Source organism: Nilaparvata lugens, chromosome X (assembly GCF_014356525.2).
Source record: "Nilaparvata lugens isolate BPH chromosome X, ASM1435652v1, whole genome shotgun sequence".
In the NCBI taxonomy this organism is placed as follows: Eukaryota; Metazoa; Arthropoda; class Insecta; order Hemiptera; family Delphacidae; genus Nilaparvata; species Nilaparvata lugens.
Window position 1 is genome coordinate 74,175,265 of NC_052518.1, and position 144,179 is coordinate 74,319,443.

The 144,179-nt window shown below is 34.7% G+C and overlaps 4 protein-coding genes and 2 long non-coding RNA genes across 9 annotated transcripts in view; 2 read left to right on the forward strand and 4 right to left on the reverse strand.

Moving 5' to 3' along the window:
* Positions 1 to 5,215: 5,215 nt before the first annotated feature.
* Positions 5,216 to 5,788, reverse strand: LOC120354662 (protein argonaute 3-like). Its single transcript, XM_039442048.1, has one exon. It carries the CDS (start codon positions 5,786 to 5,788, stop codon positions 5,216 to 5,218), a length of 573 nt encoding a protein of 190 aa, XP_039297982.1.
* Positions 5,789 to 7,335: 1,547 nt separating this feature from the next.
* LOC120354663 (uncharacterized PE-PGRS family protein PE_PGRS44-like) lies at positions 7,336 to 7,884 on the reverse strand. Its single transcript, XM_039442049.1, has one exon. It carries the CDS (start codon positions 7,882 to 7,884, stop codon positions 7,336 to 7,338), a length of 549 nt encoding a protein of 182 aa, XP_039297983.1.
* Positions 7,885 to 8,965: 1,081 nt separating this feature from the next.
* Positions 8,966 to 10,369, forward strand: LOC111058323 (proteoglycan 4-like). Its single transcript, XM_039442050.1, has one exon. It carries the CDS (start codon positions 8,966 to 8,968, stop codon positions 10,367 to 10,369), a length of 1,404 nt encoding a protein of 467 aa, XP_039297984.1.
* Positions 10,370 to 22,801: 12,432 nt separating this feature from the next.
* Positions 22,802 to 89,068, forward strand: LOC111058326 (secreted frizzled-related protein 5). 4 transcript variants are annotated; one of them, XM_022345843.2, is made up of 4 exons: positions 22,802 to 23,304; positions 50,672 to 50,746; positions 76,157 to 76,262; positions 87,727 to 89,068. In XM_022345843.2, exons 1-4 carry the CDS (start codon positions 22,836 to 22,838, stop codon positions 87,785 to 87,787), a joined length of 711 nt encoding a protein of 236 aa, XP_022201535.1. In that variant the 5' UTR covers positions 22,802 to 22,835; the 3' UTR covers positions 87,788 to 89,068. The 4 variants fall into 4 exon arrangements, with proteins under 4 accessions (XP_022201535.1, XP_022201532.1, XP_022201533.1 ...); XM_022345840.2 differs by lacking the exon at positions 50,672 to 50,746 and adding an exon at positions 24,572 to 24,574 and having other exon boundaries at positions 22,804 to 23,304; positions 76,157 to 76,422; XM_022345839.2 differs by having other exon boundaries at positions 22,813 to 23,304; positions 76,157 to 76,422.
* Positions 89,069 to 95,138: 6,070 nt separating this feature from the next.
* LOC120354443 overlaps positions 95,139 to 144,179 on the reverse strand; it is a 51,767-nt gene continuing 2,726 nt past the window's right edge. The window contains exons 2-3 of the long non-coding RNA XR_005573031.1: positions 100,416 to 100,529; positions 95,139 to 95,277 (exon numbers count right to left, since the gene is read on the reverse strand). This is a non-coding gene — a long non-coding RNA (uncharacterized LOC120354443). The remainder of the gene's footprint in view (positions 95,278 to 100,415; positions 100,530 to 144,179) is intronic.
* LOC120354444 lies at positions 116,523 to 119,755 on the reverse strand. Its single transcript, XR_005573032.1, has 3 exons — positions 119,176 to 119,755; positions 118,333 to 118,514; positions 116,523 to 116,634 (listed from the first exon to the last, which is right to left on the reverse strand). It is a non-coding gene; the product is annotated as an uncharacterized LOC120354444 (long non-coding RNA).

The window sequence follows — 144,179 nt, forward strand, 5'->3', positions numbered from 1 at the left end:
CCTTCAGGTGACTCTGATGAAGCAAGACCTAAAAGTCTGATCATCTCAGTTCTCAATCTAGTGTGATCCCAACCTCCTGCTCTCTTCAACATGTTTTGTAAATCAGGTATACTGAATATAGCATCAATATATTTCTCATCAACTTCAATGACAAGCTCTCAGAATCTTTTTTCCAAATATCATTTGTTCACCCCATCCAAGTCTTCAATCGGATCTCACATATCTGTCAGTATAGAGTTATTTAGACTTGTAAATGATTGACTGTCATCGAGACTTTTGCAGCCATGACCAAAAAAGTTTTTTGCATGTGATCAGATTTAAAGTGTCACTATCATTTCAAGGATTTGCCACATTAATCATTCGCCTGTGGTGAGCATTGATATTACCCAAAGTATCCATAGTTCTTCCACCCATGGGTGCCATTGCATATGGAAGGCGGTGTGTGGTAGAAACACTCTCAACTGTTTGTCAAGTTGGAGTAACAACCTTCTTCTCATATTACAACTAGTGTGCAGGCTTGCCAACTATGTAAACACCTTCCACCAACTCTTCTAGAATGGAATTGATTTCATTCTCATGTCCAGTGTTGCCAACTGCTCTAGATTGGTCCAACAGTCTCAACCTGTCTACAAGTTCATTAGGATCATTGTAGTAGATGTTTTCGATTTTAGTAGCATTGTTTGCAACCATATCAAATGGTGTAACCAGGCCTCTCCCACTATGCTTACCATTCCTTATATTCCTTATCAGTGGGTAAATTGTTCTCTTGTACTTGGCATCATTGGAGTCTATATTACATCCAACTGGGTCATAGTATTTTCTATACAAATTAGTCAAATACAGAATGCATTTGTATGCATTTGAGTCAGGTGATGTAACAAGTTGATTGATAGGCTTCTTTTCAAAAATCAGCTCACAAAGTCGGGCTGTTGCATCAAAAATCATTTTATGTTCTTCATCTGCAGGGTCAGTCAGTTCAATTTTTGAGCCATCACTTCCAGAGGTTAGATGCCTACTACCCAAATAGTACTTGTTTCTAACTAATCTTGGTCCAAATGCACTACTATCATTCAACATCGCTCTATAAACATATGGACCCACTTTGGTTCCACTCAATCCACTTTGGGTATAAATGTTGTACACTTCCTTAGGACTGCTGTTATTCAACACTGCCTCAATATCCTCCTCCTCCTCCTCCTCCTCCTCTTCCTCCTCCTCACCCCTCCCACTCCTTCTCCTCCTCCTCCTCCACCTCATCAATCCAAGTCCTAGCCTCGGACAATAATTTTCATGCAACTGCTGAAGTACTTGGAGCCGGAGTGGAACCTGCTGCTTCTCCAAATTATCCATAGGTTGGTGACTCCTCCTCCTTCTCCTGCTCCTAAAAAACTTCTAGTTGTGGTGGTAATGGACGTCGAACATGTCTGGGTTGGATTGAAGTTGTTGGCAGTATAGGCGGTATAAGCCAATGTTGTTCTGCTAGTGGTTGCACCAGTGGCTGTTGCTGAGCTGGAGGTGCTTGTTGCTGAGCTGGAGGTGGTTGCTGCTGGGCTGCAGGAATCTGAAGAGTCTCGATAATTTTTCCTAGTGGTTCAGTTAGCGGTTTGAAATGTTTTGTATGCTGCACCTCTGTCAATTCTCTTCCAAGTGTGAGCTCCTTATGCTTTCTCTTGATGTTACATCTTAGCTTTGCAATCTCCTTGATGGTAAGAGAGAACCATCCTGCTCGTCTCATAATAACAGACTGATACTCTACTAGACTTACACTTCGAATAAATGGGTGTTAATACCATTTCTGTAGCGCTCAGCATTCTTTCCTGATGAGCGGTCAATGACAAGGAATGCATGTGCAGCTGACGACCAAACCTTGTTACACATGTCCTTAAACTGATCAAAGGTCATATCGGCTCTGACATGGTCTCTATACAGATGCTTCAAGTTCAGCTCATCCTGTTCAAACATGATTAGAAAATTTGCATTGTCACAAATCACCTGTTTTGGAATGTGGCTATAGGTCTGTGCCAGATAGAAAACATAGACATCACTGTGTCTGCCTGCACTAAAGTATTTCCTGATGGCATCCTGTTGCTCACAAATAGTGTCATCAAAGATAATTATTGAATTGGCAGGCAGTTCATGTGATTCAGGTATTTCCTCACTTGTATCACACTCTACATATTCCATCTCATTGCCTAGTCCCTGCATGATGGTTTCAAGTAACTTGTACTTGGACTGAAATGTAGTCTTTGAAAAAAATGTATATTTGAAAAATGTATTCCATTTGAATCAGAAAGCATGTTGAACAGTAGATTTGTCTTACAACACCCTGAAGGTCCACATATAATGCATCTGATATGGTTGGGGAACAAAGGACCATGCCACTTTTTCTTATTGTCCATTTCCAGACCACAACCTTCTACCACACGATCAGAATCAATAACTTTGAATGGGTTGTACAACCTCTCTCATCCTAGATCAAGTCACTTTTGTCGATCCAAGAGTTGTGACTTGAACTGTATCTTTTCCAATGCACTAGCAGCTTGTCCCCTCTTTTCCTCAAAACCTTTTCAATCCCAAAAGGACACTTGGAACTGTTGTCTTTACAATTTCTTCAGAGTAAACCCTCCTCTACTAGGCTCACCTCTATAGTCTTCCAATTCATATGTTACAGGTACTGTGGGATGTACACATGTTACTGTGAATAGTTCATTTGTCCAATTGGCTAGAAATCCCTTGTCAAAAGTATTTTTATACTTGCTTATTCTAACCTTGTCACCAGGCACAATATCCTGATGAGGACCTGGATAGAACCTACCTCTACACTCAGCATTCTTCTTCTGCAACTCTTCTTGATAGGCTTGATGCTGTTTACTGAGTCAGTCAAGTAGCACTTTCTCATGCTTCTTCTGCAGATCTACTGGCCGCATACCTATTGTTGGATGAATCTTGACATTATACTCTTTAAGAAGTGAGGTTAGAATGTCTGTCCAACAATAGGTTCCTTGCTCAGTGAACTTGATCCACATTAACTGTTCAAGTGTTCTGTTGAAGCATTCCACTATAGATGCCTTCTTATCTGATCTAGTTGAGTAATGATTCACATTATACTGTTACACAATTTGTTGGAATTTTGTATTGAACCACTCTGGTAGATGTGGGAGGTCACAGTGATGAAGATGTGGAAGGTTTAGCGATGGTAGGTGTGGAAGGTCTGGGGAGGGTAGGTGTAGAAAGTGTGTGGATGGTGAATGTAGAAGGTTCAGTGATGGTAGGTGTAGAAGGTCTGGGGGCAGTAGATGTAGAAGGTTCGAGGATGGTGGGTGTAGAAGGTCTGGGGACAGTAGGTGTAGGAGGTCTGAGGGCAGTTGATGTAGAAGGTTCGGGGATGGTAGGTGTAGAAGGTTTAGTGGCAGTAGATGTGGAAGGTTAGGGGATGGAGGTGTAGAAGGTCCAGGGATAATAGGTGTAGTAGGTCCGGGGATGATAGGTGTAGAAGGTCTGGGGACTTTAGGTGTAGAAGGTTCAGGGATAGTAGTTGTAGAAGTTCTGGGGATGGTGGGTGTAGAAGTCCAGGAGCAGTAGATGTAGAAGGTTTGAGGATGGTAGGTGTAAAAGGTCAGGTGGCAGTAGATGTGAAATGTTTGGGGATGAAGGTGTAGAAGGTCTGGGAGCAGTATATGTGGAAGGTTTGAGGATGTATGTTTCAACAGGTCAAACATATGATTCTGTAGCAAGTCAAAATTCAGTCAGTTGCTCTCATTATCATGTGCGGGCAGTTTCTAGTGTGCTAACTGTGTTTGCAAACTTTGATATTTAACAGTTTTTGATACCGTAATTGTTTTTTTAATTGTTTATTTAATTGACTTTGTTAGTGTAAAGTACAGTAGTGTAAAATGAGTGGTGTTAAACGTAAGAGACTGGTTGTGATGATAGAACAAAAACTAAAAGCAATAGAACGGCTTGATAATGGGGAATCTGTTAAATGCATTATCAATGAACTCAGTGTCAGTGTTACAACGGTCAAGAACTGGAAGCGTGATGAAAAATCCATTCAGGACTACTGCACCCAAATTGAATCCGAGAAAATCTTAACCTCTAATTTATAATTTATAATTTTGCGAGTGTTTATTAAAATGAGTTAAATTTATATTACTTTTTCTTATTCTTATACATGACGGTGTCTCATTGATCAAGGGACATGGAAGATCATAAGAACTATTGGGTGAAAAATGGATACAGTAGTTTTAAAAGTTTAGGAACAGTTTTTAAAAGTTTTTTTTTCATGTGTTTGAATGATTTCAACACCTATTACAACTATTTACCATATTATTCGGTTTAACCGACCTTTTTCGTTATCTGACCACAGTCCGGTCCTGTAGGGGTCGGTTAAGAGAGCTTCTACTGTACCTTCTTTATCTACTACCCCTGGAACTTCTACACCTACCGTCCCTGAACCTTCTTCATCTACTGCCACTGGACCTTCTACACCTACCATCCCTGAACCTTCTACATCTACTGCCCCCCAACTTCCTATACCTACCATCCATGAACCTTCAACATCCACCGCCCAAGGGCCTTCTGCACCTACAGTCCCTAGACCTTCTACACCTACCTTCTCAAACCTTCTACATCTACTGCCTCCCAACCTTCTATACCCACAGTCCCCGAACCTTCAACATCTACTGTCCCTGGACCTTCTACACCTACCATCCTCAGACCTTCCACACCTATCACCTCTGAACCTTCTACATCTACTACCCCAGACCATCCTCACCTAACATCCTTAGACACCCCACACCTATCATCCCCAAACCTTCTGCATCTACTGCCCCCGGACTTTCCACATATACTGCCCCCAGACATTCCACACCCACCATCCCCGAACTTTCCACATCTACTGCCCCCGTACCTGCTACAACTACTGTCCCCAGACCTTCTACACCTACCATTCCAGAACCTCCCACAACCACAGCCACCTGACCTTCTACATCTACTGCCCATGGACCCTCTACACCCACAGTCCCCGGACCTTCTACACCTACTATCCCTGAACCTTCTACATCTACTGTCACCAGACCTTCTACACCTACCATCCCTGAACCTTCCACATCAACTACCCCGGGCCTTCTACACCTACTGTCCCCTGACCATCTACATCCACCATCCCCGAGCTTTCTACATCTACTGCCCCCGGACCATCTACACTCACTATACCCTAACCTTCTACATCTACTCCCCACAGACCTTCAATACCTACCATCCCTGAACCTCTTATATCTACTGCCCCTGGACCATCCACACCCACCCTCCCTAGACCTTCTACACCTACCATCCCTGAAACTTCCACATCTACTACACCCAGACCTCCAACACCCACCATCCCCATACCTTCTTTATCTACTACCCCCTGAACTTCTACACTTACCGTCCCTGAACCTTCCTCATCTACTGTCCCTGGACCTTCTACACCTACCATCTCCGAACCTTCTACATCTACTGCCCCCAGACCTTCTACACCTACCAACACCGAACCTTCTACATTCACTGCCCGCACACCTTCTACACCTACACTCCCCAGACCTTCTACACCTACCATTGCTGAACCTTCCACATCTCCAACACCATGACCTCCCACATCTACCATCCCCAAACCTTCTATATTCACTACCCCCTGACCTTCTACACCCCCCATCCCTGAACCTTCTACATCTACTGCCCCTGGACATTCTACACCTACCTTCCTTGAACCTATCACATCCACTGCCCCCTGACCTTCTTCACCTACCATCCCCTAACCTTCTACATTAACTGCCCCCTGACCTTCCACACCTACATCCCCAAACCCTCCACATCTACTGCCCCTGACCTTCTACACCCATCATCCCCAGACCTTCTACACCTCCATCCCCAAACCTTCCACATCTACTGCCCTCGAACCTTCTACAACTATCATCCCCGAACCTTCTACATCCACTGCTCCCAGACCTTCTACACCTACTATCCCCGAACCTTCCACATCAACTACCCCTGGACCTTTTATACCCACTGTCCCCAGACAACTACCATTTCAGAACCTTCCACATCCACTGTCACCTGACCTTCCCACATCTACTGCCCCTGGACCCTCCACACCTACCATTTTCAAACCTTCGACACCTACTATCCCCAAACCTTCCACATCTACTGCCCCCAGATCTTTGGTAGAGAGTTAGTTAGTTGGGAGTATATTTTTAATATTCTTTCCGAAGAATGGACATTGATATGTCCAAAGCTCTGCCAATTTATGTAGATGCATAACAATATAATTATTATCTATAGTTATTATATTACAAATTGCTTTTTCATATCATATACAGTTCAATAAATTATTTTCTTAGTCTATATCATGTAAATTCTTCTATAATTTTGCTGTATTGTAAGCTATTGTGAATAAGTGTATAAGACAGTATATATTGTAGTCTACATAAATAAAGTACTCAATCAATTCATCAATCAATCAATCTTCTACAGCTACTATCCCTGAACCTTCTACATCGACAGCCCCTTCACAATCTACATCTACCATCCCTGAACCTTCTACATCTACAGCCCCCGGACATTCTACACCTACTGCCCCTGGACCTTCTACACCCACCATCTCTGAACCTTCTACATCTTCTGCCCCTGAACTTCCTACACCAACCATCCCTGAACCTCCAACATCTACAGCCCCCGGACCTTCTACACCTACTGTCCCCAGACTTTCTACACCCACCATCCCAAAACCTCCTACATCCACTGCCCCGGACCTTCTACACTTACCATCACCAGACCTTCCACACCTACCATCCCCGAACCTTCCACATCCGCTGCCCCCGGACCTTCTATACCTACTTTCCTTAGACCTTCTACACCTACCATCCCCAGACCTTCTACATCTACTGCCTCCCAGACATTCCACACCCACCATCCCCGAACTTTCCACATCTACTGCCCCCGGACCTGCTACACCTACTGTCCCCAGACCTTCTACACCTACCATTCCAGAACCTCCCACATCAACAGCCACCCGACCTTCTACATCTACTGCCCATGGACCCTCTACACCCACAGTCCCCGGACCTTCTACACCTACTATCCCTGAACCTTCTACATCTACTTTCCCCTGGACCTTCTATACCTCCATCGACAAACCTTCTTCATCTACTGTCACCAGACCTTCTACACCAACCATCCCTGAACCATCCACATCTACTACCCCGGGCCTTCTACACCTACTGTCCCCTGACCATCTACATCCACCATCCCCGAACTTTCTACATCTACTGCCCCCGGACCGTCTACACTCACTATACCCTAACCTTCTACATCTACTGCCCCCAGACCTTCCACACCTACCATCCCTGAACCTCTTATATCTACTGCCCCTGGACCATACACACCCACCCTCCCTAGACCTTCCACACCTACCATCCCTGAAACTTCCACATCTACTACACCCAGACCTCCAACACCCACCATCCCCATACCTTCTTGATCTACTACCCCCTGAACTTCTACACCTACCGTCCCTGAACCTTCCTCATCTACTGCCCCTGGACCTTCTACACCTACCATCCCTGAACCTTCCACATCATCTGCCCTCAGACCTCCTACACCTACTGTTCCCAGACCTTCTACACCCACCATCCCTGAACCTTCTACATCTACTGCCCCCAGACCTTCTACACCTACCAACACCAAACCTTCTACATTCACTGCCCGCACACCTTCTACACCTACACTCCCCAGACCTTCTACACCTACCATTGCTGAACCTTCCACATCTCCAACACCATGACCTCCCACATCTACCATCCCCAAACCTTCTATATTCACTACCCCCTGACCTTCTACACCCACCATCCCTGAACCTTCTACATCTACTGCCCCCGGACACTCTACACCTACCTTCCTTGATCCACTGCCCCCTGACCTTCTTCACCTACCATCCCCTAACCTTCTACATTAACTGCCCCCTGACCTTCCACACCTACATCCCCAAACCCTCCACATCTACTGCCCCTGACCTTCTACACCCATCATCCCCAGACCTTCTACACCTCCATCCCCAAACCTTCCACATCTACTGCCCCCAAACCTTCTACAACTATCATCCCCGAACCTTCTACATCCACTGCTCCCAGACCTTCCACACCTACTATCCCCGAACCTTCCACATCAACTACCCCTGTTACACCCACTGTCCCCAGACACCTACCATTTCAGAAGCTTCCACATCCACTGTCACCTGACCTTCCCACATCTACTGCCCCTGGACCCTCTACACCTACCATCTTCAAACCTTCGACACCTACCATCCCCGAACCTTCCACATCCGCTGCCCCCGGACCTTCTACACCCACTTTCCTTAGACCTTCTACACCTACCATCCCCAGACCTTCTACATCTGCTGCCCCCGGACCTTCCACACCTACCATCCCAGAACCTTCTACATCTGCTGCCCACAGACCTTCTACACCTACCTTCCCCAGACCTTCTACACCTATCATTCCTGAACCTTCTAGATCTGCTGCCCCTGGATCTTCTACACCTACCATCCCCAGACCTTCTATACCTTCCATTCCTTAACCTTCTACATCTACTGCCCCTGGACTTTCTACACCTACCATCCCTGAACCTACTACATCCACTGCCCCCAGAAATTCTACACCTTCCATCCCCAGACCTTCTACACCTACCATCCCCGAACCTTCTACATCTACTTCCCTCAGACCTTCTACACCTACTATCCCTAAACCTTCTATATCCACTGCCCCCGGACCTTCTACACCCACTATCCTCAGACCTTCTACACCTACCATCCCCAAACCTTCTACGTCTACTGCCCCCGGACCTTCTACACCTACTGTCCCCAGACCTTCCACACCTACCATCCCCAAACCTCGTACATCTACTGCCCCAAAACCCTCTACACCTACCAACCATGAGCATTCTACATCTGCTGCCCCCAAACCTTCTACACCCACCATCCTCAGACCTCATACACCTAACATCCCCAAACCTTACACAACTACTGCCCCTGGACCTTCTACGCCTACCATCATCAGACCTTCTACACCCAACATTTCAGAAACTTCCACATCTACTGCCCCCTGACTTTCTACATCTACTACCCCTGGACCTTCTACACCAACCTTCCCTAAACCTTATACATCTACTGCCCCCGGATCTTCTACACGTACCATCCCCAAACCTTCTACTTCTACTGCCTCTGGACCTCCTACACTCACTGTCCCAGGACCTTCTACACCTACAATCCCCGAACCTTTTACATCTACTGTCCCCGGGACCTTCTATACCTACTATCCCCGAAACTTCTACATCTAAAGCCCCCGGATTTTCTACACCTACTGTCCGCAGACCTTCTACACCTACCATCCCTGAACCTCCTACATCTACTGCCCCAGGAACTTCTACACCTAACATCCCCAAACCTTCTAAATCTACTGCCCCCGGACCTTCTACACCTACCGGCCCCAGACCCTCCACACCAACCATCCCCAAACCTTCTTTATCTACTGCCCCCAGACCTTCGACACCTTCTGTCCCCAGACCTTCCACACCTACCATCCTCGATCCTCCTACATCTACTGCCCCCGGACCTTCTACATCTACTGCCCCTGGACCTTCCACACCGACCCTCCCCAGACCTTCTACACCAACCATCCCTGAACCTTCTACATTCACTACACCCAAACCCCTCACACCTACCATCCCTGTACCTTCTATATCTACTGCTTCTGGACAATCCTCACCAACCATCCCTGAACCTTCTACATCTACAGCCCCCGGTCCTTCTACACCTACTATCTCCAAACCTTCTATATCTACTGCCCCCCCCAACCTTCCACACCTACCATCCCCGAACCTCCTACATCTACTGCCCCCGGACCTACTACACCTACCACCCCCAGACCTTCCACACCTTCCATCCCCGAACCTTCTACATCTGCTGCCCCCAGACCTTCCACACCTACCGTTCCCAGACCTTTTACACCTTCCATCACTGAACCTTCTACATGTACTGCCCCCAGACTTTCCACACCTACCATCCCCAAACCTTCTACATCTACTGCCCCCGCACCTTCTACATCTACCATCCCCGAAACTTCTAAATCTACAGCCCTTTGACCTTCTACACCTACAACTGTCCCTGATCCTTCTACACCTACCGTCCTCAGACCTCCTACACCTACCATCCTCGAACCTTTTACACCTACTGTCCATAGACCTTCTACACCTACCATCCCCGTACCATCTACATCTACTGCCCCCTGACCTTCTACACCTACCATCCCCAGACCTTCTACATGGGGAAAAAGGTTAGCACAAGAGAAGTCCAGCAGGAAAGGGGGAAGTGAAGGTGTAACAAGAAGGAATAGTGAATATATATGGAGGGAGGCAATGGAACGTTCAATGAATCATGTTAAAGGAAAAGGTTATTATCTCAGACCATACCCCAACTACTTTGGTGGTGGTAGTGGCAGTGGAAGAGTATTGGATTCTCCATCTGGATCAGTGCCACCTCATAATGTGCGTGGTCAATTGATGAGGGAAAGTAAGAGGAGAAGGATATCAAAGCAATCAAAACATAGAGCAAGAGGGAGATCAAGGAAAGGTAGTAAAAAATTATTGCCAAACTCAGTAAAGCTATGTCTGGTCATGATCTAGAACAATGGGCGTGATTGTTGAAAATTCTGCTGCGTGGTGTGTATATGCTTGATATGCTGCTCAACAAAATCCATCATGATGAGATGTCTATTGTTAATCTGGATTCTCATACCGGACCAGGTACCGGACCGGGTACACATTGGGTGGAGGTAAGTACTACTACCACAATTACTATGGTTGTGATAACACTTTCTGGAAAGAGTAGTGATTCATATGAAAATCTACCACAAGTTCTGGATTTAGATAATAATATGGAATATGAGATTGGATTAGTGAACCTGTGGACTTTTAATTCTATTCCAAATGTTTTTAAAGGGGAGAATTCCAGTTTCAAATATGGTGATCAATTTATAATGCTTGGAACAGGTTCTTATGAAATTGATTATATTGTAAAAGCAATAACAGAAAAATTGAATGTAACTAGTGAAAGTCTAGTTTTATGTGGGAATAATAATACAATGAAAACTAAAATCTATTCTGATTGACCTATTGATTTAACTCACAATGATTCAATCGGCTCAATACTTGGTTTTGAACATAAGGTGCCAAGTCCAAATATTTGGCATTATTCCAATAAACCTGTTTCAATATCGAACATCACATGTTTAGAAATTTCATGTAATTTGGCTTGTGAGAGTTATAGTGATGGTGAGGAAAAATATACTATTTATGAGTTTCTTCCAAAGGTTCCTCCAGGATATTTAATTAATGAGACACCAAATCCTATTGTATATGTGGGTTTTATTGTACACAAAAGTTTCAGTGCATCAATGTCAAAGTGACTTACCAGAACGGATCTTTAGTCAATTTCAGAGGAGATAGATTAAAAGTTAAACTACATATACAAGAGAAGAAGTGAGATGGGATTCATTGTATTTAAATCGCATACCTCAAATCATAATCCATGCAGAGGAGATGAAACTCTTGAGAGGTTGAAGATGAGGAAAAAGAGAGAGGTAAATAAGAGTTGTAATAGGACGTTTAGTAGAGTTTCACATCCCAATGTGATTGTAATAGTGTGAAAACAATTGATGGATATTGCTTGATAAATTGACAACACAGAGTGGCGTGACTCGCTCCCGTGTACTCCCTCTCTCTCTCTCTCACCGTCTCTTCCATTGCAGTCGCTGTAATTTGGTGTTGGATGACACCTATTCTCTTAGTACAGGCTACAGCGTTACTGTACATGATTATTAGCATTTTGAAATTGATTTTACCTGCTGGATTGAGAGTTGTAGTCAGACGTAGTTGAGCAGTGCTAGTGTACGGTGCTATGGTTTCGTTTACTCTGATTGTGCATTTGGGTGAGTGTTTAATAAACTATGGAAATTCATTAGATCCACTGCTCCGTTCATTACAAAATTTATTATTCAAACTCTAAGACAAGCTTTTCACCCGCTATCACCCAGGATTATCAAAATTTATTTCAAAAGTTATTACATTCAAATTCCAGTAGATACAGAGAAAGAGAGAGAGCGAGAGAGATGGCAAGAGTTTTAAGTATGTTTCATATATAACTTAACAAAGAAATATGTTTTGATTTATTAGATGTGTTTTGTATTATGTAGAATGTGAATTGTTTATTAATTGAGATTTCTTCTGTAACTTATTGATTGCTCAGTAATGCAGTGTTGCGCTATTTATGACTAGCAGATTGTTTAGGTTTGTCCCTTTTATTGCCATTATGATTTTTATTTACTCTCAGTTTTGCTTTTTATAATGAGCTTGTTTTATTGAATGTGTTTTGGATTACGTAGAAGGTGAATTGTTTATTAACCGAGATGTAACTGTAACTATTGATTGCACTGTAACACAACGTTTTGCTATTGATAACTATTAGATTGTTTAGGTTTGTCCCTTTTATGGTTATTATGAGATTATCTTACTCCCAGTTTTGCTTACTTAATGAGCAGATTATTGTAATTTCTTTACATTATGTGTTCGATATTCTTGAGTAGAGGAGGAAGAGGAGTCCTAGGACAGAAAACTTGATCATGTTGGTTGTTGATGTTTTGCTTCAATCTTTGGGAACTTTTGCTTATGTAGTGCTCAGAGAGACACATATTAAGTAAATTGAGAATAATGGAACTCAATTTGATTTTCTATAGAATTTAGTTTGATTTTGTTTAATGGGATTAAGTTTGATTTTTCATGAAAGTTAGTTTGATCTTTCAATGGGTTTTAGTTTGATCTTTCATGTAATGTAATTTGATTCTTTTATGGAATTTAATTTGATCTTTAATGGAGTGTAGTTCAATCGTTAATGGATTTTATGTTTAAAATATATGTTTTTTTTTTTGAAACTTGCCTGTAACTTGTCTGAAATCATGAGGGTTGGTGACAAATGATATTCTTATCTATATATATTAGGTAATAAATTTATCTTTTATCCCAGCTTGTGTCCTGGTTATTGTGTCTTAGTCATTAAGTTTACCCCATTGTAAGAGTAGCCTTGAGGAGTTCTGCGCTGGTTACATGATAAGATCTAAAAATGCAAGGATATTAGAAAAATTAGGATTTCGAGTAAATTGGGATAATGTCATCTTCAATGGCCGCAATAAGTGAGATCTTGGATGTTGAGAAGCGAATACATTTTTTCAATGGAATAAAGAGTCTGGAATATCACACCCACACTCCTCATGCAAATCAACACTTGAAAAAATCTGATGAAATTAGAATTCCAATAAATTCACAAGATAATTATAGCCTTCCATGTAAATCATTCATTCTTATACAGAGTGATGTAACATGCAAGAAGAGTGTGAAAGATGACAAGAGAGAAACTAGTATTCAAAATGTGACATATAAACTAGTAAGTAATTCAATAGGATTTATGTTTGATGAAATAAGATATGAGTTGGCTGGTCATCCAATTGCAAAGTCACGTCTTGTAGGAATCACAAGTACAATTGAAGGCTTACTCTTGAAAAATGTATTTGATCAAAATACATATCATCTAGCAGGTTTTGATTGGGAAGGATATACTTTGGACAATAATAAGTTCAATTTTTGTATTTCATTAAGGTTGCTTCTAGCCTTTTTTGAAGATTTTCAACAAATAATATTGAACTTGAAACAAGAACTTGTATTATTACAATCATCAACAGATATAAATAGTATTACTACAACAGATGGTCAAAGTGTATCAGTCAACATTACAAAATTGCAGTTGAAAGTACCATATTTACAACTTGAGGATCATGTACAACTCAAGTTTTTACGTATACTAGATAGTGATCGTCCACTAAAATTAGCATTCCGCAAATGGGAAATACATGAAAATCCCATATTACCCACAACAAAGGTACATAGTTGGACAATTAAAACTGTGGCACATACAGATGCACAAAAATATGTAATTTTAGCTTCTCAAACAAATAGGAAATTGCTCTTGAAGACTACAATGTCAAATTTTGACTTGTGCAAGCTGTATAATATGCAATTATATTCAAATAGCATCTATCACCTTTATGGCAATCTATTAGGTAAAAAACAGTTTATGTATAAAATGTTTTTAGACTTTGCAGGTAGTTATTCAAATTCACCAGTGAATTCTGAACATGATAATAAAATTGATTATACCACATTTACAAAAGATACACCAATTTTGGTAATTGATTGTTCACACCAGCCAAGTACATTGAAAGGATCAATAGATGTGCGACTCGAATTTGAATTTGAGAGTGATGTGCCTGCTTCAACCAGTGCTTATTGCATTTTAGTTAGTGATAATATTATAGAATATACCCCACTAACATCAATGGTTCGAGAGGTGCAGTAGTTTTACCAGTAGAGTGCCTGGTGAGAGCAGGTTGTATATAACCTAAGACTGATTGAAAAAGCTTTAGTAGGTGAAGAACCATGCTGTCGAGTGGAACTTCAACATCATCATTGCACGACTCTCTTTCATCATCCTTACTTGAAACTGTGAAGGAAGAAGAGGAGGACCAGAAGGACTACAATAGTTTATTATCTCGCTATACTGGTGACTTATCATTGGGGTTGAAGATGGGAGAAAATTGTCATTCAAAACCATCAAGGAAAGTGGAATATGCAAATGTCGGTGTGCAGTGTGACTTGGACAAGGAGGAGGAGGAAGAAGAGCAGTTGATGGAGGAGGGAGGTGATGCTGAGGGAGGAGATGATGGGGATTGCAGCAAATTCAAACAGGTAAGAATTGATGACACATTTGCTGTTGTTGAGTTACATGGATTCAGAGATGAGAATAATCAATTTATATTAAAGGAATTTGCAATGATTGATCCTAGAGATATTTATGTTATATAACATTTCAAACCACCATTTCCAAAATCACAGCTACCATGGAGAACCTATCGAGATGTATGTTGGTTGGAGTTTTATCATCACAAGATAAAATGAGAATTTGGTGAAATAGATTATTCTGATGATCTAATGAAAGCTTGTCTCAAAAACTATGATAGAGTATATACAAAGGGTGGAGAAAAAGCAGCATTCCTGGAGAGATTTCACAATAATGTTGAAACAATACCTGATAATTTTGAAAGGCCTAATTATAGAAAGTTCTCTGATTGCTGGACTTATGATGTTTGCAAAATTCATAATAGTATTGTTGATGGTAGATGTGCTTTATTCAGGGCTAAACATTATTTGTCATTGATGTTGTCCAAGGCAGAGAAAGTATTCGGTCCAAAAGTGGATTACTTATGTGAAGCAGAGTGAATGAAAAGTATGAAGATGTGTCCATTTCATACTAAGGAAAACAAACACAAAAATGCGAGACAAGGATTTTACTACAATGGGCAAGAGGTAATTTCTGTATGGTGTGGATATCAATTATACATGCACAAGGCGAGAATATGCAATCTCACAAGTGATGTTGCTAATCCAGTAAATTTTTCAGTTCTTGTACCACTCATATAAAAGCTCTGCTACAAACAGAATCCATTCAAGTGTGCTGTTATGAACAGATCAGATAAGTGTTGTAATGGATCCTAACTGTTGGTTGTATGCTGATATAGAATTGGAATCAAAATCACGTGATTACATAGACTGGTTTGATTTATGTGGAGTAGCTTTTGCAAAAGCAAAATGTGGAAATAGTGATGTTATGATTGCTGAACAATTAAAATTAATTTTTCTAAACACAGTGAATGTTAGTAATTGAATGTTCAAAAACCAATCCAAATTGAGGATGAAGTGTTGCGCAATATAAGTTCATTTAACAAAGAGGATCCTTAGGGTTATTGACATTTGCAAACATGTTCAATCATGTCTGACCTTGGGATGGAACAGAGAAGAATGGTAACAGCGATGGTGAACTGCAAACTGGTTTAAACATGGAAACCTTGATGAGTGGAGGGGGGAAAACAGTGTGATACTGCATACAATAGTGAAGTGGCTTTCATTCCCAGTTTGAGGACAGTTGAGTGCAGAGACGTGCTATTCTATTCCTACATAATGCAGCAGCAGCAGCAGCAGCAGCTCAATTTGACTAAATTCAATCAGACAACAAGGGAGAGTATTCCCATTGTGCAGATACGTGACTTGAAGTCTGACTCCAGCTATCCAGTATATAAGGCAAGAATAGTTTATAAACCATTCGGATTGAGAAGTGTGTTGCGATTATATGAGAAAAATAAGCAAGGACAAAATGTATTTTTTGACATATCTTTGCCAGAAAGGTTTTTATCAGACCTAAATGGACAAACTTTGGGAAGTTTAAATAATGGGAAGTATGTTATGAGATGTATTCACTGGGAGGATAAACCATCATTGGTACTTCTGGATGATGTAGCAAATTAGATGAGTAAGGAATAAAATGGAATAGGCCTATTTCTTAGCTGTATGCAAATCAATTCTCTATATTAAACTATTATGAGTTTTTCATAGTGGTTTAGTATGGAATTGATATTAATGTTCCAGTTTTGAAATAGGGAAGCATTTTAAGCTAACGCCTGCGCTTTGTACAGCACAAAGATGGGGGTATATGAAGTTGAAAGTTGATGCAACTTTCAAGTTTATATACCCACATCCTCCTATCAAGTGGAAAGCAAAGCATATATAATAGTAGGAAAGTATAAGATTTAGTATAAGCTTGTTAGAGCTGCAGTTCAGTTGTACATTAGTACTTCTTTTTTAATAGAACATAACCTCAAATATGTCTCATTGTTTTAGTTATTCTAAATTCAAAAAGTTGTCCAGGTTATTAATGGGAATAACTTTGGACGAGTTTACAGAATTGGCTAATAGCATTAGGTTCTCACAATATTGTGTTGAGAATGATAGTAGAGTTAAGGATAATGATGATAAAGAATTGTCTGATGATAGTAAATGGTCAAATTCAAGTTCAAAGAATTCAATCTTTTCTGAAGTGTATGAACTCTTAGATATTGTAAGTGAAGAATGTGGCCATTTTCACTATGGATGTAGCAATGATCATCATATAACAACAATCACAGATAGTAATCAATTGTGGGAGGCTATTTTTGATCTAGCTGAGTGGAAATGTATTAGGAAAGGTTGAAGTTAGTGTCTCATTCACTCTTTCAGTTACAACATGTCTGTGGACAGGTTTCGATGTGTTTCACATGGTAAAAGTAATGAGATAGATGCTAAGGAATATTTGGAAAATCAGTTAAGTGAGCATAAGATCTAACAGTTCTAACTAGATCCGACTTTGATAAGGAAAAGATGGATTTGATTACATCCAAAGATAGTTTGAAGAAACAATTGGAAGAACATAAAAAAACAGTTTTGACAATATCAGATTTTAATAAGGAGAAGGCTGAACTAGTGTCATTTGATCATCTCAAATCAAGTTTGAAGATAATTACTGAAGAAGCAAAGACTAGTATTAATAATCTATTAACTAAAGATGAGTACCAAAAAGAAAAGGTTGTATTTGTTAGTTATGATAATCTTAAGACTGGAATTAGGCTATTAGAAGAGAATATGATAGATTATGTATACAATAATGCTGAATTCAAGCAATATATTCATGATGCAATGTACTGATATGCATATTATCTGATAGGAGAATGTGTAATGGCTTCAAGAACATTTGACTTGGCAGAGCTCGAAGGTCGCGGCTTCACATTAGAACATAGTGTGGAGGATTTTTTTTCGAAGAATTAGAATGTCTAAACCAGAGATTCCATTCAATAAGGATGATTCTTTAACACCAGAAGAACATCGATTAAAACATTGATATGATGGTTATATCCAAAAAAAACCATCTGACTAGGATAAAAGTCTGGTTTTGAGCAAAATGGTAGATTTGGATGTGGAGGGGGGGATTGAACTGATGAAAATGAGTGGAGATAAAAGGTTGATGACTTGAAGTGGGCAGAGGTAACAGGTCAATGACCCCTGCTGGTCCAGCACCCCTGGACGGGGGAGGGATTTGGCCTTGGTGCTGGTCCCTGGGTCCTGGTGGCAAGGCCACGCCCCTGTTTGGATATGCTGTTCCTGTTACAATGCACTACTCCCTTATAGGTCAATTTGGGTTAGGTTAGGTTAGGTTAGATTAGGTTAGGTTGAGTTAAAACATACTTAATTCTGGTTGATAGATACTTTGGAGCATACTTACTCCTGGTTGATGGAAGCTTCTGGAACATACTTACTCCTGGTTGATGGGGGCTTCTGGAACATACTTACTCCTGGAGCATACTCACTCCTGGAATAATGTCCCAGAAGCCCTTTCTCTATAGTACTTGGGTAGCTTTTATTTGGGATGAGGGATTTGATATGTTCACCTCCTAGCTGGTCTCAACAGAGCAGCAAAGTAGAAAATAGTGTTTAAAACATTCCCTCCAAATTCCTTTGTCAATTTATTGGTCTATTGTTGCAAAACCGAAAGAGTTCACACTGAACACTAAAGCTGCTGCAACTGTTGTGGGGGAGTGTGTGAACTTGTGAAATTATACATCAAATTAAAGATATTTTGATGCTCTATGAGCTCCTAATCAGCATGGACTTTTTCCATCGATTTTAAAAAATAGCAAAACATTCGAGGCAATCGTGTTTGTTTTCAAAAATGTCACATTTTTAAGGGTGGTATATCAAAAACTATAAAAGATATGGAGAAAGTTCTTTGTTCATTTTTTTAGGAAATTATGAATGCTTATGGACGAATAGACATGTCCATAAGATGCATATAGTTTTCGAGTTATATGTGAGAAGCCAAAAAATGGTAGCTTTGAACTACCCCTACCCCTTAGCACAGGGGTTAGGGGTGGGTACTTTTGTTATACTTTGTATACCTCCTTAACTACCCTAAATAGAACTACAGGTCAAACATTTTTCTTTGAGCATCACCTAGACTAATATTTGTTGATTCATTTACCAAGAAATAAACTAAAATCTACTGGTCCAAAAAAAAGCTCAATGCTGGCAGGTTCAGTTGGCCTTTTTAGGCGGGCACTAAGAACAGATTTGAAAAAAATTATATATGCCCAAAATTTGCATTTCTCAAGCGGTTTCTCAGCTATTCTAAGAACCAATCGGCCAAAAAGGTTCAAATTTGGTACACTGGCTCAGCTAACGTATAGAATTGTTGTATTAAATGGGTTTTGTAATGTCGCCAAAGATTCGCCCAAAACGGTTTTTTAGCTTTTTTTCCGACGATTTCTAAACTTTTTCAAGAAACTAATATAAATTTTAGAATTCAAGGGTCATGTTTAAGTTCAGCTAGGGTGTAGAAATTTTGTCTTGAGAGGACTTCGAAATTACGTGGAGAAACGTTCATTATAGGCGGTTTTAACAACGTACTCTGATGTTTATTCTGCATTTCTTAGTTTTTCCAAGAACTTATTGAGAGGAAATGCTCAAATTTGGTAAGCAAGTTCAGCTCGGGTATAGAAATGTTGGAAGGGCTTAGAAGGTACGCCTAAGATACGCCCAGAATAAGCGTTCTACCAGTTTTTATCAGTGCGTTATATTCGTTTATTCGAAAGCAAATTGAACAATAAATCTCCAAATTTCATACATATATCTTGCTAATTTCGGTCTACTTATTTGTCCATAAGAATTTTTTCTCGAGAGGGCTTTGAAATCGCAATGAATTTTCGAGAAAGGCGGTTTTACAGGGGTTTCCTAGCTTTCCCAAGCTAGTTCGCGAGTGATAAGCCCAAAATTGGAGTTTCCAAGCATTTTTTGCGTTGCCTCAGTCAACTTTTAAAGTATGTTTTGAATATTTGATGGGAGGAATAGCCTAAGCAAGCTCGAGTGAATGCATGTGAGTGAAGCGAGCATGCATGTCCCATTTCTAAATGATTAAACCGGGGTTCCAGGAAGCGGAGCCTCCTGGCTAGATGGGTAAGGCGAGCGAAGCGAGCCTGCCAGATAGTTAATGTTCTTTCTATGTGTGAATCCAGCTCCTGAGTCAGCCGGAAATCAGTTGGAAATCAGCCGGTCCGACGGGAGTAGCAGGCGCATGTCTCTTTTATCAGTCAGTGCAACCATGGCTGACAACCAAGCCAATAGTCTTGTTTTTAAACTAGGATATCATGTTAATGTCAACTTTGTACATTCTCTGATGATTCCTAATTAGACCTACTACATGAAATGTAATTATTGTGTAAATATATCTCTGTATCTGTGTATTCTTTAATGAGGAAATTGAATTATTTATTGAATATGCACCGTGTATTTAATCACTGGAAGCTGTTTGAAAGAACGAGTATCAAGTTGATTTTCTTTAATAATGTATGTGTTTAGATAACTCTGAAACTGAGTTTAAAACTGAGAAATTCAGTTATTTCTTGAATTTGCTGTCTATTCAAGGTCTCTATGCGGTTTTAAAAGGTATTCAGTTTAAAAAACAGCAGTACTATCAAATATAATACAACAACTGAAGCATCAATATTCAATGTTGGTTGACAGTAGACATTGGTGCGAGCTTTGCTTGTATTGGAATTCAGCAGGACTACGGTAAGTCCGTCAACACCATCGACCATCGTCTAGTCAACATAGGATGTGACAACGGTGTGGAATACGTTAGTAGGTCTCCATATTGATGGCAATACAGAGTAGGCTATATATTTGGCTATAAGCTTTACGCTAATAGAATATTGTATTGAGATTTTGTCAGTGTTTCGAAGACACGGATAGCCTACATGAATAAAACATTTGGAACATGCATTGCAATGTGCAAGGATCATCTTATATTCCATCACACACATACTCTCATTCTTGCTCTCTCTCTTCACACACATACTCTCATTCTCGCTCTCCCTCTTCACACACGAACACTTCTAATCTCTTTTTTTCACTTGATATGCGTTTGCCTTCTACCTTTGGAGATTGGCAGTCTCAAACTTGTGATTTCTGGCCAACTTTGATTAGCATTGGCAAGGTTGATAAATGTACAATGTAACAACTATAGAATGATAGTATAGATACTTTTTTTCAGTAATATGCATATATTTGGAAAAGTCGATGTATTGCAGGCTTTAAGCCAGCCAGCTCTTAAGAGGTATTGTCTCAACGAAAAATCAATGTGTCGTTTTTTCAAAATTCAGTTTTTTATTTGGAATAGAATATGCCATTCAATTGGATTATTTTATTCTTTACGGTATGATTGTATTGAAGACTCTGAAATATAGATATGAAAAGATTTTTTACAGTTTTACGGTATTGGAAGTCTTTTTTCATATATATATATATATATATATATATATATATATATATATATTTCAGTGCGGTATATCTATTCCATTAGTCAATAATAAATTATTATTGATTATAAAAGAAAGTATTGATCAATAGCCTAGTAATCGGATTGGTTATCAATATGATTACTGTATGAATAACTAATACCATTCTTCATTATCAGATCTTCCCAAGTACAGATGCTGTATGCAGATCTATTATTTTCATACGCCACTTTCGTGTTGTTATAAAAATATGTTCAATGTAATGCGGATATTATACAAATGGAATAAATTATTATGTTGTGTTATCCTCGTGATTGATTAATAAATTAGTTTCCAGTCAGTTTCCAATTTCATTCAGGGTTGAGGTATTCTCATGGAACTGTAGCATATTTCTGTTAGCGATGGAAACACTACGTTATTTAGGAATATTTCAAACTTGAATTTTCGTTTTCCCATGGAATCATGCTCTGACTCCACGTGGATCAGTCGTCTCGGGTAGAGAGGGAACATAGTTTGCGTGGAATGGACAGTCTCAAGCCGCGGTCGGAATCATATTGAAAATTCAGTGGTTAGATCGAGCCTCGAGAGCCCAAATTCAATAACAAAAACTAATTGCTGTACAAAATTTGTAAAATTTTGGTTTGCGTAATTTTATGAAGAGTTCTTAGATTAATTTGAAGTGAACTTGTGCAAAATTGTTAAGTGAGGATATCAGTATAGTGTTTCTAACCGAAAAGGGTTAATAATCGTAAATTCCATTATATTTCCCAGCTCATGTTTTGATCCCCAAATTGACCGATTATCCAATTATTCATTACTGTAATATTGAAATGAGTAAAATTAACGCTACCTTCTTAAACAGTTAGAATTCTAGATCAGTTAGCAAAATCTTATCTGTAGTTTTCTGCAGTTATAAAATTTTTATGAAATGTTACAGTGTATGTGTTGTTAAAATTCCGAGTAGATTAATTCACTCAATGGAATTAAAAAGTTGGATAGAAAGCAAAACTTCGTTTTCAATAAATCCCATTGGAGATCTTTATACGCCCTTCTGGCGGTTACATCAATATTAAAACGATATAGGTAGTCTATCAATCAGTTTGTGTATTAATAAAAATAGTAGTAGAAGAGTTGCATCATGTGTAGACCTATACTACGGTGAATCATCATTCAATAATAATTATTAGTCATTAGTTAAACTAATCAATATCAATCAGATCAGTTATCAATATGATTACAGTATGTAATATCATAAATGGTCGTATTGGAATTCAGTTTAGTGTATATGTATCAGAGTGTGGACCTACTGAGAAGTAACTATTTCAAATGGCATATCAATTAAATAAATTGTAAGTGGTGATAATAATAGCTGGTGACTGATATCCCCCTCCTATGATGGTGTGATTGATGGGTGGGTGGTGTGTGGTGGGGGAAGCGTCGAGCGAAAGATAGCACTAGTGCAGTGTGACCAGAGTTGTGAGTGAGATGGGTGCAAGTTGGCCGCTGTTACTGTTCATAGTACAGCATCTACTTACAACGGTGGCAGCATTATCGGCCAAATGTGTGGACATACCGTCTAGCATGGTTTTGTGCAGAGGTGTGGGATACAAGCAGATGCGTGTTCCGAATTTACTTATGCAGGAAAGTGTGGCTGAAGCTGAGTCCGAATCGTCAGTTTGGCTGCCGCTGCTGCAGCTACACTGTGCAGCTGACACGCAGCGCTTTCTCTGCTCGTTGCTGGCTCCTGTCTGCTTGGATTTGGCCGCCAATGAGTCTCAGGCCAGCCAGCATGTGATTCAGCCTTGTCGCAGTCTTTGTCTGGCTGTACGCGCTGGCTGTGAGTCTCGTATGCTTGCCTATGGCTATCCCTGGCCTGCAATTTTCGCCTGTAATAACTTTCCTCTGGACAACGACATGTGTATTGCACCGGCACCGGTACCACGTCAACGCAAAGGTATGTCACCATTCTCAGCTGTTGGTTCATTCCAGAGCACACTAATACTACACCAACTATTCATCAATAACATCAATTCATATAGGTAGCCTAAAACCAGTTACCATTAATACAACTAATTATTTATCATTCATTTACTAATACTGATAAAAAATATTTTAATATATCATAGATACCGTACAACAGCCATGTATATTTGATAGTTAGCATATAGATACTGTACTCACTTTCTATTAAAATATGACTACTCATTTACTTATAACATTCCTGTGAACAAATCCTTGAAAATTTCAATTTGTTGAATGAGAATTGATATTGTGGGATTTTTCCGTAATTGAAAAAACACTGTTTTATTTTTGTCACATCCACATTTAATAGACTTATAAACAAGACTGCAGTTACTGTACTTGTTGAAACACTACAGCTGAATATGTGTTGTTTGAACGCGAAACTGCTAGCAGTTCTGTGTATACAAGTCTATTAAGTGGATGAGACAAAAATAAAACTGTGTTTTTTCTATTATTGTCAGTACCGTATTCGATAGCCATCATTCAGTTTGACTGTTCCTACTGTGTGCTTTCTGTATGAATACTAGAACAAATACTGTGAACAAAAATACGGTAGCCTATATACTTGATGAATTCAACAATATTGATATAGATTTAGTGGAACTATCGCATTATATACAAAAGAAACATAATATTTTGTGGTTTCTACATAGATTTTTTGTGGAAAAAATTACCCAAATAAAAGCCAATTCTTTCGTTTTGACATATTTGGAGAGGGTTGTGGGAGGGAGGGTGTTAAGAACCTTGACTTTGAAGCATTGGTCAAAGTCCTTGTTGTGCTCAGAGCCATGGGTAGGGAAGTATTATTTTTAAAGGAAGCTCTTTGTGATTAATAATTCGGAGGTTTAAGACAGTTTTGGTTTCTTGTAAGAGGCAGAACAGAAGTTGCAGGGAAGGTGTAGATGCAATTTTTGGTGATGCAATATTACTGGATTGATGGATTTGAAAAGTTTAGTTGGTGATTGGACTAGTGAAGGAAATAGAGGGATCAGTGATAGGGCAAGTTTCAGAGCGGGGGTGCTTGCAGGGTACAAGGTGGAGTTGGGGTTTCATCAGAGGTGGGGGATCGGTTTTAGCTTTACATTTCTTTTAGGTTTACAGGCTGCTTATAAATGGAAGTGGGTGGTTGCTGGAAAAGGTTTGGTATAGAGTTTGGAGGAGACAACATTGAGGTCCCTGGGACCCAGGGTCACGACTAGAAGGTTGAAAATTAGTGTTGAATCTCTAAAGGATGAGAATATTCTTTGAAAAGTGTTAATATTTAACTAAAATCTGAACTGTTCTCAATGCAAGAGTATACTTGTAGGTATAATTCGATCTTAACAGGAATCTCGGAAAAAAGTAATCAGTCTGTTTTGGAGATTTTTAATAAAGTTTCAACTATAATTAACATTAGCATGGCACATAGACTACAGTAGCCTACCTACAAAAAAACAAGACAAATATTAAACAATCGTAGTAAAATTTATCCGTAGGCAAGATAAAGAATACTGAGGATTATAACATCTATAATGATTATAACATGTATTAATAATCTTAATATGTAGTAAAACTGTACCAACAAAAAACAATACAAATATTAAACTATCGTAGTAAAATTTATCCGTAGGCAAGATAAAGAATACTGGATGACAGGTTTCAAAAAGATATCGTTGAGTGACAGTGCGAAACACGGTATCTCAACAAAGTTTATTGATACTCACTTCCCGGATGGCAGGGTGTTCACTCACCAAAATTTTCCAGCGCATATCCTGGAGCGGCTCAAGCAAGTTGGGGGCGTCGCGTTCCAAAAGAACTATAAATTTGTATGGTCAAGTGAAAAAAAAATCGTTCACAAGGATGCTGCCCAGTCGGCTATTTTGATTCGTTGCAAGGAGGACTTGATCACTCCATGAAGGACTTGTTTTCCATTATAAATGGCTTGTTTTTTTATCTTCATGATATGCCTATCGAGGAATTGGTAAAACTTTTTCATTTTAGTTTTTACTATCAAACATTTAGTAGTGAATAACTTGAAAAATAGCAAAGTGTCCAATTCTCATATTATATTCAATTTCCATTCCACAGATAATTATCTTCATTTATCCAATAATAATTATTGAATGAAAAAGACTAAGAATTTAAAAAAAAAACACAGATCTATTGATACTTAGAAAAGACTGGTTTCGGTTATTACACCATTGTCAATCTCTGATAAACTAAAACTAAATACAAGAGCAGCAGAATTTATACTAGTAGGCGAGTACTGCTATAGGTCGAGGGCATGAATGCCTGCCATTGGCCCAGCTAGACAGTCTCCTCCCACTCAACGGTGTCACAAAATGGCGGCTTAAGCAACAGACTCGCCATGATAACAAAATTTACTTAAGTGTAAAGACAATTTCTTAGTCTTTTTCATTCAATATGAATAATTACCACAATATTAACTTCACAACTACACAAGAAGTATCCAATAATTTATTCGGTTGATATATACTAATGTAGATTGCATTCTCCCTCATGAACTGCAAACTTTTTTTTCTCATTTGTGCTTTTTTTCTAGTATTTAATCATTCATATCCCTCATTGTTGTTGCAATCACTATGATCAGCTCCACCTTCTATCGGCTATTTCGCTGTGGCCTTATACATCAAAATATTCGTAATTAAAATTTTGATGCAGTTTTTTTGTATCTCAATGTCGAACAAAAAGCCTCATATAATATTATGCTAAGTGAGGCATGGTTGAAAAATGAAAGTGATGTTATGTTTTACCAAATCGATCAGTATGAAAGTTTTTCATCGTTTGATCCTCTATCAAGAGCTAAGTTATCAAGAGCTAGTGGAATTGTTCGCTACGTGCATGAATTTTGAATAAACTGTTGTCTTGCAGAAATGCATTATTGCGAGTTGTGATACGTTAATGCCAAACTGCGTGTATCTCAATTTTAACTTTACACTTCTGGGTATATATAGGTTGCATTCTGGTGATCGTCGATCTTTTATATTTTCATTTCTGCTTTTGTTACAGTAAAAGCTAAAAATTTTGTTTGTATTGGCAATTTTAATGTACGGTAGATGTCTCCTTGAATGATACTATTCATGGTGTAGAGTAGCTTATAGAAATAAACACTAGGGTCAGCAACCCGCATTAACCATCTTCCATATCGCTCCACCCACCTTACCATTAGCAAAGTTGCCGTGATTGAAAACTTTATCACGGATCCCCATAGCGGCTGCATTACCGGTTGGTGAAGGTGAACAAAAGATACAGGTATCAGAAGCTAATAGAATCAACTATAACTTGCTTAGTGAAATATTGAGTTAGACTGCTGCCTCCGTGAGTACCACTGAGATACCGTGTTTTGCACTGTCACTTGACGATATTAGTGTCACAGAGACAAGTTTCATAGGAACAAGTAGTTTTATAAATGGCAGTCTCACAGGAACAAGTTCCCACAGAGACAAGGTGAGTCTCACAGAGACAAGGTGAGTCTCACAGAGACAAGGTGAGTCTCACAGAGACAAGGTCTGTTTCACTGGAACAAGTAGTGTCAGTGGAACAAGAAGAGGGGTAGAGTCCCATTCGAACAAGTGTAGTGTCACAGAGACAAGGTCAGTCTCACAGGAACAAGGTTGGTGTGGTGTGTTGCCTACACATGAAGATGAAGGCATTCCATTTGCTCTAATAAATTGGATGACATCTGTTTTTTAATATATATTATGGTGACATGAATAGAATAGAATGACTGCCTTTATTTTCCTTAGAAAGCGAAGTTAGGGCGCAGTCGACCCTCTCTTACACTCAACTCTCTATCAAGTATTATAACAATACGAAAAAATAAATACAAATAATATGATTAAAAACAAACAATAGTTAAGTTATCTTCTTATTTAAAATAATAACAAATTTCAAATTATTGAAAAGAAAGAGAAAAAAATGACATTGAAAATAATACATAACAATGCTGAATGATAGTATTTTCTGATACTTCATCACTTTAGTAAAAAATAAGACACTACAGAATACAATACAGTAGGCCTACATAGCAACTGAAGTGTTTGCTATACATTTCATTTCCTACTTATTATCACTATGTAAATCTCGAAGTGGATAAGTAAATTACATTATGATTTATTTAAATAGTAAAATAGAATCTTCCTTCAATCAACAAACAACGTCACAAACAACGCTCCTTCAATCCACGTGACATACATATATAAATATTTAATTTACATATGTTAATAATGTGGTGACATCATTTGATGCCAGCTTTAAATGTTTCTCCTGTGGAGAAAAAATGATGAATTTAGTAGACTGTTTAGTGGATCCTAGACATTCAGATTCAAATCTATACATAACAATTGATTCCCCTTTTCATCCAGGATATTTGTGGTTTCTTAAAATTTCGATTTATTGACCGAGCGAAATGAGTTCTAAGATTCAAGTCGACGGCTTTACATTTCTCTTTATGTTTATATGTTCCGCAATTCAATTACGGCGAAACGCAGCAATAGATTACCATGAAATTTGACAGGTATATTTCTTTTTAAATTGTGCCTCGACGTATATACAAGGTTTTTTGAAAATTTTGCACTTTAAGATTAATACAATAGGTAAAGTCTCCTTCGAACGCCAATATTACAGTAAAAATCAGAATAGAATCATCCATAATAATTCAGCTGTTGAGTGGATTTTTAATTGCATGCAATAACGCATGCAATTAATATATCAATGTAACTTAGTAAAAAATCAGCTGTCGTGTTGACTATTCATTGCATGCAATGACGCATGCAATTAATAACGGAAAGAAAACATAGTATTTTCTCTCGACCTTTATCTGCTTTCAACTCGGTCTGACCTGTTGCCAGTGAGTTGAAGGAGATTAGATTTTGATGTTAGCATATTTTTGATACACTAACCCCAACAGCCATTAGCCATTTTCACACCGAAATCTTGCCGACACAACATACAAACAGGATTTACTCTAGCATATTTTTGATACACTAACCCCAACAGCCATTAGCCGTTTTCACACCGAAATCTTGCCGACACAACATACAAACAGGATTTACTCTTATGGATTATGGACAGTATGAGACGAGGCTGTGTTTTATAACTGCGCGAGGTCTACTGTTCATAGAACTACAAGTCCAGGATTAAAATGTCGTTTTACCAAAATCATCAAATATTTAATAATTCAATACAATGATACATGTACAAATGTAAAGCTGACTTGCGCCGATGTAGAATCAATTTAATCTTAAATAATTTGAAATATATTTCAAGTTGTTAGGCTTCATTAATTCATTGAACACCTATTTTATCATTATGTGTTATCAGAACCTATTAGAATTATGTAGATTGCCTTTAATGAATAAATTGTGTTCCATGTAAATGTATTATTTCTACCAAACTCCAAAATAACTATTTCAATGTGACTTTTAATTGTTCAGTCAATATAAAATAATTTTGATTCTGCAGTAACTTATACATAAGTGATATCAATGTAAGAAAGAACAGATTATATACTTCTAGATGAATGGAACAATATTGGAAAGATGTTATCCAACGGTATTTGAATACACCCCTGACTGTTACTGTATGGGAGTACCACCAGTAATTTATAAGTTTTCAATTCGTCAAAAGAGTGGTTATAGATAAAATAGTGTACTCAACGGTTATAATCTTCTCCTATCTATATTTTTTCTTATTATTATTGTTCATCTTCTTCCTCTTCTTCCTTATTCTTCTGTCTCCTTTTTCTATTATCTTCTTCTTCTTCTCGCTTGTTCTTCTTCTCCTCCTGTCATCTTCTTCTTCTTCTTCTTCTTCTTCTTCTCTTCTTCTTCTTCTTCTTCTTTTTCTTCTTCCTCTAGCTTTGTCCGGCAAGGACTGATTTGTTTTTGTATTATGGAGTCTCTTTTGTAAAAGGTACCAAGAACAATAACAGAGATATTTCCAGGGCTCTAGAGAATAATAATACTAATTCCCTCTGTCCTTTTGCTAAGTTGAAACGTGTAGCAACTAAATTTTTGAAGGCTGATCTTCGAATTGATAAAATGATAGAAACATGATCACAAGCAAATCCCTAAGAACATAATGGAGATGGAGACTATTCCTTTTAACAGAATCATGTTTCCTCATCATTATCACTATCCTCAAATTATACGAGTCGATCCATCCGGCGTATTCACGCATGATGTGTGCAGAAAATCTCACTCACACTGACTGTACAACTGTGAGATTAACTATTCTAAGTCAAGGACTCTTAAGACTCTCTGTTGTGAGGCCGGGTGATATAATTATTCTCGAGTGACGTTTTAATGTGAAAATTTAGATTTTTCTCCCCTCACAGGTTTTTACCTTGAGCATTATTGTTCTAAAAAAATTATGTATCATTTTGTTTTTATATGTATGTAAATAATGTGTGTGTATGTTGAACAATAAAAAATTTGAATAATCAAGATTGATATCCAGTTCTTCAAACTGAAAATAGATGCAGACGTGGATAACAAACAAATTAAACATACAGTACTCCTCATATGCAGTTTCACAATTCTGTAGACAAAGTTAGAATAAATCAATAGAACAGTTAATTTCAATAGTGCCATGTACTATGAAAAAAAATCAAAATTGTACTGGCTCAGTAGAACAAGTAGAATAGCATAGTACTTGAAAAAGAACTCAGATATCCAAAGTTTCATTCACCGAGCGAAGTGAGGTCTAAGACTTAAGTCGACGGTTTTGCATTTCTCTTTATGTCCAAATATTTTTATGTTCCGCATTTACGGCGAAACGCGGCATTAGATTTCAATGAAATTTAACAGGTATGTTACTCTTTAAATTGCGCGTCAACGTAACTTATATATATACAAGGTTTTTTGAAATTTTGCATTTCAAGGATGAAACGAAAGGAAAAAGAGTCTCTTTCAAACGCCAGTATTACCGTAAAAATCAGACTATAGAATTATTCATCATAAATCAGCTGTCGAGTGGACTATTAATTGCATGAAATGACGCATGCAATTAATATCCCAATGTTATTTGGTAAAAATCAGCTGTCGTGTGAACTATTGCAATCGATGAGGCATTCAATATTGATAACTTAAAGTAGTTAGCTTGTTATTTTCTCCCGACTTTTCTCTGCTTTCAACTCGGTAAGTAGGTATTTCAACTCGGTATGATAGAAGTTTTTTACAACAAACTATTATCATTCTAATTATAATAATTATACTTAATATTAATAATCATTGACGATACATTTCAAACAGCCATCAGTGGCTTAGACATCGATATTTCGCCGACACGTCATAACAGCACATAATTCACCCTGATGGAGGCTGTGGTTTTCAACTGCGCGAGGTCTACTGTTCACAGAACTACTAGTTATTTTTCCAACTGAATAGTTCAACAAATTCTATTGAGAGACATCAAAGGAAAATGCAAGGTGCTGCATTGTGATAAAGTTACGTTCGGCAGACGCCAGTATGTTTTTTCGATGAAAATGGAAAAATATGCAACAGAAGCTCTGGCATCCAATTATAATTATAATATTTTACCTGATTTCATGAAGAGTATGAATGAACGCAGCTTTAGATCTCATCGAAAGTTTTAAAGATAGATTTCTCTAAAAGTGCTTTTTACTCAAAGGAATAGTATATTCAACATTACTTCACATGAATGGTATAATGTTTTCTTTCCCTGTGTGTTGTGTATTTGTTACTGTGGGCTGTGTATTTTTTGTTCGACCATTTAGATTTTTTGTTAAGTTCCAGATCCCCCTGATTTAGGTGAGCAGTGAATGCTATTCAATCTATCTATCTATCTATGCATGTAACTGGTTCATGAATTTGAAACATGAAACAACATTATGTAATGCACTTACCAAATGCAGTCCCAAAATAAGCACTACCAAATGCACTTCCAACTGGACAGTTGGGTTAAGCAAGCTTGAAGCTAGTTGAAGGCTAGCTGACATTCCCCTACACTTATGGAGGCTTATAACATTAATCCATTGTACCTTGTTGTTCAATATTGTCTTTTCTCTATAATTAAACAAAATTATCAAAATAATCTATCACTTTTAAACAAAGAAGGCTATATATATATATAGACATATAGACATAGCTTTTGGAAACATTTGCTTTGTTTCATGGAAGCAAGGCATTGTAATACTGAATGAGTATTTATAGTTCTAAAAAGCAAGGCCTTTTGGTTCTAATACCCGAGACGTCAGTCTGCAGATTGTTGTTATGGAATGCAGAAAACTTCTTTCACCACCCTTAGACAATAAATGCTGTTTCAAAAGATTGAAAAGATAGCATGCCGCTTCCAAAATCTATGGATATGGTTTATGTACTCTATATATATATATCTGTGAGTGTAGCGTAAGGGACACACTATTATTCCTCACCCACCATATAGCATATAATATATCGAACTCTGTCACTCCCACTCAACCACATCACTCTCTTACACATACCCTTTCCTTCGGGCTCACTCACTCTCTCTCTCTCTCTCTCTCTCTCTCTCTCTCTCTCTCTCTCTCACATGATAATGAATTAAAACGCAGATTTCTGTCTTTGACACTAATATCATGCTTTAGTTAGATCAATAATGTTTCAATTGCCATCTAAATCTAGGTGAACTATTTGTAACACATAAACTAATAATTAAAACCACCCTAAATAAACCTTGATTAGTCCCAACCGATATGGTTTTCAGTAACTTTAAGGACATGACAATAAGACAATAATTGTGGGTTGGAAACGTAATTTTGAATATTTATTATAATAAAATATAATCCCATTTTTCTGGTGCTCCAAACTCGTTATTTAATAATAAACCTACAGTTTAAGAGCCATCACTGATAAATATGTCACTTAGTATAAATACAGAAGAACAAAAATCATAAACCTTATTCCGGGACACTTTCTCATTAATTCTTAATTCTCGTATAGCCTATGTGTGTGATAAACGAAATTTGAATTTGAAATCACAACATTTTTTGAAAAAAATACAGTTTTGAATTACGTGCTTATTCTACGAAAATTGAAACCCCTTTCTTAGCTGGCGTCTAGGAATAAGAAATATATTGACCGATAAATACAAACAATTTGGATGTAGATTAGGCGAATAGGCCTTGTCTAAAGAATTTAGCTTATAGTCTGTTATACAATAAATGAGCAATTCAATTCATAACATCTTAGTAGTCATCTTATGAATAGTGTAATCATTCATCAAATCAGTCTTATCAAGTCATAATTATCATCACCCAGTACAATTGAATTATTAAATTTTCAAGTCATACATTGAAAAAAGACATAAACTATTTATAAACTCACAGCACTGAATATAACATTTTCAACAATTTGAAAATTAATTTACGGAACAATAAGCATTTTCATTCAGAATTACATTTAGTGCGTTTTTTAATTTATTCAGAGGCAAGTTTCTTCTAATATAAGATAAAGGCAGATTATTGAACATGGAGTACACTAGAAAGGAATAAATTTCAAGCTCTTACTCAATCTGACATTAGGAGTTACAATATTCTAGTAGTCCAGATAACAGTAGACCTCACTGAACGATTTGCAATGTGGTAACGAGAATATTCAGCCATCTACTAGAAATGTTATCTACTAGGAATAAAGTCATTGTAATAATATCAGGGCTTTTTTAAAATGTTTGCCAATGGCCCCACTAAGAAATCTGATATCAGGCTGGTTGGAGACTTCCAATCAACCATACATTACATTACATTACATTACATTACATTACATTACCAGGGCTACCAGACATTGTTTTGCAGTAGTCGTCAATATACTATATCATAATGGAAAAAGTAGAACTTTGATATGAAAGTAATGAACTCACTCTGCTACAAATAAAATCTATTGGTGTGCTAATCTAAATGTTGCACTACTTCAATCCTGTAAAAATGAATACCGGTATAATACTTATTCTGAATTGATGGAATCCCAAGTCCCATTGATAATTTTAAATGTCACTTTATTAACTCAGTAAGTTCAGAAAGTTGTTGCTCAGTTGAATCAGAGCTACGATTAAAAAGATGATTTGGGAATTATCAAGTGGCACTTTTTGTTTTTCACTGGGATTTTCATTTTGTAACATGTAGAGACGCTTGTAGAACAACAATCTGTTAAATTTTTTATGGGAAAGATTTCATGAGGAAAATGAAGTTTTTCATTGACATTATCATTCGTAACTCGGAACGCCATGATAAATCTTGGCATCTAAAGCTGCGTTTACACCAAAGTTATTAACAAAATGTTAATAACTTAATCCTCACAGATTATTATAGATTGAACGGCACATGAAAAACACATATGTTCATCATGTGTATGATAAGTTATGTTCAATCTAATAGAATCTATAGAATCTATTGGTGTTGACGCAGCTTTACTCTGTGACTGTCTGAAGTTAATATTATATCAATTTGAATTTACAATTCGAGACCGCAGCTCGGAAAAAGAAGAGACGATTAGCTCATAATATCGGGGACCGAGCTTCGCTCAGGAGTACAAAAGCATAAACAATTTATTACGAAAGAAGGAATTATAATGAAAAACCATTTTGGCCATGTGGTTTTTAAGAAGCGGTGATGAATAGGTCAGTGGTTGGCTATTTGGCTTTTATATATTCCATTTCATATTCATATTGATTATTCTTTCGGGTTGAAGGTATATATATACGTATTAGATATATTGGAATAGTTATCTTGGAGTTTGGTAGAAATATATTACATTTGCATAGAACTCAATTTATTTATTTATTTATTTATTTATTCAAGTTATCTTCTATCCAATTCTAATAGGTTACCAACCCATCCCTATCTTATATGATAAACCTTCAATCATAATCATATACCTGCATGATTAAAAAACAGCAGACATTCAATTTACTAGAACAAATAATGGAGTGCCTTCAAGTTCAGATGTAGGCAACACGCCTAACTTCTTCCTACATTCGCTACCTTGTCTCTATGACACTGACCTTGCTTCTGTGAAACACCTTGTTCCAGTGGGAACTTGCTTCTGTGAGACTGCCATTTATAGCGCTACTACTTTGGACGGGGACCTTGTCTCTATGAAACTGCTTGTCTCTGTGGGAACTTGTTCCTGTGAGACTGCCATTTATAGAAATACTTGCTCCTGTGAAACTTGTCTCTGTGACACTAATATCGTTCAAAAACACTACTTGTCTCTGTGAGAACTTGTCTCTGTGAAACATCCCCACGGGAATGTATACTCTTGCGTTGAGGACAGTAAAGTTCAGATTTTAGTTGAATATTAACACTTTCAACAGAGCATTCCTATCTGTTAGAGTTTTAACAGTAATTTAAAAATAGAAAGTTCTACCATGAAGTTTTCAGATGACAGATAAACGATTGAGATAAGGGAGCGATCACAAACACAAGTTATGCCTCTCCGCCTGCCTCCGATCACAAACACAACTTATGCCTCTTCCTCTTCGCCTGCTCTCAGCGCACCTCATATGATAACGAAGTTACTGTCGTTTGTATTGATCTTTGAAATCCGCAAATTATACAGAGTTGGTGAAAATAAAGGAAACAGCTTAATATTTCTTTCACAAGGATGATTTGACAGTTTGTTTCATGAGGATCTTATTCGAATTGAGTAAAATGCTTTTCTGTCGCTTTTAAAGTTTTTTCCACCATTTTGTATCCGTCATGAATCAAACTTCATCATTTTAATCAAGGAGGTGGTTATGTGATAGATTATTTCAATACAGTATTTGGATGAGAAAGTGAATGGCGAAAGCCAAACATCGATATGTCAAACCGTTTCAAAGATATTCACATTTAAATATATCATGATCCAAGATATGGACGATAATATAAAAAATAGGTATCAATTTACTAGAGGATCCATGTATCAATGCCATCGTTATAATGAATTTATTTGATCAACATTGGTGTTGCTATCCTTGCCTATCATTCGTCAAAGCAGATAGCGCTATCCTTTTCTAGCTATGCAACTTTGCCAGATCGTTTCCTAACAATGAAGAAATATAATTAATCAACAGAATATCCAATTTCAATAATGAAAATCTATTATTAATCGTTGAAAAATAATTGTATTTCCCTAACGTAGATTTAATTAATTATTTTGAACAAGAATGAACAGTTAATATTACATAATATATACCGGTATCAGCTGGCCTCTATAGAAAGCAGACAATAGGCAGACAGACATTATAACAGAAACAAGTTGATGTAAAGTTGTAAAATATGTTGTTTATCAATCAGCTGCAATGATGTGTCGGCGCATAAAGAACAGTCTGTGTGATAGCTCCCAAATAGCATCAGCTGTTATAAATGAATGGCTAAATTTTTGTAGAAATTTCTGACTAAATGATAAATTACGACAATTTTTTTTCTTGAGCACTTTCGATGTTATTTACAGTAGTTATATCCAGAAAAAGGACGAAGGTGTACTTAATTTAGTTATACAAGGAACTTGATCTGTAAAAAGATTGGAATAATATGTATTCAACATTTGATTTGAGCAAAAGATGATTGCTCAAATCGTTTAAAAGTTATTGTAGAACATACAGACAAACAAACATGCACACCGATGGACAACGACTTTGGCCTTGAGTCAAAAGTTAGAACTCGTCACTCGTTCAATTTATACAATATATTGCGTTTTTGCTGGATCATGAGTAATGACGAGATCTAGACATCAGCCGGATTAGAGCCCACAAATATTTCAGATCAATTTTGTCAAGATTGATGACACCATAATATAGCACCTTATTCATCAATTCCTCCACATTTATAAAAAGAGGAGCAAATAAGTACCTTCTTAAAATCTACAAACCCATGATGGAAAAAAATTACAATTGATATTTATGTTCAAAAATAGAAATCATTGAACAATTGACAGATTCTAGATAAAAAAGTGAAGAATAATTATGAGCCTGTAATTCATCCACATATGAGAACAATCTGTATTAAAAACGAATAAAAAATTATTCAGGAATTCAGCTTCTAGTGATGGAATTTGATACAAACTCACTCATTTCATTTATTCTCTCACGTTTATAAAAAATCGACTGCTTGTTAACTTATTCATGATGAAACGAAAATGTCACTCTCTCACTTTAGTCCTGTCAACGAAAGATTATAGAGGGGAAAAGTTTGGAAGACAATTTTTGACTCCGCAGCTTATTTATGGATAGTAAGGGGGTAAACATATCAAAATTCCTCATTCTACCCACTGTGCTAAGGGGATGGGGGTGGTTTGAAAGTATCATATTTTGGTTTTGTGCACATATCTCGAACAATATGCAATATGTGAATATCTCGAAAACTAAAGGAGACTTCACACAACTCTAATGAACAATACTTACAGGAAATTTATCCAGCTGTATTTTTGGTTCAGTTAGTCAAGTGGCTGAAATGCATTGTTTTCGAGATACATGCGTGTAAGCCAGAAATGAAAAAACGCAACTTTTAAACCATCCTCATCCCTTAAGCACAAGGGGTAGGGAAGACGACTTTTGATTTGTTTATCTTTTAACTAGTCCAAACAAAGCTGCGAAGTCAAATATTGTTTTCCAAATTTTCCCTTCAGATTTCCCTGTCAATTGATTTATTGTTGTTAAACTGAAGATTTTACACTCAACACTATAACGGCTGCAATAATCGTAGGAAGATGCGTAAAATAATGAAAAAATCTGGTGTGGTGCACTCACACATTTCCTTGCCTTTATGAAAATACGAGTGATACGCATTGTAATCTATCACATGATGTACCGTATTAATTTGAAAATTGATCATCTGACGCATCTGAAGTGTTCACGCGCATCTCAAGTCTACTATTCGAAGATCTGAGCCTTATCATGTGACAGGACAATAACGCTGGAGACACACGAGGCGATTAGAATCAACAGCTGCCTCTCTCATTAAGTTTTCATTTGAATTATCACATTTTCTCGAATTTCGAATTCATTTTCAATTTTAGGTAAAAATTTTACTGAACATTCTCAGATTCTTGTGCTCTATCACTTCCACTTGAAATTTTCCATTTAAATTGTATGCTATCTGAAGCCTGATAATTGGAAATCTAAAATCAAACTTTGCACAGATGGGGTGGAGCTCCTGAAACTTTTACAGATATGGGACTTGTGGTAGTTGATAGAGCTTATCAATGACTGCTTTAGGTATAAATTTGATCAAAATCGTTGAAGCTGTTTTTGAGGTAATCGCGGAATGACTTGAAACCCAGAAAGGAGAACTCCATGCATGCAGAAATAGTGTAATGTTTGTGGAGCAGCATTCACCAGTGAATGACTTGATCTGTTGGATTGAGATCAGATCCCTGGAATTCTGGAGCAGATGTCTTAGATCTGTTGGATTGAGATCAGTGCCTAGTCACTGGAGTCCTGGAGCGGATATGCAGGATCTGCTGGATTGGGGTGTGTGTCTATGACCTCTGGAGAGTTGCAGAGGAGGAGTCAAAAAGTGTCAAAAGCTGCGTACAGACTTGAGCGCCGTGAACACACGCATTTCACTTTTCATCAGTTGATGCTACGCTTATTATATCCGTACCTTACTGTCTCATACAGATATGATTAGCTGATGGAAAGACGAATGCGCGTATTCGTGGCGCTCAAGTTTGTACGCAGCTTTTGACACTTTTTGAATCCTCCTCTGCAACTCTCCAGTGGTCATAGACACACACCAATCCAGCAGATCCTGCATATCTCGAGAAGCATTAATTTCTCGAGCATGTGAGGTTTGGATTTATAATTCCACAGCTGTTGCTGTAAAAGTAAAATACAACATGTAATGGAATTGTATCGAACTTTCCAAATATTCCTAACACGTCAATAATTGAAGATCTAGTTCTTCAATGTTGTTTTCCATCACGAACTGCTTATTATTAAATCACTTTTTGCTATTGGAAAAAACGACTAGCAGTCATATATTTTACAATGAATGAATTAATCACTCACTTTGACAACGAGATCTTTCGGTAGGTTCGCCATCTTCTTGGTTGTACTCATAAACAAGTAGAAGGATAGGATGGCAATTTTTAGTGTGCTGTTGGTGTCTATTGGATTAGTGTCTGTTGGTGCTGTTGGTGTCTATTGGTGTCTATTGGGTTTGTTGTGGCTGAGAAGGTAATCAAAGAGGATGTGGGATTTGAAGTTGGTTTGTTTGTTTAATATACATTGTCTATTGCTTTTAAATTGGGTGTATATCTCAAACTGTTCTATTGTGTCCAATTCTGGTCCTTTGTTTTTTATGTGTATGATTTGTAGATCAGTATTTATGTTTGTGTGTTTGTGATTTTCTTGAATTAGGTGGTCAGCAAATGTAGATTCTGTTTTTGTTTTTAGTCCCTGGATATGTTCCTTGTATCTTTGATTGAAAGAATGGCCAGTCTGTCTGATATCGAATTTATCACATTCAGAGCATTTTAGCTTGTATACTCCTGGGAGTTTGAGTTTTTTGTTGTCTTGAATCTTCTCTCTTTTATTGATTTGATTGTAGATTTTATTTTTTGTTCCAAATGCCACTTTATACCCAGATTTTCTAAACATATTTCCTATTCTGTCGGATTTGTTGTTTATGTATGTCAGTGTTATGAACTTTTCAGTTTTGACCTTCTCTTGTTTTTATTTTTTATTTTTTGGAGTAGCTTGTCGATTAGGTTGTGTTGGTATCCGTTCTGTTGTGCTAAATATTTTATGGTATTGAGTTCTGCTTTGTAGTGTTCAGGTGAGAGGGGGATGGTTTGAAGTCTGTGTAGCATAGATAGGAAAGCTGAGTGTTTATGTTGAACAGGATGATTTGAGGAGTTGTGAATAAGGGTATCTGTCATGGTTGGCTTCCTGAATATGTTGAAGGAGTGTTGTTGGTTGTGTTTTGTGATACTTAAATCTAGGAAATTGAGGGTGTTTTCATGTTCATATTCAGCTGTAAATTGGAGTTTTTTATCGATTATGTTAATTCTTGTTCTGAGTTGTTCACATTGTCTTTTATTGTCATTAAATGAAAGGATGATGTCATCAACATATCTGAATCAATATATTATTTTTTTGCTGTGAGTGTTGTTTTTCAAGATTTGGTTTTGTTCTATGTGTTGGGGGTACCTATATTTCAGCAAAGACACTTGATATTGGAGAGCCCATTGGGAGGCCGTCAGGTTGGGTATAGTATTTGTTGTTGAAAGTGAAGTAGTTTTGAGTGCTGATAGTTTTTAGAATTGATATTATTTCATTGTTTTTTTCAGTGGGCATCTGTTTGTTAGTGAGGGTGTTTTTGATTATTTCTATGGTCGTTTGGATGGGGATATTTGTATAGAGGTTTGTTACATCAAAGGATGCAAGGGTGGAGTTGTTGGGTATTTTCTTGTCTTTTATTTTATCTATTAAATCAATGCTATTTTTCAAATATGAAGCGTTTTCTATGTCTATCAACTCTCTTATTGTTTTGTCCATGTGCTTTGCTAATTTGTAAGCTGGTGCTCCTTCATAATTTACTATTGAGCAAATGGGTGTGTCATGTTTGTGGATTTTGGGTAATGTTTGGAGAGTTGGGGCAGTAGGGTGGATTTGTTCTGGGTACCTTTTCTGGTGTTTGTTGATCATGTGGATTGAGTTGTTGATAGTTTGTTTTACTGTTTTTTGATATGTCTCTGTAGGATCTTTTTCAAGTTCAATTATATTGTTTTCTGTGATGAATTTTATTGTTTTTTGGATAAATCATAATTGTTCATTATTACTGTGCTGTTACTCTTATCTGCCTTTAAGAATGTGATGTTGTGTTCCTCTGCTTTTTCTCTCAATTTTTTTAGCTGTGTTGTTCTCTGATTGATTTGATGATGTTTTTATTTTGTTTCCTATTTTTAGAATTCGGCAGGCTTCATATCTTAGTTCATCATGATTTTCAGAGTTTGTATGTTGTAGTCCTATTTCTGTGTCAATAATTATGTATTTTTCAGTTTTTGTGTTGGTTTTGTATTTGAGGTAGTGCTTCAGTCCTTCATTTAGGAGATTCATTTCAGAGTCAGAGAAGGTTACATTTGTCAGGTTGATCGTTCTGGGGCTAAAGTTGTGTTTAGGTTGTATTGTTTGTGTTTTTGTTTTGAGGTTATCAATTTTTTTAGCATGTTTCTTCCTAATTTCTTCTATTTTCGGTTGAATCCAGTTATTAGATGTTTTTTCTGATTTTCAAAGTAAAAATTGCCATATGTGTTTGTTATTTTGAGGTGGAGTTTCAGAAGTTTTGCATTCAGTTGGTCTTTCTGTTTGTATAAGTGTTTGATGTTTTTTTTTATGAGCATTTTTTGAGCTTTTTGTTGTGTTTTTTGAGCTGGAATGGATTTGTTTTTTATTTTTATTTTTGCATATGTGATTCCCATACTTAAACATGTTTTGTTGAAATTCATGTGTTCTATTGCCTTCCTTGTGTTCTGGCAGAATACAATCCTCCAATGTTGTTTTCCATCACGAACTGCTTATTATTAAATCACTTTTTGCTATTGGAAAAAAAGGCCAACAGTCAGATATTTTACAATAAATGAATTAATCACCTACTTTGACAACGAGATCTTTTGGCAGGTTACCTTCTCAGCCACAACAAACCCAATAGACACCAATAGACACCAATAGATACCAACAGCACTAACAGACACTAATCCAATAGACACCAACAGCACACTAAAAATTGCCATCCTATACTTGTCTATGAGTACAACCAAGAAGATGGCGAACCTGCCGAAAGGTCTCGTTGTCAAAGTGAGTGATTAATTAATTTATTGTAAAATATATGACTGCTAGTCGTTTTTTCTAATAACAAAAAGTGATTGAAAATCTAGGTTTTAAGATTTTATATAAAAGGAAGCCATTTCATTGAAAGGACAGTTTAGTCTAGTTTAGAATCGTACAGTACCATCATATAATTGTGACAGTTTTATTTGTATAAGTAATTTATATTTTTCAAGTTTCAAAGCGTTTTTCTAGAATAAAATGCCAATTGCATATCTCAAAGAATTGCATATTCGTTTCGTGGTGATAACACGTAACACTACTTACAACTATTTAACTCAATTACTTTGGCTATGTTTATAGATATTAATTTTCTTATCCTTCACAATTAATCCCAAACAGTAATTTTTCCTCAATTAAGTCATGGGGTTGTGATTGTAATTTATAATAGTTGATGTTATGTTTTGATCTAACAGATGAATTGATGAGTGGTTGCGATTTCGGCCCTCTATTTTGCATTCGTCTTGGGGAATAGCAAAAGCATAAAACTTATACATGCAGATGAAGGGAATCTCGGTAATATATTCAGTAATATTCTACCTTTATCACTTTCTCCTTTTTCATTTGGAATGTTATCAATGAATCCACTCCATTAAATATAGTGGATTTTTAATATTTTTCTCTCTTCAAATCATATCAAAATTATTTGAATAAAATCAAAATTTTTATTTACAATTCAAAACAATTGAGGTACCTGTCAAACCCGAAGGTTTTTCGGCGGATGCCCGGTTACAAAAGTTTAATTAACTTAGTAAAAATAAATATGACACTTCAAAGATTCCAAGTAGAAGATAAAAGAAAACAAATACAAAGTGCAAAAAGAAAATAATAAAAATTGACGTGCTACCAATTTATCCTAATAGGTTGGTTAGCATTCACCTATCACCTAAGGAAAGTCATCGGTTGCTAATAAGCTAATATCTTGATATATCATGAATGGATCTAATGCTTATGAATAAGAACTCCAGTTCAGAGCAAATTGAATTATAATTTATTAAAAAATGATTCAAAGATTTCAGCTCACACCAGAACAAATAATCATACATGGATCAAACATAGATTGAACATGATCGAGGTTACTAATATGTTTGTTCTGTTCATCAAAACAGATTCCAACAGCTTTCACAAAAACTCAGAAATGATTACTTCAGAATCAAAATTAAAATATATAACTTATAGATTAAGAATACTTATCTATCATTTACAGGTTTCAAAACAGGCTTATGGCTTTCAACATTAAACAAGAAATTCAGCACAACATGAAAAGAAAAAATTAAATCCACATCTCATGTATGCTCAATCACATCAATAAACTTTACATAAACATTTAGATCACAAATAACATATCTTCAATTTCAATTATTTAGGAAAATTTCAACAGAAGCCAACACTCCTAACATAAGCCAGCCATTGAAAAGTTTGAGAGAGACAAGAACAAGAAGTCTTCCCGGTGAAGCCGAGACACGTCATCATCAATTGCCAATTAGCAAAGAACACAAGTCTACAAACATTATATATCTATTATTTTCAATAAAACTTCATTTTTAAAGTTATTTTAAATTTAATTAACCTTTATAATGTTTAGAATTATCTGTTTATTCAGAAATATAACTTTGTTACAGTGATCCAGTGGAATGTTCAACACTAGTATATATGATAAATTCCCTGTGAAAAGTTTAGTCCGTATATCGATTACACTGATATTTGCTATCAAGTTTTATTAATATTTTGAATATCGAATTGAAGATTCAATTTTAATCGAGAAAAAATGTAATATTACAAATTACATCATATTTTTCTAGAGAATTATTAAGAAAAAAGGGAAATAACGAAAATTCATTGGAAAGGAATTAATAATAAAAAAGGCAAAAGAAGAAAAATTGTTTCACACTAGTAATACAGTAGTACATTTAATGCAGACGGCAGTGACAATAAGAGAACATTAATTTATTAAAACTTCAGCCAGCAAAATTTGGTAAATTCTATTAATGTAAGCAAATGCTGTAATTTTTCAACTTGACGATTCTTAAATTTCATGTATGTTTGTAATATTATTAGTTTTATAAATTGATTGTGCTGTTACTATTGAGATACAACATTACATCCTTCTTACAGTAGTTACGAATATTTGGAGGAAGTATGTTGAATAAGTAGGGAAGTACATAGTGGAGGGATCTTTTACCATAAATATTATTGAATTGAATCTGGGTACGGTACTACATATATTGACGGAGATCTTAAATTGTAGGGTGAGGAAGGAGCAAGGAGTCTATAGTGTAAATTGTCTTTGTGGAGTATTACAATTTTGGAGAGGTAGAAATGTTTGGGCGATAAGGTATGATAGAATATTTGTAAGCTACCTGGGTTGTATGGATCAATATTATTAACATCAAGAATTCTGTAGTTATACATTTCAATGTTCTCAATTGTATTCGTTCAACTCTAGATAAAAGATAATTAGCTGCACTTCTCCATGATTCAATGCCATATCTAATTATTGGTTCCATGAAGGACTTATAAATCAGATACAAGAGATACAAGCAGTCAGGGGTGATATTTTAAGGCAAATAAAAGACTTTTTCAATAAGCGCCGCTTGAAGTTTTTTGAAATGTAGTCTATGTGGACACCATCTCAGGCTACTATCAATTAATTGTAATGCCAAGGTAACGGGTACTATTTCAAAAGATCTCTTGTGTACTCCGATTAAAAATCCAGTTTCAACTGTCAGGCAGCCACCAAGGTGTAATAGAGCATCATTGGACTCTTTCATGGGGTCTTTGAAGAAGCCTGACTGTTTCGATTCCAGTTCTCAGACAGATGATGATATTCTAAAGTCCAAAGATGAATTATTAGGGAGAATTAAACAGCTTACAACGAGTCAGTCTGCCCTAGTTGAAGAGATTCAGAGACTTACCATGGAATTGGATAACCGAAATTCAACAAATTCTCTTTCCAGTGTGACTCTGGTTGATAAAAGTATAAACACCGAAGCGTTTATCCATGCGAAAGTTGTCAGAGTATAAATAAAAGTAATGCCAAGTTCAAAGAAGAGAATAATTTTTTAAGTGAGAAAATTGGAGCCATGTCAATCTCTATTGAAACAATGGAGGCGGACAATAATGCCTTAAGGAATGAGTTAATAGCACATAGGAAAGAAGCTGATAAATGGAGGTCAATGTATGACAATTTATGTGTCGCATCGAATAAGTACACTGGTAGTCCTATTGGAGTGTACAACAGATTTTCATTGTTATCTGTAGATGAATCAGACTCACCCACGACTGTTCACGGACCACCAGTAAAGCTACGGATCTGTAAATCACCAACATCTCGAAAGCGTAAAACTCAATTTGCGAACCATGTCAAGTATATGAACTCTGATAAGAGTTCGGAAAGAGTTGCTTCTCCAATTCCTCGCGACAGTGAAAGAGTTGTCTTAAGCTCGGCGCGTAATTTGAATAGACGACAAAATGCGGATGGTGTAATAAAATTATTTTCCGCCAGCCAAGGAAGGAGATTGAACGATTTAATTTCAAAAAGGACCGATGCTCGAGTTACTAGTATTCTGAAGTCTGAGGCACGTTTCAGCTCAGTTATTTCGGAGTGTGATAAGGAATGCGGATCCATGTCTCAGCGTGATCTCACGGTTCTGATTGGTGGTACGAATGACTTTTCAAACGGCTCTGGAGAAGGCTACCTCGAAAGAATGGAAGCTCAACTTGAAAAGCTGAAACATACTCGGGTTTTTGTTGTAAATATACCGTGCAGATATGATCTCCCTGTGTTTTTATCTATTAATGTAGCAATATCTCAGGCTAATGAAAAACTGAAGCAGCTTGTCAGTCACTTTGATAGTGTAGAATTATTTGATGTGTATGGCATAGGTAGGCGTTTTTATACTCGCAATGGTGTCTACATCTAAACATCATTGGAAAGAACATTATTGCTGATAAGATTCTCAATAGTTTTCGAAGTGTCGGGGTCGAGGTACTACAACGACAGAACTCTTTGGAAGGTTGTGGTTTTTTAGGACTCTAGATTTAGTGAAAGATATTGCTTATAAAATACCAATTAGAATGAGTCAGTCTCACACTGATAGAAGGTTCCAGTTACACAATGCTTCTCATAATCGTGGTGTTGGCCTCAGTAATTTAGTTATTATTCCTTGTCAAAATTCGACGAAAAGAAAGATGAATCCAAGTATAGGAGGAGATGAATCTCGCATTGATCACTGTGATGATGCTTCAGTAGGCTCTCTAAAGTCATGTTTCAAAGTAATTCACCAAAATGTAGATTGTATTGCTAACAAGATACATTTTTTAAATGATTTAATTGAGGATGAAAACCCAGATGTATTGGTAATAACAGAGCATGGTCTTAGAAAGTATGAAATCGATTGTATTGTTTTGAAAAATATGTTTCTCTCAACTTATTACTGTAGAGATCACATGATTAAAGGTGGTGTGGCCATTTATGTGAGTGAACAGGTCAATGATCGTTCGAGAGCTTTGGATGTGGAGCAATGCTGTAGTAAGGGAAATATTGAGGCATGTGGGATGAGGTTCAGGTTGAGAAATAGGATTTTTGTTATTGTAGGAGTTTACCGTTCGCCAAATGGTGATTTTAATTTATTTTTTGAAAATTTCAAGTCGATGATGGATGAGTTGCTTGTAACCATTGAATACAATATAATACTGGCGGGTGATTATAATATTGATATTCTAAACGACTCTCCTATCAAAAGAGATTTATTAAATACCTTAAATCAATTTGGTTTATCTTATACTGTACATATTCCAACCAGAATAACTGCAAATAGTGCTACAGCTATAGATAATGTGGTTACAAATATTCCTGAAGAAGGCTATATGGTTAGTGTTTTACATACATTTATATCTGATCACACAGATCAAGTATTCTCGGTATTTCATGAGGGAGATTTCAGGGTGCAGAAAAAGAGTTTAACAGGTGCGCATGATTGTAATGAACAGAACATAGAATGTTTGCGACAGGCATTAAGTGTTGAGAGCTGGAGGGCGGTCTATGACCAATCCGATCCAGATCTACAATTTATAAATTTTCATAGGAATCTGATCTATCATTTCAAGGTACATTGTCCGGTCAAAACAGTCAGCAAGAGATCAAATGATAATAGGCTGAGAAAACGTTTGAAAGGTCAGTGGATGACTAAGGAGATAGAAATAATGAGATCTCTTCTAGAGATAGCAAAAACGAGAGTGAGTGAAGGAGTGGACATAGACATTCAACTACTTAAAAAAGTAAAGGAGCATTACAACAATAAGGTTGAAGAGGCAAAGAAAAAACATTTCAGTGAATATATACTTTCCTCTGCCAACAGAACCAAGTCTAGCTGGGAGATTGTGAATAGACTTAGAGGGAGTAACAAAAAAAGATCAATGCCCACCGAAATTGAATATAATAACAAACTGATTACAGGTAGCAAGTCCATAGCTGAAAGTTTTAATCACTTTTTTGTATCCATAGCTCCAGCAAATGGAAACTCTGCAGCACAAGAATCATTGAAAAAGAAAAGTCATAAAGAATGTTCCAAAAATTTTGTGAAAAAATTTTGAAAGGGATTGATGCTGGTGATTATGTAACTGCGCTTCTATTGGACCTGTCAAGAGCCTTTAATAGTGTCAATATCGATATTCTTTTATGCAAGTTATCAAAGCTCGGAATTAGAGGCGTGGCGAATAGATTGATAGCATCATACATGAGCAACAGGTTCCAGTACACATGTATATCTACTCCTAATGGGTTAGTAAACTCAGCCAAGTTACCATTGACACGAGGCGTACCACAAGGCTCAATTTAAGGCCCATTACTCTTCATATTATATATAAATGATATTCAATTCAATGTTCCTGTCACTGATAAAATTACTCTCTATGCCGATGATTGTACCTTGCTATTTAAGAGATCAGATCTCATAGACTTGGAGATTGAGGCAAATAACATGGCAAATGAGGTTGTGCAGTTTTTTAATGATTCAGACCTCACTATAAATTCAAACAAAAGTCATTTCATCAGCTTTGATTATAAGTATCGTCCTTTTCACCCCACCATAACACTTGGTGAAACGAACATTGAAAGTTGTACTGTTGTGAACATGTTAGGTTTGTCGATGGGTTCCAAGCTTAATTGGGGGGATCATGTGAACAAGATATCATTAAAATTGATTAGGTCACTTTTTGCATTTAGAAATATTGTTAAACGGGTGCCTAAAACAACAGCAAAAAGTGTCTACTATGCACTGATTGAATCCCACATTGCTTATGGCATTGAATTATGGGGGAGTACCTCGAAGCAAAACATTCAAAGAATTTTTGTTTTGCAAAAGTCCGCAATAAGATACCTGGAGGGGCTCAAATTTCCACAGACATGTCGGGAGTCTTTCAGTAGCCTAAGTATTTTAACTGTTCCATCATTGTACATTTTCAAATCAATATTACATCTGAAGGATAGGTTGAATTCATTCCAAGTTAACTCAGATATTCATGGCTATAACACTAGAGGAAGGAATAACATTTCAGTTGAGAGACATAGGCTGAGTGTATTTGAGAAAACACCTACTTATAGGGGACAAAAGTTTTTTGCGAAACTTCCGGCTGATTTGAGAAGTATTGTTGAAGAAAAACAATTCAAAACACAACTATATTCTTTTCTCAGTGAGAAGGCTTTCTATGAGGTTGACGAATTCTTGTTAGAGTGAAAAAAATTATTATCTGAATTTTGAAAATTTAATGAATTGTTGAATTTTATTAGAGTTTTATTTTAAGATTGATATTTTATGTTATTATGTTATTTATCTGTGACGTTTTTCAACTGTATTACATTGTTTTTGTTATACTTTTGTTGAGAATAAAATATTATTACTATTATTCATTAAAGTTAGAGACGGACAAGTGCAGATTTGAGAAGCATTACTGTATTAATTTTATTGCTCAGCCACTTTTAAATTCCCATGTCCAACAATCAGAGCTGTATCGTCAGCATATATTTATACTTCTCCACGTCTGATTACTATAGAAATAGAATTTACATAGATATTGTACAAAATGGGACCTAAAATGCTTCCCTGCGGAACCTCAAAATCGTCACAAAATTTCACACAAAGTTTTGTGTGTATTTAAATTGAAATTCAATATACTTTCATAGTAGCAATTCACAGTTCAATTTCAAAGTAGGCTACAGTATATTAGCCTACACTGTTATACTGACTACACTTTGTTCTTTCAGACTCTAGTTCCTGTTTTTGTTCCTCTATTTTAACGGCATCCAACATCCTTATGACGAATTAGCATCCTTAGCATCCAGCATCCTTATCTGTCAAGTAAATCATCAAGACTAGAGCTTCTAACTGTCTAGCTTGCAACTTATTTTGCTGTGACCATTTCAATTTCCTTCTTGGATTGATTGGGTTCACAGTTCGATGTCAAGACCCCGGCGCGATTAATAGTTTCGGTTGGATCGTTTCGATTGAAATTTAATGATTTTTCACTGGAATCATTATTATTTATTGATTCAGCGATAGCTAAGTAGATCTTCCGATTTCAATAAATGTGGATGCTCTGTGCTTATTTTACTATATCTATGTCTATAGGCCTGAACTATTCAAATAGATGATTCACAAACTTGTATCCATTCCAGGATGATTTGAGTTTGAGTATCTTGTAGTGAATGCTTTTCGCATGCTTTTTCGTCAACTTCGTTGATCTCTTGTCTACATTGTCTGATACTGTTTGTGCAGACTTCTCGACAAACAATTCAACCTCTATCGACTAAGAAGAAAATTTATCTAGAAACCAAGACGAGTTATTGCGTAGTACAAGTCAAAAACTTATGAGTCAAAACTATCTCGTCGATCTCTAACATAAATTGGAAGGAAGAGAATGGGGAACACTTTTCATACTGAGATGTTTCTTTCTCTGTGCTGAAATCACATAATATAACAATGAAAAAAATCCTATTCAAATCGAAAAAATGTGAACAATACTGTACACAGTATTAGAGTATTTTACAGTGTAGTAGAGTCGTATTTTCCAAGGTTTCTCAGAGGAAATGAACCCTTTCTGTAACACCCCATCTATTTCAAAACCCCCCACTAAACGGGTCAGCTTTGCTTTTCCATACAATGAAACACTATGCCTATGTGAAAAATGTTGTGCTATTGGAGTCCTGAACAAGGGAGGTTATTGGTAATATTTTACACTGATTGAGGATGTTGACTGAAATTAAACTCGGATACGAAATAAGAGGCGTAAAGAATGAGCGACAGTTTCGAGCTGTCAGAAAACGGAAGTGTAGATTAATTCTGTAGACAGTAATCGGTCGCAGTAACACAATAAATAACGCTCACAACCAAACAGTTACAAATAAGGTTCTAAATTGAATACCCGCATCCCGTGGAGTAGAAATATCCCATGCTTACCACTCGACTATATCTATACAAAACGTATCGTTATAGGAAAACAAATCACACTTTCAGGTGGAAATTAGAATATAACTAGTGACAACAATGTAATATGAATGTGATGGAATATATTGAAATAGAATAATATGAATATAATTAAAATTATTATTTCATATTTTGAAAATCACTGTATCACTGACTGAGGAAGCTTCAGAAATATCTCCATGTATAAATTCAATTAAGTTTGTAGTGTGAATGTTGATGTTGTGGAACTTTTCCATAATTGAATAGACTTAAAACGTTGTCAAAAATCCACTTTAATTAAATGAAAATTAATATTTTACAGGAGCATGCTCTCGTGTGTGCTCACGACAAGTCTATTCAATTATTCAATTGTTTTAAGTCTATTCAATTATAAATTCAATATGATGTCCATGAATGGATTTCATTTATCAATGGATGTCTATGAACTATCTTGCTATGTACTATGCTATGATAATCTGAAGTGACTGTGAATTTCTATCAAATTTATAAATACATTCTAATGCCTTTATTTTTACACTTTATGAAGATTACCATTTTTTTCTCCTCTTTCATGTAACCCGCAGTCTATGAACTAAACATACAGACTTCATAAGACTTTCAAATTTTTTCATAATGATAATTTGATAAATGCGTGGTGAAGGGAACGGAAACTTCAATTTCCCGAATTCCAGATCAGGGGCCTGCAAATATACTTGAAAAAACAGCTGAATTAACTATTTTTGTTATTAGTCTACTATTTACTTAATTAACTAAAAAATTATTTCTGAATTTACAGTACCATACTATATATTACAGTTTATGGAGCTATTCGTGAATTTTATAGGTGATATTTTGAAATTAGTAGCCTTATAAGAATAAAAGGCTTTATGATGAAAGTTCAGTGCTGGTTGTGATCTAACTCTGGAATAAACCCACGGAAACTGGTAGCCACCTAGTTTCAAAGAAGTGTTTCATCTATAATATTATTTCTGTTCATAAATTTCACTAATAAAATCTTTTTCATTTCAGAAGGTCAATGTCGAGCATGCAATCAGGCGGAAACCTATGAGAATATCGTTGATAACTTCTGTAGGGCTGATTTTGGTAAAATATCTTCATTTACTTTTTCACAGTAGAACTTCAATTATCTGCACTCTGATTATCCGAATTGCTTTTAGGAAAAAGTAGGCGTATTTCCAAAGAAAAATATTTCCGTTAATTTCAGATGATATGATCAAAATGGATTAACACTCTTTTAGCAAAGTTTTTATTTATATAGTAAAAAATTTAACCGGTTATAAATAAATTAAATACACTAATCCATAGTAATGGAGGTTTCTCTAAATTTCGAGGTTTAAGTGAAAACTACAAAATGATCCGAATATTTGATCAACCGGTCTAAATTGATTAAGACAATAAATTGGAATTCTTTTGTAATATAAGGTTTAGTCTAGAATTACTTAAATAAAAATGTTATAAATTGGATATAATTCCTAATAAAGTATTTCAATATAGCTACTTGAATTGTTGAATTGATTATTATTTAAATTACTTGTACCCTTTTTATAATATTTTATATAAACACAACTAATTTAGAGAACTGAAGTTCCAAATGCCAGAGACGTCTTTGAGCATTCATAGCTTAACAAAGATTTTTTAATAGTGTTTTTTTTTAATAAGTAACAGACACTATTGCACTCAGACAAGCTTAAACACTATTAAATTAGTTGTTCGCGGAGGCATTACCACTAGTACAAGTTAGTTATGTTTATGTAAGATATTATAGAAAAGGGTGCTAGTAATTTCTATGATAACTGATTGGATATATTTTATTCGTGTCAGGAACAAACTTTCCAAGTCGCCTACTAAAATAGTTCATTGATGGATCAAATGACTTGGCAGAAACGATGACATTCATATACATCAGAAGACAACAGATAAAACTGAAAATATTATCATGTAGAAGATATATAATGTACATTATCATGAAATATTAGAAAAGCCCATTCAGTAATTAAACCAAAGCTTATTTTTTGGTATCTTTGCTCCGACTATCTGTGATTCCAAGCAGCCTAAAAAATCATCTCAAATCAACCAAACTTTCACCGTTCAAATATCCTTTGAGGACATCGGTTCATAGCACCAGAAATAAGGGAAGATCCAGTGATAAGGAAAGAGTACTGAGTTCTCTCTGACAGCAAGTTACTCTTCAGATATATGCACCGTAGGCCTATTTGCCGCAGCACCGGACAGCTGGCAATGAATTGCTCATCTTCCTCCCCCCACAGGTTGCAAAGAGAACTTCACTTTCTGATTGATCAAATACTTGGCAAGTTGAATAAGCTCTGTTGTTGCCTTCAGGAATCATTTCATCGGCCTGAAATCTATTGGCTCATGAAAGTAATTTTAGCCAGTGGATACAATTAAGGTGCCCACTTCTCAGCAGCCTCTTCATACTCCGCGTAGTTTCCTCTACCTTTTTGACAATCCCGTCATCCAATGCCCAACATTGGAAATGAAACATTCGGTGAAGTAAAGTTAGAAACGTTAATTCCGAATAGTCTTTTCAGTGTCACGAAAACTCCTCTCTCAATGTTCTCCTCCAGCTCTGATATCGTCGGTGTTAAGATCCTGCGATATCTATTACTTGGGAGCTGGAGCTGTAAGAATCCATTGATTTATGCAGTTTCTCTGTGAAGACAATAGCAGCGGCAAACCTCAAGCTCCAAGAAACATATGCCGTACTCCACTACATTGTACATGGACCTCATTGTACATCGTACATTGGGAGGCTGTGAAAACTTTTCGAATGAAGATTCCTTGCACCTTTTCTACATCTTAGTATATTATCTTTCCTCCTCATACTTGTGCTTCATAACAGAGTGTACGGTAGATCTGCTCATTGCATCAAATACACTGACTATGGACTTGAATGAGGTGCTGTTTTGTGTCAACTGCTTATTTTACAGGTTATTAAAGGTAACTCTTGCTGAAGATGACTTTTCCTTGAAGTGATTGTCAGAGACAATCACGATGACAATTTTTTCCGAAATTTTTGTAGTATATATATATATATATATCGTCTGACCGCTACCTTCGGAGCGCAGGTAATCCTACACTGACTCCTGCCTGTGCTTCGAAATTCTTCCTCGTGGTCGAAGGGAGTACCTCCTCCCCTCTCACACCACCACGTGTTTGGCTTGGCGCTGCTGGGTAAATGGAATTCCCGGAGAAGTGTCTGGCTTTTGTGATGTGTTTGTTGTGTTCAGAATGATTTTCCAAAGAGAAGAGATATTTGTACTGTCACTCTTTTGTTAAGGCTACCTTGTTTCTCTATTTCCAAGCTTCTCGTACAATCCTAACCAGAAAATCTTGAATGTTGACTATTTATTTAGAATTTTTAAAGTTTATTTCGTGCCCTGTGTTCTTTTCGTGGTTGTAAAAAGCTGAGGTGGATTGTTTGTTTTTTATGCTCAGTTTGTGTTCCTCTATCCTGGCTGATATTCTTATATTTGTTTGACCTACATACATATTGTCACAATTCAGGCAGGGGATGCTGTAAACGCCTTGATTTTCTAGCTCTAATCTCTGATCGGGTTTCTTTAAAAATTTTGAGATAGTTCGAAAAGGTTTGTAGACTGGTTTGATTTGAAGTTTTTTCAGTATTCTTCCAATACGATCGGTGGTATCCTTGATGTATGGAAGGGGGACGGTTTTCTTAAAAGCTTTCTCTTCCTTGAGTTTTTCTTCAGGGTTTGGAGGTTGTTGTCAGTTGTTTTTTCAAAGATTTTTCAATTATACTACTATTGTAACCATTACTCATCAGTATGGATTTGATTGTCTTGATCTCCTCTTTTTCGTTCTTTCGTCTTTTCGCTCATGAATAATTCGGAATTTTCAAATGAAAAACGACCTAGAGGATCACCTGGTGAGAAAAGTGATTTGAAAAAATTTAATAGTGAAAAAATGTCTGGGAAAGTGAGTGATATGTCGTTAGAACAATTAATGCTTTCGTTTAGTGAGATTCTAGATTCAAAGTTAAGTAATGTGGCTACGAAAAAAGATATCGAATCACTTTCGGACAAAGTTAGTGCATTAGGGATAGAGAATGCATGCCTCAGGGACAAAGTTGATTTGTTGGAGAAACTGAGTGAAAAACGTGATCTCAGACTTATTGACTTGGAAAGTCGCTCTCGCAGAAATAATCTAATTTTCAAGGGAATAGAAAATTTAGGTGGTGAAGACTGTATTGCTAAAGTGAAAAAACTGTGCTCTGATATTTTAGGAATACATGGGGAAATTTTGGTGAATCGTGCTCATTTTCTTGGTAAAGGAAATAAAACCGTAATAGCGCACATTCCGAGGGATGAAGATATTAATAAAATCTTTGGTAATGTGAAAAAACTGAAAAATACAAACATTGTCATTCATCGAGACTATGCTCGTGAGGTGAGATTCAAACGGGGGAAACTTCTGGCTTTGAAAAAAGAACTGTCAAAAATGGTGCCGGACATTGATGTACACCTCGGTTTCGACTTCCTAAAAATCGAGGGGACTCACTTCCACTGATCGACGGATAACAAGTTGATGGCGGGGGCGGAGGATGGCGTCGAAAAACTCAAATCAATGCTACATGTGGATATGAGTCGCTTTCTAGCGGGTCTAGCGGAGCAGCCAGCCAACTAGGAAACTCCCACTGCGCGTCTGCTGTTCGAGGAGCCGAATGTGCAGTCTGTAGTTGTGAGAGAAAGAGATGAACACCTTAAGTTGTTATATTACAATGTGTGTGGTTTGAAAGACAAGGTGAGAAATTTTAAATTTGTAAATTTTTTAAAAGATTATGATATTATTTCTATTTCTGAAACACACATAGTGCAAGAAGATGTAGAGTGGATAGGTGATTATTTCATTGATTTTGAACTGGTCTGGTGTTATGCAAAGAAAAACTCTCACTTTGGTCGTGCTAGTGGGGGTTTGCTATTAGGTATTAATAAAAATTCAGCATTTAAAGAAAAACTTTGTTTTAGAAATATTGATAATGTGAGTGTAATTGTTGTAAAATTGTATAATTCCGTTTGCTTGAATGTATTGCCAGTGTACATTAACTGTAATAATTGGGAGAGAGAATTTTATGAAATGAATAATTTACTGTTGCAAAACGCAGATGAGGGATTCTTGGTTTTAGGGGATAAGAACGTGAGAATAGGTACAGAGCAGAGATTATCGAGTAAGATTAGCCAATATGTGTCGGATAGATTGTTAAATAATAGAAATTCCAAAGATAAAACAGTCAATAATAAAGGCCGGCGTTACTTGGAAATGTGTTCAGAATTAGGATTTATTATACTAAATGGTAGAATGAATAGCGATCTAGAAGGGGAGATGACTTTTGTGGGAGCAATGGGTGACTCTGTGAACGATATAGCAGCAATTAGTATGGAGTATTTCAATTACGCATTGGATTTCAAAGTCGTCTCCCAGTCATTTTCTGATCACTTTCCAATCGAAGTTATATTAGACGTAGGTAAGAAGCCAGGTGATAATTATCAGTGTTTACCTCTATTGCCAAAACTGTCTTGGAATAAGTCTATTTCTGAAAAATATAAAGATAAGATAACAGTACGAGTAAATAATGATTTATTGTTGAATGAAAATGTCGAGAAGGCATGTCAAGATTTGTCAGAGTGTATTCGAAGTGTAGCTAAATCTCTTGGATCCGTTCGAAGCTTAGATAGGTACAGACAAAAACAAGCATGGTTCGATAATGAGTGTTGGAAAGCCCGAAATAAGGTCTAATCTTTTCTAAATCTGTACCGCCGTATCAGTAATGATCACACCCGGCTATTATACTTAGTTGAAAGAAATGATTACAAAAAAATGTGTAACGAGAAGAGGAAGAGTTATCAAAAGGCTCTCCTGAATAATATTTCCTCGGCCCAAAACCCAAAAGATTTTTGGCATGCTCTAAATAAATTTAAAATTAGATCAAAAATTGTAAATAATTCAATAAATCCACGTGAATGGGTAGAGTATTTCCGTCGACTATTAAATCCTGAAATGTTAGCATTGTCTTGTTCATATGCGGAACCCTATATTTATAATGATAAATTAGATAGTGACTTCAGTCTGGATGAGTTGAATATAGTTTTAAAATCAGTAAAAAATAACAAAGCGCCAGGAGAAGATCAAATTCCCTTTGAGTTCTATAAGAATGCGCCGCCCAATATGCTAGATAGATTACTGAATATTCACAATACAATATTTACAATAGGTAGGGTCCCAAGTAGTTTCAAGTCTTCCATCATTTTTCCGATTTTTAAAAAAGGTGAGAGCAACGTAGTAGGTAATTACAGAGGTATCAGTTTTTTAACAGCATTCTTCAAAATTTTTGCAGGGTTAATACTAAATAGACTTAATCACTGGGTGGAGGAAAATAACGTACTAAACGAGTTTCAGGCGGGATTTCGTAGGGGATACTCTACTATTGATAATATATTTTCCTTGACATCTATCGCTAGTCTTCAGTTAGCTAAAAAAAGAGGTAAATTATACTGTTTTTTCGTGGATTATTCAGCCGCATTTGACTCAATAGACAGAAAATCTCTATTATATAAGCTTAGTAATATGGGCCTCTCAACAAAAATGTTGGCTATTTTGAGAGCGTTAAATGAGGATACTTCTGCTAGAGTATGGTGCACTCAACGGTCTGGAGAGGGTGGTCTCTCACAACGTTTTCAAACTAAATCAGGATTGAGACAGGGCTGCTTAATGAGTCCCTTGCTATTTTCTTTGTTTTTAAATTATTTAAATGATGAACTGGGTGGAGGACTATTGATAAATGGTAAGAGGATTCGGGTCTTATTGTACGCTGATGACATAGCTTTGATTTCTGACTCTCCAGTAGGGCTTCAGTACATGATAAATAATTTAGAAAGGTACTGTGAAATGTGGAATTTAAAAGTAAATCTAGATAAGTCAAAAATAATGGTCTTTAGGAATGGAGGAAAACTAGCTGGGTGTGAGAAATGGACATTTAAAAATGAGCAGATTGAATGTGTAAATAGATACAAATATTTGGGGGTAGTTCTTACACCAACATTGAATTTTGAAGCTCATTTGAAAGAAAAATCAGATAAGGCTAAACTTGCGGTGAATTTGGCTTGGAGAGGTCTTTTAAATAGTGATAATATAGATTTCACAGCTAAATGTAAATGGTTCAAAGCTTGCGCAAGGGCAGTTCTGTGTTACGGAGCTCAAGTATGGGGCTATAGACAGTATGATACTGTAGAAAAATTTCAGAGATATTCATTAAGAAAGTGTTCTCGCTTCCTATAAACACCCCAAACTACATGTTGTTTATTGAGACAGAACTGTCACCTCTTTTTGAGTACTGTCTCAGGTTGCATTACAACTATATTACAAAAGTTATGGAAATGAAAGAAGGTCGATTTCCAAGATTTCTAGTGGAAGAAGTAATAAAAAAGAGAGTCTTCTGGTTTAAAGATTGGAGAAAATTGTGTAATGATATAGGGATAAGTTATAATGACAATATTAATTGGAGTAATAAATTTAAGAAAATTCTCTCAGGCTTGGGCATAATTCACAGGGATAAATTCTTACAGGACGCACAAGCAGGCCATTTCCATTCATTGTATACATCATTGAACCTACAACTGGGTGAGAACAATTACATAAAGAGGAATAATTGTGATTTGTGGGTGATGAGATGGGTGTTTAAAGCGAGAGGCGAGCTGATCGATTTGAACTATAAGCCATGGGTGTCAGATAGGAACTATACTTGTTCTATGTGTAATTTAAAAGAAATTGAGAACGTTTTCCACTTTGTTGGGCGATGCCCATGTTTGAAGGAATGGAGAATTAAATGGTTAGGGGCGGCGGTACTCTCTAGAGAAGTATTTATGTCTTATATGAATGGCCTAGATTGGAAGAGATTAGCTTCTTATTGTAGGGACGCTTGGAGATATAGGCGAGAACTAGTCCAGGATTTCAACTGGTAGGGTATTTTTGTCATGCTCTGGGGAAAAATATTTATCTACAATAGGTCAAATTCGTGAGTCCTCTACCTTCCAGAGGTTTGATTTGAGAGCAAACAAACTGTTGAATTTAGTTTAACAAAATAAAGAGAAAGTTAGATTTTATTTGTTAGAATAAGTTCAGTGCTAGCATTATTTGAAATTTATTATTTTTCTTATTGTTTTATTTCTCGAGGTATTTTATGCTTTTTTTTCTCAGATTTTTGTTGTATTTTCGATTATTACAAGTTATAGTCATCTCTATTGCTTGATATTGATTTATTTTCATTGTTATTGTCACTAGTTTCAACATTTTACCGACTTTCCGGCTGACGATCAAAAAGTATCAAGCCGTAAATGTGTGTTACAAATTTCATTGCATTGTATGAAAATACTGTTCAATAAAGCATTTTTTTTCTTCTTTCTTCTTCTTCTTCTTGATCTCCTCTTCTTTGCTTTTTTCATCAGTGAGATGGAGAGATCAAAAAGATTAGACTATTGACTACAGAGAAGGAATGTGCGGGGTGATGATGAGATAGTGCATTGAGGTATCTATTTGTATGGGTTGATTTTCTGTATACAGATAGTGTTCTAGATTGCCATTTTCGTTTCTGGTGATTAGAATGTCTAAGAACGGTAGTTTAGCTTCTTCTTCTTCTATACCCCAAAATACAGTTCACTCTCGAAATAGAAGAAAAAGCTGAGCTACAATTCTTAGACATTCTGATCACCAGAAACGAAAATGGCAGAAAATGGTTGCAGTTGAAATTCAGAGTCTACAGCATGTTCATCATCTCTCACTACTGGTGCATCCTGGGTTATTATAGAATTTGCTAGGTTTGTCCCGACTGTGGCAAAATATTGATTAAATTGATTGGCAATTTCGATGTCTTCACCAGGGCGGGAGAATGCACTAACGGGGAATGATTTACTATTATCTATACGACCTGAGATTTCGTTTAAAACCGACTAACATTTTCTAGGGTTACCAGTCGCTTGTTCAACTTTTTTTGTAATAGTTATACTTGGCTCGCTTGATTGCTGAATGTAGCATATTTCTATATTGAGTAAACTCATGTCTAAGTAGATAGTTAAATGGTTGTCTATTGAGTTTTTTTTGAGTTTATCATGATGTCGAATAGAATTTACCAGTCCAGCAGTTATCCATGGTTTGAGTTGAGTATTTCTAGATGAAACTTTTACTTCATGTGATTTTTTGGCAATTATGTTTTGTACCGATTCAATGAAAATATCTTTTGCATTGTAAATGTTGTTTTGCTCAATGACTCTATTCCAATTGTGACTAGAAAGTGTGTTCCTCACCTTTTTCCAGTCTGTTTTAATATTGACTCTATCTGTATTGGGCGGCTTATGAGTTTTTGTCCATATATATTCAAGCAAATAGCATAGTGATCGGTAACCGAGGACTGCAGAATAATAGAAGATGCATTGAAGAAACACGGAAGCTTGACAAAAAAGTGGTCAATACAGGTGCCACTGGCCAGCGGTGTAATTGATTTTGATTTTGATTTTTATTTATTTTATCAGAAAAATTCATAATACAATAATTTGTAATAATACAATATACCAGATAATAACAATTGAAAATTAATATTAATGAATCCTTCTGATTAAATTACATATATGCAAAGCTTCAAAGCTTGACCGCATATGGGAGTATCTACAAAAATAAAAAAAATCACTTTAATAACAGTACACTGCCAATACAAAAAAAAATATGACACATTCACTTGATTCTTCCACTACCAGCTATATATATAGAAGATGTAGAAGAAGCTATGAAGAAGATGTAGAAAGTATATTTAATATAACTGTATAATTGATAGTTCTTAGCTTTGGACTCGCTTTCGACTGAGTTAAGAGGATATATATATAAATCTACCATATTGGAAACCATCAATGTCATTAGAAATTCAAAGCTAAAAACTATCAATTATACAGTTATATTATATATACTTTCTACATCTTCTTCACTCAGATTTAACAGGAAAGTCTTCAAATTACGCTTGAACAGCTGTGGTGAGCCACTATCCACAATGGATGAAGGCAGTTTATTACAGAATTTTCCTTCTAAGAATAGAAACGATTTTCTAAAAAAGGTTGAATTGGGTCTTGGCACTCTAACCTGACCAGCCCTCCGAGTAAGAGGCACATGCTCAGCTAAATCCACTGTATACCCAAGTTCCCACTAGCCCAATAAAACTGCATAAGTACTTTGAATATGTATAATGGTCTTAGGCTAAGAATCCTCAAATTGTTGAAAAGATTGTGCAAGCAATAGGTTCTCCATGCAGGAAATGGAGCAAAGATCTCTGTAAACGCATTAGTGGTTTCAAGTGGGTAATGTAAGAACATCCCCAACATGATATGCCATATTTAAGTCTGGAATGTGCAAGTTAGAAGTAAACATTCTTCAGGATATAAATTGGGCATACATTTCTTATATTATTAGAATCTATGAAGAAGCATACGCAGGCTATTTTTCAATATTGGCACATGGCTCCTCCACAGAAGATCATCTTCCATAGATATACCCAAATATTTTACTTGACTGGATTGTAATATATTGGAATAGTTACAGCTATCATGTACGAGGCAGAGAATGTTGTGGTATTTAAGTCGTTTCTCGAAGGTGAATGATTCATAAATTGAAAATTTAAGTATGTTGTTTTGTTAGCATTGAGTTTCAGCATATTAAAGGAAAACCACAGGGATAACAGATTGAGATCAGACTGCATCTGAACCTGCAGATTTTTCAAGCAGTCTGCACCATAGTTGAAGGCAGAATCATCTACAAAAGCAGTTATGGTTCCATAGAAAGGCCCAAGATAGAGATCATTTATAAATATCAAGAATAGAATGGGTCCTAAAACAGATCCCTGTGGAACCACAGCACAAACATGTTTCACCGAACTTTCAGTTCCACTTACACACACAAACTGACTCCTGCCTGAGAGATATGACTGGAACCAGCTCAGTGCAACACCCAGAACACCGGCTAACTTCAGTTTCTCCAACAGAATATTGTGGTCAATTGTGTCAAAAGCCTTATGAATGTCCAGAAACAGTGCTGAGTCTCTTGAAACATCTTTATTATTGATATTGGAATGGACTTCAGAGAGAAACTTGCGCAGAATTAGCTCATTACTCATTCCCTCTCTGAATCCAAATTGATTAGGGACAAAAAATCTGTTGAATGTGGAAGAGTTATAAGACGAGGCTTTACTAGTTTTTCAAATAGTTTAGAGAAGATAGATAGCAAAGAAACTGGGCGATTGCAATCAATTGTATTCCCCTTCTCGGAATAGCTATCACTTTGGCCATTTTGAGGTCAGATGGAAATTTTCCTTCATACAGACTTCTGTTGAATATATATGGAAGTATTTCACATATTTTCGGTGCTATTTTCTTTATCAAGAATGATGAGAAAGTGTCCGCACCAGAAGATTTGTTACTGGATAATTTATGAATAAGTAGCAACACTTCATCTGCACTGATAGGCATCCAGAACAGTGTGATCTTGGACTACACTTGATATTGAAAGACCTGTGGAAGACATTCTTGGCCTCTATTGGCGGGTTGGGAGTGGACGAATCCGTTTTTGCCACATTTATGAAATGATTATTCAGTTCCTCTGCTACTTCCTTTTCATCTGTTATAAGTTCACCTCCTCTAACAAAATTTATGGATTTCTTAGTTTTCTTCCTACCTACTAATTCATTGATAACATTGTTTTTTGCTATCACCCCTGGCATTAAGAAAAAGGGCCGAAAAGTATTTCTCCTTTGCCTCCTTAATCCATTCATGTATTTTATCCTTGAACTTCCTGAATTTTCTCTCTGCTAATATATTGTTTTGGTCCCTTTTCATTATTTTAAATAATTTATCCCTAGTTTCAATAGCCTGAACTAAGCCATCAGTCATCCAAGGCTTGAGTGCCCTAGAACGGTGGTTGCCTGCCATGGCTGTTTCTATGTTTATACTGGAAGACTGTATATATGTCTGTAAAGTATTCAGAAAAGCTGAGTTAGCCGAATCTACCTCTACACCATTATAAATAGACATCCAGTCCTCCATCCCAAGTAGCAATTTATTTTCAGCTTATTTAGCATGACATAATCTACTTTGGAAAACTTAGTGACACCATGAGTATCGCAGATTTTCTTTGACGGTATTGCAGCACAGACGGCTCTGTGATCAGTCAATCCTGCATCGATCACTGCTGCTAGCACATCCGATAAGGGCCTACCTCTGAAAAGAATGTGATCAATACATGAAGAACTGGTATTTGTTACTCTAGTATCTATATTAATCAGAGTCCAGACCATTCAGAGCTAAGATTTCAAAATATTTTTCGACATTAGAATCCATATGGTTAATATTAATATTAAAACCTCCTACACAAACAATTAACTCCTGCTTTACATTTTCCAATAACTTTCCAAATGAATCTTAAAATAAGCACAGGCAACCACTCAGTCTCTGTTGGTCTCAATGTCCCACTAATCTTCCTCATAGTTTCATTGTGTTAGCATCCTAGTTTCTAAAATTAATAAAATATTAGCAATGCCTAACCTTCGAGTAACTGTACAGCATTCTCTCTCAATAATTGACAGAGAAGGAATTATGCTAATGTAGCCAATAAAAGTCAGATTATGAAAACAAGGAATTTATTCAAAAGGAATGAAATTAATTATGAAATAAAATTCAAGGCCAACAATTTTGGCAAGAGAATGAAATTGAACAATTTAAGTAATTTTGAGCAAATGTAATTGATAGTTTTGGATGTAGATTTCAAAGTGATTGACAATGTCTGAAATAAAAGAACCAAATTAATGGAACAGCAAACATGAAATCAATAAAAAAGTAATTAAAATAATAGATCAAAAGAGTAGCTAGAATCTCTGAATAAATGAAGTTACACCTAAACTGCAGGTAAGGAAATTCACAATGCTGAATTAAATCTATCAAAGTTAAAAAATATGCATAGACTAATATTCAAGATTGAATATAATTCTAAATAGTAAATTGAATTAACCTTATTGTCAGGTAATATGTTTCACAACAGTGAATTTCAAAGTGGTCAAAATAAGGAAACAAGTGATTGAATAAAAATTCAAATTACAACAATCAATTTTTGGTATAGTCAAAGCAGGTACCTAAGTAAGTGATTGAGTAAAGATTCAATAACAACAATCAATTATTCAATGTAGTCTAAGCAGGGAAGTAAGTGATTGAATAAAGATTCAATTCACATCAATCAAATTTTCAATGTAGTCAAAGCAGGTAAGCAAGTGATTGAATAAAGATTCAATTCACAACAATCAATTTTCAGTATAGTCTAAATTGTAATACAATTGACTAGTAACAATTTTACAATAAACAAAACAAATGAATAAATGAATTGGAACGAATACCGCCTTTGTGGATGCTCCAACCTCGCTGAAGCTGAAGAGGGTCCCAAGGGACATAATATGTGGATTGGAACGAGTTGTGAGCACACAGAGCCCAAACAAGACAGAAAACATCCAACAACCAAGCCCAGCATCATCAGAAGCAAATCTCAGTTGTTGAAAGTACTTGAAGAAATTCTTGATGCAATCATCAAAGGAATGTAGAATTGTAAATAGCAGTGGAATATACAGGGTGATTCATAATTATGGTAAAATAATTTAATACGTGATAGTAGAGGTAAAAATAAGAAAAAAAGTTCCTATAAACATATATCCATACACGCTTCATTAGCGAGCTATACAGGGTGAAAGATTTCGCCCGGAATTCAGTTCCTCTGGTGAAGTACACCGATGCTGAATTGTTTGGGGACTAGTTTTTGAAAAACTTATGCTGGATTCATATGGAAAAATATCTGAAAAATTGAATAAAACTAGTCTGGAATCTGTAGTGTAAGAAGTTTTTGAGAAAAAAGTTGAAATATGCAAAAAATCTAAGTAGAAAAACACAGACTTCTACGTTTGATGCCCAATAACTTTCTTTAATGACCAGTAAACAAATAATTTTTTCCAATAAAAATTGTAGAGAATTTAATTCTGAAGAAAATGATGTAAGCTGTGTGAACTAAATTTAAATAAAAGTTGGATAAAATGTATTCTTATGTAGTACATTAAACCACAAAATTTGCTGTTTTATGAGGAGAGAACTAATAACTCATAGGTTGTAGCTGATTGCAAATAGAACATTGATTTTAAGAACAGCTGTTCCAAAACAGCTGATTTATTTTGTTCTAAATAAAAAAATATTTAAAAGAAATTATCAGCTAAAAAATTGCATGGTTGCCTGTAAAGTCGGTATACAGGCGAAAGTTTTACATGACAACGACTTTGAGTGGTAAAATAATTTTAATGTGGATATTCATTCGTATAGTAGGAAGAAGGATGAAATAATAACTCACAATGAGAGTGAGTGAGAGGCCCGCGTCCCTTCCACTCGGGCATGGTTAGCCCGCGCCCACCTAAGAGCGAGAGAGACAACCATTGACTTGACATTTTGAATTAGTGGCGCAGTCGCAGGAGATTGCTTGCGGCGCCTGCGCAGGTTGACTGCTCCATTTCACTCTCTCTCCAGGTGAATGCTTCGGGTTGCTGGGCTTGCTGCTGCGAGCGTTGCTCGCCACTGCTCCGATTCGTGCTCTTTCCAGACGACTGTGAACCGAAACGAACGCTCTCACTCACTCTCATTGTGAGCGCATAATGTGGGTATGTAACGCAGTTTCTTGAAGTGTCTCCCGGCAAACCAATTTATAAGACGTTGTCACGTCAAAATTATTTTCAGAAATACTTTAGCTCACTGTTGAACAAAAAAACAAACTGTAAGTTAGGCCTACTGTAGCTGTGCTGTGTTTTTTGTTTAACCCATTAACCAGTTATTTGTAACCATTTCACTTTGCTTTTTTGTTAAGTGTTAACTTTTTAAAAAATGGCAGGTAATTTTAGACATTATCCATACTCCAAATTAGCTGACATGCATTTAATGTATGGAATGGAACACTACTGTAATAGTACTGAAGCAAGACGTTTGTATCAAGAGAACTTCCCTAACCGAGTATGTCCAAGTTCAAGGTTTCTGCCACTATTCATCAACGTCTGTCTGAGACAGATTCTTTGATATCCAAAGAGCACATTTATGCAGGCAGACCCCGATCTACTAAGACTGTTGAGTTAGAAGAACAAGTTCTTAATGAAATTTATGAACATCCCGAGAAGAACACATCAACACAAGAGAATTGTCAGTGCAGTTTAATGTCAATCAATCTATTATTTGGAGGATACTAAAATAGCAACTAATACATCCATACCACCTCCAGAAAGTTCGTACTCTATTGCCACAAGACTGTATTCCTCGTGCTGGTATTTGCCAATGGTTTTTAGTAAAACTTGTTTACCCAAACTTTTTAACAACAGTTTTATTTACCGACGAGGCACACTTTACAAGAACAGCTATCGTTAACGTCCACAACTGACATATTTGGACAGTCGAGAATCCTCATGCCATCAATCCCAATCTTCCACAACATCAGTTTTCAGTAAACATTTGGGCAGGAATCATAGGAGATCATCTACTTCTGTTCGAGCTTCCTCCCAGGCTTAATGGCATAATCTACTAGTCTTTTGGTATAAGTTTAATGTCATTTAGATATGCTACTTTCATATAAAAAATAACTTTTCATAAAAAACCGAATATTTTATTTGCAGTCAGCTACAACTTATGAGTTATTAGTTCTTTCCTCATAAAACAGCAAATTTTTGTGGTGTAATGTACTACATAAGAATACATTTTATCCAACTTCTATTTAAATTTTGTTTACACAGCTTACATAATTCTTTTCAGAATTAAATTCTCTACAATTTTTATTGCAAAAAATTATTTGTTTACTGGTCATTAAAGAAAGTTATTGGGCATCAAACGTAGAAGTCTGTGTTTTTCTACTTGAATTTTTTGCATATTTCAACTTTTTTCTCAAAAACTACTCACACTACAGCTTCCAGACTAGTTTTATTCAGTTTTTCAGATATTTTTCCATATGAATCCAGCATAAGTTTTCCAAGAACTAGTCCCCAAACAATTCAGCATTGGTGTATTTCACCAGAGGAACTGAATTCCGGGCGAAATCTTTCACCCTGTATAGCTCGCTAATGAAGCGTTTATGGATATATGTTTATGAGAACTTTTTTTCTTATTTTTACCTCTACTATCACGTATTAAATTATTTTACCATAATTATGAATCACCCTGTATATGTGGTTGAGTGTATAGTTGAATGGCACAACACAAATAGTAGGTTGAATTCAAGTGCAATAGCACTATTCAAAGATCTAAAGTGAGAACTAACCTTAACAAGCTAGTAAGGTAAGCTAGTGGAATTCGTAATTATGTATGGCAAATCACGAATCCATAAGTCATGGCACAATAGTTAGGTTTTGACGTTGCAGTTGTCAAATTAAACGTTGTAGAAGGCTTAATTCTTGAGTGAAACTTGAGTTCAGTAAAGTTAACACAATAATATCTCAGCGCTGCAGTTGCTAAAGAATTAATGTTTGAAGAATCAGATGTGAATGTAATAAAACAGTTCAATTGGTGTTGCAGTTGCCAATGAATACTTGAAACTTGAGAGTTCAGTGAAACTAACACAAAAATATATCAGCGCTGCAGTTGAAGCATGAAGAATAAGATGTGAATGTAATAAGCCAGTTCAATTGGCGTTGCAGTTGCCAATAAATACTTGCCGAAATTATTCACACAAAAACGATCAACGATTTTGATGTAAAACATCCTTTCAGCCATTCAAGTCGAGTCATCGCAGGAAGAAGAAACAGTACGAAGAGGTTAGAACAAGTGTGGGGGGGGAAGAAAAAGAACATGAAGAAGAAAGGAGATGCAACAGAGGCGGGAGAAAAACTCAGTCTGCAGAGGTTGGCAATGAACTGTAGCGCGCGCTGTTCAAAAATTTGAAAAAGCCTTCCCAGTTTTAACACATTGAAAACTGTATCAATTTTCTCAACATGTCTGCTGCGAGCTCAGACAGAAGAGCAGTACCCGGTACTCCCCTGTGCTGTACAGAAGTGCAAGATTTGATGTTCGAAGGGCATTCATGTCACAACCCAAGGTTGTTCCCGCAAGTTTCCTGATGATATTTAGCCTTGTCTTCAGTTTATCTCTCAACCCCGTCATGTGTCATTCTGAGTTCGGTTCATGTAAGGTCTGCTGCTTCCATGATGCCTCTCACTGACACCTCAGCTTGCTCGCTCACAAGTAGGTATGATTATTTCAATAATTATAGTAATAATGATTCAGGTATGTTTCTAGCAAATAAGCTCCACTCTTTCAAAAAAACTTTTCGAGGCTGCTCACCTTAACGTCCAATCCCTCAGCTGCCACATTGATAAACTCAGAGCAATCTTCTGTTTTCAGGACTTCAATATAATTGAAATTTCTGAATCATTCTTGAAGCCTAGTATTCCATCAAATTTTGTTGCATCACCTGGATATAATTTTTCCAGAATGATGGATCAAATAAAGCTTGTGGGGGTGTAGCAATTTATGTGAAACATGGTATCAAAAGAGAAGTTTCAATCACATCTAAACAGGAGTGATATGATAGACCATATGTTTTCGTTGTCATTGATTCATTCATAAATATCAAATGTTGTTGATCCGTTACTAGTAGAAAGTCATGTTCAATTTTATTTGATTAAAGCTCTACAAATGAAGAGTTTACTTATTTCAAGGAGTATTGCTCTAGACCAGAGTTCATGCTACTTGAATTATCCTTATCTAGTACTAATAAATTTACTTATTTCAATTTAATCAAATAAAATGCCGACAAAGAAAAAGACAAAAACGATTGAAAACCGTAACTACGAAGAAGATAAGATGGAATCACATATTGACAAGTTTCTCAAGCCAAAGGAATTATCTATCGACCCAGATTCGCCTATGGCAGAGAGAGAGTGGAAACATTGGAAAAAGACGTTCGAAAATTTCTTAGAAGGAACGACAACCAAAGACAAAATGAAAATATTGGTAAACTTCTTATCACCTGCTTTATACGAAATTGTGGAAAGCTATACTTCATATGAAGAAACTATATCCATGTTGGAAGATATGTTCGTTAAACCAAAGAACGAAATTTATGCACGATACTGCCTTGCTAATGCAAAACAACAAATAGGTGAGTCCATTGATCACTACTATTCTGAACTAAAAAGATTAAGCTTATCATGTAACTTCACTAGAGTGTCAGCCGAAGAAAACAAAAACGAGCATATAAGAGATGCTCTTGTTTCAGGGTTATGTTCTATTGAAATTAAAGAGAAACTTTTTCAACAAGGAGATTTGAGTCTACAAGAAACCGTTTCCCAAGCACGTGTTCTTGAATCCGCAAAAACATATGCCGACTCCTTTAAAAGTACTTGTTATACAAACTCTGTTGAAGAAAATAAAAACATAAGCTTGAGTGAATCTTTCTCAGATGTTAATGCTGTAACCCAAAATCGACAGGCAATTGTAGAGAAATCCGTTCAATGCCAACGTTGCGGATATAAAAACACTCAAATTCTCAAGAATGTCCTGCAATAGGAAAGACTTGTCATAAATGTTCCCGAATTGGACACTTTTCCCATGTGTGTAAAAGTAAAACGCTCAAAGAAAAACTAACTACGTCAACTATTACTGCAGCTGGTATAGCCAGTAATCTTTCTAAAGCTACAATTATTGTTTCGGTGAATGGAATAAATACACCAGCTCTTATTGATACCGGAAGTGTTGCCAGTTTTATTGATGAAAAATTTGCAAAAACAAATAAATTTAAAACTGCATCAGATTCTTGTTTTATAAGATTTGCATCTGTTCAACATAACACCGCTACAAAAGCATGTGTTTATAGCAATATTGTGTACAAAGGAAATGAATACAACAATATTAAACTCTTGGTATTAAAAGAATGCTGTTGCAATGTGATACTTGGTCACGATTTTTTGATGAATCACTCTACAATAAGTTTAGCATTCAATGGTAATAAACAGCCTCTTGTAATAGATAATAATTCTACAACCACACCACCCTTGAAAGATTGCCTCTTGGTGGAGGCCATGATAAAACCATGTTCCCTTTTCAATGACTTGACTCCCGATTGCCACCCAATAACTACCCGATCCAGAAGACACCCACAAGATGACTATGAATTCATGAAGAATGAGGTCAATCGCCTCCTTACAGAAGGAATAATTGAGGAAAGCCAGTCCAGTTGGCGTGCCCAGCCTTTCATTGTAACCAATGGACAGAAGAAACGAATGGTCATAGACTATTCACAGACTATTAATAAATTCACAAATTTAGACGCATACCCTCTCCCATTGATCGAAGATCTTGTAAACACAATTGCCAAGTACAACATTTTTAGTACTGTAGATTTCAAGTCAGCTTACCATCAAATACCGATTCTTGAGAATGAACGACATTACACTGCCTTTGAAGTAGGCCGAAAACTTTATCAGTTCAAACGAATACCATTCGGAGTAACCAATGGAGTAGCTGCCTTCCAACGTACAATAAACGGACTTATAGAAAGAGAGAATTTGAACGACTGCTTTGCCTATTTGGATGATGTTGTCATTTGCGGTTCAGATCAAGAAGAACATGACAGAAATCTTAAGAAATTTCAACAAGTAATTGAATTGTATGGCTTGACTATAAATGAAGAAAAATGTAAATTTTCAAAAAAATCATTGAAGTTCCTTGGGTATGAGATAAAACATGGAGAAATTAAACCTGACCCAGAACGCCTTGCACCACTCATGAACTTTCCACCCCCAAGAAATGCTAAAGAAATGAAACGACTCATGGGATTACTGGCTCATTACTCCCGATGGATTAAAAACTTTTCTCAAAAGATTCACCCCCTTGTCCACATACAGAAATTCCCTCTATCTCAAGATCAGATGGAAACTTTGGAATTGTTGAAAAATGAAATTGCTTCCGCGGTACTGCTCTTTGTTGATGAAAATGTACCATTCATAATTGAGACAGATGCATCAGATTTTGCAATTGGTGCAACATTAACACAAAATTCTCGACCAGTAGCCTTTTTCTCACGAACTTTGTCCCAAAGTGAAACCAGGCATTCAGCTGTTGAGAAAGAAGCCTATGCCATTGTGGAGTCTATAAGAAAATGGAGACACTATTTACTACGAAAACAATTCACTTTGATCACTGACCAAAAATCAGTCACATTCATGTTTGGCACTCAACACAATAGAAAAATAAAAAATGAAAAGATACAAAGGTGGCGCCTAGAATTATCTGAATACAAATTCAACATAGTCTACAGACCTGGAAAAGAAAATGCACCAGCTGATGCACTCTCTCGTATATGTATTACAGCAGGTTGTTCAACATTGAACTCAGCTTTGGCAAAATACCATGATGAACTTTGTCACCCTGGTGTAACTCGTTTCTACCACTGGCTCAGAATGAAAAATCTCCCCTATACTGTAGATGATGTAAGGAAAATTTGCTCCAATTGTGCAATTTGCTCTGAAATAATCTAAGGAAAATTTGCTCCAATTGTGCAATTTGCTCTGAAATAAAACCACAGTATATGAAGACAAAAGGGAAATCTCATAAAGGCAACAAAACCTTTTGAACGAATTAATATGGACTTCAAAGGACCCGTACAATCAAAAACAAGAAATAAATACCTACTGGTGATGGTTGATGAGTACTCAAGATTCCCTTTTGTATTTCCTTGTCCAGACATGACTGCGAGAACAGTCATAAATTGCCTGGTCTCATTTAATATCAATGTTTGGCCTTCCAAGCTATATTCACACAGACAGAGGAACATCCTTCATGTCAACTGAGTTGAAGAGCTTTCTTGGCTCAAAAGGGATAGCAACTAGTAGATCAACGCCTTACAATCCGAGAGGGAATGGTCAAGTAGAGCGATATAATGGAATTATATGGAAAGCAATAACACTAGCTCTAAGATCACGAGGACTTGATTCAAATCGATGGGAGGAAGTGTTGCCTGATGCACTTCACTCTATTCGATCTCTTTTGTGTACTACAACAAATTGCACCCCTCATGAACGAATGTTCCTACACATGAGATCCTCAACAAATGGACAGTCACTACCATCTTGGCTAATGAGCCCAGGACCAGTTTGGCTGAAGAAAATGAACCGAAATTCAAAGCAAGATTCATCAGTAGAAGAAGTTGAATTGATTGAGGCAAACCCAGAGTATGCTCACATTCGTCGCCCTGATGGACAAGAGTCCACTGTGTCGCTCCGTCATCTTGCCCCTAAGATAACACGAAAATCTAGCCGGGTAGAATGATATGATAAACCATATGTTTTCGTTGTCATTGATTCATTCATAAATATCAAATGTTGTTGATCCGTTACTAGTAGAAAGTCATGTTCAATTTTATTTGATTAAAGCTCTACAAATGAAGAGTTTACTTATTTCAAGGAGTATTGCTCTAGACCAGAGTTCATGCTACTTGAATTATCCTTATCTAGTACTAATAAATAAATTGTTGGTACCTGTTATCGAAAATAGGTCATTTTACAGATTTCGAAAATGCCTTGCTTTTTCTTATACCTTGTTATAACCATATACTAGTTATGAGGGATATGAACACCGACTTGAACATGACAAATCGTAGCTTTGACTACTTTCAACTGACTACAATTTTCCAATGCCTAAGCATGACTATTTGTCCTCTCGATCCAACTCATCATACTCATGAATCAGACACACTCATTGACCTTCTCACTGTTAGTGATCCCAACGAGGTTGTTTGAAAAGGCCAAATCCCAGTCCCAGATATTTCTGGACATGATTTGATCTACTGTGTACTTTTCCATAAGATACCTAAGCCAGAACAGGTAAATATCACTTATAGAGACTTCAAAAACTTTGATGAAGCCGCCTTCCTGACTGATGTGGCTCAGACTCCATGGCATCAAGTTGAAGCATTACCCTCAGTTGATGACATGGTCAAGACTTTCGAGAATTGGACTTTGACTTTGTATGACAAACATGCACCTTATGTGACAAGGAGGATTAATAGAAAACTATGATCACTGTGGATGACTGAAGACATACTTAAGATGATGGGACGTAGAGACAAAGCACATAGAAAATTTAAAAATACATTTGACTTGGACAGTTTAATAGAGTATAGGAGCCTTAGAAATAGAGTTAAACAGGAATTAAGGAACTCAAAGATTAGGTACTTGAATTCGTTCATGACAAACAATAGACAAGACTCTAAATCACTTTTGCAGGGAATAAAAGAATTCGGGCTTGGCAAACAGAAATCGAATCCCCAAATTGACTTACCATTGAACAATATAAATGACCATTTCGTTTCACACTCCAACCAATGCGACAAAGTTGTCATTGCTAATCATATCAATGATTTTGAAGAGCAGGTCTCAAACTTACATATACAAATTACTGATCAATTTCATTTCCATCAAATCTCAGAAGAAGACACTTTCAAAGTAATTCAACATATTCATAGTAATGCTATGGGTGTAGACAAAATTCCTTTTAAACTTATCAAGAAGATGTTATTTGCTGTTTCACCAACCATTACATACATTTTCAACAAGTCACTTGAAGAAGGCAATTCCCTTGAAAACTGGAAGTTTGCTCTGGTTCGCCCTCTAAATAAAGTTCCATCATCCAATAAAGTTACGAATTTTATACCAATCAGTATTCTACCTGAATTATCCAAAGTGCTAGAAAAACTCATTCATGCTCAAGTTGTAGAATTTCTAGACAACAATAGTAAGCTTCATAACTTTTAATCAGGCTTTAGGAAATTCCATTCAACTGAGACAGCTCTGCTTCATGTCACTGATGATATAACATTAGTTATGGACAAAAGAAAATGCACCATCCTCACTCTAGATCAAAGTATTTTTCAAATAGTCAAGCTTGTTAGAGATATCTTGAAATACGGTAGTCCGAACTATTTTAAAGATGATTTCAAATTTGTCTCTGAAGGTAGGAGGATAGATGCTTCACATACTAGAACCGGAGGAAGGATACCCAATCATCAAACTTCTATTTTCACAAAATCCTTTCTAGTTAGTGCTTGTTGAGCATGGAATGCACTTCCCGTTACTATCAGGTCCATCAAGAGCCGAGAGAGCTTCATCCTGACTTTAAGAAAATATCTTTTGGAACAAATAACTGAAACTGTCCAGCCCTAGAAGATCACATGACAACCATCCCTCACCCATCCCAAAAATACAAACCTATAAACCTGTTATAGAATAAATTGTATATATATATATATATATATATATATATATATTATTTCAACTCATGTTATTCCAATTATCCACTGCATACTGCTGTATATTACTGAAAGTTGATTACCCTGATCTACTTTCAGCCTACTCCATTTTAATAATCAATGATTTGATCTTACTTACTTATATAATTATTTTACTTTATCTATTCTCTGTTATTTTCTCTTAAATCTTCATATAAATTAAAACTTTAACAATATTTTCATATTAAGATAAATCCTTAGTTGAATTAATGAAATTAACCTTTTGGTAGATAGTTATTAGTGAGAAGGATACTTTGAATATTCTTTCCAAAGAATGGACATTGATATGTTCACAGCTCTGCCAATTTATGTAGATGCATAACAATATTATCTATTTTATCTATAGTTATTACAAATTGCTTTTTTCCATATCATATACAGCTCAATAATTATTTTCTTAGTTCATTTTTTGTAAATTCATCTATAATTTTGCTGTATTGTATGCTATTGTATATGAGTGTATAAGCCAGTATTATATTGTAATCTACATAAATAAAGTACTCAATCAATCAATCAAACCCCTGTAGATGTTGTCGATATGTGAGGGATCTATTGAGTCTGACTCCTAGGTAATATGGAGCTTCCTGATGATATATTCTTTTGCCACATAACCTGAGATCAATTATCTTTTTTGCATGCTGGTTACTGAGATAGAATATTGTTGAGACAGTGGTTCGGCTTCAAGAACCACTGCTGGAAGTATTCTGCCATTATCTCTAAATCCTCATCCAACACAATTTGGAGCTGTTCAAAATTTTGTCCTTGAGAAACAAGCCCAATGTCATCGGCATGAATAAACTCACGTGATTGAGTAACAGACAGGTCTGCAGTGTAATCATTGAACAAAATGGGTGAAAGAACCGATCCTTGAGGTAAACAAACCATTTTGTAATCTGTTTATAGTGCCAAGTTTACCATAAAGAGACACTTTGCATGTACAGTCTCTCAATATAGCTCCAAAGATATTGACGGTTTCCTTGCATTCCAGGATCCTTGCTGAATTCAGAAGAAGACCAGATCCCCACACTGTGTCATATGCTGCACTAAGGTCTAGAAATACGGCTCCTGATTCAAGGTTTCTCTCAAACTCATGTTCAATGTAAGTTGTGAGCCCCAATACTTGTTCCTCACAACTCCTACCCTCCCTGAAACCAGCCTGCTCCTCTAGCAAACATTTATCCATTCTGCTCCCGACTCTTGTCAACAGGACTCGTTCAAAAAGTTTGTACACAACTGACAACAGGGCTATTGTTCTATAGCTTTTCGGGTCTCTTTGATCTTTTCCTGGCTTCAATACTGTTACGACCTTTGTTTGTTTCCAGGATTTGGGGAGCTCGGCTCCAACCATTACTTCAGGAAAATACTTTGAGAGCAACATAATAGCTTTTGGTCTCAAATTCTTGATAAACTCAGGCAGAAATCCATCAACTCCTGGTGCTCTATTGCCTTTCATCTTTTTAATGGCAGCTATAATCTCTTCAGAACTTACCAACTCAGCCAAAAAGGATTGTTGCATGCCGTTTTTCAGCTCCTTCTGTAATTCAAGCTTCATTTGAGCTTTCAGCTTTGGGGGCACATCCATATTACCATTTTCCTGGAAGATGTCAGCTATCTGATCAGGAGTCACATCCGCTCTTTTCATGGATCTTGTGTTCCCACTCAGCATTCGGAATAAACTCCATGATTCTCTGCTGGAGTGAGTGAAATCAAGACTCTGCATTGATTCCATCCAACGGTTGTGTCTTCCTTCATCCAATTTCTTCATCAGGCTATTGGCAAGCTCATCAGTTGATGAAACTCTATATTCAGCCAGTAAACCATCACATTCTGCATTCCAACATGGGACATAATTCTTTCTTTGGCCTCTTGGGAAAGATCTCTTTGCAGCCATGAAAAGCAGTCTACTGAACTTTTTATAGTTTGGTATGTTGATAGGGATTCTGGATACTGTTTTTTCCACTTCTGCAGTAAACTTTGCCCAAACTGCCTTACAGAGATTTCACCTCGGAAGTTCAGGATTTTGAACACATGGCAAACTCATGCCAATCTCTAAAACCACCATGCTATGTTGACTTCTAGGGAATCTTTATTCAACTGATTTTGTCACATGCAAAGGTCTACCTTCCCTATTACATGACACAAAGCACAGATCTGGAGTGGTAGAAGTTCCCATCTGTCAGAATGAAAAGTACTGCCTTGTTTAGCATCATATTCCAAATGACAATCATTTACTCCAGCCCATCGAACCAGACTCTCACCATCCCTGTTTTCAGTTCTGTAGCCCCACAGAGGGCTATGAGAGTTGAAATCGCCAGCATATCATATGCACGGATGTGCTGCAGGAGGGAGGGCAGGGCTCTCCCATTCTTCCCCAGGTGGTTTGTACACATTGAATATACTCAGTCCTCCGTATGCTATGCCTATGGCATGACTATCCCAATTTAAACCACTACAATGAGAAGCAATATTCGATGTAACAAATGTGGCAATTCCATGCTTATCATGATTTAAACTGTTAAGTTTAAGTGTATAGCCAGGAATCTTCAGCTTGTTATCCATATTCGCTGCTACATGTGTTTCTTGATTCAGTATGTCAATTTTGAGATCTTTACTCATTTTTCCACAAATTTCTCCTTTAGCTCTTGTCATGCCCTCAATATTAAGCTGTGCTATTCTAAGTGAGTAACTATCTGGATTGCCCTGAATTTTTGTAGTTAATCACTTCTTCAATTGCAAAAACCGATGAAATACTTTTTTCATGTTGAAGATATAATAATAAAGCCCAATATATATATAATAAAGCCTGATATATATAATATTCATACCAAGTATGAACTGTGATATACACTTGTAATTTTTAAAGTTATTTCCCAAAAAGTAATAAAAGAATAATCCATTTTCATGTAACAGAGGTCTGTTTTATATTTTCTAGATAAGATCCGATATGAGACTCGTCATCTCTCAATAATTTACGCCTGTTCCTTGTTTTATGGTACCGATAGTTTTGAAAAAATTACTCTATTCATTTTTCATACAAGTGATAATAAACTTGATTTTGTGATTCTAAATTGTAATTTTATGTTCCCACAGCTGTGCGAGCTAGATTGAAACGTATCAAAAGACTACATTTGACTTGCAAGAAATCCAAAGTACTGAAAGGTGGCAAGCAAAGCGTTTCAAGAGCGAAGCTGAAAAGGTCAGTCCTTGTGCTGGGGTCTGACGATGCATGTTGTGAGGATAAGGCCAAGTCCAGTAGGAGACAAATGTTTCTTGTCATGGGTGTATACAGCAACAAAGATAGAGACATCACTCTCACTCCCACCTTTATAATGCCATGGCTTGCCAAACAATCGAATGTGAGTATTTGATTATTATACGATTAATAATTAATCTCAATGATTATTTGAGATCAGCCTATAACTATAGTTAAAAGAGAATTTTTAAAAATTATTTAGTAGTTAATACTGTTAATAACAAGGAGTTGATTGGCTCCGTGATCGCTGATATCTTATCGCTCAGGTAAGTTAAGAGGCATGCGTCTGCTACTCCAGTTGGACTTTGGACAGATGGTCAAGTGCATGGGGAGCTGACTTGCTTAATATCATTCATGAGTTTCAAAAATATTTCTCGCCGATAAGCTGTTAGTCCACTCATCTCTTATCATCATCATCCTTCTCATTACCCACGAACAAGCCTAGAGCGTACCACCCTGCTAAGAAATAAATGCTAGAAAATTATTCAAAGTCTGATATGAGTCCACGAGTTCGCTAATTCTTGATTTAATTTTAGCTGTGAACGAATAACAAGCCGACAAGACTGAAAATTATAAGGCTCAGTACTGCTTGCGGAATTGAATTTAGGATTGCCAGAATTTGTATACTACTTACTTATACTTTTCAAATTTTAAAAGACCAGGTCGCTATAGAAGGCCCACTACCTCAATAATTATATGTGTGAAATCTTTGAAAAAATCACCTTCACAATCCGCATACATCTCAATATCTTGATAACAACTGGAACATGAATTCCTCGATTACTCTTGATCATGATTACTGAACATGCCAGACTGACTGTGGGTCATATGATTGTAGAATAGGGTCCTTGGTCTAAACATTTCAAAGTAAAGCCTAGTTAATAAAAAATTGCCGCCACTTTATTCAATACTCTATGGCCCAGTTGCACAAAATTTCAATCATGATTAAATGCCACGAGAACCAGTCAGATAAGGCTTTTTGTGAAAGAAAATTCTCTGATTGGTTCATGTGACACATAATTACAGTTAAAATTTAATAGGCTTTTGTGCAACCGATCCTATAACTGGTTCACTCTAATAACCATTCAATAATCACTCAAGTTCAACTACGGTAGTCTGCTAAAAACTCGATATATATGGCATCACCAATAACCATCCATTTGTGTGTGGACCAGGTAGGTTAACATATTTTTTCGAATTATTAATAAAACCTGCACATATATATATAGGAGCTGTGCAGAAAACTGTACCTCACTCAGTACTTGGTGAGGTTAGTGAGGTAACTGTACCTATAGGAGTGTACTTGGTCGCTTCTTACTTTTGTTGTGTTCAATGAGCTCTAAATAAAGTATTCAATTTACAAAAACGATGATTTTCTAAAAATAAAGTGGATTGAAACTTTCAATATGTGTCTACAATATCAATAGTATTTGTAATATCAGTAACTGTGATATTATTAATATACCTATAACATGGTATATGATAATCCTGTAACAGGGTAATTGATTGAGTTGAAGTTTAAGGTCCTAAAATACCTATCAATAGTGAAAAGTAGAAAGTACCTATTAAAATAGGTAACGAATAACTATTGCCGATCCATTCACTCAATGCATTCTTGATTATGCATTTATTATTATTGGAGTCTCTCTATAAATAACTCCACCCAGAATCCTATATCAATCTTTACATTCATTCTGTGTTTTTCTGTACGATGTAAAAGGTGAATAGCATGAAAAATCATGTATGTTTTATTTTGTACATCCTACTAGTAGAGGTAGTAGTGAATATTATATTATTTTTATTTTAATTCTCTGTGTATTCATCATATTAACCACCCTCAATCACCAGCTAGTTTACAAAAGATATACTCTTGTTATAATAATAATAATAACTGCCGTGCTACCAATTTCTCCTAAATAGGTTGGATAGCATTTCACACCTATTAACCTACAGGAAGTTATCGGCTCCAAAATGGTAGATTCTTGATAAACTATGAATGGATCTATCGCCTATGAATGAGAAATCCAGTTTTCAGAGCAAACCAACTTATAATCTTCAGAAGAATTTTGGCAATATACAACACAAATCCACAAAATAATACCTTACACACTTAAGAATCTAACATCATTACAGGCTAAATACTTATCCATTTTATATAGTTGAAAAACAATGGCTATAGGCTTGTGAACACACAAAACAATTTTAGACAAAATTAGAACACCATAAAACTGTTCAAAACTCAATTTAAAACATTAAAAATTCACTTAAACAGAAAAATATTCAGAGAACACAAAACCAGAACACATAGCCAGTCACCATTTTTTAGAGAGAGCCTAACAAGTACAAAGCAAAGCCCAACCTCAAAATCAGTGTCGACGTCATGAACACATCACCGATATTAAATTCCAAAAAAAAAACATAAATTACAAGTTTAGAATTTACATTATACATTTGTTCTCAATAAAACTTTATTTCGAAACTGTTATTTTAAATTTATATATATCCTCTATATTTATAATGATCTATTTATCTGTTAATTATGTTAACTCTGTTTTGGTGATACCATGGAATGTGCAACACAATTATTTACGATGAATTCTCAGTTAAAAAGTTGTCCGCATATCGATTACTATGATATTTATTATCAAGTATTATAGATCTCGAATTGAAGATTCAATTTTAATCGAGAAAAAATGTAATATTACAAATACCCCCTCTTGACATAAAAAATTTTACTGTTTGAAAATTTGAAGAAAAAATTACATTGAAACAAATGGAAATTGTTGAAATTAAATTCGAGAACAGTAACAATTTTTCTATAAAAACATTACATGTCATCCTATAATATTGAAAATTATTATAAAAATTCATCAATAGCATTTGTTATACGTTTCCAAACAATATTTCAAAGTATAGAATATCAAAATTACTTTTGATTTAGCTTTATAATCTAAAGGAAAATATCTCAACAGAAAGTTTAATATATTTAAAGAATAGTTTTTTGAATTTAATAGATAGAAAAATTCAATTTTTTATTGCATAAAAAAATTTAGTATGTTGAATAAAAGAATTTTTTTTAAATGAATTGATGAATTGATACATTTAATTTTCACATAAAATTTCAATAAATCAAAAAATGTTCATTTCTTTCACTATTGACGCGGTTGATTTTATCGATGCAAATTTTGGAAAACAGTCCATTAAGGCACTCAGTATGAATTTCAGTTAAGTGTGACTCCAGTGTGATGACATCAGTGTTGGGCTGATCCGAATACTCGTAGTGTTGGGCTGATACTTGTAGTCGACTGATGCATACCAAACTCGATACAGGTGACATCTCAGTTAGCATTGCCTCATGCTTGTAGTAGATGGCTGCATACCAAACTCAATACAGGTGACATCTCAGTTAGCATTGCCTCATGCTTGTAGTAGATGGCTGCATACCAAACTCAATACAGGTGACATCTCAGTTAGCATTGCCTCATGCTTGTAGTAGACGGCTGCATACCAAACTTGATACATAGTCACGTAAATTTTGTATCATATAATTATACAATGTACATTTCAGGCTTGAAATTTGTTTTTTGGAAAAGAGATAGACGCTGCATACAGGATTAACTTAGGTGAGGATTAATTTAGGTAAGGTTTGGTTTTTTTTTTATATTTTCAGCTTTCAAGGTTTAGAGTTCTGCATACAGGAATAATTTAGGAGAGGATTTTTTTAATCAATTCTTTCATGATATTGTGACTGTTATTCTGAATTTAAAGTTGTGAATGTGAACATGGATGGCAATTACCTCCAGGTAATGTGGTAGTGTTGAAGTTTGAGTTACATGGTCAGCAATAGGCGTTGGCATTGTCATTGGCATATGCATTGGTGTCAGCATTGGCATTGGCATTGTCGTAGGCATTGGCATCAACATTGGCCAATATCTACGTTGGCATTGGTGTAGACATCAGAGCAGATATTGGCGTTGATATTGGCATAGGCATCAGCATAGATATTGGCATAGTTATTGGTGTAGATATCAGTGTAGATATTGGCATTGGCATCAGGACAGGCATCGACGTAGACATCAACGTAGATATTGGCGTTGGCATTGGTGTAGACATCAGAGCAGATATTGGCATTGATATTGGCATAGGCATCAGCATCAATATTGGCGTAGGCATTGGTGTAGATATCAGCATAGATATTGGCATTGACATTTGTGTAGATATCAGCGTAGATATTGGCATTGGCATTTGTATAGATATCAGCGTAGATATTGGCATTGATAGTCAATTAATGAGTCACACTAGTTCGAAAATCACACAAATGTTCTTAACACTCTTCATGACATTCACTTGTTGTTGATTTCGAGATTCACGTGATAATTATTTCGATGTTAATGTCCACGCTGTACCTGTTATCTTGAAAATGCTTATAAACTAAAAAGAAGATTTTGATTAGGCTACCAATACAATCTAATACACATGAAAATTATTTACAAGTATATAATCAATATAAAAATGGAATTTGTTAACATCTTATTATACAGTCAGCAATACATAAATTGTGAAATTTGGAGACATCAATTACAAAATTTTAATAAAAAAATATAATTTCATTTCCATTTATTCACTGTTCAAATATTTTATGAAAAGCAAATTATTCAATATTATTAATCATCGTTTATTGGATACTATAGTTTATTTCGACTTTCCAATGTTCTAAACACAAACTACATTTCATGACAAAACTTTACTATCAATCATTAAACAAGAAATCATTCAAAACATCAATAATATTTTGCTTCAAAGGCAATCAATATTCATAAGTAATAATCTGCATCTATGGCAATCAACATTATTAATCATTATTTTGCATCTATGGCAATCAACATAAGTAATCAACACAAAAAATATTATCTCATTACTGCCTCTCCAAGTCATAACCTCTGTTACTCCTTCTTTAGGCAATAATGGGTTTCCATCTCAAAAAACAATCACATATCTGCAAAATTCTAATCAACAAACCCCACTAAGAATTCTACATACACTCCAGCATCCATTTCAAACGATAATCAATCATATCAAAATTTATAGAACAAACAGTTTTCAAAATTTAGAAAAAGACATCAATTACAAAAACTTTAGAGAAATTTTAATCTTTAACTCATTTCAATTAATAATATGACAATACGTTTTTATTTAATGAAAACATTATTATTCAAGTTAACTTTCATTTATATTGAACATCTCATATATATGGCGACACAATTCATTAATACTTTCAAATTTTGAAGTTTTATTATTATAACAAAAGAATTTATAGATAAGATTAAATTTCAGCATGTTCTAAATTGAACCATTTATTTTTTAAATAATTTCAGAATTTGAAGACTGTATAATAAGTACAAACATTTCAATATTACAATACAAAGACGATCAAGATGGATAATGGGTAAATAAGTTCCCTAAAAAATACAAATAAGAGAAAAAGAAAAATTGAGTAAATAAATTTCCTAAATAATACAAGGAAGAGAAAAATTAATTAGAGCCTATCCTACATGTCAGTACTAAACTTTCATAAGGAAGTGTATTTAATAAAAATATACTACAAATAAAAAAATTGCAAAATGGGTTAACAGCCCAGAAGAAAACTATAACCTAATTACATATGGCTTATGGCACGATATGCAATGAAAGATGAGAAAATGGGACATAATTTGCTCTGAAAAACCTAGTTACCTAATATGATACCTGACAAAAAATAGACATAATTAAAATATGTAATATATGATGAAAAAATATACCGCAAGCAGACAATTATTTACACTACAATATATAGATTTTAGAAAAGTTGAGTTTCATCAACAATTTAAAGATTAGGAAAATAAGCTACTATTTTAGCTTCCAAAATTATTTCAGAAAAAATACAAATTTAAATTACTATGGACAATATTGGTTAAGATATGCATCATAGAAGAAATTTACTGAACATTACACAAAGACAGGAAAGAATCGAAATTTGAAACGATTAAGGGCCAAGAAAAATAGGCTACAGGAAAGAAAAAAGACACAATTATGGACTCTTACCATACACTGTGTAGCGATTATGCTATTCTGAATCCCGGCATAACACAGGATTCCTAATCATAACATAGTGCCAGGGAATACCCTTTCATCATGTGATTCACAGTCATCATCTTGTAAGTAAGCAACTTGAAACAACCTTTGAATACTAACACATCAATGGTGTCTTTGTGCTTTGTTTTCTTCAAGAACATGATTTTATTCATGGGTTCATTTGTTTCAACAAAGCCATTTTGCTTACAAAAGTCAGTCATGTTCACTAGATAATGCTTTGCATACACCTTTTCAATTTTTAGTTGAAAGTTGAAATCATCAACTTGATACAAAGCAAGATTCATTTTGTTTACATTGTTCCTAACCTCTACAGAAACCTGTCTCATGTAAACATTCACTTTATTTACTGTTTTCCTAACTTTCAATTCGGCAATACTACTTTCTTTACTGTTTACTTTCAATAAAGACAACTCCCTACCTACTACATTACTCAATTCTACTATCTCACTAGGATTTACTTTTTCAATAACAGTAACTAGGCCTACATTATCTGAAACTTGAAATAATTGATCTTGTATCCCAACACTACTTATCATCCTGCTTCAATTTGCTTTCATCTTCATGATTATCAATCAATGTTTCATGTGTATCTTTTAATAGACACCTGCTCTAGTCTAATGCTGGCAGATTCTTGCTTCATATCATCAAACCTAGCACTTTGATCTTGTTTCAAATTATCAATCTTAGCATTTTGCTTATCAAACTTAGCATTTTGCTTATCAAACTTAGCATTTTGCTCATCAAATCTAGCATTTAGCTCATCAAACTTTTGTGTTAGGAACGCTATAAGATTCAGATCATTTTTAATGTTTGCCATTTTGTAATATGCAGTGATATCTATTCATTAAAACTTGACCACTCCAGAACTGACCTCCCATTCAGCAGCATACCATTCATAACCTATCAAGACATCAGCCTACTAATAATTTTTCATAACCAGGGATATATTTTGTAGTTTGAGTCCCACACCAGGGCATACCATTTGCCGTGCTACCAATATCTCCTAAATAGGTTGGATAGCATTTCACACCTATTAACCTACAGGAAGTTATCGGCTCCAAAATGGTAGATTCTTGATAAACTATGGATGGATCTATCGCCTATGAATGAGAAATCCAGTTTTCAGAGCAAACCAACTTATAATCTTCAGAAGAATTTTGTCAATATACAACACAAATCCACAAAAATAATACCTTACACGCTTAAGCATCTAACATCATTACAGGCTAAATACTTATCTATTTATATAGTTGAAAAACAATGACTATTGGCTTGTAAACACACAAAACAATTCTAGACAAAATTAGAACACCATAAAACTGTTCAAAACTCAATTTAAAACATCAAAAATTCACTTAAACAGAAAAATATTCAGAGAACACAAAACCAGAACACATAGCCAGCCACCATTTTTTAGAGAGAGCCTAACAAGTACAAAGCAAAGCCCCACCTCAAAATCAGTGTCGACATCATGAACACGTCACCAATATTAAATTCCAAAAAAATTATAAATTACAAGATTAGAATTTACATTTTACATTTGTTTTCAATAAAACTTTATTTCAAACTGTTATTTTAAATTTATATATATCCTCTATATTTATAATGATCTATTTATCTGTTAATTATGTTAACTCTGTTTCGGTGATACCATGGAATGTGCAACACAATTATTTACGATAAATTCTCAGTTAAAAAGTTGTCCGCATATCGATTACTCTGATATTTACTATCAAGTTTTATAGATCTTGCATTGAAGATTTGATTATAATCGAGAAAAAATGTAATATTACAAAACATATTGATAATACATTCTTTACTGTATGATTATTATAAATTTTCAATTATTTTGTCATGAATTTTCAGTTGAATGTTATTTGAATAATAATGGAAACACATAGGGGAGGGTGGGCCACAATGAGACGAAAATCACTTTTCCAATTTTCATAATTGTTTGATTTGACAGAATGCATAGTCCTATAGTCAGATAGTAACTTTATCATTTTCTGCACCTTTTGCTCTTATTGTGATGATCTAATGTAATTTTTAATGTCAATAAAATATGTTTCTATTTACCCTTGCAAGTGTCTCATTGTGGCCCAGTGTTGATATTATCATTGAGACACCTCATGGGCCACATTGGGACATGGTGAAAAAACAAAAATAATGATTATTTTCAAGTTTATTTAGCCTCAGGTAGATATAAAATACTTATTATGATGTTGGGATTCTTTAGTTTAATGATAATAGAATGAAAAACACACGATTTTGTCCATGGAACAACGTCATTTTAAGGACTATGGTTTCTAAAAAGGACTAAGACAATAAGAAGACTTTGAAATCTTCAATTTATATTTATTAACTTGAACTTCAAATTAAATTTATAAAAGGAACGGAGCCTGAAAAAAATGAATTTCAACATTGCTTTACAGGTAAGTTGGCTATAGGAGTATAAATGCCTGGTCTTGTCAACTGTAAACGAACCCAAACAATTTTTCAAGAAAAACTTCATTCACATGGGCTACTTTTTGAATTAATAAAACAATATAAAAATCTTGAAGCACTCTTTATTTTTCAAAAAAAAACTTTAGAATAGTTCAACAACTAGTTTCGGTGATCACACCATCGTCAACCTGACGATCAACCTGAGTCAACCTGACGATAGTGTGATCACCGAAACTAGTTGTTGAACTATTTTAAAGTGTTTAAAAAAATAAAGGGTGCTTCAAGATTTTTATATTGTTTCATTAATTTCTCAAGATTATTAATCTTTATTTGCAGATTTTTGTTTTAAAATGTGTCGTTTTTTTCTTCACCAATATTCAATTGGGCACAATAAGACACGTAAAATCAGTCTCATTGTGGCACAAATCAAAGTGTCTTATTGTGGCCCAGTGTAAATGCCTACATTGAATCGTCTCTGAAACCAGTTTGGAGCCTAAAAAATCTAGTACAAATATATTAAAATGTCACATATGAAACAGGTTTTCATAGCTTAGTACCAAAAATATAGAGACACCATCTTATCTGAGTAGTAACTCACAATTAGAACAAGTGTTATAACAACTTTTGCACTCCAAAAACAGACAAAGTACAACAGACCCCAGTAGAGAGATGGCAGCCATTTGCAAAGTAGATCTATGGATGAATATGAGTTCGAAGATATCCCAGAGTCCAGCACCTGTCGAGCAGCTCTATGATTAAATATTTCTAATGTCTGACAGTGGCCCATGTCTCATTGTGGCCCACCCTCCCCTATTTATTAAACACCATTATTATGCTAAAGCACATCTATATAAATAAAAGCGAAATGGCACTCACTCACTGACTGACTGACTCACTCACTCACTCACTCGCAGAACTAATAATCTACCGGACCAAAAACGTTCAAATTTGGTAGGTATGTTCAGTTGGCCCTTTAGAGGCGCACTAAGAAATCTTTTGGCGATATTTTAACTCTAAGGGTGGTTTTTGAGGGTTTAAAGTTCGTCTTTTAGCATGTATATTTTTCTCATTCCAATATCTTAAAGTTATAATTGAAATGTCCATATGATATGTTAATATAGAACTATAATCTAGAAAGAGTACCTCTTTCAAACAGTTGTTCTGGTAACTAAATTCAAAATTTTGTCAGGTTGGCATTAAGTTGAGTTGACTTTGTATTAGGTTAGCACGAAGTTGAAGATTGAAATCAAGGAGGACGATCCTCCTTGATTGGAATGCATTTATTCCAGACTTCCTAAATACCAATTTATCCAGTACCTTCTAAATACCTATTTGGGAGGTCCTGATTTATCGCGGAAAAATTGATTGGGTACTGCTACTTCAATCAGAGCTATTCCTGAGAATATTATATTACTGGCCGTCCGGCTCGCTTCGCTCGCCATATCCGTTTAGTCTGGACCCCCGACTGGATCGTCCTAACATATGATAAAACATTTCAAATTTGCTAGGTGTGTTCAGTTGCGTCTTTAGAGGCGCAATAAGAACGGATTTGGAAAAATTTCCAAAGATACGCCCAAAATCTGCGTTTTTTAGCGTTTTCTCAGTTTTATCGAGAACAAATAAACAGAAAATGTTCAAATTTACCTCAGAAGCTCAGCTGGGGTGCAATAATGTTGTGTTAGAAGGAATTTGAAATAACGCCAAAGATACGCCCAAAATTAGCATTTTCTCAGCTTTTCTGCGTTTCCTCACCTTTTTCAATAATTTATGGAAATATATTAGAAAAAAATCAGTACACAGGTTTAGCTGAGGTGGAAGAATTTTGTTCGCCAAAGATACGCCGATTTAGTAACAGTTGTTTTTCGAGATCAAATTGACATAATACGTTCAAATTGGGTACAGTGGTTCCGCTGAGGTGTACATGCAGGCGAGCGAAGCGAGTCCGCTGATCTCATTCTTGGACATTCCAGTCGGGGGTCCAGAATTCGGTACTCTGGACCCCCGACTGGATTGTCCAAGAGAGAAATCAGCGGGCTCGCTTCGCTCGCCTGCATGTACACCTCAGCGCAACCTCTGTACCCAATTTGAACGTATTATGTCAATTTGATCTCGAAAAACAAAACCCACTAATCTCATTTTTGGACGATCCAGTTGGGGGTCCAGGGGGTCCCTGGCTATACAGATATGGCGAGCGAAGCGAGACTGACGGCTAGTCACTATTATAAGAATGGTTTCAATCTGGATATTATTGAATTTCATAGACATAGACATATACTAGTTAATAGTATATTGCTTTTATTTTCACTTATTTTTGCTTTTATTTATTACACTCTTATTGCTATTATTTTCTCTTAGTGGGTATCACTGATACATTTTATTCAAACTACATATTATTGTTTTTCATCAATTTCTAATTGAAAGTGACTCATACAGCTTTTCATCGGGGTGATTAGAACTACTTTTTCTTTGTATTTTGTTTTGAAACTCAAAATTTTTGTAATTAATTACTCTTTGCTAATTAGATCGTTTGACTGATTGCGTTGAAATAAATGGAATTTATTTTGATATGTTTTCAAAATGGGGCTGAGATGTCACACGTTTGAAAGGGATCGACACTTTGTATTAACTAAGGATGATCAATTATCACTAATAATTGGAATTAATGATCAGTCATTGCTGGAGTAGATGTTTGGTCTTGAGTCACAGATTATCTAGATCTAGATAATAATAAATTTACCTTATAATATAACTTCAAATTTCAATTGTTCCTCACATACAGGTAGTATTGAAATATCTGTCATTAGTAATTGAAAGAAATTATTGATTGCAGGCGTTCAAGAGAGCAGTCGGAATGTTCAACAAACTCAATTGCACGGACCCAAAAATGTTAGCAGTACAGTCAAATGCTAGTGTTACTGGTATGCAAGAATATTTGAACGATAATAAGCCCAAGCCTAGCAATAAAGTTACTTAGCAAACAGCAAGCAGTCTTTTCCATGAAACAAAATTATCAAGAACAACAGAATAAAAAGTTTACACCAGAAGTAAATACAGTAAATAACAAGAAAGACAGTATATCAACATTGTTTAAAATCTGCCAAGTTATTTTTTAATTACCATTGTCTTCTTTAATACGTACATATTTGTTGTAATTACTAGATAGGTACTATTTCGAATGTGTCTTGAGTAGCCTACAGTAACTTTGTTTGGACTTCTGCACTCCTTCAGAGATAAATCTTAGATCTTTTGCAAGTGTAAAATCATAGTAGAGCTGCCCTCACTGCTGCAACACGAAGAAAAGACATTTTGAATTTCACAGTCAAGTGAATTAAATCACTCCATAAAACATTTTAGTTTCAAACTGGAATTTCTACTTGAACTTCTTCCATTCTAAGTTTTCAAAAAAGTAGGCTAATAATAATAATTTGGATAGATATCTATTGAGTATTAAGTGTCATAATATTATATTTTTGATAAGTTGAATGCTTATAAATAGCCTACAGATGCGTGGGGTTTCAAAAGGCAACAAAAGAGTCTTTAGTCAGGAAATAGAATTAGTTTTGTGTTACATATTCAATAATTATAATAATTATAACATATAATCGTCAAAAACTTTTGTATCAAGCATGAGAAATCACAAAATTTTCATTTACAGTGTTATATTATCACTTAGAGTATATTTGTTTAGTTGAATACTGGAAAAAAATGATGTGGATTTCCAATGCAATACGAATCGATTTAGTCAGAAAAATGTAACTAATTCAGATCTTAGTCAAGTCTAAATCCATGGTTTCATCAATAGGAATTAAAATTTCCTTTTCATTCTTATTTATTTATATGGTTGAATGGCAACAGTGTACATTTACTCAATGGCTACTCATCGGTCTACAGGCAAGAAGGAATACATTCCTGTCCCATTATTTGCTACTCTTCCTGTCAGATCTATTTTTATCTCTCAGAAATTGAAATGAAAATGTTATTTTCTAACGCTCTTAAATCTGCCTAATATGATAACTAGAAATTTGTTTCGAAACTTATTGAACTTTGATAAGAATATTTTCGATGTACTACATATACACGTATATGTAGTTTGGATCAGTGTAGAATCCCATTGCTATTAATTTTCTAGTAGTCATTTAAATTGAAGAAATATATTTTTCTTAACCAAGAAACTGGTTCTGAATTCATTATTTATCAATCCAAGATCTCCAATCTCAATTATATGTTGAAAATTAAAGTTTATTATGGGTTTGAGGTTTGTAGTGATTCTCTCATCTATAGCCTTTAAGAAACTAATAATATTATGAAAAAGGATCGGCTGCTACGGAGGTTCAATTCCTCTTCTAAAAACACAGTGCTCGGTTTCTGTGCATTTATTTCATGTAAGGCAATGTAATTGTAAAGTGAATAAGAATATATGAAAACTGGAGCAGGTAGAGACATAGCCTATACTTCAATGAATATAATTATGTCTTCAAGCTTCAAGCCGAATTGTCTCATATTCTTATTAAACAAGTTTGTTTTATTGGAGAAATCACTTAATTACAGTGTGAGAGAAAAAATGTATGAAAATATCTTGAATTTTTCAAATGCAAGAAAAATCTTTGTTCTTCAATTGGAGATCAAAAGCTATCACGATGGGTGATGGGTAATGATTGAGAACTCAAGTAGGGAAACTTAGGCTAAACTCACACTTACGCGACTCAGGTCGAAAAGAGACTCGACTCTAGTCGAGAACAAGTGTTCTCAAATGGTGGCGTCGCGGAGACTAGAGAATCGACTGGTCTGAGTGTCTGACTGCGACTCTAGTCTATTCTCGACGCAGAAGTGTATGAAGACGTCGCAGAAGTGAGGAATTGGATCTCATATTTTTAATAATGTGATGTTAATTTGACTCTAGTCCCCGCGACCTCACGACTGTGAGACTGAGTCGAGCGTCGACTCGACATTTTGGTCAAGCCTCGACTTGAGTTGCATAGTACCATGTATTTTTAATGAAAGTGATGTTTTATCATTTTCAGATGAATTAAATAGAGAATGCATTTATTCAAATGCTAATTAATATATAATTATTATTTAACGAAAATCCCAAATAAATGCTGCAAATCACCCCGAAGACCTCTGCTACTGCAGACATTGACAACAGGGTTAACAGCTAGATGGAAATTCGATGAGAACTACTATCTAAAAATTAGTTGCCAGCCCGGGAATCGAACCCGGTACCTCCCAATTGCTAGTCAGGAATGCTTACCCTTACACCAAACTGACAATCTCTAATTTTCAATTAGAACTAATTTTTAGATAGTAGTTCTCATCGAATTTCCATCTAGCTGTTAACCCTGTTGTCAATGTCTGCAGTAGCAGAGGTCTTCGGGGTGATTTGCAGCATTTATTTGGGATTTTCGTTAAATAATAATTTTATCATTTTAGATGAGACAATAATAATATAAGACAATTGAAAGATGACAAACATATAAGATGAGACAATTATATAAGGCCATGTTCATAATAACTATAGTAGTTCAGAGAACAGTAGAATTCGCTACACTCACTAAAATCACTATTGACACACGCCCGCCTATTCACACACAAACACACATACAAATTGGATTTAGAGTATAATGATATAAATGCAATAGGATCGGTGGAGAACGCTGAGAAATAGAAGTTCTTTATATTTTTGAGCTAGGATGCACGGTTAAAAAGATAAGAAATCTGAAACTTGAAATTTGTGACTTTGTGAGGGTAAAATTTCCGAATAAAGGCCGCCATCTTGAAACGGGAATGAATTTGAAAATGTTGAATACATACATTTCTGCGCCTTGTTTCAAAGTACTTGTATACCAAATTTTATCCAAAATGGAACATAACTGCGACTGTAACTGCGGTACAAACAAACAAACAGACAAACGCATAGAATTGAATAGAACACATAGAAACATAGAATTCAATTATTATAAAATTTATCACATACGCAGAAGTGACGAATTGAATCTCATATGTTTAGTAATGTGAGGTCAGAAATGTAGTAGCATGGAACTGAAGTAGTGACAATGAGCAAGAAGGTTGTAGGTCAAGAGACTGGAGTATCCTCGACTGGAGTCGTAATATTTGAGTCGAGAGGTAGTGTGAGTTGAGCCCAATAGTTTCGTTCGGTGCAGGGAAGTGTCACTTTGCACACTAGTTACACACCTGATCAACTTCAGGGTTCAATAAATCCTCTTTCACTTGATGAAAAATGTGCAATAACTAGGATATATGATATGCAAGAAAAATTATTAAACTAGTTTGATATTGAACAAAGTTTTAATTTTTATTCAAACAATAATGCTGTATCTTTCAAAGCAGCATCAGCAGCTATGCTTTCCCGATTCTCAGCTAATAATGTGATGTTAAAGACTTAATTGATTTGATTCCACTCAATAGCTCCCTGTCGAAATATTCATATTCCAGGTAGAGTGTCATTCAATAGCTTCTTACAGCTTATATAGTGAGACGGTGCACCATCTTTTTGTAAATTGTCGATTTCAAAAATGTTTCTGATAGCTGGTAAAATCGACGATTGAAACTCAAAATATACCTCATCAATTACGTTATGTTGCAAGGAGAATGGACCAATGAAACCGCAAAATGAGAGACCACACCACACATGAACGCCCGGTAGATTACAGGTAACTGTTTGTCCACGTGAACATGAGGATTGAAATTGGCATAGTTTAAGTAGTTGTGCCGATTTACAGTAGGTCTATGATTCAGTTGTAACTGTACCTCATCAGACTATACGACATCACCCACAAACGTTTCATCCTCCTGAAGCTTGTTCTCAAACCACTACTAACAGGAAGTTATTCCATTCTTCTGCCTGTATCATCCTTGTTTATAGCATGCAGTAGCCTTGGTGACTTTGAACTTTGCAGAACTTTCTTGAATTTGTCGTACACTTGATCGGCTTGCCTCACTTTCACGTGCACCACGATTCACTGATTTTTGTGGTGACTGAATAGAACATTGTAGCTAGCTGGAGTTGTTTCAGTAGTTGTTCATCCAGATATCAACATGCACATCCTCAACAGTTCCATCTTCTTCAAATTTTTCGCGAATACGAGCTATTGTTAGACATGAAGGGGATATAGGGTCTGTACACGATACCCTTGAACTTCTGCTATGTTCTCGTACTTTCACTTCCACTTTCACTTCAATACAGTCTTGCGTTGCTTGGCCGACAATCTATAAATTCCGCTATGCTTACGGTAACGTGCTTGCAATTGTCACAATTTGCATGCGGGATATCTATGCCAATCTATTGACAAAACATCAATCTACAATACAATATGAGTAGTATTAAAAGGCGGTTCCTTTGACATTTCCTGAACCATGAAAACCAATGCAGAAGCTGGGACACAAACCTTACCACGAAAACAATGCCGAAGCTGTGACACAAACTATTTTGGGAAAACATAGGCGGTTTCTAGGACATTTCCTGAACCGCGAAAACAGATGTGGGAGCTGGAACACAAACTATACCATGAAAACAGATGCGGAAGCTATGACACAAACCATACCACGAAAACAGATGCAGGAGTTGGGACACAAACTATACCACGAAAACAGATGTGGGAGTTGTGACAAAAGCAGTTTGAACTAAATCAATATCACTGATTTTAGAGCATGAGAAGAAATCATTATACATCAAATTTCTAGAAGTTGATTTTTGAAAACAGAAAGCCCAATTTCCAATCCATGTTAGGAAATGGTTCCGGGACGTATTAGCCAAGGATCGTTTTTCACTTATATAGCACAGTTTCCCCAGTAGGCCTATTCTGCGCCCTATTCTACTAATGCAAAATAGCTTACAGCATACTATTCATCCATCTCACAGCAACAATACTTGGAAGGTAAAGTGGGATTTTTCCATCTGAGTTTGTAAGAAGTGATTTGCCATGTAGGATAAGGAGCCTTTGCTAGCCTTTGCTAGTCAACATTCTCACCAGTCATGGGTTCGAATCCACATGCAAATCACTCCTTTTTGCACATTTTTAGCAAAAAGCTCAAACAATTCTGGTTAACAAGAGAGTTGATATTTTCAATGCATGGTATTGCATAAGCAATATTCAGGAGGCATGTAGGCAACCAGCCACACACCCCATTCTTTATTCAATCCAAATGTTTTGCATGCTTGCCTGACAGAGTCATTATCCGAATAAAGGTTTTGGACTATAGTGGGAGAAAAATGAGAAAGCATATTTCCATATTACATGTTTATTTTTTCAAAAGCATCTACTCTAGTACAATAGATATATATATATATATATATATATATATATATATATATATATATATATATATATTGTTTTACATTGGCTTCACAAGCGATGAAAGTGGTGTGTACTGCATCATGCAGTCATGAATTATCAAACAATAAGCACATGTATTTGCACTTACATTACTTGACATTTCAAATTCCAATTTAACATCAATGACACCACTTTTAATACTATCGACCTGATATGTGCAGTCTAGAATATAGAGTGGACTTGAAGCTGAAAAAGTATCTGGAGGTAGAATACGTTCAGAATACTTCTTCATAATTATAATAAGAACGGTTTGCTCTGCTCATCATCTCATAAATCATATTCATGTTGCCTTAATAATTCTCGTATGGATAGAATGTTGAGTTCAAAAACAACCTTATGTTAGCAACACTACATTTATCAAAAAGAGAAGCATTCTAATCCGTTTTATTCCTCCAGTCTGTTTGGAAACCAATAATAATGAGTCGTGGTTTTTCAATCTGAGAAGTAGTACGCACTGACCAAACATGTTTGTTGGTTGTTGGGAGAACGGGGTACTCACCCAATCAGCAAAATCAACTTGAATCGAAATCAAAACAAGCTCGTTTTGTCAAACGTGAGGGCTTGATTCAAGATTTCATTCGCATGCGTTTTGCTCGAAATGAGTTAAATTCAAGAGCCCGTTTATACATCGTTCAAGCCAGTTTCGAGCTCGAAATGCAGGCTCTAATCAGGCTGGTGCTGCGAGCTAAAATCAAGGTCGCGTTGCGAGCTCGATTCAGGCCCGAGATGCACGGTCAAATCAGGATTGAGATGCAGTCTTGACTCAGGCTTGAAACGCATGCTGGATGCAATCCGTCCATTCAAGGCCACCTGGCACACCTTTCACGAAATTCAAGCTCGATTCTATTGTGATTCTAGATCAATTAGAGTCGGATTCAAGCTGGATGTTTAGAGTGAATCAATCCTGATTCAAGGCCAGTGCAATCCAATATTAATGCTTAATCATAATTCAAATTTCATCCAGAATTTGAAATAAATCTGTAATTCTTATTATTCATGATTCAATTATTCTTCCAAACTAATGCTCCAATCTTACTATTGCCTTAATACTCTATTTCTATACTCAGTGGACATCCATACATTCTATATAATTATAGATGAAATCTATATATAATATATAGATTATATAATATATATATATAGACTATATAATATATATATATATAGATTTCATTAATATATAGATTATATAGATGAAATATATATAATATATAGATTATATAATATATATAGACTATATAATATATATATTATATAGATTTCATCTATATATAGAATCTATGGATGTCCACTGAGTATAGAAATAGAGTATTAAGGCAATAGTAAGATTGGAGCATTAGTTTGGAAGAATAATCAAATCATGAATAATAAGAATTACAGATTTATTTCAAATTCTGGATGAAATTTGAATTATGATTAAGCATTTATATTGGATTGCACTGAATCTGATTATTAATATATATTTTATATTTTTAATATTATTCAAATTGAAATATTCTTTAAAATTATCCTGTGAATGGCAAATTACTTATTCATTCTCTCCTGTCAGGGCAGTCTATAAACTGTCTCTGTAGTTGTATTGATTGAGACGAGATCGACCTCTGCTAACCAATAACAGCTTGCAGACTGTCCTGAGAGGGAGCAGTGCATGAGTCACTCGCCATTCGATGAATTAATTAAATCAAATCTGCTCTAGTTCAAACAGCCCTCTATGCTTGCAACACCTCAAATGGAATACAGTTCATATACATCTGAGTAACACATCAATTATTACTTTGAATATCTATTAAAATATTATATATTAATATCTATATTAGTTTATTTTCTTTAAAGCTTATAACTTCAGAGTATATCTATATGAGCGAAAAATGTAAATAAGAAAGCATTATTTTCAATAAAATGCAATGATTTTTATTAAATATTACAAAAATTGAACTTTCAATTTATTACTAATTATATATTTTTACTTTGAACTGCTATCGTCCTCGATTTGAGCTTCATGAGGCGTAGTCTCTCTGCTCTTGGTCCTGTAAAATATGAAATGTACAGTTTAGTGGGATAACTTAATAGGTTATTATGAGTAAAATATAAAATTTCTCGGTAATCAATTCTCAGAATGCTGATTATGTAGCTTAAAAATTTTTATAAGTTGGAGACTGATATACATATTGTAACTTTCAGGATAAGTTATTGGTCGAATACTCTACCTTTTGACATACATAAATGAATTTCAACCCCTCATAAGTGGTTGACTTAGACCTTCATAAGGACATCTCATTTACATTTATGACAGTTTGGCACACTGTCAAACGAGAGAATAATGGGTCTCGAGCATTTCGGGAGCATCTTTTGAAATGAAATGTAAAAATCTGGTGTGGCGCACTCACACAACTTTCCTTGCCGTTATGAAAATTGATCACCTGACGCTATTGTTCCCGCGCATCTCAAGTCTACTATTCAGTGATTTGAGCCAGCTGGTGACAGGGTAATAACGCTGGAGACACACATGAGGTCTGCTATCTCTTCATAGTGAATGATTTAATAGAATCAACAATAATTTGCAATTGAATAATCACATTTTCTCGTATTTAAAGCTTATTTTCAATTTTAGGTGAAAATGTTACTGAACATTAATTGTAGAGATTTTCATGCTCAATCTACTCCACTTGATTTTTTTGTTTCAATTGTATCTGAAGCCTAATAATTGGGATTCTATCTGCATTGATGGGGCGGAGCTCCTGAAATTTTTACAGATATGGGACTTGTGACAGTTGATAGAGCTTATTAATGACTATTTTAGGTATGAATTTGATCAAAATCGTTGGAGCGGTTTCCGAGAAAATCACGGAAAACCTTGTTTTTGACAACATTTTCGCCATTTTAGCCGCCATCTTGAATTGCATTTGATCGAAATTGTTCGTGTCGGATCCTTATAGTGAAAGGACCTTAAGTTCCAAATGTCAAGTCATTCCGTTAATTGGGAGATGAGATATCGTGTACACAGACGCACATACACAGACACACACACACACACACACACACACACACACACACCACACACACACACACACACCACACACACACACACACACAGACCAATACCCAAAAACCAGTTTTTTGGACTCAGGGGACCTTCAAACGTATAGAAATTTAGAAATTGGGGTACCTTAATTTTTTTCGGAAAGCAATACTTTCCTTACCTATGGTAATAGGGCAAGGAAAGTAAAAAGTACCAAACAGATTACTAAATAAATAATCAGTTTTTCAATGTGTTTCGTTATTCATCAAAAAAAGTGTTGTTTTAAGTTTTATTACTTTTATCAATCATTTCTATAAAAACTAAAACTTCAATCAGCCGCCATTTTTGATAAAAGTATCATAGAACATTTTTATTGATGTCGTCATTCTTGTTTTAAAAAGGCCTTTAAAATTATGTACCACACAATGGGTGTTTACATTTTAAATATTTGAGTTACAAACCCTCATTTCTCCAAAAACTAAAACTTCAATCAGCCGCCAAAAACTGTGTTTGAAGGAGGTTCCGTCTTTGGGTAGCAGTGATTGGACATTGGTTGCAAAAAGGCAAACATGTAGAAGAAATTTGAAAAGAGTATTGGGAGCAAGCGGTGAAGTGTACGAAACGATGAGTTCTTCTTTGATTCAAGTAACTGATTTGCAATTTCTCCACATGTATTGGGACTACTAATAAAATTTATGATAATTCCATACTTTCATAAAAGAAAGCCTTTTTGACATGATTGTTTTATTCACAAATAAGTTTATTGAATGAACTATTTTCATTTCACAACATATTGGACAATTCAATTTTCTATCTGTAAGTCAAATATTTTCTTGGATTTTTATTTTTATACTTTGAAAACATGATCAATAATAATAATTTACTAATGATGAATTTTGTGTACGTATATGTATGTCATTGGCCTTTGATGATACTGCTATTTCCTTATAATTGAAAAAAAAATGGGTTGGCTCAGGTGGTTTACACTCAGCAAGAATAGTATAATAGTAGGTTGCCTTGATCACATAAGACGCGTGGAGAACGCAGCCTGCTATGGTGTGACGTCATGCTGCGACCTCTCGCCCTGGCTTAACATGCATTCAAATGTAAAAATGCCAACTTTGAGCCCTCATAGCAAATCAACCATCAACTTTACATAGAAGTGATTGACATAAAAATGTTCAGTATTTTATCCCCTTTGAAACAATATCAAACTAATTTTCAGTAAAAATCCTATAAATGTTACCGGCGAGTCTAAAACAAATCGTTTGAACACACAATTTGATTTGATAATACCATTTCAAATACGTTTTTGTACTTTCTATTAGTTTTTTCTGCATCGTTTTAGTTCTTTCTCTTAAACAGATTCTATTCTCATTTAGAAATTTTATCCTTATGAAGTCTGTGGAAAGAACTAACAGCTTCTTTAGGAATTTCAGGATATTAACGTTATTTTATCAACAACTCCTGAAAGATAGCAATGCGAACCCATCAACGGTTGCCTAGCTTTATCGCAAAAATAAACAGTCTAGATAAGCCCTAAGAATATATGAACATCATTTAAACATTATAAAGATTTTTATTTATCCCAATTATGATAAAAAAATAGATAATCATGACTTTTAATGACTTTAATGCTGTTATTTTATCAAAAAATAAAACGCATTACACTACTGTACTGTAAAGTAGTTGAATAATTTCATGAATAAATAATGTTATATTATTTGAAGTCATAATTTGATGAACTATTTTAATTATAATTAAGATCTATTCTTGCTTTACGCAAGTGTTTTTTGCATTCATAAGTATCCCATGGACACATTGAAATAAAAAATATCATACTACCGTGAATAATATATGGTATTTCCTTTGTAAATTTGTGTCCCATGAAAATAATCAATAAAATATACTAATAATCGTCAATAATAATAATACTGCACTGAGCAGAAACAAAAACACAATACAAGAGCAACGTGTTGGCACTACGCTTTCCAGTAGACAACTGAAATAATTATTAGTAACCAGACAGTTCAACATTCTAAAAATAACTTGTAACCATGGTGAACAGTTCCATGATTTCGCTAAATTGTTTCTAGGTATATGTCAATTAATAAAGTCTTAAACAAATATCATTAATACAAATGCTTGCAACTAGCATTCCAGGCGACGATACAACTATCAATTTTCACAAACAATTGTCAAATAAGAAACAATCATTTTTAAATATTATTGGACGACCAGCATAAAATTAAATAAGTTCGCTTCATTTTGTCATATTATTGTTTAAAATAAGTCCAAAACAAATAAGTTACCAGCCTTTTCACAAATATGAATAGGTTTCACCGATTGAATATAGTGATAGATTCAAGGACTTTCTACACTTTTCGAAATGAATTAATGTTTTCAAAATACACATTGATGTGGAGCTTGTTTCTTTCCGAATTGAATAGCATATTCATATTTTTTATCAATACAGCGGTTTTTATGTGAGGAAGTGATATTTGACGCGGTGTTTTGTATGTAATTCTTATGGGAAGCCGGCGTTTGCCACGTAGGCTCATGCCATCTCATCCGCGTATGTAAACGCGATTGAGGCAACCTGCTATACACTATCCTTGGTTTACACTCACCATTCTATATAAAGACCGAGTGGCACATATATGTGTCACGAGTGAAAAAACCCTGAAATTTGAGAAACTTGAGGAATTTAACGATCTTCCAGAGTAATTCAAATTACTGTTAAGGAAATATTCATTTCAACAGGTGATATGATTTGGAATGTGTGGAGTATTCTGTATTAATTGACTGGTATATATGAAGTAAACCTAATTTTTTATTGGGAGGAGTTGATTAGTCATGTCGCACATATATGTGCCACCCAGGAGCGAATGTGCTATTCCTTTTTAGTCGAATATATGACATTTTTGGTTATGTAAATATGGATGTCACTTATTTTTATTGTATGTTAATTTTTATATGTTAGCAAGGTTAGCGTTTTAGGCAATATTTACACTGCACTGTAGTAGATAGCCGTATTTGTTTTTCAAACCATACCTGTAGGTATGTAAATAAAAACAGAAATTCAAGTACCCATTTTGAAATTGGCATATTTATTTTTAGAAATAAAAATATTAGAATAATATTATTTTTATTTTTCTTTGATTTCTATTCTCAAGTATTATTCAAGAGTAGCCTAAAGAAAAAAGACTATAGGTATGTTTTATCCCAGTAATGCGTTCACACTAACTCACTCAAAGTTGCAACCATATTAGTCCAGTCAATATAGACATGAAAAAGAGGGCCTGCTAGTAATTTATATTTTATTTCTGATTTTTATACCTATATTTTTTCAAACATCAATGAAAATTAAACTTGAACTTTCAGCAGTAAAATATTATAAAAACATTTTGGGACATATTATTCATTATCAAAATTTGGGAATAAAATAGTTTTGGGCAAAGCCTGCTATTCTTTCCAAATTATATTTTTATGATTTGTGATTGTATCCACAAAAGGATAAATAAATTCAGAACCAATCAATATTTGCATGATAAATAATTGTCTTGTTCTATATAGATACAGAGTGACCCAAAAACCTTGTATTTTCGATAAAATGGATATTTTCAGAAAATATTTTTTTAATAGTTCAACAATACTATGAAGAATCTATCCTCTAAATCTCAAGGATTTATCTTTAACCGAATTTTAAATGTTCTGTCCCAAAAATTCAAACTTTAGGCTCTCATATCTCAAAAAGTAATGATCGGAAAAAATGTTTTCCTGAGGATACCTTTTCATTTTGATAGGTTGATGATATACAAACCGAAAAATTTTGAAAAATATCACCAGTATAAATTTTATTTTTAGCCTTTGCACAACCTTAAACCGACTCTAGCCGCGGTTCACACTTCTGCCAGTTCACTTATTCGTCAAACTTCTTGTAACATATCCAACATTATTGAGATTTATTGTGACTTAAGTCCCCAATATGGTTCTTTGGAAATTACTATACTAATTTGCAGCTTGTTTTACAATAAATTTTTGCTTCATATGAAATTAAAAATCTGAGCCTATTCAATTATAAAGTTATCATTTTAAAATTTTAAAACTGCTTTAGTGATTAGGAAATAGTATAGTGCAACTTACTGAAAATGGTTTCCATCAGATGTAGAAAGGAGTTTTAAATCTAAAACTGTAGTTGGCAGCATATTCGTCTGTCATGGTGGATTTTGGTATATGCGTCTGCAGTTCTATTCCCACCTTCGCCTGAAATCAAATGGAACATGTATGAAAGCAATTATCTAATTGAAAGAGATTTTGGCTAAAGTGCACGTCCAGTGCCAACATACTTGTCATCAAATTTTTGGTTGGGATCGATTTAGTATGATATTTTGAGCACAAAATCAAAAAATTAAACGGAGGTCACTATTGTTTTCAAAATAAACTAAGTTCAAAGTAGCACAACTTTACATGCATTTAACCTATGCTATAAGTAGCAACCATAAGTAGCTAAGGTTAGGAAAAGCTTTATGTTAATAAAGCTTAGGTTAGGAAAAGCTTTGGGTTAGGAAAACTCAGTTTAGGAATATCATAATTTGATGATTTCAATAATCAAAATGGCTGCTACTCATAGGTTAAATGCATGTAAAATTGTGCTACTTTGAACTTAGTTTATTTCAAAAACAATAGTGACCGCCATTTAATTTTTGTGATTTTGTGCTCAAAATAGCATACTTAATAATCGATCCCAACCAAAAATTTGATGACAGGTATGTTGGCACTGGACGTGCATTTACACCGAAATTTTGAAGTAATAATTTAGTATGGTTTTAATAAATTGATAGTATTAAAACAATTAACCAATACAAGGGAGTATTTAAGGACCTTACATAGTACTGAACTAATTATTAAATTGTAGCCTATCAATAAGAATGATTGCTGCTATTTACAGTTTATTTAGAGTATTTCTCAAGAGGTTGATTTGATACTAGTCATATTGAAATAAATAATGTTTTATCTAATCAAAATACTGTATTCAAAAAGTTAATTAGGTCAAATGTAACCATAGTCCCTAATATGCCTATAAATAACTAATATTATTAGTGGGTAGGCCTATTTTCGTATTAGCTTTATTATTGTAACATTTTACAATAGCTTCTTATATCTTAAACATTCATAATAATTAAATCAATCTATTATGCTATTACTGAATCATATAATCACTAGTTTAAAAATTATTACCTAAATCATAAAATCGAAACCACACTTGATAGTTGTTTTACAAGTTTAAGGTACCAACAATGTTAACAGTTGGTTAAATCAACTGTTTGGGTTTAAAAATGGAAAAAATCAACTTATACACACTAAACATTGCAATTAATGTTGTATCAGGGTTATTAATAGGGCCTAACATAATAATTATTTACCATAGTGCTTTTAAAAACAACATGTGCTTTACAAATTTGTCTGGGGAACGCTTTGCAACTAGGCTAAACAGCTTTGTTTAGTAGGTAACTTCATGCTATTAAATTTATCAATAAATATCCTAGACATAAATGAATGATCTTACCTTAATTTAAGACCTTCAGCAATCAAAAATCATCATCAACTTGATGACGCGATAAAATAAAGGATAAACAAACAACAAACCAATACTTCACCTTCAACTACTGAAAACTGAAGGAGACAGGACAAGGACATCTTTAATGGCTGTCGCTCAAGCGCAGTAGTGCACAAGCAGGAATCACCCCGGGAGTTTCAAAGTTATTGATATAGACAATCTTTATTGTTAACATTAAAACAGTCCATATTTCTGGGATGGATTAATGATTTCTTTATGTGGGACATTTGTGCTTCCACTGAAATAATGTTGGAATCAATAAAATAGTACCTAGTTTATTATTATTTGAATTTAAAACTTGAAAATTATTTCATAGGCTTGGTGTGTGACATGATTTTTAGCACAAACTGGAATCTAATTTGAAAAAATGATATAACTTTCTCAATTTTGGATGGAAACATTTGAAATTCTAGGACAATGTTTATAACATGAACAGAATCGTTAATTATTTTTTTCAAAATTTTCCATCATCAATTACCAATTATTTAAAATTTTAAACGTTAGTAGCCCGTCAACGGCCCATCTGACGGGATTTTTGCATTGAGAAGAAGTGCTGGAAATCTACTTCTGTAGCCGAATAAGTGATAAAAGACTGCTTTTTTGAACATTTTTGGGAAACTTAGAAATCGATCAAATTTTTTCCAAGTCCCTATTTGGATTAAAATTAGTGCAAACGGTCTATTATATCATCAACAGTACGTTGTAGACGATTTTCGCAAGAGACAAAAAGTGTTTGAAATTCAATTCTGCATCCGAACTATTGATTAGAAATACAATTTTTCGACTTTTTTGGGAAACTTGAACATCTGGCAAATTTATTAAGTCCCTCTGGATTTAGCGCAAAAGGTCAATTATATCGTTAACAGTGCATTTTAGACGATTTTCGTAGAAGACAAAAAGTATTTGAATTGCAATTCTGCACCCGAATTGATTAACAAAAAGCTTAAAATAAGACTTTTTGGAAAACTCAAAAAAATTTCAGTCTTAATTTGTGTAAAACATTTTCTTTATCTCGATAACGGTGAGTTGGAGACGATTTTTGAAGAAGATAGAAAGGGATTGGAATTCAATTCCACTTAGGAATATTGGTCAGAAAGCCTAAATTGAGACATTTTTAGGGATTAAGTTACACAGGTGAGGGGGGAGGAGACACCTTCTGAAAAAAATGTTTGATTTTCACTTAGTGTGTTGACTGGGTAGGTACTGTAGAAATTCCATACTGTACCAACCTTTCTAACGTTTATTTTAGTAAACATTTCTAAGTTCATCAAACTTTGTTTTCATAACGTTTATCAGCAATATACATTCTAGACGTTTATTAAACGTTTATAGAGTAAACGTTCATTTTAGTAAAATTCCCTAACATTTATTAAACGTTGTTTTCATAACGTTTATTGGATTTATACATTTTAAACATTTATTAATTTATTAAACGTTTTTTAAACTTTTTGTGCTGTGTGGGATGAACACTACAGGTTGATCTCCTCTCCCCTGTATTAGAGGAGATTTTGGAAGTGACAATGAGAAATAGACAATGTAAAGAAGACAATGTAAAATAGGCTACTCGAGGATTGTTCGACACTCACAATAGAAACAAAATTCAAGGGAATGCGTAGCAAGCTATATTCAAGATCGATTCAAATCGGCTTTAACCAATACCTACTATTACTTCAGGCCCCACAACTGATCTCTAATAAACTATGACGTCATCACATGTAGATCATCGATGATCTACTGGCGGTAAGCAAGCGAGTAAGTAATAGTAGGTATTGAATAAGGGCGCTGATGCTTGTTATCACATCTGATATGGTAATCAACAAAATTGGAATTACAAATTCAATTTTAACGGTGTTCCATTTCAATGGATATGGTTTGTTTATCATTCTTCTAATATTTGTTTGTGAAAAGTAATAATGAATTTTGGGTTTTAAATCATTGGGATACTGCTGTGTACCGGTACCTAATTGTTGCGGGAATTATAACAAGATTCCAAAAGTTTCCATACGGTTTTAAAGTTTTAAAACGGTTTTTTACTTTTTCGAAAGATGATACTTTGAAACGAAAATGGATACGAGCGATAAGAAGAAAGAGCTTCAATTCTACAAAACAACGGTTTACATGAAGTGTAGAAGAACAGTGTAAATAAAGTGTGAGTGGAAAATTTAATTAAAGTGTGGAAGAACAGTGTAAATAAAATGTGAAATAACAGTGTGGAAGAACAGTGTGAATAAAGTGTGTGAAAGAACTTTTGAATTGATAAATTAAAAAGTAAATGCAAAGTGTTGGAACTGCCCATAACATCAAAATATTGAAGGTTTTACCTAACTGAAAAACATCTCCTGATGGGTTTCTTTGTACTACAGATCAATTGTGATCAAGTTTGTGGGAGCCTCTTTCCTAAAAAAGAGTTGGGAAATTTGGTTTATCTTTGATTTACCTCTCCTTCGACTCTGATACAGGCTATTATTAAGTATTTTTGGTTGAGATGAATTTATCAATAGCTCTATCACTGAATTGAGTAGGCCTATGTCTATCAATCTGAGAATATGGATAAATTATTGCATTTGTGGAATAAAGTGTTTTTATTTCAATAAAATTTCTATTTATTAAAATACAAGTGTCTTTAATTTGAAATTTAGATAGTATTCCATCCAATAAAAATTGATACAGTAACAAAAGTTACATTGATAAGCTAGTAGAAACTAATACGATCTGGGAAGAATCAATCTACATGTTATGACGTCATTAATTAGTTGTGGGGCCTGAAGTAATAGTAGGTATTGCTTTAACTGACAAGGGTTATTCAAGGCAGAGTCAAGACTTGTTTGACTCATGCAATAAAAGCTGAAATCGAACGAATACCTTTCGAGCCATATTCAAGATCGATTCTAATCAAGACTGTTAGCTTTGACTGACAAGGGGAATTCAAGGCAAAGTCAAGACTTGTTTGACCCATGCAATAAAAGCTAAATTCGAACGAATACATAGCATGCCATATTAAATTTCGATTCCAACCAAGTTTGTTAGCCTTGAAAAACAAGGGTATGCTGCTTTCGATTCTAGTATGGAAATTCAAGGGGACTTAGAGTTGAATGTCAAGCAACATCTTTTCCAGCTGGATTCAACTTCAGCCTTGATTGACAAGTGGAGGCTGCTTCTAATTCAAGCCTTGAATCAAGCCTTACTGCTGACTGGGCATGAAGATCCCATCGGCGATATGCCATAGCAATAGGTTTCTCCTGATCAATAATTTTCAGCGATGGCAGTTTCCTCTCATCAGACAACTCTATGAATGGCATATACCATTTGATTTTAGTTAGGTTGATTTTAACATTTTCCTTAACAGTGCTTGGAACGAGTATTGAATTGACTTCAAATGTAGCTCTATTCAAGATAAGTTAATGTTTACAATGCAGAAGAATCCTATTATAATCATCTGTGAAGCCAAATATGAACTTCAACGGTATAATCACATCAAACTCACCACTAGTTTCATTTACAGCAAGTTATTTCCGGCCAAATTATATCTGGCATTTTTTATATGATTTTTTTGTGATTTTCTCAATGTTACAGCATTCTTCATATAAAAGCTAATGCCTGGATTCCTGACGTGGTCCACTTCTACACCATTCAACTCATATGCAATTTGGCTGAAAAGATGTAGGGCAAAGCCATCAACTAATTGAACTGTTTTTTCCACAGCGGTTTTTCCCATCTTCAGCCTCGGTGTACACTTTACCAGAGATGGCTAGATATGAGTCACTGGGTAGAGCAAGCTGAGAAATTTGTATTCAAATTTCATCATTATTTCCAAAGTTTGTTACTGCATGAAATGATGTGTGTGAGTGTAATTCGCACTTGGTTATTGATTCCTCATATTCGACATTGCTGGTGTCAATATCTAACACTCTTACACTCATCATTTTAGTTTTTCTTAGAAATTAAACCAAGTGTTTGAAGAAAACGAATATTCTGCAATGTTAATCTGCCAAAGGTTGAATCACGACTGGTGTGATGTCATACATTCACTCCACTTTTCTTCAAATTTTTAAAACTAGTCCCATGCTGGTATGACACAATCTAAACACGTTGACAAATGTGCAAACTAATATTAATGTTCTCTCCTCCAAGGTCAACTAACTCATTACTCTCATCGACTATTCTCAAAATAATATTTTCTATTCTCTCGGTGTTCACATTCAAATAAATTGGTGTTGCAGGTACTATTTCAATTTTATCCCCTGGTACAACAAGTGTTGGATTCCAACTAGCAAACAAAAATATTCTGATAGACTACAATATTCTAAACAATCTTCATGTCTGATGAATTTCCATTCATTATTGAATGAACTAGGCAAATGTGACTTTCAGGTGCTGAGAATATAATGCAGAAATATCTCTCCAAACACCAATTTCGAAACAATCAATTGACAATATTGCATCTAAAGGTGTGTACAGATTTACACGCCGCGAACATGAGCAATTCAGTTTTAATCAGCTAATGCCAAGCTGTTTATATCTATATCTTAGCGTTTCTGTAAAATTACAGATATAGTCAGCTGATTAGTGAATTGCTCATGTTCGCGGCGCGTATATCTGTACGCACCTTAATAGCCTACAAGCTCTCACACTGGAATGTGTTTCGTACTTACAATAGTGAAGCACTTACAGTATGGTAGAACAATAGAAGAACTTACAATATGTCATATTTATTCCGTGCTCATACTCAGTACTTATCAATCCATCTCCATTTGTCATCTGTAAATACTGCCTCTTTCTCACCCAATTAAAAATGCAGTGATAGCACCCCACCCAATGACCGCAGGGTATACTCAACCTGCTGGCTTCATATTTTGTGCAAAACAAACAGACATTTCGCCCATTACCAACAGTTAATTCATATTGCTCGTTCAAATCTGCAAGCAGGTGAGTAACTTGCTGATCGACAAACTCTGCGGTACACATCTTGAAAGGTGTGTTTGGGTTGAACGATTTCACTCCTTCAATGATTCATCAACCAACTCATTCTGATTTTCAAGTTGGTTTGTTCCTGTTTCTTCAGTCGTTTCTTCATGGAGAATTCCTACTGTCCTATTACAAAACATTGTGATCAGACTTTAGATAAAAAAGAAGAGAGGTAATTATGAATCTACGAATGAAATGAGAGCATGAATGCACCAAACCCTACCAAGCTGGTGACCTTATGCTGATGTATCATTTATTAATGATGACAGAAGCCTCGATTTAAACAAATAGAGAGAGAGAGAGAGAGAGAGAGAGAGAGAGAGAGAGAGAGAGAGAGAGAGAGAGAGATGAGATTGATTGATAATTTATTTATGTAGATTACAATATATATTGGCTTTTACACTTATATACAATAGCTTACAATACAGCAAAATTATAGATGAATTTACATAATATAGATTAAAAAAATAATTATTGAACTGCATATGATATGAAAAAAGCAATTGGTAATAGCTATAGATAATATTGTTATGCATCTACATAAATTGGCGGAGGTTTGGACATATCAATGTCCATTCTTTGGAAAGAATATTCAAAATATTCTTCCCACTAACTCTCTATCAAAGAGAGATTGATTGATTGATTGATTGATTGTCTGCCTTTATTAAAAACCTAGGAGGGCGAAGTTAGGGCGCAGCCGGCCCTCTCTTACACTTAACCCTCCAATACAATTCTAAGTAAAACTGAAACACTGTACAACAAAGATTATAAGATAAAAAAAATATATTTTTTCAAAATAATAAAAAACTTCCAAATAGCAAATGAAAGAAAGAAAACAAAATTAAAATTTCTTTCTAATTTGAATCAGTGAAAAGAATACAATAAGAAGAAAGAGGAAAGTGGAAAGTGAAAATGGAAGAAACGTCAGTTCAAAATCCATACATCATTTCGATAGAAGTAGAAAAGAAGAAAGAGAGGAATAAATTAAAGAAGGAAGAAAGGACACACATACACACACACACACACACACACACACACACACACACACACACACACACACACACACACACACACACACACATACACACACACATCAACACACACGTTAAGATTCAGTGAACATTCCAGCCGAGTCCACGACCTCTGATCCACCGCAAGACAGCCGCGCCGAACCGACGATGTCCCTCAACAAGCCTTAGCTGAGCAGGCAGAGAATTCCACAAACTACAGGCTGTCACAAGGAACGACTTGTTGTACATAACAGTCCTATGTGTTGGGACAGCCAGCAGATGGGATCCATGCCGCGTTCCTCCACGACCAAAATCACCCAAGTAACGGTACTCTACTGCCAGATACTTGGGGGTTCTAGTTTTCAATATCTTATAGAGGAAGCACAAAGCATGATGTGATCTACTCTCATGCAGCTTCATGAGTTCAAGTCTGTTAAAGTATTCAGTTACATGGTCGTCACGTCTCAGGTTAAAGATAAAGCGAACACAGTAATTATGTGCACGCTGCATCCTCTGCAGAAGTTGAACTGTCATGTCAAGAGTCACAATGTCACAGTAGTTGAAGATCGGGAAGATCAGAGTCTTGACCAACATAACCTTCGTTGAAAAGGGAATGAAGTCAGAGATCCTCTTCAATGTCATGATCCCCCCAATGACCCTGTTACAAGTCTGAGTCACGTGGCTGGTCCAGTCAAGAGTCCTTGTCATTGTAAGTCCTAGATTTTTCACGTCAGAACTGTATTGCAATTGTATGTTATTCAATTTTATAAATGGTCCGTTAGTTATGTCAAGTGTGTTTAAAAGTCTTGAATAACCTATCACTATTGATTTTGATTTAGTCTCGTTAATTTTCAGTCCATTATTCTCAGTCCATCGTACCAAACGAGTCAAGTCAACATTAACTTCATCCACTGTGATGTCGAAGTCATTTTTCTTGCAGTGCCGGTATATTTGCAAGTCGTCGGCATACAGGTGATGTCTGGTCGAGAGAGAGAGAGACAGAGAGAGAGAGAGAGAGAGAGAGAGAGAGAGAGAGAGAGAGAGAGAGAGAGAGAGAGAGTGAGTGAGTGAGTGAGATATTGATTGATAAAGAGATCAACTACTCTATTCTGAATCAGGATAAGTATAGATAGGGAAATTGTGAGATGGGGATAACATCCATAGTTACATAGCATTAATTTGTAAGCTCTGATAATAATGATTTGAACGGAACTGTGATTCTGGCTTGGTATTGCCTCTTCATGTTCAGTGAAAATAGAAAGCTTCAGAGTAATTCGTTCTCACTATATGTGATAATATTGGTAATATTTGGTAACATTTGTTAATATTTGAACCGAATGGGCAACAGATTAATCTACTTTCAGCTTGAAAATTTTAAACTTATCAGGAGTACAGTGTTATTATATAGTATCTCAGGTAGGCCCACCCTTTTATTTTTTTTGTTCACGTGATCTGATGATATTCATTCCATTATCAATTGTTTAAATTATAAAGAGTGATGAAACAAGATAAAACACAAGAAAAGCTATGAAAAGAAATTTTGAATCTTCATTTTTCACAAAATAAGGATAAGATGAAGGAGTCAGACACATAATATATCATGAAACTTCGTTGAAAAACATCAATATCTGGAACTAGAAAATTGTAATATTTTTTAGAGTATTGAATAGTGGAAATCTATATACAGCGTATGTCAAAACAATAGACAAAATTAATTTTTTCGAGCGCCATAGTGTAAATGAGATGCAATGTAGACAGCAGTATTATTCTGTTTACTATGGTGAAGGGAGTCAGCCGCGTCGGCTGTATCCCCTTCCACAGCGTCAACTTGGATCGCAAATACATAACAATATACATCACTGGATTCGCAATGAATGTGGCTACAATAATTATCCTCACATTGTTCTTTGAAATTACTTGCTACGAAGTTAATCGGAGAAAACAAAAAAATCAAATTGAAAAACCCCTAAATTTTTACATTATATTATTTTATCAAGGAAACTGTTTGATTTATTGAGGGAATGAATCCAACTAATATTGTAGTCCTAAATCTTACAAATCAAATGACATATCATAGATTTTTTTCCAATTGATGGTTACATAGATAATTGATTTCCAGTTTGTTGTTTACTATGGCTAAGAGAGTCAGCGTCGGCTGTTTCCCCTTCCACTGTGTCAACTCGAATCGCAAATACATAACAATATACATCAATGGATTTGCAATGAGAGTGGCTACATTAATTATTTGGCTCATTTTTCTTTAAAACTACTTGCTTTGAAGTTAATCGAAGAAAACAAAAAAATCAAATCGCAAACCCCCTAAATTTTTACATATATATTACATTATCAAGAAAACTGTCAATTTTATTAAAAAAATGAATAGAACTAATATTGTAGTCAATAATGTAACAAATCGAATGGCGTATAATAGAACTGTTTCCGATCAATGGGTACAGAGATAATTTTCCGTGATTACCTGCATTTTTCAACTTTGAGAGGGGCTAGGGGGGAAAGCTCCAACGGGATTTCTTGGGACTTTTGGGCGAATGACCCTCTGGGAGGGTTCTATCGCTGGTAGAAGATTCAGCTTTTATTTAATTTTCGGATCGAAAAAACCTTTATTGACTGGGGTAATAGTGACTTAGACAAACAACCGCAAATTGAGGATGAAGAAACATACATTATGTTGTGGATAACTATTTAGTGCATGAAGAAGATGATGATTTTTTTGGGGGAAAGGATGAAACAATTTGGCTGGATAAAGAAGAGAACAAGCAGCAGAAGACACCACATCATAACATATTGAGAGGCCCTCTTCCAGGCCCAACAGTAAACCTAGCTCCGCAGTGCAGGCTGGATGCTTGGCTGAATCGGACTGGGCGCTGAGACAGCAAATAATAGCAGCGTTGGTGGGAATGTGAGCGGCCGCAGTAATGTCTTCCACCCAGCAATGGTCGGCGTAGTTCCGCCTGGTGGACAGACGAAAGATCAATCCAGTCGGTTATTTGATCCCTCCAGCCAGGCTCAGCCAAGCAGCCGAGACAATAGAACAATGGAGTGACGGTCTTATTCGCGTTCATCAGCAGTTTCTTTCTCACGGCTATTTTGATTTTTGTGCTACCTATAATCAATAATAACTCCAGTCACCAGTAAAAAGTTTCCAGAAACGTGGTGTACTATCATATTGATGACTTTTCATGATGATTTTTAATTATTTAAAAACATTGTTGACATTCTGAGCCTTCAGGCTAAACTTGGGGTCGCTGAGAACGAATCTGCAATCAGAATTTCTCTATCACGAAAAATAACGAAAAAAACCCAGCTGTTGATCTTCCAGCAACCGTTATAAGTCATCCTGCAATGCAGTCGAAACACTTCCAAGCCAGACACCCATCTCAAATGTCAACAACGCCAAGCTGTGAGAAACCATCCTGCACTGCGGCGCTAGGTTAAGAGCTAGGGCCTTGGGCCAGACTCCTGACAAGCTAATGGTATGGAATAGTTTCTTTTCTATTGATATTCTCAACAAAATTGTTTCACATACAAATGGAAAACTATTGTTGGTCTGTTCAAATCTTGCTGAAGACGCAAACAAAACTCAGTATAGAGACATTGATATCTTGGACTTGAGAGCTTTGATATGCCTAATCCTTATACATTCAATCAGTAGGTCAGCCCAAGAAAATGTGAATTAAATTTTTGCAAAAAAACCTTACCAGCAAGCATATATTCAGGACAACAATGCCTGCAAAACGGTTTGAAATTTTGTTGGCATGTCTTCGTTTTGATGACTCTAGAACCAGAGCTGCCAGGAAACAGGCAGACCTTGCTGCCCCTACCACAGAGATTTTTGAGCAATTTATAAACAATTGAAAATCTTTGTACTCAAATGTACAAATGTACTCAAATGTACTTAAATGTACTCAGGACACAATGTAACTGTGGATGAGATAGATGCTGGTGCCTTTTCGGGGTCGATGTCCCTTTCGAGTTTACATGCCCAAAAAACCCAAAAAATATGTAATAAAAATAATGTGTTTACCGACTCCTCATCCTCATACTTGGTAAATGCATACATTTACAAAGCCAAAGACTCTGATGGAGTTGGCTTATCTGCTCAAGAAAAACAACTCAGTAAACCAACACAGTCAGTTGTTCGTCTGTGCAAACCCATTGAAGGATCTAATAGGAATGTAACCGGTGACAACTACTTCAGCTCCATTGAATGTGTTGATGCTCTAGGAGACCGTTCTTTGACTTATGTTGGTACCCTTGAAAAAAAACAAAAGATAGGCTAAATCCCCCACGAATTCTTGCCTGACCCAAAAAGAAAAATCTGGTGTGGCACACTCACACAACTTTCCTTGCCGTTATGAAAATTTATCACCTGACGCTAGTGTACACGCGCATCTCAAGTCTACTATTCGAAGATCTGCCAGCTGGTGACATGACAATAACGCTGGAGACACACAAAGTCTGCTATCTCTTCATAGTAAATGATTTAATAGAATCAACAGTTGCCAACAGTTTACATTATTGAATAAACACATTTTCTCGAATTTCGAGCTTATTTTCAATTTTAGGTGAAAATGTCACTGACCATCACCTGTAGAAATTTTCATGCTGAATCTTTTCCACTTGAAAATTTTTGTTTAAATTGTATCTGAAGCCTGATAATTGGAAATCTAAAATCACACTTTGCATAGATGGGGCGGAGCTCCTGAAATTTTTACAGATATGGGACTTATGGCAGTTGATAGAACTTATCAATGACTATTAATTTAAGATATAAATTCGATCAAAATCGCGAAAAGCCCTGTTTTTGACAACATTTTCGCCATTTTAGCAGCCATCTTGAATTGCATTTGATCGAAATTGTTTGTGTCGGATCCTTATATTGTAAGGACCTTAAGTTCCAAATTTCAAGTCATTCCATTAATTGGGAGATGAAATATCATGTACACAGACACACATACACTCATACATACACACACACACACAACACACACACACACACACACACACACACACACATATATATATATATATATATATATATATATATAATATATATATATATATATATATATATATATATACAGACCAATACCCAAAAACCACTTTTTTGGACTCAGGGGACCTTGAAACGTATAGAAATTTAGAAATTGGGGTACCTTAATTTTTTTTGGAAAGCAATACTTTCCTTACCTATGGTAATAGGGCAAGGAAAGTAAAAATTGGATCAGCCTTGCATGGGATTGCTGGCACCACAACATTGCTTTCTATGGTTCCAAAAAAAAAATAAAGCTGTGTTGCTTGTCTCGTCTATGCACCATAGCATTGAAACAGGCCAGGCAAAGAACAAACCAGAAATTGTTTGCTATTATAATAAAACAAAAGCAGGAGTTGATATGCTTGACATGAAATGTGCTACCTATTCATCCAATCGCAGATCAAGACGGTGGCCTCTTGCAGTTTTTTATCAAATGCTAGATGTGAGTTGTGTAAATGCCTTCATTTTGTACAGTTCTTTTCGTGGGAATCCCCTTGTCACTAGATACCTCTTCATTCATGAGCTGGCAATGCAACTGATTCAACCACACATGGTAAGGCGCCTAGCCCAACCCAACCTTCCTCGTGACATCAGAGCTTTTATTGAACAAAGTAGGTATACTAACATTCATGGTGACCAAGAACAACCGCAGTTAGGACATGGATGCATTCCCATTGACAGGCTTGAAAAAAGGAAAACCTGCTCCATATGCCCACCAGTGAAGGAGAGGAAGACTAACTACAAGTGCATCAGATGTAACAGGCCAATTTGTCTTGAATGTAATGTGTATCTTGTGCACAACAACACCAAGATTGAATTGAAAACAATGAAACTCTATAAACCTAAAGACTATATTCATGAATTATCTTTTTCATTTACTCTCAAAACTATTATTTAAACATTATGGATTATTGACACTATATAAGTAAACAACTTTTCATCTATAATATGTAACACATTTTCATATTTCAGATTACTTTTGACTCCATTTCGATTTTTTGGTGAAAGATAAATAAAGAAAGTTCTTTATAACACATGTTTTTTGTTATACTTGAGCCTACATTCTTCTAAACGAATTATGCATATAAAAGTATAAGGATTTACATAAAAAAAATGTTTTACCATAAAATTGAATCTCCGGTCTCAGAGACCGGTGATACTGTTAGTGTTTGGAAGAATCATGATACGATTAAAGTGTTAAAACATCCAGATTTCAAGAGACCTTTTATTATCACTTGTGATGCCAGTGGATACTCGCTTGAAGGAATACTATCTCAAATAAATGATGAAGGAGAAGAACAAGTAATAAGTTTTGCAAGTAAAACACTCAACAAACAGGAGAGTCATTACACCACGACACAAAAATATAGACTATATAATATATATATTATATAGATTTCATCTATATATAGAATGTATGGATGTTCACTGAGTATAGAAATAGAGTATTAAGGCAATAGTAAGATTGGAGCATTAGTTTGGAAGAATAATTGAATCATGAATAATACAAATTACAGATTTATTTCAAATTCTGGATGAAATTTGAATTATGATTAAGCATTGATATTGGATTGCACTGGCCTTGAATCAGATTATTAATATATATTTTATATTTTTAATATTACCCAAGCAGCAAAATAATCAGTTTAAAGTACTTTGAAATGTAATTTTAAATCACTTTCAAATGATTGAATAAGTTCTTCAGAATCATTTAGAATCATCGATTTATGTACTTTTTAAATCACTTTAAAGCACTTTTAAATTATTGTACAATGATTTACAATGCTTTAAGTTGGCAAAATTGTGATTATAAACTACTTGAAAATCACTTTCAAATGATTGAATAAGTTCTTAAAAATCATTTAGAATCATCGATTTATGTACTTTTTAAATCACTTCAAAGCATTTCAAACTAGATTCAAATCACTTTTGAATTACTTTTAAATGATTGTACAATGATTCACAATGATTTAAGTGGGCAGAATTGTGATTTATAAACTACTTGAAAATCATTTGAAATCACTTTCAAATGATTAAATAAGTTCTTAAAAATCATTTAGAATCATCGATTTATGTACTTTTCAAATCACTTCAAAGCATTTCAAAGTAGATTTAAATCACTTTTAAATTACTTTCAAATGATTGAATAAGTTCTTAAAAATCATTTAGAATCATCGATTTATGTACTTTTTAAATCACTTTAAAGCACTTTTAAATTATTGTACAATGATTTACAATGCTTTAAGTGGGCAAAATTGTGATTTATAAACTACTTGAAAATCATTTGAAATCACTTTCAAATGATTGAATAAGTTCTTCAGAATCATTTAGAATCATCGATTTATGTACTTTTCAAATCACTTCAAAGCATTTCAAAGTAGATTTAAATCACTTTTAAATTACTTTCAAATGATTGAATAAGTTCTTTAGAATCATTTGGAATCATCGATCCATGTACTTTTTAAATCACTTTAAAGCATTCCAAAGTAGATTCAAATCACTTTTAAATGATTGTACAATGATTTACAATGCTTTAAGTGGGCATAATTGTGATTTATAAACTACTTGAAAATCATTTTAAATCACTTTCAAATGATTAAATAAGTTCTTTAGAACCATTTGGAATCATCGATTTATGTACTTTTTAAATCACTTCAAAGCATTTCAAACTAGATTCAAATCACTTTTGAATTACTTTTAAATGATTGTACAATGATTCACAATGATTTTTGAATAAGTTCTTTAGAATCATTTGGAATCATCGATCCATGTACTTTTTAAATCACTTTAAAGCATTCCAAAGTAGATTCAAATCACTTTTAAATGATTGTACAATGATTTACAATGCTTTAAGTGGGCATAATTGTGATTTATAAACTACTTGAAAATCATTTTAAATCACTTTCAAATGATTAAATAAGTTCTTTAGAACCATTTGGAATCATTGATTTATGTACTTTTTAAATCACTTCAAAGCATTTCAAACTAGATTCAAATCACTTTTGAATTACTTTTAAATGATTGTACAATGATTTACAATGCTTTAAGTGGGCAAAATTGTGATTTATAAACTACTTGAAAATCACTTTCAAATGATTGAATAAGTTCTTAAAAATCATTTAGAATCATCGATTTATGTACTTTTTAAATCACTTCAAAGCATTTCAAACTAGATTCAAATCACATTTAAGTGATTGTACAATGATTCACAATGATTTAAGTGGGCAGAATTGTGATTTATAAACTACTTGAAAATCATTTGAAATCACTTTCAAATGATTAAATAAGTTCTTAAAAATCATTTAGAATCATCGATTTATGTACTTTTCAAATCACTTCAAAGCATTTCAAAGTAGATTAAAAACACTTTCAAATTACTCTCAAATCACTCTACAATGATTTACAATGCTTTAAGTGAGCAAAATTATGATTAATAAACTACTTTAAATCACTTTAGAAATGATTGAATAAGTTCTTCAGAATGATTCAAAATCATTGACATATAATCTACTTTATAGAATAAATAGTATATTCAGCTGGATGTGAAAAAATTACATAACTTCAAAATTGATGAATAAATCCTTTACTTTCACATTCATAATCAACATAGTAATGCGACGAATTGTATTTTATGGCTGGAGCTCCAAATTAAAATTTTCAAGTGTCTCGTCTTCATTGACTTCAGCAGACGACTGTTTCTTCTTCTTTTCTCCATGTCTGTGAACAAAAATTGAATCAACTTGATTTCAATGTCATCTTTATTGTATAACTTCAGGTACAAAAATAAGTCAAAACGGAAGCATTTGACCTGTAGGTCTACAGCAGATCAAGTTCAAAGGAAAACAAAATTGGAACCTCAGCTATGTACATTATCAATCAATCAATCAATAATTATTATGAAGAATGTCATCTAAATTTGGAAAGAACATGTTTACTTCACTTATCTGTTAGAAATACAAAGTTATTGTCATAAGAGCTCGTGGTATTCAATTCTTCCAGTTGCTCTCCTAAAAATGTAATTTTTCACTTCTAGATGAATTCTACTAGAATATTTTAACGACGACTCTGTGTTTCAAATCAATAAAACAAAAAAATAGAATATCAAATCAATGGGTGAAACCTATCTCATTGGGGACATGGGACGGTCAAGCGAGAACAATACAACTGCAAATACAATACAATACCCTTTGGCAGGTAGATTTAGCACATTTTCGACCCTTGTGCAATGAAGCATATGCCCCCTCCTGTTATGTTTAGTAACTTTATTCGACACTTAGCATTTAGAATTTTACTTATATTTGGAAAGATAGAGCTCATTTAGAAAAAATGGTTCGATTTCATCATCATGGAACATAATTTTGAGCCAATTCAAATATTATCAAAGAACAATTATAGTACAGCTTTACTATTCTACTACCTAATAACAGAATATCTATACTATGTAGAGTAGTATAGGTAGAGTCGTGGAGAGTTTATGGTATGGTATATAATACAGTGTAGTAGACTATATAATATAGTCATAGAATGAAAAAAAAAACATTAGGACAAGGCTCTTTGGGCCGCTGATTCAATGGATTTATTGGGCAGTTTTATTATATTATGTCAAACAATTCATGTTTTTTATGGCTCAGAGTAACAGGACTTGAGCATCACTACATAGTGGCCCAGCACAAGTGCGTTTACAATTTATTGTGATATTTAAGGGTATATCAATGTGTAATGCTAGTTTTTAAGTTTATAAAAATTATCATAGTAGACCAAAGACTTGAAGAAAATACTCTATTTATGATGAACTTACAAGTTTATACATTTGAATATATAAAACTAATTTCATGTGCTACTTGATATTTTTCAAACGATACATATCTATACATATGTATATGTATACATATGTATATATGTATTCACATGTCGAGTTGTAAGTTGTGGACCAGAGTGTTGGGTTTTGGCGTAAATTTTGAAAATATATTATTTTTGCTAATTTATCTGGATGGGGGCTATGTGGAGTGTTAATCCCAGATTTGTAGCTTACTACAAATCAATTAATATTTCCAATACTAAGTAACGATCAGCATCATAATGACCACCTCCCAAATTGAAAAAATCAACTTAGATATTCAATATTGCAGATCCTGGATGGAATGACTCATTTTTTTATTAAATAGAATAGAATGACTCCTTCATTTTAATGTCGTGGCGAAGTTTGGACAGTAGTGTCCACTCTACCACTCAACCACGGTGTTTGTGGATGTCATGTTTAATGGCGAAATAAAGTTTTTGAGTCAGTGAAGTAGTATTTTCTATTCAAGTGGGATTTTGTCTGGCTGATATTAATATTGCCAAATTAGCGTTGTTGAAAAATATGAAGCAAGCTACACAGTAAACTTCAAAAAGATAAATTTGCTGAAATCTTACCAATCATAACTTTAGTTATGAGAAGGTCCTTGAATGGTTTTTTCTCTATCTCATGGTCGTCCTTGCGTTGAACTCTTTTCCACGAAAAGTATATGGCAACGAAGGGTCACCAGCTTCCCCATGATACTCGTGATTGTGCGCCCTTCCAAAGCTTTATCGGCGCATGACGCGACATACGTCTCCTTTGAACAATGAAAAAACAATATATTTTAGTTGGATGATAAAATCAAAACTAAAGTATTCTCAAAGGGATCAAGTATATCTATATGATGAATTCATAATGTAACCTTTGTTTTTTACAATTTCCAAAAAATTCTATTAAATAACTTAGAAAGCAGATTATGTATGTAAATCATTTTTGTTCTAAGTGCTTAGTTCTGTTTCATTTAATGGAATTTATAGTTACGGCAAAAAATAATATTTTTGAAGTAGGGGTTTGGATTCAAGATTGAATACGAAAAAAATAATAGCTAGTGATTTGAAAAAAATTGGAATGCTGAAGATTTGACAAAAATCATAGGCTCTGATACTCTTATACCGATTGAAATAAGAGACTAAATATATAACCCAAATTTGTGGGCTATCGTATGATGACCGGTAAAAAATATAAGCTTGTTCAGTCCTCTAGCTCATTACAGCCTATCAGGTCAGGTAGAATTCAACTAGTCAACCAAAATGAATTAACTGAACCTACCTAATATAGGTAGAAAAGACAGAACACAAGCTACATCTATAAAATATAATAATAATGTGTATTTTCTCCAAGCTACTCTATAGTAGATATACTTTTATCAGTCTATGATTCAAACTTCCATAAATATAGTAATATTATTGTGTACTTACATTGATAATAGAAGATCAAGTGACTTCAAAACAAATAAATTCCCGGATAAAACACTGGAAACATGAACTGTAATCTGTATTCAATACATGATGAACTGAAACTAACTGGCCCTTGCGACTGCCTTGTGACAGTTTAGTGACTACAACTAACCAAAAGGCAAACCCAACCAAAAAGGGCGCGAAATACTCCGACTGAGAAGGAGTGAGTTGAGAAAGAGAGGGTAGACCAGTGGACAATGGTGACAGACCTACACTATTACAAAAGAAGGGACTATTATTCGAAACTGTGGAGCAGGTAGTAAGTGGAGAGACTCAAACTATATAGCCTACCGTACTGGAAAATATAACATAGTAATAGAAAGCATATGCAGTTGAATAGAGAAGAGAGAGAGCATAGAGTGTAGAGATGATGGATCATGGATTAGATTAGAGTTCTTTATTTATGCATGTTATGTTACAATACATTATTATACTGCTGGCTTATACACTAATTTACGTTGAATGACAATATCGCTTATTATTAAACGAATTTTACAAGATATGAAGAGTTAATTAATGAGAATAGAGATTGAATGCAATTTGAATAACGATAACATTGCGATGTACCGTATCTTCATAAATCGCGGTGTTTCGACAAATAATTGTCCGTTCTCTAAAAATGATATGGAATAATATCCTTCCCATTTGGATAGATAGAGAAAGAGGGGTTGAGTGGTGTGGTAGACGAGGTTAATAAAAATATAGACAGAAAAAAACTATAGAAAAGGTTGCTGATCTGAGTTGATTTTTTTCAGTTCTACTCACTGCAAAAGCTAATACTCTGAAGTTCACCCATAATATTTTATGGCGAACAATTTTTGAGAGCAATATTCATTCTCTGTTATGTATCGCATACAACCTAACTGGCTAGGTATCTAGGAGGTAAATCCTCCTAGGTATCTAGGAGGTACCTAACAGGAGGCAAAAATTGATCAGATGAGCAATTGACGACAAAGAGTGGACTCAGGTGTTAAAATTGGGCAGGGAGTCTTCCTCAACTCTCTCATGTTGGACTACCAACCAACCAACTCACAACTTTGGCTCGATATGGTGTAACTGGAAAACTAGTAGCACCCAACTTCAAGACACGAAATAAAATTATCATTCAGCAAGAAATGTTATTGTTGTGATCATGTATCTGATCGAATAAACACCGATTCTGGTAGAAGTAAGTATTCCTGAAAAATAAACGATTCTACTATTGAAAAACTTTCTGTACGGTACCGGTATTCTAATATCAAGCCTCCATACCTACAATCCGGTAATTTCATATGATAATAAGAAAACTATTTTCTTGAGCTTCTTGAAGCCAGTGATAGTTAAGCCAGTTACACACATCGATTTTTGGACGTTCGATTTTCTGCCGTCCTTATAAATCCACCAGATTAAACGAGACTTGAAACTCTTGAATACATTATCTGTTTGCCAAGTTATGCAACTGTCGGAAAAGTAATAAAATAATATCCTCCCCATTAATACGCGACCGGAATAAGATTGATACGATACGGTATCAGAGAAAGTGTAAAATAGGCCTACTAAAACTAAAGAAGACTTGTAAAATGCTGCGAGACCTCAAAATTTAGTAATATGGTTCAAATTAGAAAAGAGATAAAAAACTAAATTGCAATTCATTCTCATTTAAAAGGATTCTCAACTCCGGCTACGAAATGATCTTGACAATATAATTTCGCTTGTATAGCCTATGCTAATCAGGTGCTGTATAGCACCTGAATGAAGTAAGTGAGGCGTAAGCTATTTTCTCTTTCTCCTTCTTGTTGTGTAATGAAAAAATTGTGTGTCTCTTGTGTGATGGTTATATTTTACAAGCTCATTCCAAGCCTTGAAGAATCACAGATTAATATAGAATCACTGTATGATTCTCAAAAATGTAGTAATTGCAATGATTGAATTGACTCCTGTACAGGGGAGTATCGTTGGCATAACATTTGCTGTTCTCACAACTTTACTTGAATTGGTTCCTGAGTTTCTTTCATAGAATTCAATTTGATATCTCTAATCTATTTCAATACTCAACCATGAAAACCAATTTTCGAATCATAGTATCAATCAGACCCTTTGGATATCGATCTTCTAGTAGTTAACAGAACCAAAATGCAAAGAGTATAAAAAACCCACCAGTCACTGGTGGTAGGGCTGTGGTTGGGTGCAAAGTAAATGCTGTTATTATTGTAAATGGAAATAAATACGAAATATCTCCACTTTCGAGGTGAATTTCATTTCAAAGACTTGAGAGATATCGTCTATTTTTCTTTCAAATAGTCTCCAATTTATCATAAGAGACAATACAGTAAGTTAATATTCTTTGACATTCAATATTTCGATTCCGTTAATTGAATCAAGCGACTACAATGTAATTGAAGGTATTTAAGTGCTCTCTGATTAATATATAGATCTACTGGGTAGATTAATTGAGTCAGTAGGCTATGTAATTAATAACTTGATTGTTGAATTCTGGAAATTACTACTTATCACAATTTCTGAAAAACTACTTTATGGGTTGTGATGAAACTTATTATTTCTTATACATAGAAACATTAAGATTGAAAAAACAACAGCTTTCCAAGATCCTAGATGTTTACCAATCATGCAGCTATCTTGTGGATATAATAACTTCAACTTCAAGAAATTTTCAGGACTGTTTTCAGAGACAAATATTGTTGAAGCGTTTGAGTTATATGAACTGTGATGAGCTTCTAGAAAATGTGATACAAATAAGATACTTTTTTCTCCTCTCAATACTCTCAATATTATTATGATAGTTTTTGTGATATGTTGATACACAAAATTAACGATGCATTTACTCCACATGTGCTGGAAGTTTACGTGTAATTGATTAATACAGTACCGTATCAATAATGAAATCAAATATTGGGCTTATCGAGAAGTAATGACAATCGTTCAAGTATTTAGTCTGAATCGTATCTGAAAATGACTCTTCAACATCAGTAGCAAGTTCTATTTGCACAAAAGAGGAAAATCTATACAGGTTTATTTCAACATGAAATTCAATAGTGTGTCGTCCAATAAAGTATGTAATGAAAACATTTGGGGTATGTTGGGTGTGCTCTGTAGATGTGAGATTCTCTAAAATTATAATTAGTAGATAACCCGTGTTCCGCAATGGCGGTCTAATTAAAAACTTGACCCACTGAAATATTCAAGAATTCAAAATAGGCCTATAACCATCCTCGGTAAATTAAGAATCAATATGCAAAATATTTCAAGCCAATCAGCTCAGTAGTTCTGGTGTGATGATATGTCATTCGTGAATTTCCTATCACCTACGTCTGTCTATTAGCCAATATTATTTCCTTAATTAGGCTATATTACAGATAACTCTAAAACATCAACACAGACAAATTATTATCGTGATTCACATGATACGGAAGATAATTGAATGAAGATCTAAAACTTACATGTAGGCCTACATTATTTTGCTGTAAACTTACTATAATCTTGATAGATACTATAAATTAGGATAGGAAGAGAGCTATGAGAGTTTCAGCTGCAAATCTTCCAAAAACTAGTGTGACAACCTCTTTCACCTACAAAAAGTGTTACAAAACTGTAGTGTGTTCTGTAAAATGTTATTGCCTTTATATTATATTTGCGACACGTTTCCTACAATCAAACTTCTATATTATGCATTTATAATATTTCAATCGTTAATTCATTCTTCAGAAGTTCATATTTATCAACATTTATTATGTTTCTATAAGAGAAACTATGGAATATTATAGAAACTTATAGAAGATTAGAAAAATCTATGCAATACAGGTATGACTCATCCAATTCAGGTATTAACGGTTGATATAAGTAACAGTTCACTCACAACTCAGATTACGTAGTGACAGTGAACTCTATACTAAATAGGCTATGTATCGTTCATGTACTATAGCCTACTTCAAATTATGGAACAGTACTGCGATGTACTAGAAACTCGAAACGAAGAAGCAGTATTAGGCTACAGTTCAGAATTTAGTTTTCAGTAGGCTACCTGCCAGCAAAGACAAGAAGATTCTCAGCCAAAAATCCAGTTAGTGGTGTGTCACACTCTTTTGAATTCTGATCTATTGATGCGAATTGGAATCATTGTCTACTTTTCAACTTTTTCTATCCAGAAAGGTTTAGAAGGTCCCTGCTTTGTAAATACTGCAGCTATAGTTGAATAGCTTTAGTTATACATACTAGGGATAGTGGGCAGTTGGATGAGTACTTATATATACAGGACAAAACATCTTCTCTCGCTTTCTCTATCACTTCTCTCTCTCTCCTCCCCTCTTGCTTATTCACCCGCTCTCTCTCCCGCTTACTCACTCACTCAATCTCTCACTCACTCACTCTCTCTCTCACACACTCTCACTCTCTCTCTCTCTCTCTCACACACTCTCACTCTCTCTCTTTCTGTCTCTTTTAATTATTTTTTAAAATAATTTTTTATACTTTGTAAAATTTGTTCAATAATTAGCATTACCATCAATTTATGTATAAGCCAGTAAATATTGTAACATACATAAATAAATAACTCTAATCTAATCCAATCTCTCTCTTTCACTCTCTCAATCTCTCTCTATCTCTCTCTCTCTCTCTCTCTCTCTCCTCTCTCTCTCTCTCTCTCTCTCTCCCTCTATCTCTCTCTTTCTCTCTCTGACAACTATTTGCTGAAACACGGCCGATTTATGTAGTTACATCACAATATTATATTATCGTTATTTGAATTGCTTTAAATCTTCATTCTCATTCATTTATTTTTCATACCTTGTCAAATTTGTTGAATAATTAGCAATACTGTCAATTTAATGAAATAAGTGTATAAGCCAGTGTATATTGTAACATACCTAAGTAAAGAACTAGATTTATTCTAATATAATCTCTCTTTGTCAGTTTGTCAGCCTTGATCAACAAGGAGAATTCAAACCAAAGTCTAGACTTGTTTGACCCTTGCAATAAAAGCTAAATACCCAACAAGCCATATTCGAGCTCGACTCCAACCAAGTATGTCATCTTTGAACAAGAAGGGTTTGCTGATTTCGGTTCAAGTAGAAAAATTCAATGGGATTTTGATTAGACTTGAGCGATATTCACATTATCATTCAATATTGTGACAAAGTTATATTGCTATTATGTAAATATTGCTGAACAATATTTACTTGGTAAATTATCCAATATTGTGCGAATGTTGTATTGATATTAGTATCTGAAAATGTTGAACAATATCTACATGGTATATCATTCAATACTGTGACAATGTTGTATAGATATTATTAAATATTGCTTAGCAATATTTAGTTAATTTTCAATTTAATATTGTAATAATGTTGTATTGATATTATCTCAATATTGTCAAACATTATTTACATGATATATTATTCAATATTGTGACAATGTTGTATAGATATTATTTAATATTGCTGAACAATGTTTACAAAATATATGATTTGATATTGCAAAAATATTATCCAATATTGTGCCAATGTTGTATTGATATTATCTGAAAATGTTGAACAATATCTACATGGTATATCATTCAATACTGTGACAATGTTGTATAGATATTATTAAATATTGCTTAGCAATATTTAGTTAATTTTCAATTTAATATTGTAATAATGTTGTATTGATATTATCTCAATATTGCCAAACATTATTTACATGATATATTATTCAATATTGTGACAATTTTGTATAGATATTATTTAATATTGCTGAACAATGTTTACATAATATATGATTTGATATTGCAAAAATATTATCCAATATTGTGCCAATGTTGTATTGATATTATCTGAAAATGTTGAACAATATCTACATGGTATATCATTCAATACTGTGACAATGTTGTATAGATATTATTAAATATTGCTTAGCAATATTTAGTTAATTTTTTATTTAATATTGTAATAATGTTGTATTGATATTATCTCAATATTGCCAAACATTATTTACATGATATATTATTCAATATTGTGACAATTTTGTATAGATATTATTTAATATTGCTGAACAATGTTTACATAATATATGATTTGATATTGCAAAAATATTATGACAATACTGCTACAATATTATAATGACAATATCTTTAACAATGTTGCTGAATGTTGTGGCAATAATGAGACAATATTTTTTTGCTACTTGGGTTTAAACATTCAAACATTTAAACATTTAAAACATTTAAACATTTAAACATTTGAACATTTAAACATTTAACATTTAAACATTTAAACTTTAAACATTTAACATTTAAACATTTAACCATTTAAACATTTAAACATTTGAACATTTAACATTTAAAACATTTAAACATTTAAACATTTAAACTTTAAACATTTAAACATTTAAACATTTAACATTTAAACATTTAAACATTTAAACATTTAAACATTTACATTTAAACATTTAAACATTTAAACATTTAAACATTAAACATTTAAACATTTAAACATTTACATTTAAACATTTAAACATTTAACATTTGAACATTTAACATTTAAACATTTAAACTTTAAACATTTAAACATTAACATTTAAACATTTAAACATTTAAACATTTAAACATTTAAACATTTAAACATTCAAACATTTAAACATTTAAAAGTAAGCCTACTCGACTCTGAGCTAAGAGCTTCCTGCTCTCGTTGAAATTTAATATTCCCGAGAACAAAAGGGTGAAGATAAGCCCAGGCTGCCCAGTTCGCTAAGAACATGCTGTAAGAATTATAGACTAAAGTATTTCAGCTTCTCTGTGTCATTTAGTCCACGATCATTCTCAAGTTCATTGAACTACCAAATTCCTTTCTTGGCTTTCATCCCCCAAGACTCAAACACTCTAACGCGCTTACTCTGTTTCTCCTATCTCAATCACACAATAATTCTCTCTCACTCACTCACTTACTCTCTCTCACCTTTCAAAATCTCTTTCTCCAACTGTCTTTCATTTGTTTAGAGAGTCTACAAAAGTTGGCCTTCCCTAATGACTTCAGCACGATTTTCATCCAGAACAGTAGGAATTTTACTACGTCCAGTCACAGACTTACAGTGCTAGAAGATTATACATACACATCGATTTCTACTCGTCCAATTTTGTCCGTCCTCATAAATTCTATTAGATTGAACATAACTTGATGAAGATATGATGTTGTCCATTCAATCTGGTAGAATTATAAAAACGGCAAAAAATCGATGTGCTGTGTAACTGGCTTATTTATCCTTGGTTCAATTACAGTACTTGCAAGTTATGTTTTTCCCATTATTTCAATTATCGTATATCATTCATCATCACATTTTGTGGTCACATTTGCCACTCTACTCATTGCCTTGTTATGAATAACGTTAACTACTGAACATATTTTTAAGGCTCTGCAGGAGGGGGACCATGTCGAATTGCTATCTCCATAATCGTAATGTTAATTGGGATTCCATATAACTCGGTTGATTTTCATCCGCACGCTCCGGTCAAAATCTCATTTTGAAGGTTTGTTAATTCTCTATTCAAGTTACGAGGTGAAAATTGATATTTCTTGAGAAAACATTTATATTGCTCTATTAAGTGGGAAACTTCTATGATTTTTTCCTGGCGTTTTTGATGAATATTTTGGAAATAAACGGTTTTTAAATGGAATCTAGCCAAGGAATTTATCGTTTGCAAGCCACTGAAAAATGGAGGTGACAGACCCTCACACGCACGCACAAGCGGTGCGTGACCGCCTTTAGTTGACTAAAGGCGACCGGTTTCATGGGTTCAGTTTTCCTGTAAACAATAGTTCTTACATTTCCACTCCCTTTTGAAAGTTATTCGCAGAAAGAGTTCATGTGTAAAGGGATATTGACCTGAGAGTGGACAAAATATAATCAGTATACAGAATGTTCTGAAAAAAGGTGCCCGTAAATCAGGGCGTGATTCCTCACATCAAAAGAAGAAAAAAATTATAATTAACATGGGTCCGAAAATGCTTGGTTACCAAGTGATAGAGGGTGGAAGATTTCGTCTGAATTTCTGTGCCTCTGCTGAAACGAAGCCCTACGGGTATTTGTTGGCTGTTAATTAAGATGTACAATTTAGCGTACTTTATGTGAAATGAATTGAAAAATTCATTAAAACCGTTTCCAGACCTATAGCTACAGTAATTTTTAAGATATGTGACGAAATATGCGAAACTTGGTCCCGAAAAAAGTTCCTTTAAAGTTTTTGTTAAAAAATGTCTCTCTCTCTATATATATATCTCTCCCGATCGTGTTCTAATGTGAAGAATGTTATGTTATATTCAGAGAGCTGACAATAATTTTATTGGTTGAAACACCGCCAATTTATGTAGTTACATCACAATATTATACTATTGTTTTTCAAATTGCATTCAATCTTCATTCTCATATCTAGTAAAACTCGTTGAATAAACAGCAATACTGTCATTTATAGTCTAGTAAATTAGAGCATAAGCCAGTATATATTGTAACATACTGAGACATACAAACAGGCGGCTGTAGAAGTGTGGAAACAACATTCGTCTAAATTGTCTTGCTACCAATCTATTGCTACTGCTTTGTAGTGAGATTCAATTAAAACTGTCAGCATTAGCTGGAAGGAAACAGCATTGATGCTGTTCAGAAGTATGCTGACACATCCGAGCTACTCTATGAAGTCATTCATCTTAAACTGACAGCATTGATTGAACGGAAACAGCATTGATATCATTCACGAGGTATGCTGACACTCAACCAAGTTCCTCTATAGTGAGATTCACTCTTACATGTCAGCATTAGTTGAACAAGACGAGCTTCGATGTTATTTATAAGGTACGCTGACACACAACCAAGCAGCTTTACAGTGAGATACTGTCAGCATTAGTTAAAGGTGAAACATTGATGCTATTCATGAGGAATACTGATTTTTGAAAGTGAGCCACACTATAAGTACCTGACTCGGTCAGCATCGACTGAATGGGCAACATTGATATTATTTATAAGGAATGCTGACAGTAGAAAGTGAATCTGTTCACAGTATAAAAGTGTCTAACAAGACTTTTCAGCATGGCTAGGAACATGTTTAGGCCAGTTCCTAAACCTACAACAATCAATTAGTCACAGAAGCCTGTAACTGTGAATAGATTTTTCATTGGGGGGGGAGTTCTTCTATGAAAGACTGACTATTTCCATCTTTCTCTCCTCTCCCTCTCGCGCTCTCACACTGACACAGACACACATACCTTCTTCAGAGATTTTGTACTTCTTTTTCTTTTAATCCGAACCTAGTTCTTACAAGAGGGTAATGAATCCTGAATTTACCCGGCTATCCTGCAGAGCCTTGAATCCTTTGACAACAACTATTAAGCAATTCTAAATTATTTCATCCAAATTATTGTCAAACAATTTCAATTGAGAACAATTTTTAACAAATGATATCAATAATTCTAAATGATTTGAGAGTGAAAATTATTCTCCCACAATTCTTTTCACAATTTTTTTAACACGGTAATGCTCACATGAGCTTCTTGCTTGTGTGTGAGTAATTGGGGAGTGCAATGATGATTTGATGAAATGCAAAACGACCAAGCCAATTGTCCTGCAAATGACATTTATATGGACGAGATACTTCATATCTGTTTATTAGTGAAGTATCATTAAACAATTATATAGATTATTCCAATCATCCATTCTTGAATTATTGGAAAGTACTCCCAGCAATTATTCTCACTCTACTCCAATTATTTTAAACGATTTGTAAATCGATATCAATCATCGATTCTCAAATGTACTTCCAAGCATTTCTGCAATAATTCTAAATGATTCATAAATCATTTCTAATAATTGATTATGGAATGATTTGCAAGTACTTTAAAGCACTTCTGAGTTCATTTAAAATGATACGTCAATCATTGAGTATCAAATGATTGGAGAGTACTTCCACATATTAAATAATAAGTAATATGTTTAAGTATTTACTTACTTCATGGTAATTCTGGACACTTTCAAGTACTTCACTTCAATCATTCTAAATGATTCATAAATCATTTTCAATCATCGATTATACAATGATTGGAAAGTACTTTCAAGTACTTCACTTCAATCATTCTAAATGATTCATAAATCATTTTCAATCACCAATTATAAAATGATTGGAAAGTACTTCCAAGTACTTTACTTCAATCATTCTAAATGATTCATAAATCAGTTTCAATCACCGATTATAAAATGATTGGAAAGTACTTTCAAGTACTTTACTTCAATCATTCTAAATGATTCATAAATCATTTTCAATCACCGATTATAAAATGATTGGAAAGTACTTTAAAGTACTTTACTTCAATCATTCTAAATGATTCATAAATCAGTTCCAATTACCGATTATAAAATGATTGGGAAGTACTTTCAAGTACTTCACTTCAATCATTCTAAATGATTCATAAATCAGTTTCAATCACCGATTATAAAATGATTGGAAAGTACTTTCAAGTACTTTACTTCAATCATTCTAAATGATTCATAAATCAGTTTCAATAACTGATTATAAAATGATTGGGAAGTACTTTCAAGTACTTTACTTCAATCATTCTAAATGATTTATAAATCAGTTTCAATCACCGATTATAAAATGATTGGAAAGTACTTCCAAGTACTTTACTTCAATCATTCTAAATGATTCATAAATCAGTTCCAATCACCGATTATAAAATGATTGGAAAGTACTTTCAAGTACTTTACTTCAATCATTCTAAATGATTCATAAATCAGTTCATTCACCGATTATAAAATGATTGGAAAGTACTTTCAAGTACTTTACTTCAATCATTCTAAATGATTCATAAATCAGTTTCAATCACCAATTATAAAATGATTGGAAAGTACTTTCAAGTAATTCTGAACAATTTGTAAATCATTCTCATGCAGTCATCAATTTCCAAACGATTGGAGAGGAGAGAATTTCCAATCACTTTAATAATTTTCAATGTTCAATAAATCATTTCCAAACTTATTGGTCCACAAGATCCTTCTACATTATTATGGAGATATACTCCACACTTCATGATCTGTTGAGGATACTCGAAAGTTTCAATGTTTTTCAATTTTCACTATAAGTATAGATTACTCATTAAAATCATTGGAAATTATTTTCAAGCAATTCCAAATCATTCCATTCAAATGATTCCGAATGATTGTGAATGGATTCCAATCAGAAATGAGAAAAAAACTCAATGACTTGAAATTATTGTAAATGATTTTAAAGTAATTATAATTGTCTCTTTCAAATCACTTCAAAGTACTTTAAATCAGTTGACTCCAATCATTCTAAATTATTCGTAAATCAGTTCCAATCATTGGTCTTCAAGTAATTGAAAAGTACTTCAAAGTACTTCATTCAAATCATTTTAAGTAATTTATAAATCATTTTCAATCATTGGTCTTCAAATGATTGAAAAGTACTTTAAAGTACTTTACTAAATAATTTAAGGTAATTTATAAATCATTTTCAATCATTGGTCTCCAATGACATTTCATGAAGAATTAAAAGTAATTTGAAAGTACTTTTAAATGATCTAACTTGCCCTAAAAAGAGGTGACAAATTTTAAATCACTGGCAATTAGTTTCAAGCACTTTCAAATCATTTCCTTCCTGCTTGGGTTATTCAAATTAAAATATTCCTTAAAATTCTCCTGTGAATGGCAAATTACTTATTCATTCTCTCCTGTCAGGGCAGTCTATAAACTGTCTCTGTAGCTGTATTGATTGAGTCGAGATCGACCTCTGCTAACCAATAACAGCTTGCAGACTGTCCTGAAAGGGAGCAGTGCATGAGTCACTCGCCATTCGATGAATTAATTAAATCAAATCTGCTCTAGTTCAAACAGCCCTCTATGCTTGCAACACCTCAAATGGAATATAGTTCATATACATCTGAGTAACACATCAGTTATTACTTTGAATATCTATTAAAATATTAAATATTATATATTAATATATATATATATATATATATATTAGTTTATTTTCTTCAAAGCTTAACTTCAGAGTATATCTATATGAGCGAAAAATGTAAATAAGAAAACATTATTTTCACTAAAATGCAATGATTTTTATTAAATATTACAAAAATTTAACTTCCAATTTATAACTAATTATTATATATTTTTACTTTGAACTGCTATCGTCCTCGATTTGAGCTTCATGAGGCATAGTCTCTCTGCTCTTGGTCCTGTAAAATATGAAATGTACAGTTTAGTGGGATAACTTAATTGCTGGTTATTATGAGTAAAATATAAAATTTCTCGGTAATCAATTCTCAGAATGCTGATTATGTAGCTTAAACAATTTTATAAGTTGGAGACTGATATACATACTGTAACTTTCAGGATAAGTTATTGGTTGAATACTCTACCTTTTGACATACATAAATGAATTTCAACCCCTCATAAGTGGTTGACTTAGACCTTCATAAGGACATCTCATTTACATTCATGACAGTTTGGCACACTGTCAAACGAGAGAATAAGGGGAGCATTTCGGGAGCATCTTTTGAAATGAAATGTAAAAAGTACCAAACAGATTACTAAATAAATAATCAGTTTTTCAATGTGTTCCGTTATTCATCAAAAAAGTGTTGTTTTAAGTTTTATTACTTTTATCAATCATTTCTATAAAAACTAAAACTTCAATCAGCCGCCATTTTTGATAAAAGTATCATAGAACATTTTTATTGATGTCGTCATTCTTGTTTTAAAAAGACCTTTAAAATGATTCACCACACAATGGGTGTTTACATTTTACATATCCCAGTTACAACCCCCAAGTAAACCCCTTATGTGGGGTTGGAACTCAGTTGTACATTAAAAGGTAGAGTATTCTATCAATAACTTATACTGAAAGTTACAGAATTATATCTACAACAATCTCCAAATTATTGAAGGGTTCCCATACATATGACTCACTCTGTATATGTGCATATGTATCGTTGAATTTCAAAGGTTGTTGAAAAACTGTGTTTGAAGGAGGTTCCGTCTTTGGGTAGCAGTGATTGGACTTTGGTTGCAAAAAGGCAAACATGTAGAAGAAATTTGAAAAGAGTATTGGGAGCAAGCGGTGAAGTGTACGAAACGATGAGTTCTTCTTTGATTCAAGTAACTGATTTGCAATTCCTCCACATGTATTGGGACTACTAATTTATGATTATTCCATATTTTCATAAAAGAAAGCCTTTCTGACATGATTGTTTTATTCACAAATAAGTTTATTGAATGAACTATTTTCATTTCACAACATATTGGACAATTCAATTTTCTATCTGTAAGTCAAATATTTTCTTGGATTTTTATTTTTATACTTTGAAAACATGATCAATAATAATAATTTACTAATGATGAATTTTGTGTATGTATTTATGTATGTGCCAATGACTTTGATGATACTGCTATTCCCTTATAATTGAAAAAAATGGGTTGGTTCAGGTGGTTTACACTCAAGAATAGTATAATAGTAGGTTGCCTTGATCACATAAGACGCGTGGAGAACGCAGCCTGCTATGGTGTGACGTCATGCTGCGACCTCTTGCCCCGGCTTAACAATTTAACATGCATTCAAATGTAAAAATGCCAAACTTTGAGCCCTCATAGCAAATCAACCATCAACTTTACATAGAAGTGATTGACATCAAAATGTTCAGCATTTTATCCCCTTTGAAACAATATCAAACTAATTATCAGTAAAAATCCTATAAATGTTACTGGCGAGTCTAAAACAAATCGTTTGAAGACACAATTTGATTTGATAATACCATTTCAAATACGTTTTTGTACTTCCTATTAGTTTTTTCTTCATCGTTTTAGTTCTTTCTCTTAAACAGATTCTATTCTCATTTAGAAATTTTAGCATTCCGGGCGACGATACAACTATCAATTTTCACAAACAATTGTCAAATAAGAAACAATCATTTTTAAATATTATTGGACGACCAGCATAAAATTAAATAAGTTCGCTTCATTTTGTCATATTATTGTTTAAAATAAGTCCAAAACAAATAAGTTACCAGCCTTTTCACAAATATGAATGGGTTTTACCGATTGAATATAGTGATAGATTCAAGGACTTTCTACACTTTTCGAAATGAATTATATGTTTTCAAAATACACATTGATGTGGAGCTTGTTTCTTTCTGAATTGAATAGCATATTCATATTTTTTATCAATACAGCGGTTTTTATGTGAGGAAAAAGTGATATTTGATGCGGTGTTTTGTATGTAATTCTTATGGGAAGCCGGCGTTTGCCAGCCGAGAGGTCGGAGTTTGACGTAGGCTCATGCCATCTCATCCGCGTATGTAAACGCGATTGAGGCAACCTGCTATACACTATCCTTAGTTTACACTCACCATTCTATATAAAGACCGAGTGGTACATATATGTGTCACGAGTGAAGAAACCCTGAAATTTGAGAAACTTGAGGAATTTAACGATCTTCCAGAGTAATTCAAATTACTGTTAAGGAAATATTCATTTCAACAGGTGATATGATTTGGAATGTGTGGAGTATCCTGTATTAATTGACTGGTATATATGAAGTAAACCTAATTTTTTATTGGGAGGAGTTGATTAGTCATGTGGTACATATATGTGCCACCCAGGAGCGAATGTGCTATTCCTTTATAGTCGAATATATGACATTTTTGGTTATGTAAATATGGATGTCACTTATTTTTATTGTATGTTAATTTTTATATGTTAGCAAGGTTAGCGTTTTAGGCCATATTTACACTGCACTGTAGTAGATAGCCGTATTTGTTTTTCAAACCATACCTGTAGGTATGTAAATAAAAACAGAAATTCAAGTACCCATTTTAAAATTGGCATATTTATTTTTAGAAATAAAAATATTAGAATAATATTATTTTTATTTTTCGTTGATTTCTATTTTCAAGTATTATTCAAAAGTAGCCCTAATGAAAAAAGACTATAGGTATGTTTTTTCCCAGTAATGCGTTCACACTAACTCACTCAAAGTTGCAACCATATTAGTCCAGTCAATATAGACATGAAAAAGAGGGCCTGCTAGCAATTTATATTTTATTTCTGATTTTTATACCTATATTTTTTTAAACATCAATGAAAATTAAACTTGAACTTTCAGCAGTAAAATTATAAAAACATTTTGGGACATGCTATTCATTATCAAAATTTGGGAATAAAATAGTTTTGGGCAAAGCCTGCTATTCTTTCCAAATTATATTTATATGATTTTTGATTGTATCCACAAAAGGATAAATATATTCAGAACCAACCAATATTTTCATGATAAATAATTGTCTTGTTCTATATAGATAGAGTGGCCCAAAAACCTTGTATTTTTGATAAAATGGATATTTTTAGAAAATATTTTTTTAATAGTTCAACAATACTATGAAGAATCTATCCTCTAAATCTCAAGGATTTATCTTTCACCGAATTTTAAATGTTCTGTCCCAAAAATTTAAACTTTAGGCTCTCATATCTCAAAAAGTAATGATCGGAAAAAAATTTTTCCTGAGAATACCTTTTCATTTTGATAGCTTGATGATATACAAACCGAAAAACTTTAAAAAATTTCACCAGTATAAATTTTATTTTTAGCCTTTGCACAACCTTAAACCGACTCTAGCCGCGGTTCACACTTCTGCCAGTTCACTCATTCGTCAAACTTCTTGTAACATATCCAATGTACCTTAGAACAAGAATCAATAATTCTAAAATTTGAAATTTTGAGACAAGAGCATTTAAAAAATTGAATTATTGTTTCTTGTTCTAAGGAATTTCTTCCTTCTTCTAGAGTGCAAATCTTTAAAGAAACAAAAAATTTTGACTCATAACCTCAATATTTGGACTAGTTTTCAATCAATAATTCTAATTTTGTAATTTACTGTTGAGGGCAAATGTCTGTTTGTAATAGGTTAATTCAAATAGATGACTAAATATTATTTGTTACTTGGGGCATAAGATACATTTAATCTTCACCGTGGGGTCCCATCTGACCGAATCCCAAAAGGTCGAAGAGTATACTTTCCCATATAGTCGAATCTCATCTAGCCGATGAGATTCAATCAATTGCGACAAACTACAACATGTTTCTATCAAATGGGATTTGACTGCTTGAGAATCGGTCAGATGGGAAAATCAAATTTTCGACCTTTTGCGACAGTTGAGATTTTCGGCCAAATGAGATTACTATTAAAACTTTTTGATCATTTGGGATTCGACCATTTGGGAAAGTTCAAGTTTTAGTGGCATGTCAAATGACCGATTCCCATTTGGCCGAAATTATTATTTTGTTGCAAAAGATCGAAAATTGAAGATTCCCAAATGGTAGAATTGAAACTTGTATTTTCCCAAATGGTCGAATCCCAAATGATCGAAAAGTTTTAATAGTAATCTCATTTGGCCGAAATCTCAGCTGTCGCAAAAGGTCGAAAATTTGATTTTCCCATCTGACCGATTCTCAAAAAGTCGAATCCCATTTGATAGAAAAATGTAGCAGTTCGTCGCAAATGGTCGAATCCTATTAGGTAGAAGAGTTTTGTTTTCCCATATGGTCGAATCTCATCTAGCCGATGAGATTCGATCATTTGCGACAAACTAAAATATTTTTCTACCAAATGGGATTCGACTGTTTGAGAATCGGTCAGATGGGAAAATCAAATTTTCGACCTTTTGCGACAGTTGATATTTTCGGCCAAATGAGATTACTATTAAAACTTTTCGATCATTTGGGATTCGACCATTTGGGAAAGTACAAGTTTCAATTCTACCATTTGGGATTCTCCAATTTTCGATCTTTTGTGACGAAAAATATGATTTTCCCAACTGACCGATTCCTAAATGGTCGATTCCTATTTGGTAGAAAGGTTTTATAGTTTGTCGCGAATGATCAGATCGAAATCGGGATCTACTGATTGCGCTCACAATGCGTTGAATTGCGCCCAACTGGATGTAGAAGCCCATAGCACTGACTAGAGGAAACTCTGACGGCTAGATTCGTAGTTCAGCCGCAGCAGGCCTTTGCTCCCGGCATCCTTCAGTCTCCCTTCTCGGCTTTAGGGGTTGAATTTTCTGGCGCTCTCTAAAAGTTGTTGAGTAGTTATATTTGAAAACTGAATAATTTATAAATTAAAAATTTTATTATAGATATTTTAAAAGTAGGCTACTGTAGTCATTTTTAATGAGAATTTTGTTATGAAAATACTTAAATTCTGAATAAGACTATGAAAAATTTTAAATTTAAATCGAATAAATTTAATTTTAAATTCAATTGAAAGTTTTGAATTGAAAAATTAAGATTATAGGTCCTTATCATTAATAAAAAAAATTAGATTGAAATATCTTTTAGTAGAAATGTGTCTATTCTCCACTTGTGGGATGAAATAATATATTTATTACTAGCTGGCCCGGCGAACTTCGTACCGCCAAATAGTTGATGCATCTCATGACAAACTTTAGCTGGATGCACACCTCAAAATCTATAACCCATACAAACAATCCTCAAATCCAGACCATCCTATAATTTTTATTGACCAAATAATCAGTTCATCATACTCTACCATGTGCGTGTACGATGAAATCATAACTGACAGATTAATTGATCACGCATATCATTAGCATATAATCGACGTTTCAATCACGCATATCACGCATTCAATCACGCATTTAAACATTTGAACATTAAATCATTTAAATATTTAAACATTTAAACATTAAGAGAAATGCCAAACCGTCGACTTGAATCTTAGACCTCACTTCGCACGGTCAATAAAAGAATAATCCACTACTTCATGTAGGGAATTAGAACTGTGTGTTTGAACTCAATGAGGCATTGCAGTATAAGTTATGTCTGTGCTACTATGAAACTCAAAACAGCTGTTATGTTTTCTCAATAAAGACATCTCTCAGCTTTTATTTTTAATCGCTAAATCAATATTCAATCTATCTTCTTCTCTTCTTCTCCTTCTTCTTCTTCTTATTATTATTATTATTTCTCTTCATCTTCTTCTTCTTCAGCTCCTCCTCCTCCTCCTCCTCCTCCTCCTCCTCCTCCTCCTCCTCCTACTCCTCCTCCTCCTTCTACTCCTCCTCCTCTTTCCTCCTCATCCTCTTCCTAAGTCCCAACATACTGAAATCACACCACAGCCCAAACTACCGAGCCTAAAAACTTTAATTTTTGCACAACTTGTTTATGGTAGCCTCAAGACATCCACTAAGAAAGGATTTTTTCAATTTTCCCCCCTGAGGAAGCTGGGGCCCCGCCAAAAATGTTACACACACACACACACACACACACCACACACACACACACAACACACACACACACACACACACACCACACACACAAACACACACACACACGATAGTTTCCTGAGATGGTCTCTCTTTGATAATAATCTCATGATTATTATACGTGAACAGAAAATTGAGAGAAACCTAGTATATCATCATTGTATCATTGAATTCTCTTCAGCTTGATCGATTTTAAAGCTACATTGAACTCAAAAAATAAGCGACTTGACACAATCATTGTACAATGATGAGTATGAAATACATTGATTTCCATGATCAATGTACAGAGCTATTCTGAAGAATAATTAACATCTGGAGTGATCCGTGGTCTAGTGGATAGAGTGACACTCATATTATTTAGAGATCCGTCAATAGGGAACTAACTCGGGATAAATAAGTAATGTCAATAGGTTTTCAATTTTCGATAGGTTTAATTCTCTTAATCTTCAATAGGTTTTCAATACTCTTCAATAATTGAGAAAGCTCATTATGATTAGAAAAGAGAGCCAAACTCCAGCGCAATTTGAATGAGATTTGAGTCTTTCACATTCCGTATTTTGTAAATGAGAACTACTCCCATTATAGATGAAGTTCACGTATGTTAATTTCTATCATGTAACACAAGTTTGAAAATATTCTCAACTTCATATTTTCTGGTAAATGAATGTAATATAAATGAAATGCAATTTCTAAGAGATTTCTTCAATTTCTTTTGTGGAGGGTAAATTCTCCTAATTTCAGAAAACTTTCCTGGGCTCGAATAATTTTATTCTATTCAGACAATACCATCTAAATAGAGAATTCTTTCAAATTAAAGGATCTCAATCCGACTTGAAATGTAGACAATTTCACCTCTCACAAGTTCAATAATTTGTCTTCTACATTATATCAATCTTCAACGACATTGATCAGCTTTAGAATCCAAGCCAGTTTTTATAATTCTTATTGATTACTGAATAATAATCACTGAGACTTCACTTGAAATGTTAACATGAGAGAAATTTCGTCAATTCTATGTATTTCAAAACAAACTTCTCAATTTGAACATAGCCTACTAATCCGAATAAAAAGAAGATTGCATATATACTCTAGAAATGATCTCTTAATATAATAGACAACTCCTGATACATCACACTATTATTATACAAGTAACTCAAGTATATCAAGCTCTTGATATTAGTATCAAGTTCTACAATTATAATAGAGTGTGAAGTTTTCTTGTTCCTCGAGAATAATTGAACTCTCGTTTTTATTAGTTTAATCACAATTGAAAGTTCATAATTTTACATAGTATGATCTATCAATACTGAGGGTTCCTCTTTTGTTAATTCTCCCCTATGTTTTCTTTCTCATACATAATTATTATCTATTTTAACTGAATACTCTCAGTAATACAACTTTATTACAATCATGTGAAACATCTGAAACTGTGGAAATTCCATATACATTCCTTACAGCTTATACAACAAAATTGTGTCAGAATTTTTATAATTTGAGAACTTTTATATTGAAATGTACAGTGAACCATATCAAAAGTGAACTTAGCTAAATCCCGAGCTCGGAAACCGGCCCTTGAATAGAGAATTCTTTCAAATTTAAAGCTTTCAATCTGACTTGAAATGTAGACAATTCTACCTCTCACAAGTTCAATGATTGTTTTATACATTATATCAATCTCCAACTGCATTAATCAGCTTTAGAATTCAAGCAAGTTTGAAATAACTCTTATCGATTACAGAATAATGATATTATTGAGAGTTCACTTGAAGTGTTAACATGGAATAAATTTCGTCAATTCTATGAATTTCAAAACAAACTTCTCAATTTGAACATAGCCTACAACTTTACTTATCAGAATAAAAAGGGAGATTGCATATAGTATACTCAAGAAATGATCCCTTACTATAATAGACAACTCCTGATATATCACACTCTTATTATATCAAGTTCTACAATATCATAATACAGTGTGAAGTTTTCTTGTTCCTCGAGAATTATTGAAGTCTCGTTTTTATTATTTTGATTACAATTGAATGTTAATTCATTATTTTACATAGTATGAACTCATAATACAAAGCATTCCTCTTCTGTCAACTCTACCCTATGTTTCCCCTTTTGAAAATAATTATTATTTATTTTAAGTGAATACTCTCAGTAATATAACTCTATTACAATCAAGTGAAAAATCTGAAGCTGTGGAAATGCCATACTTATTCCTTGCAGCTTATATAATAATATATTGTGTCAGTGTTTCAATAATTTGAAAACTCTTATATTGAAATGAACAGTGAACTCTAAAATTATTCTAAACACAATCTACAATAGCCATGTTGCTTCAAATTGTAGAGAGTTCTAGCTTCTCTTCCTTAGTTTTGCTGTAAACATCACGGGAGAGGTACGAGGTTTTTGAATCATTGTTATGTTTTTGAATAATAACACGTGGTGTGGAGAGTGCAGGGAATCCGTAATATAGATCTCGCAGAAGAAGGTACCACCGAATCAACGTTATATTAGTAGACAGAAGGTTGATCACTCACAGGTGTGAGATTCAAAGTGATGGGGGGAACGCCAGCGTGACGTCACGTGTAGTAAATAAGTGATGAGTAACTACACTGAGCATACAGTTTATTCATTGTAGCTTCAAATACATCATCGTTCAACACCCTTACAATTCAGATAGAACATTGAAATTCTCTGTACTCATAGCGAATGAATCACCGATTCTAATAATGTAGATTAATATACATGAATTTGAAGTCAATTCAAATTGTATGAATAAAATAAAGTTGGAAGTTTTCCAAAATTTCAAAAACGTGATATGAAGAAGTTAATAAGCTAGAAAATTCTAAATTTTTTGGGTAGGCAAGTTTTGTTAGCGAGAAAGTTGAATTTTGTATTCACTTGCATGAATGTACAAACTGAATGTATTTCTTCTTATTTCTTCGCTCCTCACTAGCAATTTTCATTCTCTCGTTCATGTAACTGGGTCTAATAAAAGTTCTTGTCCGCGCAAATTTTCGTAAGATTCTATCATTAACTTCTGGGAATGTTTTTTTTTAAATGTTTACATATTTTCCAATCACTTGTTTTGTGTTTGAGACCGTATTTCCGTGAATTTTCATAAATATGTCATTCGCTTGTTGAATGATCCTTGAATTCATCAGTAGGACATGTTAAACCTCCTCTACTCAAGGCTTCAATCCAATTACTGTTCGAGTACATTGCTTCTTTGTACTAAGAATCAGCATCTTTATGAATTACATATCTCGCAACATATTTCAGGGCTTCTTCTTCTTGTGTGTTCAACAAGGTACCTTCATAATTTCATTCAAAACTGCAGCTTAAATGTTTGCCTTCATCGTATCTAGTTTCTTCTTCTGCTTCTTGGAAAGGAATTTTTAAAGCATTGTACTAGTCAGAAAATTTTATCCATCTTCTTCTACATCACTTCCAGTGGAAATAGAGGGAAGATTTGCCTCAATAATCAAACTTTTCAATCTATTTTTGAATTCCACTGGTGTTGGATGAGAGTATTGGTTTCCAATCCCCCTTATTCTTGAGAAGAAATTCTCCAACACATCATGATTCAGCTTATGGGTAAGGATGAATTCCAAACCATATGACTTTTGTAGATAATTGAAGAGTCCCTTCATAGATGATATTGTCATCAATATCCCTTTTTGGAATGGCATTGATGATTTTTTACTTCCCATCCTTATTTCAAAAATCAATTCTTCCATTCGATTCAATATGCATTCTTGCTCAGTCAACTCAACACCAGATGCACTATGCCACGGTTTTCTTCGATCATTCACAAATCTAGAAATCATCATATCAAAAAACTTATCAACCAATTCATGAAAATCACTCCATTCAGGATTTTTTGAATGTTTCAATTTGAGGAGAGTTGCTGAATGGTGTGAAAATAATTGAACCGCCAAGCTGACCTTCTATCTCATATTTCCACAAACTTCCAAATGTAAATTCTTCAATTTTGGAGCTGGCTTCAGTCTATCTCCTTCTATGATGCTCTTGATATTATTTTTCTCCAACACTTGACCTTTGGGAAAATTTATTCCATGATCAAGGAAGTTGTTCCTGAGCAATTTCAGGAGATGTAACACATCATTAAATACCAATATATGATGAGAGGTGATTGATGGGTGATTGAAGAATGATTTTGCAATTGTCACATTCAATGAATTCCATAGACTTTGGTTCCCTCCGCCCATGTCATTCACTACACTAACAACTTTGAAGTCCGATTTTTGTAGTTCAGAAATAAATTCAAAAAGAATATATTTTGTCATTTTTTGATCAAATGCATAATATATTATTTGCTTCCATTTCCTACATAGACTATGCTACTGTTAAAGATTCTAAAATGTTTTGGGAGATAGTACGCAAACTGAAAGGAATTCAGTCAAAAAAAATCCTAATATTAGTGCAGATGAGTGGATATATCATTTTAAACGGTTATACACACCTGAATGATCAAGTGGACCAATAATGTATGCTGAACCACTTATCAATAGTGATGCGCTTGATAGGATAACTAGTTATGATGAGATAGATATATCCCTGAAAAGGCTTAAAAACGGAAAAGCGCCAGGAGAGGATAGGATCCCTCCTGAATTTTACAAAAAAGCACCTTTAGAATTCAAGGATATATGTATTTATTCAAGGATGTATGTATTTTTCAACAGAACTTATGACGAATGTACGTCCCCTGAGTCTTTTAATAAAACAATAATATTTCCCCCTACATAAAAAGGCGACACCAAGAATCCTAATAACTATAGAGCCATATCGTTCACAAATTCCGTTTATAAAGTATTTGTAGGAATACTATTAAAAAGATTGGAGGATTGGGTTAGAATGAGAAAAATTATCTCCGAGAATCAGGCGGGTTTTAGAATTGGGTATTCTGCCGTAGATAACATTTTTGTCCTGCATAGCTTGATAAAATATTTCACTACTGTACAGCGTAAAAAAATATACTGTTTTTTCATTGACTTCCAAGCTGCTTATGACTTTATAGACAGAGAAGCACTGTTCTATAGACTTCTTGAGATAGGAATCTCCAGTAAATTCGTAGGAATGATTAGAGCTTTATATAGAAACGCGTCCTCCTCTGTATGGTGTGAAAACGGGTTAACAAGGAGTATTAGATTTGAGAGCGGATTAAAACAGGGCTGCCTACTCTCTCCAATTTTGTTCTCGATTCTCACGCATGATATTTGTGAATGTGTAGGTGGAGGATTGAGGGTGGGGAACTCTAAAATTAATTCCCTTCTTTATGCAGATGATTTAGTGATATTTTCTGATAATATTGGGGAGTTACAAAGTATGATAAATAGGCTGCAACAGTACTGTTTTCGATGGAACTTAGTATTAAACAAAGATAAATCTAAGATTATGGTTTTTAGGAAAGGAGGTAGATTAAGTCGAAATGAAAAATGGTACTATGGTGAGGATCCCATTCAAATTGTAAATGAGTATAAATATCTAGGGGTTACGTTCATTCCCACTTTGTCCCTCAGCAAACATTTTTCAAGTAAGCTAACATCAGCAAGATACGGTATTAATAGTTTATGGCGGAAGTTTATAGGCAGCGAAGATGTACCGTTATCCACTAAATGGCAAGTTTTCGAGACAGTGAGTAGAACAACTATCACGTATGCTGGTCAGGTGTAGGGGTATTAACGTAGGGAGGATGTACAATGTTTCAATAGATTTTTCATGAAACGAATGTTCGGGTTACCGCAGAATACGCCCAACTATATTCTATATTTAGAAAGCGGGAGGGATATTATGTGGCTACAGACCCTAAAAATGCATTTCAAATACATATTAAAAGCACTTGCATTACCTGACCATAGATTCCCTAAAATATTAACAAGCTTAGTGGTACAGAGTAATAGTGGCTGGTGTAGTGAATGGAAAAAATTATTTAATCAATTTAATGAGGGATGGGTGGACCCTATAACTCAGCCAAATCGGTGGGGGATGACATGCGACAATATAATTGATAAAATTCGCCGTAATGTACTGGGAACTTGCTGGGAGAAAGCTTCAAATTCTCAGTTTCATCAAATATATTATACGTTAAGAACCAATAACGCAGTTATGAAAGATTATTTAAACGACTCAAATAAAAGAAGGATGATTAGCATAATTTTCAGAGCGAGAGGATCATTATTACCCTAGCTATATTTGTTCACTATGTAATAGTCAAGAAATTAAAGACATTTATCATTTTATAGGAAAATGTAAGGTGCTATCAGAGTACCGAGTAAAATGGTTTGGAAGCTCGGTGATAACGGATGAAATGGTCCAAGAGTATTTAAATGGTAAAAACTGGAAAGGTCTAGCGGGATATGTGAATGTAAAATTGAGATATAGAAAGCTCCTTGTGGATGAATTTAATTTCTAACGCAGCACCGGTGATAAATTGATGTAAGGTATGTAGAAGTATGATAAATCAGGCACCAGAATACTGAGTGTAATTCATGGAAACGTACGTAAAATTATTTATTTATTTATTTATACGTGGATACAATAACAAATCATATAAATATGATTGGGAAGGAACAACAGGCTTGGCCCAAAACTATTCCATTCCCAAATTTTGATTACATGTCCAAAAAATAGGTTAT

Bases quoted from the DNA above. Each gene is read 5' to 3' on its own strand.
- LOC111058323 (XM_039442050.1), top strand. From the start codon at position 8,966: ATGAGCATTCTACATCTGCTGCCCCCAAACCTTCTACACCCACCATCC.
- LOC120354663 (XM_039442049.1), bottom strand. From the start codon at position 7,884: ATGGTGGGTGTAGAAGGTCAGGGGGTAGTGAATATAGAAGGTTTGGGG.
- LOC111058326 (XM_022345839.2), top strand. From the start codon at position 22,836: ATGGGTGCAAGTTGGCCGCTGTTACTGTTCATAGTACAGCATCTACTT. The intron at 23,305-50,671 runs GTATGTCACCAT...TTTTCATTTCAG, and splicing joins GGTACCACGTCAACGCAAAG to AAGGTCAATGTCGAGCATGC. The intron at 76,423-87,726 runs GTGAGTATTTGA...TATTGATTGCAG, and splicing joins GGCTTGCCAAACAATCGAAT to GCGTTCAAGAGAGCAGTCGG.
- LOC120354662 (XM_039442048.1), bottom strand. From the start codon at position 5,788: ATGGTAGGTGAAGAAGGTCAGGGGGCAGTGGATGTGATAGGTTCAAGG.